Raw genomic sequence first — 128,507 nt, forward strand, 5'->3', positions numbered from 1 at the left:
CACCAAAACTACGACAAAGTTTTCATTTTCCATGTTATAAAAACTGCTTTTCTTAATTTTTCCTACAATTGTTTTTTATTGTTTTTAGTGAATATTAACAACTATTTCATACTTTAATAAGCTACAAGATATAAATTCTTTCTCGTGTTATGCATAAATGTTTTATTTAATGAAATATTACACTAAAATTAGTAATGTTATATACGTGTGTATATATATATATATCGATGCAATAAAGATATTATATAACACATAGTGAGAAAATAACAAAATGCATATAATTTACTATGACTTACACAATCTTAAAAAGACTCCATTTCTCCTCAATATTTTCATAATAAGATATAAGTTGAAGTTAATTCCCAATAATTATAAGAAAATAATTGACTTAATAATATGAAAATAATAAAAAAAGAATTTGAAATATAGAATTAAAAAAATCCACACCTTAAAACAACGACTATATTAGTATTCTTTATATAATTTTTATTAATTAGTCATACTTCTTAAAACAATTAGATTATGTAACATATTTACGATAATTGCTTTTTCAAAATATTAATATACATAAAAATAAAAAAATATTAATCATTCACGTGCAACGTGCGTGTTATTCACCATTACCTTAAAGTTTATGAAATCATTTGGACTTTGTCTAGCGCTACCTTTTCTCTTCTTACAATCTTCTTCATCATCATTTCTTGGAACGTCTAAGCTAAACTCTAGCAACAAGATTTCCGACATTATTGTCCACATTTTGTTCATTCCAACATCATACTTCAATCAGACACTCTCATCTTCTCTAGCAAAAAAGGATCATGATCAAGGGATAGGATATACAACCACTTTTCCGGTAGCACGATTCGTCTCCAGGTACGAGAAAGCTTCACTAACCTTGTCAAAAGGGAACGGTCCCTTAGGATCTACCAAAGCCTTCACCTTGCCGCTCTCCAGATATGGGTTTAGCTTCTTTAAGGTTTCTCCTGTGGACGTGACCACAAACCTAAAACCGGGCGGTGTGACTGCACCAGTTAGGGCAACAACGCTCCCACCTTCCTTTACTACCTTTACTGCCTTATCGCATTGCCCTGTTGTCATCGGCACACAAGTCATCATTACAAAGAGAACGTAAACGAACAGGGCTTTGGTTGAGGAATAAGTAAGGGTAAGACACCCTGGGTTCTTGCAATGAGATCATTAACTTACCGACTGCATCATAAACAACATCAAATTTCTCTGGCAGGTCCTCAAAGTTCTCCTTGGTGTAGTCAATAGCCAAATCAGCTCCCAAACTCTTTATAAACTCTAACTTTCCTGTACTCGAGGTAGCAGCTACCTTTGAAGCACCAAACACTTGTTTTGCAAGCTGCAAGAACAAGCTCATACTTAGCACCACAGTATCAACGAGACATAACTAATACTACATATAGGTCCTATGTAATTCATGTCTTGTCCATACAGCACAATGTAAAACTTCCAAGATGTAATGATCTTGGCCTGCATAACTGCACATGATAAACCAATGACTCAGAACCAGCAGAATATTTCACCTGAATCACGAGGGAGCCAACGCCACCAGCTCCTCCAAGAACAAGTATAGATTTGCCCTCGGAGAAACCGGCTCTTTCAAGACCTTCATAAGCCGTCTCAATCGCTAGAGGGAGGGCAGCTGCCTGCACAAAATCAAGATTCTTGGGCTTGAGAGCCAGTAATTTCTCCTCAACAGCTGTGTACTCGGCCAAAGACCCGAACTGTTTAGGCCCGTCTAGTGCTTTCTCACTTATGTCTCCATAAACTTCATCTCCTTCCTTCAGGTCCTTCACTTGGCTCCCAACTTTAACCACTACACCAGCTACATCGTAGCCCGGAATGGTCTGAAACAATCATATCGACTGATTTGTATTCGTAACATATATAATTGCTTGTAAACTACAAACTAAGTAATGAGATGAAACTATAAATATATAGCTACATCATAAACAGTTGTCGTTGCTTTGATCATAACAAAATCCAGTATCTAATGATGTTGGACGACAAGACTATAGTTAGAGACATCATGAGTTTCCAGAAGTAACATCTGTAAGCATGATTTGATCATCGGTAGGATGTGATAAAACCTAACCATTTTGCATAAAATGAGATTGTTTTTGAAAGAAAGCCACTAGCACACTGCTAATCCAAGATTCAGGCTACGGAATCAAACATGAAAAACAACTCAGGGTCTAGGACAAGATACAAGTAAAGCATTAAGAGAACAACACCATCATTAATTCAAGAATTTAAAATAAGGAAACAATTACATCTGCACTAGTCCCTCCATTATGTTCAAATTACCAAAAATCACCTTCAGTATTTGAACAATTACAATGACACCCAATGGTACGACATTTTCTTTACATTGACACTATGCGGTGATGTTATTGGACCACGGAGTCTGTCCCAACTTTACATTAAAGTCCAAGAATAAAATTATGATTCTGTAATGCTTTACAGACACCACAAGTATAAATAGTTTATATGTGACCTATTCTTATTCACACGAAAATGGCCTAGTAGAAATTCGATCTTGAGTGAGCGTTCACCAGAATTCTCTAAGTAAATCTTCTATCTTACAATTACTTTCTTTTCATATTTTCTACCTGCGTTTCGATACGATCTGACTGCAATCAATCCCTAACAGATGCCCTACAGGTGATGCTTTCATGTTATTAGGCCAACAAGGTTGTCAATGTAGTTATCGGAACAATACAGAAAAGATTAGCATCATCGTACGCATAAATCAGGAAACGGTCCAAATTTTACTTAAAACTTCACACTAATGGCAATGGAAAAAATTCAAGAAAGAGCAAGACAGTTACAGGAAGAGGTGAATCAGTGGCTTTGAACTTCCCCAATCTCCTCTTGAAATCAACAGGGTTAAGTGCAGCAGCAACCACTTTGATCAGCACCTGATCTACCTTCACCTCAGGCACTGCAACGCTGGACTCAAGTTTCAACACCTCAACACCCCCATACTCAGTGTAAGTCCAGGCCTTCATCTCTGATGGGATGGAAGAAGAACTCTTGTTAGAGGCGGTCTCAGCAGAAGGAGCAGAAGTTGCAAATACTCTGAGAGGTTGAGGGCCAAACACGCCCTTGTTGTGCACACAATGTCTTGGGTTCTTGAGCCTGTTGATGGTGAGTATAGAGGGTGGAAATGGGGTGAGGAGGGGTCGACTTCTCAGCTGGAAATGGAATGTGGTGGGAGAAAGGATAGAATCCATTCCTTCAACTCTTCTTTTACCTGGTTATCAACTTGCAATCTCATGCTTTTATATGATGATTTTTACTTTTTTTTTTTTTTTTTTTATAAATGAAGTTTGTGGCAATCATTGGGTGAATCAGAGGCCCACATTTTTGTAAGGTCTGATTGGGCTGTGAGTATCTGAGGATGCAAGAATTTTTCATTGTTGCTTCAGATATCAATGTATTTGGACATAATTTTAGATTCCTAACCGAGCTTGGTGTTAGGAATTGGTTGTATTCACAGCCTGAACATGCGTAGAAAATATGAGAAATAATTGTTAAAAGTAAAAAAATCATGAGGAATAATAATTAGGGAATAATTATACTCTCTTCTGATAAAATTTAATATAATTATATGTAAATACTCTGTGATTTGAGAAATTACATCTAGTATCCCTGATATTTGTTTCTATCTAACAAATAAGTCCCTCCATTAGTCATAAGTGCTAGATGTAATTTTCTAAATGGCAGGGAGTTTATGTATAACTATACCAAACCTTAAGGAAAGAGGGCTTAATTATCCCTAATAATTAACAACAGTTGTGCAAAAGCTACTAGTTAATGTTTCTATAGGCGAGGCCAATTAGCCACAAGTAATGATCATCGCAAATGCTTAAAATAAATGTTGATTAATCACAATTAAAATTTAAATTTTTGCGTTGATTTTGTGGTGCCGATATATCAAACACTTAAAAATGGCAGGACATGAATATTATACATGTAGTCAACAATCAACTCAAACATTCCGCAAACATATATAGAATTCAACTATGAATAATGATGTGTAGAAACGTTAAAACAAATTGAAAAATCAACAGGAATTTGAATTCAAAGACAACCTTCTATGAGAAAGCCTTGCATGTTTTCTTCTCAGAGCCCATCTGTCTTTAATATTACACGCATTACCTACTTGGCTCTCACCGGATTTTTCATCGGACAGATCAGAATTTCCATTGCCTGAAGCTTGTCTGATTCTTGCAGCCTCAGCAAGCAAGTCAGTAATCAACATCTCAGTGGTCTTTGTAGTAATTCCTCTGAGATACCAAGAAATTGGCGGGGGTGGAACGATGGCTGGTTGTATCAGTTGCTCTAAGCTCAACTTAGACGCGATTCTTCCCCTCCCTTTAGTGTAAGCAACGTACTCCAACAAAGACTTGGGCTTTAATGGATGGCATAACTCTTCATCGACAAATAAAGGTTCCATTTTCCAGCAACCTTCAAACTTTTCCATGAATCCCGACTTTATTTGTCTGAACTTCATCTGATAAACAGGGGTACGATAGACGAGCAAAGATTGAAAGTATTAACAGCTAACTTTTCAAAGCAAACATGAGAACGTCAAAAGAGTTAATCTCACTAATACATCATTGTAACGATGGAGACAAAGTGTTATTCTTGATAAAAGGATGTAATACTTCTTCATGCACAGATTCAGACCCCATCTCCAATACTGTTTCCCAGGAAGCTTTGTTCGGTTCTATTTTTAAGGTGTTTCTCTTTGTCTTTGAGAAATAGAGAGATAAAGATAGAGATAAGCATGTTTTTCGGAGTTTTCAATATGTTTGGTTTTGTATTAGTATAAGATAAATAAAGATAAGTAAAGCGGCACTGTACTGTGTGTTTTATAAAAACATAGACATACATCCAGGGAGCTGCTGGTTGTCTTTCAGACAGCAAGAAAATGAAAGCAAACAAACTTTTTGTCTCTTATCTTGATTTGAAAGTCGATCAGTCTTACCTTGTGCCATGGCTAAAAGTTCTGGCTGATATCATGATAAACACTTTCAACAAGCAGCTAAATTTTGACAGAGAAACGTAGAAGTAAATTATATCTACTAAAGAAAGATTCTTGTCCTTACTGTATGATCTTCTCTGTTCTGGTCTACTAGAACATGAACTGAGATTGTTCCAGACCACCAAAGGAACCTCCAAATCGCTGCTTGCTCCACTTCTACGACCTGCCTTAATCCTTCATCAACTAATACCTTTCTAGATATTACTTCCTGAGTGTACATCAAATGTCAAATTCACATGGACAAACTAAAACTAAAATTGAAAATAAAACAATATGAAATCAAGATGAAAATTGTCAAGAAATGTTTAATCTTGTCCTTTTTAATATGACATGGATGGTGATCGTGATAATTACCTTAATGTTCTTGAAAACTCTCTTATTATCAGGGTCCGTCACAATATTATATACTGCATCTGGTGGCAACCCGACATCAACTTTCAAACTTAGGTTGCAAAGAGAACCTTTAGGTACAGTGACCTGTGAGAACATTGTTGAAAGATTTATACTTCAAAACTTCAACAGAAGGATTCTTTTTGGTAAATCAAAGATCAGTATCATGGATGATGTAAGCTATAAAGCATTAACCTAAAATCTACAGTAGAGGCTCAAGTGTCAAAGTTCATCACCTTTATATCTGGAGGATAATCTGCCCAAACTGGATTTTCTTTCCAGGCATGCATTTGCTTCTCTAAACTCAAATCGATGGTAGAGGACTCTTTCTTGCTCCCACCTGATGGAAACTCTGAGGTTTTTATGTTGTCGTTACTCTTCAATTGTTTGAAATTAAACTGCTGAAACAAAGATATCACTTCTCAAATACAAATCAAAGACGAACTTTATTTCTTCAACTTACTCTGTGAAAAGTGGGTGACCTACCGCAACAGACTCACACACTTTCTTTGGGAAGTGCGAGAAGAAACCATGTAAAGCATCAGTTATCAAATTAGGATGTCCACTGCCTTTCTCACTTGAATTATTCGTTGTAGTGTGTACCTCTCCCATCATAACCTGTTTAATCATCATAGTAACAAAGTCATTGTCTTTTTTTTTCTATTTTTGTCTTGACAGTACAGTTAACAACATGATATCAACAATGCAGTCCTCTAATATTCAATAATATTTTAGCATACCAAACGGCATATCTGCATATTATCAACATATTACTAGCTTACACACGGGCTTAATGAATTCCCCCATGAAACATTAGAACTCCACAGGGATTTGGAAAGAGGCCCATCGTCTTTTGCATCACCGATTTATCTCTGTTTTTGTATCATTACTTGACCTTGATTCGACCATCACTTTCAGCATGTTCGTACTACATCTTCAAATTCTAGCATTTTTAGACAAAGCTATAAGCTTATAACCATAATCCAACTCTCTCTCTCTCTCTCTACAGAAAGAATGGATAAATTCTCTAGCTTTAGCTCATCCAGTTATGAGAGAGATGTAATTAAAGTTGAAACCCAAACAGCATAGTTGCTGCAAAATAAACATCATAACTTCACAGTAGAATCAACATATACAGACTAGAATAATCTTAGTAATAAATCTTGCAAATAAACTCATGACTAATCTTGTCCCAGCTTAGGAAAAGCAACCTTATACCAACTCTCTCTCTCTACATAAACGTTCACAACGAAAAGAGAATTAAACAAGAAAACTCAACAACAGAAAGGAGAAAAAGGGTTTGTAAAGAAAATCACAGTCCACTTAACAGATAATCAGAATCCTAGAAACACATTCGGAAATGCGAACTCAGGCAGCACAGATCAGTATATATCATGTATATCTTTGCAGCTGTAGAAGATGGAAACTAATTCTACAAAAATCACAATAAGATGGGAAATTTGGTCTACCTTTGGACCATCTGCTGAAAGAGTCCCAAGAATTAAGCTCAACAGTGGCTAAATCACATTGCCATTAAAGCCGGATTTTCTTTTCCCTTTCAGTTGAACTTTCTTTCCAGATTCTAGTTTCCACTGCTTTTACCAAAAATTCAATCTTGGCCTCAAAGTATGTGACTGGAAATAACTGATACGTGCCCCAAATATGCACGTGCGGGTGTCCAAGAATGTTGAGAAGCGTTTTTATATCCGAAATTTCAACAAGAGTCGTGCATCTGAACTAAGCATGGAAATCGTGTTTCAACAACGCAAATATATACGTTGGAAGAGAGAACTGTATATCATTGCTTATCACTTCATAATATGTTCCCATGCAACAATCAACGTTTTGTTAGGTTTCATTTTCATTTTTCAATTTTAAAATAGTAATAGAAGTAAAAATATATTTCTTTATATATTTTTTAACTAAATTTTTTTTATTATTTTGATCTCGTTCATCACTTATATATATATATATATATATATTATATAATGCATATATTTTTCAATGATTAAATTTTATAAACTAATAATACACTATTTTCATAATATTTTTTAATATCGCATCACTAATAATTATAAATTAATAAAAATATAATAACTAATTTAGTTTAAAAAGAAAAGATATACTTAATTTAATACCACTTACAATATAAGATAAAATTATCATTTTCATCAAATAAAAAAAATATATTTATTTGACACCACGAAAAGATTTAATTATAATTTTATTTTACATAAAAATTTATACAAAATTAAAAATACAAAATTTTCACTGAAAATTAAAAAACTTTGTCATATTCCGAGTCCAGGAGAAATAACTTTCTTGTTTTTCTAAAAACATTATCATCTCAATAATTTCTTTATTTTATTATTTTTTAAATGATAAATTATAGGAATATAATTTTTACATAATCGATAATTACATCATTGCATTAAGAATTAAATAAACACGCTTTGAGTGAAACAAATACTTGAACATCTGGTGGAACTTAAGGTCTTCACTTCAGATTTTCATGAAATTTCAATTTTAATCACTAGTCGGTGAGAATTTTATTAATATATGATTTTCTTTAATATCAAATTAAGAAAAATACCAACACTGGATCTGGCCCATTTTAATTGGGCTCCTATGTCCAAAGAGATCTTTTGGAATAAAATTCAGGATTGAGTTTTAAATGGCGAAACACGATGGTGGGTCAACATTGGGCCTGTTAGATGTTTAATAGAAAAGACCATGTGGCTGTTAATAGCTTGGGACCAAAGTGTTACTTTTTAAAATTTATGGGACTAAAAGTGTAAAAATTCTAACTGTCACATGCTAAGCACATGATGTTTTATGTTAAAAAAATATAACAAAAATGTATTATGGGACCAAAAATATTACTTTTTAAAAGTTACAAAACCAAAATGAGAATTCCATAATCAATGGACTAAAAATGTAAAGATACTAAATTACAAAACGAAAAGTGTGATTTCTCCACTACCAAACATAGTTAAGGCCGTCAAAAATTAATAAAGGCAATATCACATAGAAGATTAAAATTGATAAAATTATATTCATGGAATAACTATATAGTTATTCTTATCTATTTCTTTTAGGCTTATGAGCTAAAGTTTGATCAAAATAAACTTCAAACTAAAAAAAGGGTATCCTCAAAAGAAAAAAGAAATTAAAGAGAGTAGACTTACAAGTTTTCAATTAACTATAAAAAAAATAATTTGTATAAAAAATTGACTAATTATATACCGTAGTTCAAAGAAAGCAACCAACTTATATGATAAGTAGAAGTTTTCTAAATGCTGGATACTGCGTCATACGTGGTATGTACTCAAACATGGGGTATATGGCCATAGCATGTGTTTTCAAACAAATCGAACGAATATAATAATACTTAGGTAATATGATTGATTTGGTCAAATGATGTCTGATTTACATCCAAAAATTTTGAAACAACAAATAATGAAATATTTACTACAAAGGGTTAATAGTAGATAAGGTTGTCAACCAAACATTACTTTGTAGCAACAGAAGCAAGAAAGACAAGGTATATACGATTAGTTAAACCTAATATCATAAGCCTTGATACCATTGGCCCCAAAAATCCCGAAGTGCCTTTCATATTCCCCTCCACTTTTTCCATTCTCATCAAATAGATCAAACAAGAAGACCTCGACCCCGACACCTGGCCTTCTGGGTGTCCCAATATTAGCCAATGCCCTCATCACAACATTTCCATTATAAGCCAATGCATTATCGACTCCGGTGCCATCAGCCCCACTCGTTGGCCACCCGGTCTCCGTCACCACCACCGGGATCTCATGGAAACCTTCCCTCTCCATAGCATACACAAATGCGTCAATTGTTGAGTCAAACATATTAGTGTAGGCCAAATTTTGATCAACCTTAATTTTCGATGACCTAAAAAGAGCATAGTCTAGTGTGGCCTTTTCTTTGTTATTAATGTAGCTGTAGAAGGGATACACGTTGACCATCAACGGTGACCTTGTGTCGCGTAGAAACCCTAAAAGGGGGATCAAAACTGATTTAAGGTTGGGATCAAATGCGCCGGCCGATGGAGGGTAAGAATTGGACAAGATCGTGGCCGCGTGTGATGATGATACCTTAATCGTGTCACCTAGACCTAATGCTTGAAGAGCTTGGTACAAATTAAGGATTGCGGGTACAACATATGGCGTGTAATATGGTTCTTTTAGTAACACTTCATTGCCAACGGCTAAGTACCGTACTTGATTAGGTGCAACATACGTAAAAATGTTCGATTTCAACCATTGCTGGGAGGTGGCAACTGTGCCATTAGCTAACATGGGGAGGATTTCGTTAGGGACACCGATCATGAGCTCGATCCCTGTACCCCAAAAGGGTGCTAGAGCATCGGGGTCCGGGTTGAACAACCGAACTCTTGATATTCCATTGGATTTAAGAAGGCTGATCACAGCTGAGGGTAGTGGCAGGTTGGTTGCAACGCGGCCATAACATACTCCAACCTGTGCAGCACCTGCCAGTGAAAATCAAGAAAGAAATCAATCCTTCATATCTACATTAATTTCAAGAAAATTGTGAACTTGAACATATAATGATCGATGTTTGATAAAAGAAGACCTGTTGAATGTGACAGTAGGAATAAGAGAGGAAAGAGGAGGGTCAGAAAGATGCTTCGTCTGATTCTCATTCTGTGATTTTCCATTTCTATAGGGATTGGTGTGCAATGTTTTTCTGGTGTCTGAATATGTGAGTACTATATATGTACCTTGGAAACATGATGTTTGATGATATTCTGGTCTGATTCTGGTGTGATGAGTAGATGTGCAAATGATCATGTAAGATTGATGAACTGTATTCTTTAATATCTATTCATCAGGTGTTCTCCAAATTATTGGCCTTTGTCATCTGCTTTTTCTCATCAGCTTTAATTTGAATTTGGTCGGTTTTAGTTTGCTTTCAATTGTGTCTGAGGATGCTGTTCACACTAGACAGGGACGTTCTGTCCTATGCCACTCTTTTTTCTGTAAATATAAATAAAATACACTCAAATGTATATATTTATATATCACTGTAAAACAAAATGCATTATCTCTTATGTTATAAATTATTACCACTTAAAAGTTAACTATGGTAAATAAAAAGAATCAATGGGAAAATATTTAATCAGGACTAGTCATCATTTACAATAATTTTAGCTATACCTGAAACACTAATGATCATGATTTGGAACATAGAGGCTGTATTTGGATTCGTGTTCTTGTATTTTTCGAGAAAAGACAAAATACACTCAATGTTTGTTTTTGTGTTTTTACACTATCTGCGTATTTTTCTGTTTCTCAACTTTCTATATAATATGTATACATAATATAAAACAGACATAATTTGACAATAAACAATAATTTTTGTCTCCAAAAAATACATATATAATATGTATATATAATATAAAACAGACATAATTTGACAATAAACAATAATTTTTGTCTCCAAAAAATACAACATTAAACATAAAATATTTATATATAAAAATATATGATTTGATAATGAACAGTGATTTTTGTCTCCCAAATACCGATATCAAAATTGTATTTTTTTTTTAAATTACAAGGACTAAACCTGAAAAATTTGTAATTAATAGGATAAAAAATAAAAAAAATTCTAAATTACTGAACAAAAAATATTTTTTTCTCCAATATTATACAACAAAATATTCAATTACATTTGATGGCAACCCAAACAATGATTCATTACAAACAACCCGCAGACTGCCGTTATAATAAAATAGGGGTTCCACCACTTAATGCATTCTTACCGGAACCTGCCCCATTTACCATAATTGCAACTAAATCAAGTCTACCAAATGCTGTTCATCACCAATAATCTCTTATCTCAATTCTTAAAAAAATAAGTTGTTTGTCTGAAATATCAAGCAGACTTTGTTGCAGTGGTACATAAAATTAGAACGGAAAAGTCTAATAATGTATGTTTTATGAACGTGGGTGTATATTTATTTTTATATAATGTTTTTTCATTTATTTGAATATATTTTATAAATAAATTAATTTGTCGGTCTGTGTCAAATTATAAGGATTGGTAATTTTTTAATAAAGAAAGTAACAAGTGGAATTTGTTGGTGGCAACAAGAATCAAAATAATAAATAAAAAAAAAAGCGTGGAAGTGTTTTCGATGTAAAAAATGGGTTAGCATTTTCTAATCATTTTTCGGCCATAAATTCGAATTTTAAATTTCTAGTAACATTTTTTTTTTTAATTATTAGTTTGCATAATTTTAAATTTAAAGGTATCCAATTATCCATCTTCAAATTTAAATAATATTTTATTGAATATTGATGAATTGTAAATTCTTTTAATATAAAGTCGTTAGAAATTCTTTTTCAAATTATTTCATAAATCCAAACATATCCAGAGAGAAAATAGAATCAAATTCCAGCTTCGAAAATAATATTGTTTTGTTATAAGACTGGAGAATAACACATTATATTATATCCAGATCGACTTTCTTGAACTAATTAATATATAAAAAATCTATAAAAGTAATTAATTATATTAGTTATGATTAAGCACTTGTGTGTTTTCCCAATTTCTTACAAACTGATGGGTCTAAAGTGGGATCTGGACAAAGATCCTTTGTAAGATTTTAATATGATTTCTTTGTCATAATGCAGCGATCGAGGTTACAATGATGACGAATATATATATATATATAGTAATATAATTCCCTAATCATTGCGCCACATCGAGCCCTACCCCATAAAGCAAACAACAAAAGATAATCAACTAAAGCAATTGTCACCAATTACTCCATCAAATTATATTTAATTATTAGGGAACTCTGACAAAATTATTTGGTAAAAACGCCATAAAGATCAAATTATCTAATAGGATTAAAATTTATTTAATTTTTTATCCGGATCAAATCGTATCTAATATGACCGACTCAAAAACTTAGAATCGTAATCGTTGTTTTGAAGATATTTGCGGGCAGCCATGACTCCATATGGTTCAGTATAGTTTTTTATACACGGGCATTCTATAAACACTATTGAAAGACTATTATACAAATATACATGTATTACATTGAGTTTTACCTCTTCAATTTCATTTTTACTCGATTACTTAATCTAATTTTGGCATTAGGAGATTTTAATTAAATATCATTCTGACAACAAACTTAACATGTGTTCCAGAACCCGTACTATTCGTGATGAGGACTTCATACAGACCTAATCTTTATTGTATACATCAAGCTAGTGAATTTTATCAACTCGAATCGTTAGCGGACTATTATGTATCCAAGAGCTCGATCTAGATTATCTACGTAATTTTAAGATCAGATTAATAACTATGATGCTAATTAATCACCACGTTCATAGTTTATTAAGAAAAAAAATATTTATCTCACTTTTGTAAAAATTAAGAATTCCAACTCCCCTTATGATCATTCTTTTGCTGTCAATCCACGATCAACTTAGTCACCGTGATTAAATCTTTTTTTTTTTATAAATAATGCATGGAGAATAAATTATAACGTAAATTACAATCATTTTTTCTGAGATTTGGCATAATTATGAATACCTCCTCATTATTTAAAAAATTATAAATACCTCCCTAATGTTTGATGAAATTGTGTAATCATTAGATGGATGTATGAAATTATCAATTTTTTGCTCTTACTGTATTTTTCTTTCTTTCTTTTAAAAAAATTAAAAATCTGTAAGAATATTGAGTGGGGTAGGTGAAAAAATTTGAAAAAAATATAAAAAAATTATCCACTTAATCAAATAAAAAATTTAAAAAATAAATAAAATTATAATCCTTAGTCCACAAGTGCATTTTTTGTCAATTCACCATAAAAACTGGATTGGGACCTAATGGAGACTAACGGAATGACTAATTGTTAGATGATCGTTAAAATCAGGGGGTATAGGTGATTTTTCAAACAATAAGAGAGTACTTGTAATTACATCAAACCTCATGAGAGATCACTCCAATTTATCTTAAATTATAATAACTTATTTAGATATATTGAGCAATATTTTAATTTAATTAATATACTAACATGACTTATAACAACAATAAATAAATTATAATAACTCACATAAAATGATAATTATCGATACATTCAATGGGACTCCAATTCATAATCTCTAATTTTGTAAAGAGAGCATCAGTTGTAGTTCCATGATTAAATCTAAGCAAGACCTTTTTTGAGATTTTACTGAGACCAATCACTTCTTTCTGAGGAAGAAAAGCCTAAGCTTTCATTGATCAGTTGATATATATATAGCTAGGGACAAAATTAGTACTGCAAAAAGGATAGAAAGATTAATGATTAAAAAATAAAAATCAAATGATAATTTTAATAAATATTATATATGTCAAAAAATATTTTATCACAATAATAAAAAATTCACCTAACAAGTAAAAGAAAATTGAATATATTTATCGCTAAAAACAATTATTTTACTAATTATATAATTATATATAATGATATATAGTTTTATTATTAATTATTATTATATTATAATAACTAGATGAATATTTAGTATGTATATTTTAATATATACTAAATATAATATTGTTATTTAATATTTTTAATTTCACTTATATATATATATATTATATTCTATGGTAGTGAAAGCAAAGGGGAACAAATAAATAAATTGGACTCTTTCCTAAAACAAGTTGCTCCTATATAGCTACCTATACTTTGATACTAAGAAATCAGTTCCAATATATGTTCCAATAAGTTGGTGTATTATTTTATAGAGTAAAATACACTTTAGCCCAACTATTGCTTATGTAACCCCTTCAACTAATAAATATACTATTCATGTCTTGAATAATTATAATATTTTTAATATATTTTAATATTTTTCATATTGAATTATTATTAATTTTTTAATAAGTGATGAATTTATATAAAAAAAATAGAGTATAAATTAATATATATATATAAATATATTAGATACAGAATAAATATAATATAACCAACAACACATATATGCTTCTTAAGAAAAATCGACAAATATATATATATGCTTAACCAAAAGTTCAGCATTTTTAGAAAAAAAATGAATAAATGTATTTTATCATATTTTTTGAAGAAAATATGTTAAAAAATTGATATTTGATTTTTTATTTTTATCTAAAAGAATAAATACTTAATAACTTAATTTTATCACCAAGTTAATAAAATCTTTTCATGAAATTTTTTTGTATTTATTGTACTAATTTATTAGTTAATTTTGAGTCTGTAAAAAAATAAAATTTGAACTATTTAACTCACTAGTTATATTTAATTTATTCTATTATAAATAAAATATATTTTTCTCAATTAAAAAAAAGTAATTAAACTTAAAATACAAAATTACTAAAAAAATTCTTTGAACTAAATATATATATATATATATATATATAATATAAGGACAATAGTGTCTAAAAATTTAATCGTAGGAATTAAGTATTATATTTGTTAGTTTAGATAGATAATTATTACTTGATGAATAATTTAGGGGGACAAAGTGTACTTTTACCTTATTTTATATTTTATTATTACATTTATATAATCATATCTCCATAAAGTATTTCTTAAATATACAACTGGCATAAATTTTATATAAAAGTGTGAATATAAAATAAAACATAAAGTAATACATCAATCTAATTGATTCTTTTACCTAGCTAGCCAACAAATATAGAATCAATTTGTACGAATTCATTTTTGATAATTTTGTCCTGTAATTTTAAAGATTTCATATATTAAGAACAAAATTTACCCTCATTTGCTAAGATTCATAAAAGTGCACGTGTGTAATTAGCTTAATTGGATGCACTTCTCCAACATTAATGGTAGCAAAGACCGGCCAATTTTGTTCCTAATGTGCTATTCTTTTAAGAAAATTACAGAATAAAATTATAAAGATAAATTTATACAGAACTAAAACTGCGGCCTTCCAAACATATTGAATTAAAAATACAATTTTTGGGACAAACAAGATGCATGCTCTCATAGATGCATGTCGCAAGCAACAGCGATGTGTCAATGTTGAACAATTGTTCAAACCAACATTAAAGCAAAAGCACTCATTCATAGATTAATGTGATGTTCAAAGTGGCCAAAATCTTTCTTTCTCTCATCCAACAAAACATCCTTCGCTCTCAGTAAAAGACACCAACAATGTCCACTTTAGTTGTCCCTTTATTAAAGAAAACATTAAAAAAAAGAAAAGAAAAACCTCACCTTTTTTTAAATTCAAAAATCCCACTCTTATTTCACCCCAAGAATTTGCATAAAACCTTCTCAACATCCTACTGATTCTTGTTTCATTCCTCCCTTTCTTCCCACTCAAGAACACAAATTAATTTTCTTTCTTTCTTTTTTTTTTTTTTAATTTTCCTGCCCAATTGATACAAACCCTTGAGCCAATTTATCAGAAATAGTTAAAACCTTTAAGTCCGGAAAATTCAAGAGAAATGTCACAACCTAATTATGATGTGTACCCTCATCCTGTCATGACCACACAGCCTGATTCTTCCCACTCCGACGGCTCATTTGGGCCGGTTTTCGCAGTCTTGGCCGTGATCGTGGTGGTGTCAACGGTGGCTTGCGTGCTCGGACGGCTGTGCAGCAGGCGGCACCACCGCGGAAAGGAGGCAGCCCACAAACCCCCCAAGGCCAGCAAGCAGAGCCAAGGACTAGGCCCTAAAGAGTGGCAAAAACCAAACTTCAATATGAGAGATGGAGACATAGAATTCGGATTCGACAAGAGAAACCCTTCTGGCAAAGGGCCTAAAAATGGAGGAAAGGGAAAACCACCGCATCATCAAAACGGTGCACATAAACCGGAAGTCAGATTTTCAGACAACGTTTGATGGTGGTTTGCATGCATGGTGCGTGGAGATGGAGGTATACGTTTGAGTAGTATTCTAGTAGTTTTTATTGGTCGAGTTCTTGAATTTTCTGTTATTACCTAAGTCCTATGGTTAGATTTTCTTTGTAGCATTTTGTGGAAGTCAAGGAGCACTCATCTGCAAATGTAATATGGTATAAATGGGATTTTCAAGGGATTAATTATGGCTATCTTCATGTCTAATGTATACTTTAAAGTAACTATTCATTTTTTTAAATTAAATATTAACTGTATAATGATTAATAAATATATGTAATTAAATTAAATTTTTAATCAAACTCTGTCGCAATTAAATTGATAATAATTTTGCGCCGGAAAGGCTAAAGAGAAATTGGTAACAAAATAATTGTTTGCTTTCCCCAATAATTCTGTTGACTTGGTCAATTTTGTGGATGCTCCAGATTTCGAGGCTTTAATTTGTTTGGACTTTGGACTTGCTTTTCTGAAAAAGGGATATTTTGTTCTAATTAATTAATTCAAACAAATAATTATTTAATACCTTTTTTTGCCACAACCATTGTGCAATTTTTCATCAAGCATTGTTCTTCGAAATAATCATCATCATTAATTGCCAAAAGTTTAAGCCAAGCTTAAACAATATAATTTTTCATCATAATTAGTTATAATAATTAAAAATAAAAAATTATAATGTATACTGATTAATTATTATAGTTGCACAATGTCTATCATCCATAGCTTCTGCGAATGATGCCAAAATATTAATTATAATTAAAAATCGTGATAAGTGCTCTAATGTTAGCTAAAATCATGAAAAATATTAATTATTATGAATTTTTTGTCATTATTAATTATATATCATGGTTAAAATTAAAAAAAAAATTATAGTGAATACTAATTAACCAAGGCTGACCAATGGCTATCAATTGTGGTTTCTACAAGCGTGTGGCTAGAATATTAACCATAGTTAAAAATATGATAAATATTTTGATCATCGCTAAAATTATTATAAATATTAATTACCAATGATTAAAATTTCATTTTTGTATTAATTGTATTTGACCGGGATATATAGATATGATTTATTTAATATTGTTTTCGAATTATAATTATATATAATTTAGGGAATAAACTATTCATTTTGCAGTGAGATGCATGTCAATCAAAATTGGTTGATGTTTTATTTATGCCATGTTAAGAGAATAAAACTGAGTTGAATATTTTCGTCCAATTAATAAGATTTTGAATTCTCGTGGCGTTCATGTATAAAAATAATAAATAAAATACGTATAAAAATATCATACTTCAGCAATCAAAGTTCAACTATATTAACTAAAAAATAATAAATTATATATAAAAATATCAGCTCCGGCTCGAATTTTATTAGTTAGTTGAAGTTCGTATTATTGGGTTTAATGTAATTTACCCTTTGTGATATTGTAAATGAGCATATTACTCAATTTACCTTATGTGTTAATTAAATTGAAGTAATTTACCCTCTATTTAAAGAGAAAAATGCTTCATTTTAAAAAAATATAGAGGATTAAATTATTAATTTTTTTTATAAAAAAATAATTTACTCATAGACTATAATAACACATAAAAATTACATTAACTTTCATCAAATATTAAAGAAGTTTTGAGTTCGAACCCCGACTCTTCTGCTTGCACATTATGGTTATAATGATAAAAAAAAGTACTAGTGAGAAAACTTGCGTGATAGTGTGTTACACGTACATAAATCGTGTTTAACGATTATGATACTAATGGACTAATGGGCTTCCATTGGAACACGATTTCAGATCACACTCTTAAGACCCATGTACCTCTACCATTTCTTAAAATCAAGTCGCTTTATAGTGGCACTATTTTTTTTTTTTTTAAAAAAAGATAAGTCTCGTGTTCGAATTAAAAATAAATAAATAAAAAAATAATTTTTGTCCTAATTAAGTATAGAAAAATGAAAGAAAAAAACATATAATAATTAAGAGCAGAACAATAGAGAGTTGGGTAAATGAGTTAATATAGAACAGGTCCAATAATGAATTGAAACCCCCATGGAATTTGGATCCGAGGTGGATGGACATGGATTGGGTCCATGTAAAATGCGTTTTCTAGTGATGTAAAATCACTGATACTCCTTGTCCTAAGTGGTTCATGAATATGTTGTACCTTCTATATGAGGTCAAGGGTTCGAGTATTGGTGAGCTGAGAGGGAGAAGAAGAGAAGAAAATATAGAGGTATTCTAAAATACCTCCTTTTTTATTTTATTTTATTTTATTTCTCTCTTTTAAAATGTCGTCTGATTTTTATAAATAATTATTAAGACATTATTCCTAACAGTTTTTGTGTTTTTCTATTATCACATTTTATTCAAACGAACATACATGGCACACTAATATGTATGTGTACAATCAATATAATTAATATTATTATTTTAAAAATATATTAATTGGGTTAATGAAATATTAAAAAGTATAAAAAATAAAAATGTAAAGAATGGGAGAAGAAAAAGAGATGTGGAAGTTGAGAAAATAGAAAAAAATGAAAAGCTGAGAAAAGGAAAAAATTAATTAAATTTAAAAAAAATAAAAATTAACATACCAAAATTAAGTCAGACACCAAAAAGGTGCTCTCACTTTATATATATAAATAAATAGTATATATACTCAAAAATTAAAAATCCATAATTACATTATATTATCAAAGTAACATCGCATCACACTCTAATATATACATTATCCAGTAACATCTTAAACTATAATTTTATAGTTATCTGGCCCATTGACAGATCTACTATAAAATAATAATAATAATAATACAAGTATATTTGACACACTCAAATGAATGTGTATAATTTAATAAAAATTTTATTAATTTTTATTTTCCAAAATAGTTTTTAATTGAAGAGGTTAAGAATTATAAAATGAAAAAAATAATAAAAAAATTATAAAAAGTTAAAGTTTGTGAAAGTTAAGAAGAGTGGGCAGTGTGGGAGTTTGGAAAAGTAAAAGGGTGGAAAGTTAATAAATAAATAAATAAACTAATCAATATTAACAAAATATAAAAAATTGTTACATTAAGAAAAAAATGAGACATCAAAAGGTGCTCTCACTTAATAAGAAAGTATAGATTATAAGATAAATTACAATGAATATTCTAAATTTTGGTATAATTATAAATATTCCCATATTATTTAAAAAATTATGAATACTGCTCTGATTTTAACCGTTGCCCATCAATTAATCTAATGTGCTAGTTTTTCTTAGGTTTTATCAAATTTTTTGTGGTGAATTGACTAAAATACCCGTTTGAACTATAATGGATAATTTTTTTTATAATATTTTATATTTTTTCATCCACCTCGTCTATTGTTTTATATTTTCTTAATTTATTTAAAAAAATATTATAGTAATGAAAAAGTTGGCAATTTCAAACTCCCACTAAGAACACATAATTATATCAAACATTATAGATTATTTATAATTTTTTAAATGATGAGTTGATATTCGTAATTATAACATATTAAAATAACTGATTATATAGAAACAGGTGATCGTTAGAATTAAACAAGAAGATATGTTTCATGTGCACGCAGCATTTTTGGTGTGTGCTAAAATAATTGATCCACAACAATGTCTTAGTTTAATGGTTTAATATTAAAATTTTATTAATACGTTTGAGATCATAAATACGAATCTCATATAAATATATATATATAAGTATTTATCTCATTTAATTATGATTTATTCTATTATTTTTAATTATATTAATATACAAAAAAAATATTGTGTATTAATTGAATTAATATATTATTATTTTTTTTCAGATAGTGATACAATCATGTACTTACAACTTCAAAGAAAAACGGGTAAAACACATTCGCCCCCCGGCGTTATTCGATAGTGGTAGAATACCCCTTTATGGCATGGTGCGTGCAACACATATCCTAAGCGCGGTTTTAATTAAATTTTACCTATAAAATAACATTTATATCCCTAAATATTAATTATTAGATCATGTTCTATATAAATATATTAATTGTTGTGATTTAACAAAAAAATTAATGACTTCGAATTTTTTCTTATTTAAATCAACGGTTCATATTAATATATAACATCAGTAACTCATTATTTAAATTAGATCAAAAATTTAAATACGACTTATAAAAATTAATTATAAATCATATATACACGATGATGATGAGGGGGAATGGGTGGACACCAGTGGCGAGGAGGAAGGGCGACAACGATTGGGGTAGTGGAGTGGGGAGGGGAAGGGGTGGCGGGCGATGGGGAGGGAAGGGGAAGGAGAGGTGAGCAATGGGGGCATGACTTGGGGGTATTTTGCACCTTTACTGAACTAAACCTTTTGAGGGCACCTTGCATTTTTTTGGACTCTTTTTTAATATTTTTTTTTTGGACTACTTGAACCTTTTTGGACCAGATTATTTTTATGGGCATCACTAATTATAATTATAAGTACATCCTTTAATGTTGTAATTATAATTATAAATATATTTTAAATCCCTACTTAGCCGAGTTTAGGGGAAAGTTGGGTTCCTGCCAAGAAACCCAACTCGCCAAGTATAAAGTTTTCTTTAAATTAGTTTTTTTGCTTGGCCTGTTACTTTAATATCATTTGGGTTTAAAATGAATTTACATTTCTGCCCACACATATTATCAAATATCACCATGAATTTCGAAACTGAATCACACAGTTATTCAACATTGAACCGGGCCAGCCCATCTAATACCGGGCTGACTAAAAACATATAATTAGGTATTGGGCTGGATTATAAGAGACGTCCAGCCCAATTATAGAGCGAAAGCCCATCACTTTAAACTATTTTTGTATATGCACAACTTTGCTATGACCAAATGTGGTCAATTTGGTGGATTCTTGTCCTTGAGTAAATATTCGAAATTTAAAAGTCACATTTATTGTAAAGGATTTAACTCTTTTGCTCTCCATTCAAACATAGTTAGTTTTATTTTTAATATGGAATAAGGATACATATAGTGTAAAAAATAAAAAATGCACCATCAACTTGTGTAATGGGCCTGTATCGAAAGCTGGACCCATATTTATCAGATATTAGAATTTATTATCAATTCGAAGTATTGTGATTCCTAAATAATTTAGGAGTTGCATGTTAAGAAAAGAAGTAATTGTGGACAATCAACCATGTTCTTATCCTACCACCTCACTAGGAAGCGAAATTCGTTCCTTCCATCTACAATAATTTTCTTTCGAGTTTTTTTGTGGGGTTGAACTTACGATTTCACATGTCACTATCTCCTTACATATTAGGTATTTTGCTTCTGATACATTGTCTCAATATATTAGATATAAAAATTAAAGTTATTTCAATCTCCTCAAGGATACTCTAGTGGTTTGTGGCTCGGAACGTCTTGTTGGAAGTGCAATCGCATTTTTTTTTTCTTTTGTAATGTTACTGAGTAATTTGTTTATTTTTTTTATTTTTATGAAAAATTATACATGTATAAAATAAGCTCAAAAATAGCAAACTTTATAGAAAAAGGAGCCGATGCACTACAAGAATATAACGTCAAATCATAACTACCTGTCATGATTATAAACAAATAACTATAATATATAGTCATTAGTTCTTAGCCATAATTTTTACGAATATAGCATATATATATATGTCATTGCAAATATTTTTTCTATAGTGAATAAGCTATAAGTTTTTGTATTTTCTTCTAGTGATACATGATAGGGTGTCAAGGCCTCCCACACTCTAGATCCTCTTGACTCACATTCAGCCACGAGATCACTCCATCAGGCCGACCAACAACTTCGATAGATGCTGGACTTAACAGTCTTAGAGTTTTAGATGTAGGCCTTTTGTCTTGTACACATGTATCTATTTATGTTTGCTCAAAAGGGACTTTGTGCCTCCTGAGGTGCTATTTCCAATCTTCTTAGTGTCTAGTGTTGTAATATAAAAAATCTTTTTAAGACTATTATAAGGGAAATGAGTATTCAGAGCTTGGTTTATTATTGCGTGCTAATGTCCCCCTCAAGGCGATCCGCTTGCGTTAGCGTCGCTGTATAATATTTATTATTTTTTACTGTTAATGAAATCTATATTTTGAAATTACGCTCAATTTACTATTTTCTTGTTGCGCTTTGCTTGGTTGTGTTGCTGCTATTAGATTTCGTGTTGTTGGCACTACATGTGAGTGTCGTGGAAATTCGATTATTATTGTTATTGGATGAAAATAATTATTTATTGTCAGATTATTTGTTACTCAGTACCTCTCTCTCTCTGCATTGTAGGAGTATTGAATCTGAGAAGTTCATTTAGTAAACGCACTGAATATTTGGTGATCACTTTTATATAAAAGGAACTTCATTTTCCAGAATCTGCTGGAATAATAGGTTGCTTTTCGCATTCTTTTCATACCAAATTAATGGTTTATATTTGGAAAATACCTCGAAACACTTGCAAAGTTATACATAAAAAAAGTCGGATTCCCTACATCAGCGTCGGAAGGCTGTGTTTGTCAAATCATCCCACTAATATAAAAAAGAAAAGCATTTTTACAAACAACGGCTTGTTACATCATATATCAATTTTTATTATATCGATTGTATTCTTAAGTTAGTTTTTTTTTTTTAATTTTTTTTGTAAAATGTGATGGTTTTTATATATTTTATTTTTATTTATAAGGGTAAATTACAACGACCTTCCCTGAGATTTGGTATAATTACGGATACTTTCTCGTTGTTTAAAAAAATAGATATTCCCTAATATTTGATAAAACTATGTAATCATTGGATGGAAATATAAAATTATCAATTTTTTCCTTATTGTATTTTTTATTTTTTTAAAAAAAATTAAAAACTTATAAAACAATCGAACAGGATAGATGAAAACTTTTTAAAAATTATGAAAAAATAATCTACTTAGTCTATAAAAAAATATTTTTTAATAAATAAATAAAATTATAATTTTTAATCGACAAGGGTATTTTGGTTAGTTTACCATAAAAAATGATAAAAACCTAATGGATTGGGCTAATTATTAGACGATCATTAAAATTAGGGGGATATTGGTAATTTTTCAGACAACGAGGGAGTATTTAATTATGTCAAACCTCAGGAGAGGTTGTTGTAATTTTTCTATTTATAATATATTTTAAAGCGTGAAAAATAATTTTGTTATGGGACGTGGAACAACATGCCATGACGACTAGTATTAAATTAAAAAAAATGAACTATTCCCAACTCTATATATGACTTCAGTTTCAATATTATGTCAAATCAATATTATCTATCACGGTAATACAAAAATAACATTTGTCATAATCTTTAGTTGGTGGTTAACGTTTTGGGCTCGCTTACAAAAACAATGGTTACTAGTTGTTGTATAATTATAATTAATTAATATTAACTACAGTTCTTTTATTCTTAATTATGGCAATTAATCATGACTCGTAGTCATATTTCTTGAAAGAGTTTGAAAAAAAATTGAATGATTTTATATTAACTGAACTTAAAATTAATAATAAAAAGAAAAGGGAACTCAATAATTGATCACTTGATTCATATTAAAGTGCGACTTCTTACACGTGCGAATTCAGAATCAAACTCGTGTTTTCTTGATATATATGAGTTGGAATAAACACTTCTCTCCACCACGAATTATCGTGTGAAAGTGCTTTAACTTGAGAATCCAAAAGTTGGGATGTATGTGAGATTTTTCCTAAACACAATTAGTCAAAACCTACGAAAGTGACACTGATGATATTGTTAGGATTTCGTTTCAGTCGGATTGTGATCGTGTCCGAAAATATGAAAAGAAATTTAATTATAACACACAACATTTTATGTGGTTTGGATAATTTTCCAACGTTCATTTATAGAATTGTTCAACAGCAGTTTTTGCACAAATTGTTTCCACCCAATTATAACAAAAGAGGTTTAATGCAATTTATCTTTTTATAATATTATAAATGAGCAAATTATTCCCTATAAAAATAATATATCCTTTTGTATTTTTTAAAATGAAGCAATTTACTTCTCTGACTTGCTTCATCTTGAAAAATACAGCGGGATAAATTGCTGTATTTTCTAAAACAGAAGGAGGTAAATTTCTATTTTTTTCGTAGGGATTAATTTGTTCACTTGCAATATCCCAAAGAGTTGCTTGCGTTTCTTTCCAATAAAAAGACACCCATTAACTATTTATACTGAGTTATTTATAAAGTACTGTAACCCCAAAAAAAAATTTAAATGTAAAATTAGATCAAACTCCATGCTCCAACAAATATATGTCCACGTACACTGATATATATTTTGGCTCGCTCCCATTTACTTGTCATAAATAATCGGGTAAATTGCAAAAGTATTTGTTAGGTATTTATAATTTCAAAAATGTATTCGTAATTTTTCAAATAATAAGAATATAATTATAATTATCATAAATTTAAAAAAAAATCATTGTAATTTATCCATAGCCTTCGTATAATCACTAGCAATACTTTGTCCGGTTGTAATTTAATAACAAATAATTCCAACATAAGAACATATATACAATTACTTAACTTGTAGAGGAATTCAAAGCAATAATGATATTATAATGAGAGTGGCTAATTAGTGGATTAGTCTCAAGACTAAGTCAATTAGCATAAGTAAATATCTTGCTTAGCATGAAGATTATGATAACTATGCCATGGAAGACCTTAATTTAAAATTTGTTATTATATACTTATTATTGGATTATTTTATAGGATGAGTTGAACAAGGATCTTTGTGAATTTTTTCTAGAAGAAATTCACATATAAAAACATTTTGATGTTCATTAACTTGTGGAAATAATTTTGATGGGGCTATGATTATATACACTAATTATAAAGCAAATTAACCACAATTAATAATGATAATGATTACGAAAGACAAAAATGGGGAATCAAATATATATATATATATATATATATATAATCTCCTAAATGTTACTAAAAAAATATATGATTCTATCGGACGTTTATAGTAACTTTTATTTTTATGGTGGAAATAAGACGTAGACAAAGTTGGGAGTGTAGAGAAAATTGCATAATACCCCCTGTGTTATGTTAAAATTGTACAAAACTTACCTGTATTATATAAATAGTCATAAAAGACCCTGTAAATTTTGAAACTCTACAAAAAAGACCTCCTCCGTCCAAAATTTATAGAAGGTGCTGTACACGCGGTGGAAATGAGAGTAGGGGCCTTTTTTTACCCTATTTCAGCTTTTTTAGTAGTGCAATGGTACAAAATACATTTATCCTCCACTACATATACAACTTAACATCCTCTCACAAATATACTACACAAAAATAGGATTTTAAGTGGGTAAATATCTAATTTGTCCCTTTTGTTTGAATACAAATAAAATCACTTATAATATTATATATTATTAAGTAAATTAAATTATTATTTAATTTAAATATATTTTAATATTTATTTATAAAATATACTAAATCAATATAACAATCCTAAAAATTATATGAGAATTTTTAACTTATATAAAATGTTATATTAAAATTATAATATATTTAAATTAAATATTTAATATCTTTTATTATTTTTAAATTTTGTTAAATTAAATAATTTCATTTGAATATAAATAAAGTTACTAAAAACATTATATATAATTAATTAAATTACTTAATTATTTAATTTAAATATATTTTAATATTTATTTATAAAGTATACTAAATAAATATAAAAAATACCTAAAATTTATATCAATTTTTTTAACTTATATAAAATATTATATTAAAACTATTAATATGTATTTAAATTAAACATTTAATATTTTTTTATTATTTTAAATTTATTAAATTAAATACTTTACTAAATTATTATTTAATTTAAATATATTTTGATATTTGTTTATAAAATATACTAAATAAATATAAAAATGCTAAAAAATTATATCAATTTTTTTAACTTATATAAAATTTTATATTTAAATTAATTATTTAATGTTTTTTTATAATTGTTAAATTTTATTAAATTAAATAATTATAATTAATTTTTGTTTGTCCTGTTCTCCGTTCGTCTTCTTCGTCGCCAATGGTAATGAAAATGGACAAGCTTGGTCCCATTGGAATCCTCTCAACGAGAGGAGTCGAACGGTGGTAGTTCAGGCCGTGATTCGTCCAGACGGCAGCTAATCGACGGTAATAAACTTCAGATAGAAATAAATTTAAAATTTTTGGATCTCAGCAAAAATTTGATGAAAATGAGCAAGGTTGGTCTCTTTGAATCTTCAGACCGAGGCGAGTCTAGTGGTAGTAGTCCCAGGCTGGAATTCATCCAGACGACAATGAATCGAAGCCAAGAAGCTTTAACGGTCGTGCTCGATGCCCACTCTCTCCAGTCAATGAAAATTCAAGTTGATGGTATGGATATGTTCGCCTTAAGGAGAGCATTCCAATGGTATAATCCATGGCCGAAAATTCTTTCAGACGATCCCAAAATCTTAGAGAGAAGATATTGGAGAAATAGTATATATAATATATATACATTATATATAATGTATATGTAAATATATAAATCAAAAATATATTTTTAAATTGCTTAAGATCTGGACCATTTATTTTTTATATTGAAAGATCAATGGTTGTTATAAGAATGGTACAACGGTCGATTTAGCAAAAAATTAATGTCGTTAGAGTTTATCTAACGGAAGGGGAGAGTATGCAACATTTTGATAAACACAGGGGATTTTTGCCTATTTTTTAACACACGAGTTTTAGCTAAATTTTAGAAACACAGGGAGGTTTTATACAATTTTCCGTTATAATAATAATAATTGTAATAGTTCTTGCACATTTTTGGAGCTACATTAAAGACTCTGATGGGAGGAATAATTGAGAAATTGAGGAAAAGTAAGAATCCACAAACGCGTGAAAAAGATGATACATTGAACTAAGATGTAAGTTTGGAAATTGTATATCTATAATGGCAATTTGGAGTAAGGCCAAATACCACAATAGAAATGTGACATATTTGTTAAGATTCATCTCATCAAATCAAATTTTTTCCTACTTTCTTTTTCTATGGAACAAAAAATGTTATGATACCTTCAATTATGTAAAGTTCAATCATTTTTAAGATCCACAGATATCAAATTAAATTTTATATTTTAATATCTATTGCATAGTTTAATATATATGTAGTAAAAATTACATTGTTTATTTAATTTGTTGAAAATTTTTAAACAAAAAATATGTATATATTAAATGATATAAAAAAATATAATAGGATTTGGCATAAAAAGATTCAGTCTGAGCAGATACGGGTTGAACAGAGGGGCTAAACCGTTTGTGACTCCCCCTAACTTGTTTATAAAAAAAAAAAAAAGGGATTATTGTATTTGCATTTTTTATTTGTGATTTATTTACATAAATTGTTCATTTTTTGAATATTTAACTATACATACGACATGAGAAACGCCAATATTATTTACACAAATCACCCTACCTTTTAAAAAATTAGGCATACACCCCAAAAAATGTCAACATCATTACACACATTGTTCCTATTTTATAGCTGTCAAGGGTAGTTTTTGTAATTATGCCAAAAGTTGGAATGATTTATGTAAATAAATTACAAGTTAGGTGTGCCAATGTTATTATTTTTAAAAATAAATATTTGCATGTACAATAAATGAAAAGGTGTGTCCCTTTTTGAATTTTTAAATTGCAGCTTCATATAAGTCAAAAATATGGATTTGACCCCTTCAATTTTTTAAAATTCTAACTCTATCCACAATGGTTATAATATGTATTACTTTGCCAAGTCACACCTGATCTTTAATATTTTTCTTCCTCGAATAATATCGCTAAGATACGCAACTATAGCGGTAAACGAAAACAATATTAATAATTGTAGCACTATAAAAATAAATAAATTTATGCCTTACATTACAAATGAATGCAATTTAAATATCATAGTACATCAACATCAGTTTCTTGAGATTTGGTGTAATTACACGTTAATATTTTGTGATTTGAAAAATTATATTTAGTACTCTTGAGATTTGCTTCCATCTAACAACTAAATTCCTCAATTAGTAAAAATTCACCAAATTTAAAAATATTTAAAAGAAAAGAATATGAATAAAAATTAATAAAGAAGAGTCGTATCTCAAATCGTTGTAATCTAGCTAGTGGTTATAGTCGAATACTATTCGAATTCGAATAATTGTTAAAGTATTTGATGAAGTTAAACGTACATCATAATCTATGATAATCTCCACATGATAATAACTTGGTTCTTGACTACGGTAAATAAACTATAAAATTAAAACGACCTGCATATCGCATATGCAATTTTTGGAGAGAGAGAGAGAGGGGGAGAGAGAGAGAGAGAGAGAGAGAATCCACGTGGGATTATTTGGAAATTCCAAAGTTGTCTGCGTTGGATGGTTTTTGGCAATCCCTTCACCGCCGCTTCCTTCGTCTTCTTCTGGGTTGGAACTATTCTTGAATTGAATGCACCTCCGCGTTTTTCCTGGTCGATTACGCTGACTTTTGACTCCTCTCTATTATTTTACTAAAATAAATATTTATATTTACGCCCATAATCTATAATTTATTTCTATAGATTATTCACATTTTTTGTATAATTCTAAAGTTTGTGTAATAATGTTGATCTTTTTAGGAATGTATATATAATTTTTTAAAAAATAAGAATTATTTGTATAAACGATTTTGATGTTTATGATGGGTGTATATTTAATTTTTTAAAAGATATGAGTGATTTCTATAAATAGATTATAAGTCCGAGGGTGTAAATATAATTACCTTTTCTTTTAGTATTGCATAAAAGGATTGTTCCTTTCTATTATCTATTCTTTTTAAACATTGCAAAAAAATAAATGATTTTTCAATCTGATTAACTGTTATGATTAAAAGTAAAAAATTATAGCAACCAATAATAACCACAAATTGACAATGAATTGTTAACTGTTGTTTAGCAGGCGATGTCAAAATATGATTAACCATAACTAAAAGTCATGGCAAATATTTTGATCGTAGTTAAAAATTGTGATGTGGACATAATAAGTGTTGCGACAAATACTTTAATCATAGCTAAAACTATGTCCAATATCAATTAACTGCAGTTAAAACTTAAGTTGTCAAATTACTTTATTTTACTATGCTTGATAATATTGAGGAACAATTACACTCCCATCTCCTGAGATTTTTGTGTAATTAAATGTAAAAAATTATATCTAGTAATCCTGAAGTTTGTTTCTATATAATAAATAGGTTCCACCATCAGTCAAAATTCATCAAATTTGATGATATAAATAAAAAATGAATAAAAAATTAAATTTACCACCGATTGACTTGTTACTGATTTATTGTAGGTCAAATAATTTTTTTTATGATCAAATTCACTTCTACATCTCTTCACAAGTTAATGCATGTTAAGCGGTTTATCTTCACCGTTATAAGGGTAGTTTAGTAACAAAAGATTTGCTTGACTTATTCCAGGAGGGACGCTCACTATAAGAAAATTATAATAAAAAAAAATTATCATAGTTTTAGCTATGATTATTGTTTCGACTTCGTTTACAAAAACAACAATTAATGACCATTGCGAAGTCATAATTTATTTGCATTCATCATAATTTTTTTAATTAATTATAATAATTAACTATAGCGAAAAATTTCGTGCCTCTAGATTGTTGTAATAAAATTGGAATTCAAGTCAAGATTAGAGCTGGTTTTTGCTCCATTTTTCATCAACTTTGAAAGTTACTAGTACAGAACACAGCGATAAAGCAATTTGAACATGAATTAGAGAGGATTGATTATTCCTACTGAATTTTCTAAAAGGAGAACTTTATATATATATATATATATATATATATATTTCCCCCCCTTTATTGTCGTTGAATTGCGAATTTTCAAGAACTCTAAAGTTTGGTCGGTCAACATGAGGGAAAATTATGTCATGAAAATTATAAATGTCAACGCTAGTTCGAATAATGGTACATAAAAATGATATAATTTAGATTGTATATGATAAATCTTAATTGTACTTACTGACGTATTTTTTGGATCAAGTGTTTGTTTCCATATTAAAAATTATAATTACGCGAAAGGAAGTATTATTATTTTTTTTATCATAGTTAATTTTAATAAAAAAATAAAAAATTGTGTGACGGCTACTAATTAACTTTAGTTATGCAAGTGCAACAGAAATATTGCAGGCAATGCCAAAATATTAGCTGCAACATAAAAACATGGTGAATATCTTGGTCATAGTTAAGTTTATTACAAATACTACTTAACCGTGGCCGAAATTTAAATTTTCGCATTAATTTTATTCCATCGTGGTAGATAATACTAATTTGTCATGATTTTTAAATTGCAATCGTTTATAATATATGGATTAGTTCATTCTTTTGTAGTGTCATCAGCATTAATCAACTCAAATTTTAAACTGTACAACAGTTCGACGATCATATTTAAACTGTAATTTCATCGAAAAAGCGTTGTGGCATCGTATATGTTAAATGGAATAAAAGATACAACATGATTTGAAATATATATATAAAAAAAAAATCCAATCTCGATCATTTAAGGCTACCTGAGTACTATATGATTAATTAATATGATTTGATGTGTCGATTTGCAATAATTTTGAGGTCTATCAGTTTGGGGTTATTGGCAGATATTATTGTGGTGGCGTGATTAATAAATGTTGCAGCCTTCCATCCTAAGCAATTCTTCTATAAATGTGAAGAGCAGGCTGCCCAAATTGCACCTGCCACTACGTGCCTACTCTTCTTTTCTCTATTTGCTCTCATTTATTGCTATTTGGCTAACACTTTGCTCTCCAATTTCTTCCCACCAATAATTTAAATTCCAATTATTTGTGCTTTGTGGACTCAAATTAATATAATTTGCAAATGAATTATGCATTCAATACTACTTCCATGATCATCCTTTCCCTAGATGGTACCTTGTTTTCTCAAGTAATTAACTTTTTTGTGTGGAATAAATGGTTGATGTGATTCGATTAAATAAAACGTGGGATGTGATAAATTAATATATTCTTTTGGTATTTATTAAATTGAATAAAATGTGGGATAATCTGGATAAATTATCAAGCATTATTCATAATTTGATAGATTACTAGCAACCCGTCATTTTTTTATAATAAACTATAGATCGAAAGTTGCATAAAGTTGAAGTATGTCGTTCTTTCTTCATTTCTTTTTTTTATTATTATTATGAATGAATTACAACCTAATTTAATTAACTCCACAGAAGGGTCCGAAAAAAGGAAAGAAAAAAAAAAGTTGAAATTTAGTTTGTCCGAGTTGGAAGCAAAATATTAAAAAAAGAAAATTCAACAAAAATGTAGATGTTGAATTATTACGTAGATTGCGTCACTGATGATGCAAAATGAGTGTATGTGAATTTATTACCGTACAGTTAAGATGTGAACAGTTGAGAGGTGAGTTCGATACAATCCCATGATTGCCAACAAACAATCCCTAATACTGTTCAGACTTTCACTCCCTCTCCCATTCCCCCCACCTTATCCCTTCTTCACATTTCTATTTATTCTTCTTACCTACTTCTTCTACAACCTAACTTTTTACATTTTTTTTCCAATTTAGTATGATATAAATATATCAATTTTCATTTTCAACTGTATTTTTTAAAAAAATATTGATGGATTTTAAATTCCTTTCATGTGGAGTAATTTAAAATTTTCTCTCAAATTCAAATCCTTCGACTAAGTGAGATTTTATTCACGAACTAGACTATGATTCGATTTATATGCATTTGTTTTGAGTTCGATCTCATTAACCTAAGTGTGTTTTGATATGTTTAGTAGAAGCTTTCTTAAAGATCATTTTGCCCCTGTAGAATACAAAATTTACCAAATAGGATAAGGATTTTTTTTACTCGATCAGGTTCGACCTAACTCAATTGATCTAGAGATCTATGATCACAACCATTGATGAGGCTATTCTGGACGCATGGCTCTGTACATCTGACACTACTCAAACCAATTGACAAGTATGCATTTAATATTGAAAACATGTGTACTTTATTTGTCCATGTATTGGACTAATATTATAGGCTAGTCCAATATTTTACTTCATAATGCTAAAGCTCAGTACTGTACCTCCAGCCAAACAATATTACCCATTTAGCCTATTATACTATTTTAGTTTATTACCAATTTCTTGTTATGGGGGTATTTTTTAAGTGGAAGAAATTAAATTATCATTTTTTTTTAAAAAAAAGGGGGGGCAATTTGGGAATTTTGCTACATATCACTTTAAATAATCACATGGTGTAAACAAGACATTATAATATCACTCTTTTTAATCCCTCTTTTATTATATTCAAGTAAACAAAAAACCACATTTTATTAAATAGTCATATCACACGATAACTCCACTCCAATCATATCTTTCAATTATTACATCATCGAAGTACACGTTTCCTAAGAGTTCTTGTTTTTTGGGCACCATCTCATTAAAAAGTCATTGATGACTTTGTCTGAAGAGTTTTAGCTAGGTACCATCCAACAAACCTAATTTGTATTTTCAGATCAATTATTACTCTTCAGGTTGAGGATCATTTGTAGACCATACCTCGAGTTCAGAATCACAGACATCAGTGGATCCCATTGTCAATTCAGATTAGCCACCTCACAACAACCTTGACCCGAATCATAATATTTTTAGACTTAAATAATTAAAGTCCACAATAATGATTGAAACTCAATGTGTTAGGGTTAATTTATTTATAACATACTTGCAACGTATCTGTGTATATAAGTATTGAAAAAAATGCAAGCAACCCCCTTGTGATATCGTAAATGAGCAAATTACCCCCTTATGAAAAAACAAATAGCGATTTACCTCCATATATTTTTAAGTCTATATTCAAGACGTATTTTAATATCATACAAAATCATTTTTAAGAGCATTCGTACATCAGAATTCATAAAAATAACACGAGTACACATTTCTTACTTTTTCTTTAAGCGATAGTTATATTATTACATTAATATTTTAATAAATTAAGTAACATATAAATTTAATCAATATATTTTTATAATTAAAAATAATAAAATAAATTACAACAAACTTATACAAAATAAGACAACAGTAGATAGGAATGCTATTACATATTAGCCGTGAAATATGAAGAATATTCCCAATGGATGGGCTGCAATGCCACGTACCAACATGTCATACAACTTGGCCTGCAAGAGTCAATCGTCAACATCAACGACCTATGTGAATCGGAAGTAACTTCTTTGCAACTTCACCCCCAACATATACTGCGTAATTCTCTTCCCTTTCCTCTCACTTTCCTTACAACTTCACACCCCCCCCCCCCCCTTCCAAGGGCAAACCATCTTTTTTACTACTTAAATTGTCATTAATTATATTAAGAATAATAAAGATTTTATTTTATTATAAAATTGACTTTTATTAAATAAAGATTATCAACAAAAAAAATGATAAATTCAATAATAATAATACGTAAACTAATTATCGGAGCACACTCGATGTACATGCATAGTTTAAACTTTTTATTGTGTCTATTTGATTATATAAAAGAGAACTAAAATAATGACAGTTCTTGAAATATTTTGTATTAATTTTATATATGTATCAATAGAATATATCAATAAAAGAAATTCTAAAAATATGGTCATTTTATATAAAAATAAAAATAATTAAGAGTATTTTAATTGATATATATTTAACCAAACCAAAACTTCGACTCTCACACTTAATAAACAGTACAGAGAATATTGGTTTTAAACTATTAATAATAATAATTTTACATAAGATGGAGACGAAAATTGATTTGGCGTAAAATAATAGTGTGTATGTGTGTGTGTGTGTGTGTGTTGAAAGTTGGACAAGAACAATAATAATAATAATAATAATAAAGTAAAAGAAGCAACCAAACTTCTCTCCGACCAATCCAACCCCTATATAAAACTCCCCTCATTTAATCCATTCTCTTCATCTCTCTCTCTCTCTCTAAAACAAGATCTTCACACAGAAATGCAGACAAGTGTGGAAGAGAAGCTCAACCCAGATCATAATTTGTGCTCGGAAGACAAAATGAGTGAAGATTTCTACACCCATCTGAAGTTGAGGGAAGAAAATGAAGCTCCAGATGATGATCATGGTGATGATGATGAAGAGGAGGAGGAGGAGGAGGAATTTTCTTTCATGTGTGGAGGAGCAAATACGTCGCCTATAGCGGCGGAGGATGCTTTCTATAACGGCCAGATCAAGCCGGTTTTCCCGTTATTCAACAGGGATTTGCTATTTTCCGGCGAAGATCCCATCGCCGCTGCCGCTTTGCACGAGAGCTTGCCCATGAGGCCGCCGGTGAAGAAGGTGTTCGTGGAGACGAGCGAGGAGAACGGCCAGGTGACGCCGGAGAATGACGAGGTCTCGGGGTCCTACTGCGAGTGGTCGGACAGAAAGGCGGTTGAGGCGTCGCCGGAGGCCTGCAAGAAGAGCAACTCAACCGGGTTCTCCAAGATTTGGCGGTTCAAGGATTTACTGGGCAGGAGCAACAGTGATGGGAGGGACGCTTTCGTTTTCTTGAACAACGCCCACGCTCCGCCTCCACCGTCCGCGGCGGAGCAGTCAACAAAAGGAGACGAAATGGGTGAGAGGACAAAAGTGAAGGAGAAGGCGAAGAAGGGCGGAAAGGGGAAAACGGCGGCGGTAAGGGTGTCGGCACATGAAGCGTACTTGAGGAGTAAGGCGAAGGGGGAGGAGCGGCGGCGGTCGTATCTGCCGTACCGACCGGAGTTGATGGGGTTCTTTACTAATGTTAGTGGTGGATTAACCAAAAATGTTCATCCCTTTTAACCTCAGAAAAGGGTTTCCATTATTATTACTATTAGTCTTCAATTGTACATTTTTCTCTAAAATATCTATATATTTAGGACATTTATTTTTTTATTTATTTCTATGGACTTGAAGGAAAATAACTCATTAGTTGTATTTTTCTTATGTACAACAATATAAATATATCAATATAATTTCTAGGATTTAAGTTTATTCATTGTGTGTAATAATTTTTATTTTTATGGTAAAAATAAGTTGTATAAAAAACTGTAAGTTAATCGATAATAAAAATTGAGAGTGTACGAAAATAAAAGTTAAAGTGCAAAAAAGTTGAAAAAATAGCTTAATAGGGTAAATTACAACCACCTCCTCCGAGGTTTGGCATAATTACACATACCTCATCGTTGTTTGAAAAATTACAAATGTCCCCTTTATTTTTAACATCCGTCTAATAACAAGTTCATTCTGTTAGGTTTTCTATTCAATTTTTGCGGTGAACTGCTTTTTTGGATTATAAATTATAATTTTATATATATTATAATTTTTTAAAATATTTTTATGAAATAATATTCCCTCTAGATTATTTATTTTATCCACTCTCAATTTTTTTATATTTTTTAACCTATTTTTTTTTTAAAAATTCAACAGGGGTAAAATAGTAATGTCCGCTTCACCTTCTAGTGTTTACATAATTATTTTCTATTTGAGGGGTATATATAATTTTTTAAACAACAAGGGGGTAATTCATAATTATGCAAAATCTCAGTAGTTGTAATTTAACTAACTTAATACTTAATAATAAACTACAAAAGTTGTAGGAAGTTGCTTATCACTTTTAACTTTAATCAACTTAATTTAAATAGTTTAAAAACAAAAATTATAAAACAAAACACTATTTTCAATTTATTTTTCATGATAAATATTTAAAATAAATGTTTGCAAGCACCTCCTTAATATGAGATTGATGATATTTGTGAGATTGGTATTTAAATATTTTTCCTTAGATGACAAAACGAGATCATTTTTTATGGACCGTTGAGAATAATTAGATCCAATTCATGAACGGTGGGGATTATCTATCATATTTTAATTTCGCATATTGGCATTGTTCTAATGTATGAAATTTTGAAAATTAAAAATATAATTAAATTAAATGATAATTTAAAAATGTTATGCATATTATACATATTAATTTGATGCTATTATGTCACAGTAAAAAGGGGATAGAAGATTTTTTTACCGTTCACTGTGTTTTGATGGGTTGTTTTTGCATTGTTCTAAGGTAAAAGGAAAAATAGTATTTTTAGTTTTATTAAATTAGGTTCGTTTTAATTTTAATCTTATTTTTTATGATTTTTTCACATTGCATTCTATAAGTAAGAAATTCTCATTTTCAGTCATCACGAAACTTTTTCATCCAATAATTAGGGGAAAAGTCATGGGTCCGTTAGTCCAACATGTGTTTGAACTAACGACTCCTTCACGACTTTGTTAATTATTGGACTGAAAAAAGCACATGAAAATTAAAAATGAAAAAAAAATTAATTTATAGAGTGTAATATAAAGAAATCATAATAAATTAAACTAAATTAGAAAAGACTCCAACGTATACGACCAAAAATACGATTTTTTTCAAAGTAAAATCATCAAACATTTAGGCATATCACAGACAAAAGGACTTTTCCAATTGTTGGCATCCATAGCTGGGTAAATAATATTGGGGTTAGAGGGTAATTAAATTTATTTAACTTTTTTTATAAATCCATACATCTTATAATATCTCTTTTAGACTTATAAAATGTTTATTGTCGTTCTAAAATAATTTCTTAAAATAATTAGATAAAATAATATCACAAAACTTACAAAATGTCGATCATGGCAATTAATTGTAATTAACAGAACCAAAATTTGAATATAAATTGGAAATTCTGTACTTTTCTCAAAAAAAGCTTATAAATTTTGAAAATTTTATGTTGTAAATATAATATAAAAAATTAAAAAAAATTCACTTACAAATATCGGTTTATGACTCCACGACATTAATTTTTTTGTTGGGTCGATAATACCCCTTAAATTTTTTCTTTTTTTTTTTGTAAAATGTGATGTGTTCTTATTTGTAATACATTTTAAATTATAAAAGTATTTATTATATGCACGCACACAACGAACAACGAAGGAAGGCTAGTATTAAAAAAAAAAGAAATATAAAAATTCATCCAAACAGGGTCAAAAATATAGGGATGTGCATTAGGTTGCACAAATTCGGACCATAAAAGAATGTAAAATTGAGAAATTTTTTTTGCTTGGATCAAGTTTGGTTGAATCAAATAATTATAAAGTAAGTGTATTGATTGATCATTTAATAAATTATATTTGTTATATAATTAATTTAAATTTGATTGAATTAGATTCGAACTAAAATTTGTGAAAACTAAGAAGAAAAGATGTGCGGTGTAGGTAACCCAAGTGTTAATGTTAGGTTTGGAGAGGAGAGGAGGGGGTGGTGTAGTGTGGGTAGGGGGGACACAGTAACAGCTTATTCAACTTGGTGGACCCCAACTAACATAACCCAAAACTAACATGCACCCCACCACTTTGCTTCCCAACTACTTTGATATTCTTTTCTATTTATTTTTAAATATAAAAAAATTTGAATGACTTCAAGTTGGATATAGTGAGGAAGTGTTGGACGCTTAGGTGATTTGGGTGGCGTGCAAGCTCATCTGGGTATCTTATGGAAGAATTTTGAGCTTATTGCTGAGTTGGTTATTTAGAGCCAACAATTGGCTTCCAAATTTCAATGTGTTTGAAAATCTTATGTTGGTTATAGATGTACTTCAACATCACCTACCAACAAATTGCCTGTATCCATATGTTAGGGTTCCACTTTGATGTGGGATTCTTGCAAAATATCTACTATTTTAATATAAGTTGTACATTTAATTTATTCATTCAAGATCTTTACGATTCGAGCTCGATGGACCATAAATTTTAATATGTACGGACTGATTATCATGATCATTGTATTATTTTAGTGTTTATAATTCATGTGAAATCATAAAGTCCTCCATGCAGTAGGTAGAACTTTTGCTATTCTAATATTCTTACAGTTTTCATTATCTTTTTTCTATGACCTAATAATTTAAGCATCAGATAATCATAACCGGAGTTTTCCGGTATAGTTTTGAGGGTTATGTGTTGTGTAAGATCACATCCTGGATAATCAAGGTGTATTTTCTTTTTTTTTTTTTTTTCATGATTTAGAGTAGCAAACACTTTAAAAGATAATATTTTGAGTTTTCAGCACAACACACTTGTATTTAAATCGAATCTCTTGGGAGATTTTATAGAAAAAGAACAAATGAAAAACTCTGGTGAATTGCTCTACTTTCCCGGTAAAGAAATTACGAAAGGTGGATATAATTATTCAAAATTCCCCCGCCAAACTCCCATTAACTAGTCGGTGAAAATTTTCTATCACACTTAAAGTATTACACATGAATGTAATACCAATATATGATTGACACATGTTCCTTTTGAAAATTTAAAAATATAATTAAATTAAATTAAAATTAAAATTTTAAAATGAAACAGCATACTGTATACACGTAGGTACGACATCAATGCGTAACATCAAAGTGGGACAGAACATCTTTCAACGCAACCAAGAACTCTCGTCTTTATTTCTCCATTTGAGATATACAAGTTAAGTTTGGTCTCTTAGCAACAAACCAAGTTCTTCAAGAACTACTAACAGCAGCATTAGCATATAACAAATAAGAAGAAAACTTTCCTCTGACTAATACATCCTGATTATTCTTGCCATGATAAGCGACTTGTTTCACTCTCTTGTCCACAACCATCCTTGCAGCAGAACCTTACAATCATGCACATGGGCTGCTCTTCTCATATCCAACGGTACAGTACGGCATTGTTCACAAAGGGGGCACCACCTCCCTGCACAAAGTATACGTAAAATTGACTCATCATATAAGCAAGCATACACAAAGGCAGATGCTGCAGCTGATCAATCATACCCATTCACCTATTCACTTGCCTCACTTCTCTGATGCAAAACTCACAGAATACAAAGTTGTATGATACAGACAGGATTTTACGTGAGAGTTAAATTTTCACCGCAGATCGAATATTTCCAGTCTCAGGTTTGGGTTGAAAATGATGTTGGTGGAATCCTCGTAAATGGGGCTTCCATTAGATGTTTCTCTGTGAGTGTGAAAGCCCGTTTCGTGGCATTCCCTCAGAATGCTCATCCCGTCAGGGTCGGACAGTCTGAAAATTCCGCATTTTCTGTGACAAAAGATAGGTCCGGAAATGGTTGAGGGATTAATGGTGCAAGAAATTTTTTACAGTAATAGATGTAGTCCATCTTAAAGAAAGAAGAAGTACTGAAAATTTTGTAAGACCTCGAATGGTCGGTTGGAGCCATGACAATGCCCACGGCTTCCGGTACCATCACCTTAACCGATGAAATGTAGAAATTAGGTTATGAATATAAAGATGTAAGCAAGAGAGACGGAAGAAAATAAGCACATAAGGAGACTTGCATGGTGATAGTGTGACAGTGATAATAATGTCAGGCAGAGTACCACTAAAACTAGGAAAAGTTATGAAGTATAACAATAGTGTTATGGTGAAATACAATTAGACCCTGCGGTAGAAATGAGATCAATTACCTGATAAGTATATTGGGTGTGCAGGTCAATTGATGACATGAAACAACTCTGAGATGGATGTGTCTGAAAAGTTACAGAAAAGTTCAGGTAAAAATGAACTTCTACATCCCTTTGTAAAACGTAAACATACAAAACCAATGGAAGTAACATAGGAATGTCGGGAAATTGATTCGATGGAAATTATGAAATATAACTTTAGAGGAAGGAGTGGTTTCTTAATATATAGTTATACTTCCTGGTGTTTTGCCAAGAATGTAGATGCTGCAGAATCTTGGTCTGAAGGTCGGCAATTCATGGTTTTGCTACTTATGCATAAGTTGCAACTTTGCAACCCCTTGATAACCAAAAATTATTGAGAAAAAGATAACCAGTAAAAGAACTCACATGTGTAAACAGATAAAAAGATGCGGTAAAAAATATTGCAATATTTATCAAAATCAAAGATTATTTTGTTAACAATAAAATCACCAGTTGAAGATGGGACTGCCAGGTATTATTTGATGTAAAAGTTAAAACTGATCAATTTTGACATCCATGATGAAAATGTGATGATACGGGACCACACATCACCTAACTGCATGCCCTTGAAGGTAGTTACGTTTGGTCTTTACCAATTTTCAACAACTCCCGTTGCAAAGCTACCGCAATATCCTTTAACACAGGAGCCTCATTCTTTCTCAAGGATTCACTTTTACAAGCATTGGCCTGCTTTTGTTTTTTTTTACATAATTCAACTATGCTTATTGGTTAGGCTCAGCCCAACCACAGGCCAAGGCCATACCATTTGTTATATCTTGTTGAGTCCTCATAATTGGTTAGGCTCAGCCCACGAGCAATCAGGCCTTTAGGCAGGATTGACTGACTCGACAGTCCTATTTTCTAAGCCAGCTCTGATGCCAACTATAATGCCCCAAGTCCATTCATAATATGGCTATGCGTCATGCATAAAACTTTTAATCTTCCATTTTGTCTATTTGACACCACTTTCTACTATGGGTAGTGGTATACCTGACAAATGTGGGCATATTGATGAAGAAAAAGAAACTGAATAACGTACATGAATCCACCCAATAGGGAATAGGGACTCTTCGTTTTGAATGGCATAAATCTCCTCCTCATTTACTGCTTGACACTATTGAACAGAACGACAAAATTACACACTTGGTATATTAGGAATGAGCTTAGAAAAGCAACTAGGAAGTCTTTCATTTTTTAAATTGCCATTCTATGAAAAGGCTGGAATTCTTACAGAATTGGAGGTGGCCTCCTGTTTTGGAATTATGAGAGTAGTGACGTAGAATGTTCCATCTTTCTGCACAATCATACCAAAACAAAGTAAATTCCAAGGGAATAACATGTTTTCTACAATTTGTACCGACATTTTTCTGTACTATATGGAAACTAGTATAGCGTGAAACAGGACAAAAGAATCCACCTTAAAACCCTTGACCATGACAGACCATAGAAGGAGGATGTTACTGTCAAGAAAAATTATTGCTGCTTATCAAGAAAGGCAAAGAAGAAACTTGATTTGAATCTTGTAATAAAAGAATGTTATAAAGAAAGGATTGAGCATCTCTTCATAATTAAGAATACAAGGAAGGAAGACAAGACGACTGGTTGTGAGAACAAAATACGGTAGTAGAGCTAGTTTTTCCTTCATAATTTTAACTAACGCAATTATTACTTGTGTTGGTGCCAAAAAAATGGTTGCTGATGACATAATATGATACTAATGCAAACTTTTGTCTGATGCCATGTCAGTTGTTATTTCTTCATAACAGTATCAAATACCTGACAGCTGATTTCCACAACATATAATACTTATTATAGAATAAATAGAACTTACAAGGAAGGCGCCAAGAACTCCACATGTCTCAAGATTTTTCTCAGTGTTCTCCCTAGCAGCAGTAAGAAAATCCTCCATCAGGCATCCTGACTGATGAATGTTCATTATTATAAGTATTTATATAGTGATCAAATATTTCTCTAAAATAATTTGCAATTTAGGTACCAGGAAATGGTGTGGTAGAGTATGGTATTCATCATTAGCAGCAAAAGATATACATTTTACCAATATAAAGTTCAGTATCAGAAGTGCGACCCTTTGGATTTTCATATCTTACCATATGGATGTCCTTGAGATGTTTAGATGCTGCTTGCTCATTGCTTGACAAATTTGATTGATCATCTACTGCATTTGGAACTGAGAACCGTGATGTTTCAGGTCCATGAGGAGGAGGCTGCAAAAAGGAGATTCCGGGGGATGGAAAATACTTTGTGACGGAATGCACATCAATCTTGCAACAAATTTCCCCAGCCATGGAACTAGTTGGCCATCATGTACTTTATTGAAGTCAAAACTATGCAGCAACTGCTGAGATTTGTTGGAGATGCTGACACAGCCTCTTCCTTGTTAAACATGTTGAAAATATAAATTTAGCTGCAAAAAACTTCATTGGGTTAGGTCAAAATGTATGTAAGGTTCTAGCTTGTGAAAGCGTTAAATCAAAAACTGAAACATATGGTTAGTTTCCGATCCTAATCCAGTTTGCCTGGCTCCTTTTAGAGCAGAAAATGAAAAGGGCCTATACTTGAATAATTGCTGATTACAATGTCACTCGAACAAGTTAAGTCCATCAAGAACTTTTCCCAATTCATCCTCACTATGAGTGTTTATCATAATCCAGGCCCATATATCATCTAAGTAACTTGAGTACTAACAAAAGCCGTAGTTATTTAGTTTGGCAGAAAGGTTCACTTGCCCAGTTACTGTGTTGTCATGATGCAAAAAACACTGATTGCCCTATATATCTTTTAGACCATTACATGTTCTTGCTGCCCTGTGATACATGTTCGCAGGAATATATATGATTTTCTTTATTAAACATAGGGCAGATTGAAAAACCAAAAAAGGAAAAAGGTCCCATCTTAGGAAATAAAATCTTAATTCAGAACATGAGAACAGGAATAGATCATTTAATTTGAGATTAAGGAGCATAATTCATGGTATCAGAATATGATCAGCAGCTCAAGAACTGAAAATGAACCCAGCAGATGACAGTTGATAACATTGAATTAAACAAAACCCAGAATTCTAAAACAAGTAACTCGTAACAAGCAAGAAAATCTACACGCTTCGACAACAATAACTCAAAGAAAGGGAAGAACGACCCACCATCATCGGCAGCCAAAACTGGTGGCGGCAGATAGGAAAGAATCAGCTGCCGTACACATCTCTCTATGTGCTCTGTTCTTTCTTTAATCTCTGTATAACAGATGAATTATACCCAGATTTTCTACGCAAAAGAGAATAGAAGTTGCAGGTGATTTGATCGTTGGCCTGTTGGGTCTGTGAGGGTGATAAGGCGAGGGTGGACTAATGTTTTCTGTTCATCCATATTCCAAGTGTTAAAACACAGGGGGTGCTATGCAATTTACCCTATAAATTATATAGTGATTAAAAAGCCTCCAAATATGTTTACTTTTATATAAAATAATGAAATAAATTACAACCACCTCCCCTAATATTTAAAATAATTATAAATTTTTATCATCTTACAAATGATATATTGATTAGAACATCTATTTAATAACAAACTCATTTTGTCAAATTTACATTCATTTTTATAATAAATTGACCAAAATATCATTTTTATATTATGAATTATGATCTTTGTAAAAAATTTAAAATATTTTTGTAATATGCCCTATGGATTACATTTTACCACCCTCAATTTTTTTTGTTTTTTTTTATATTTTTAAAAAATATTTTTATTTAAAAAAATATCTTAAAATAGCATTGCTCGCCTCACAGTTTATGCGCTACATAGTTAATTTCTATTTGAAGGGGACATTTGTAGGCTTTTAAACAATGAAAGAGTATTTATAATTATGCAAAATTTTAAAAGAGATGATTGTAATTTATCCAAAATAAAGTTTTTTTATTAATAATATTTTATCTATGCATATTTTGTTATGAGGAAAAAATTCACCAGTGCTTGTAAGTGATTGGTGAATTGACTTTTACTAAAGGGTAGGTACTGTCGTTGATATGTAAATTTGCATTTAAAATTATTTTAATTCATAAGTTCATTTCTATAGGATATAAAAAGTTCTATATCCAAAACAAAAATAGAAATGAATGTAACATTTTTAATTTTTAATTTGGACGAAATATGCTAACGCTAACAAAAATAATCACATGAATTTTTAATTTTTTCCTTCATTTAATATTTTTATATATATTTTTATACTTAAGGAATAAATGTAATATATATATATATGTGGAGTGAAGTTCTTTTTATTATTATTATTATTATTATTGATAATTTAATGAAGTTAACATCATTACATTGTTCAAGTACAAAATTATTATATAAAATTATTAAATAAAAAGTAAAATTAAAAATTTTATGTATCTTTTTTGCGAACATCAGCATTTTTCGTCCAAACCCTAACGAAAGGGAGATATATATAAACAGTGAATTCTCAGAGGAGGTATAAATATAATTTTGAATTTTTTTTGAAGAAAAAGTATAAGTTAGCATTTTTAGAGAATGTCTACTAGTAATTGACCTAAATACTTATTTAGGACAAAGTAAAAGAAAAATTAGGCGTTCGTTGCCGGAATGCAAGAATCCAACTAAACATTTTACTGAAAATCTGACCATTAACAAGGTTAAATACATGATACACTGGTGCAGGGATGAATGACATATACATCTTAATTATAAAAAATGAGGTATATGTCAATCATCCATCTATCAAATATATTATACACTGGGTGTAACATCTACAGAACCCGTTAACAACCCTTCTGTACAATATACATAGAAATTGCGGATTTGTATTGTTACCCATAACAACAAAGGGGAGCTCATTTTTCCCACTTCATACGTGTAAATGTAATATACCGCAAAACTACACTGATGAACTAAAATTACAAGAAATGAGAGAACCACGACCTCAATCTTAGCCTTGGAAATCTTTAGAGTGTGTAGGTTGCTAACTTTAGTAGGCAGCAAAGAATTTCCAGACAGGCAGTTCCTTCTTTGTGTGCAGTCTTCAAAAAACTCTCAGTTTCTAACTTGCACTCGACATTCTATACAGCCGTTGTCTTTTACATCAGTATGGGTTGAGCTTTCCAACCTGTCACTTGTGCAGAATGGACTCTTTGCTACCGAAGAGTGTTCTTCCATGAATTGATGAGCAATATCTGTACACCCCTGCTTTTCGTAGCTCATAAATGCTCCTAAAGCACCCAGAAACCCTTCATGATGCAGAAATAAAGCTTTAGCTTCACCATTTGACCTGAAAATTACGTCGATATGATTAATTACGAGTCCATACTGACGATGAACACAATGAAAAAGGAGAATATAATTTTGTGGCTCAGCTAAAATAACACTGGTGCATGATCTAAATGCTCATTTGGTTCAAGTGGCTGTTGTATTTAATAGCTTGAGCTGGCAATCTAAACGTAGAAAGCCAAAGCTGAGTTCTGGAGTTAAATATAGATATGTTTTCTTAAAGAAGAAGATAAGTAGGAAATGCTTCATCAGACTGCTGAAGAATCATAAGACACAAAAGCAGGTAACTACCAGAAATGAACTGCGACAGAGATTGTGTCCATTGTATACTCATGACCCCGAATGAAAAAACCCCCAAAGAATATCCTCTTCAGTCCAAAGCGTAACGCATTCAAGTAAGCAATCTGACAGAAACAGAATAAAGGTAACAATAAGATAAACATAACTAAAATTACATATCAACATGACATGTTCAAATTATATTCAACTGATAAATTTTTCCATGTTAAAAATCATCCTTTTAAATCTCATGTTCGAAGGCTTTTGCAAATACCAAAGTTGAAGAAATCACAACTGACATACAATTTGTCGCAGACATAACAAAGCAGGTTCAGGAGAACCATCTTCAATGCAGGAACTATTTGGTGAGAACTGTACTTCTTCATATACATCAAAATAGTCTGTGCAGAAATCATCTACATTTTTGCGTTATACAGCCATATTAAGGATAGATGAGCCAGAACAGTGTACTAGTAAATTAAGATATCTACTATATAATCTAATGTATAAAACAGAGGTACGTGAATATAAAAAAGAAATTGTTAAGATGTTCGCTACTAAGTTACTTCTAACAGGTAAACAAAAAACTCGGTTGAGGCGCATAAACCTCAACCACAATCTGAAGTCCCAAAAAAGCTCAACCCAGACGTTCCATCTAGCCTGGAAAATGATGCTTCCCCACAGGCCCCTGAATTCAAGGATCAGCATGATCTTGAAAAAAAACCTTTTAGGTATAGTATTTTACATGGAGGTTTGGACAAATTTACCTTTCCCTTTTCACATTTTAAATCATTTACTTTAGTGAGTAACTAAACCATGAATTCTGATTTTAAACATCAAATGATAGGTTACCTTTTTGTCTTTTCCAATGGGTAAAGAGGAAATTCTTGAAATCTAGCATTGCTATTTAAAATAGGTAAAACTGTAGCATCAACATGGATGACTCAAACATCAAATTTTGCAACAGATTATTGTTTCTTTTTCAAGCATATTGAAATAAAAGTTAAATGTAATTGCTTAAGCATACAAGTTAACTGATGTAAGAATATAACTTTCTTTTAACTGACCTGTCCAATATTATTTGAGATCATTCTTAACAGGGACCTGGCTACATCCTCAGTTCTGTAATCTTCAAGTTCTTTGTTTTGAGATACTGCCTTGCCAAAGCTAGAAGCAATGGTCGTTGATGTAAGACCAATCTGAAATAATTACCAGAAAAAGTTAGTGATTGATCAGAAATAGACATTTTTACATCACCCAAGAAGTTCAGGCTACCTACTCCCTACAGTGTAAGTTAATGGATTCTCACATGAGAGGATGCAATATCTATGATGCCATTAAATCACTAAGCACTTAGAATACAGAAAATCCATCTTTTTAGGGTAGAATGCCGTTGCAGTAAAACCTCAGTCTAGTCGTTCCACTTGCAACTTACTAGACACAGAAAATGAAGTTCCATTTATCAAGTTATTGTAAACACACACACACACAAAAAGAAGAGGCCCTAGCCGCAGATTTCACATTTCGCAAAATTGAAATAAGAGGCAATAGATTTGTAACTAATTGAATTTCAGCTAACGTCTTCCATTTGTACTAATCTACTTCACGTAATCCTATGAGAAACATTGTCGGAGATGTACCTTTGAATAACCCGTTCCACCATATATGTCTCCCACAAGCATGTCTATCACTCTGTTGTTCCCCTGGTGACTCAATTCTAACAACTCATCAAAACTGAAACAATAAGACAAATAGGAAAAGGAATTTTGGAACCTTCATGGCAGTCAATGACAAAATAAAAATCATAGAACAAATTATGGAGAAAGGGTATATCACACTAAACGAAGTGTCCAAGGGAATAACCTTTTGCACTTGGTCAAAAGTTTCCCCAGGCCCCAGAATGTACCACCACCAACACTTGTTCCGCTGACTCTCTCAAACTCGTTGTCACCATCTACCTAACCAACCAAAAGAGAAAAGATAATTATAAAAAAAAAACAAAAATAGAACTTGGACAAGTATAAACTCTCATACACATCAAAAGGACACGATACAAAATAATTTTGAATATTTTTTTTATAGAAATGCAAGATAGTATTAACCAGGAAAGCACACCAGAAGACCCCAACTAATCCTTCAAATTTGATTAAAAAATACAAGGAAAATGGCCAACGAATTTTTATCCACATTAAAGCATGCCCGTGCAATGTGGATCCAGGGTAAAGTATAACTTATTAGAAGTGTCCAATAAGGAACTTACAAATATCAAACATGGTAACATTTAAGCATTTAGCTTAGTTTCATCATATTGGTGGATGTCCTAAGGCACATATCAGCTTGACTTGTAGTCTGAGTTAGGCAAGTGATCTGGTTTCTGCCACTTTAAGGGGCTGTACTGAGGCAGGCATATAACAATCCTAGAACAATGTTATTTGTGCCTCCTGTCTAGGAAGTCACTCACAGCATGTCCACTAGTTCCTTTGCTGTAGAGTGTGATTGTAGGGAGACTAAGACTTAAGTAGGGCAATTTGTGATACTGTATGAAAAGCCAGATCTTCGGCATGTGACGAAAATTCATCTTAGGGTGATTCTAGAACTTAAGTTATTTTTCCGGTATTGGTCTAAAAATATATCATGATCAGCCTATGACTGTGGCTGCCAGAGCTTAAGTACAACAAGTTTGATTCGTTTTTGAGCAATTATTCTCTAGCGCAATTCTAAGGTTTTCTGGTCTCTCTCCAGAATCTCATCAATGCATAAAATATGGCTATAAGAAGACTAACAGTCAAATGAATAGGAATTAAGGGATGCCAGGCAAAAGACTAGACCAAGTGGGCATAGTTGAAGGCATCTCGTGCTATAAACCTAATAGAACTCCTCATGCTTGAAGCTGTCCTATATTTTCCCTTGAGTTTTCTAAAAAAAACATATTTTATTTTGATAAATTCAATTTTTAACTAGTCGATATATAAAAGGAAAGATTACCTTGATCATACTGACTCCAGAACCCACATTAACTAGGAGATAAGGATACAAATCTTTATGATCAATCTGGACATAATCCTTCACACCATCCATATAGGTAAAGGCTTCATGGTGCACTGCCTAACCAAGATACAGTGAAAATATAAACTTTACATGTCAGCTAAATCAACAAGGATGCTTCAAAAGCACCTACAGACAATGTAAACAGGATAGGATAAAAGAGGGGACACCCAAAAAAAAATGACAAATATAAAGATCTGTGAAAGCAATTACTATCAACTTTAAGTATTTACATATGTTACATCATTATAAGATTGTTTATTTTCATAAATCCAGTGCAGCCACAAGGAAGGAGACTTTCTCAAATATATAACGGGTAGTAACAATGTCAAGCAGATGCTGATAATTCAAAATTAATCAACCTGTATTTTCAGATGAACTTGAATGAGACTATGGCTTAAACACATGCTATGAGTAAAACCAAAAACCTCAAAGAGGACAGACTCGTTTCAGATCAACATTTGATTTTATCTACTAAACAGGCTTATAGGTGATGATAAAGTTAACACTGTCAAGACTTCTTAAGTACGTCACACAGGATTCTGAGAATACTTCTGTAAGAAATATTAGCAAGATATAAATAAATTATTAGCATGAAATGAACCTATGTAGAGAAAAGATCCTGTGGGAGAAGCTTTAGGAAGTATAGGTGTTAAACATGGATACCATTCATAAGATACTTTCCTCCATAAATGATGAATGCTTGATCACTTTCAAGAGAGGATGGAGACAAAGGGAATTCCTACTAACAAGAAGCATAGACAGAATATATCAAGATCAAGCTATCACTGAGCAACATGATCATTTCACCAAGCTCATTCTTTGCAACAGAGAATTGCCTCCACTTTAGTTTTAAGCAAGAAACAAGAGTACTTTGTCCTTTCCCTTATTACTCCTTCCAATACTCAGTGAATCCATTATTTTTTATCATTCTACTTACTAAAGGAATACCAACAAGAGAAATGTTACATTGAATTATGTACTCAATATTGATTGGAGAGAGCATTACTTAAATGAGAATATCAAAGTAGAAAGCAAAAGAAGATACAATATAGATTACAATACACACTCCTCTAGATTGATGAAAAACAACGGAGAAGAAACATGTGCTGAAGTGTGGAATACCATTAGACTTCAGTTGTATAATTCGAAAAAGATACCATATATAAAAAAATGCTTCTTCATTCATTAGATTGCCTACCTTGAGTAGAAAATTAGCTCCAGCGACAAGGGAACTCATTTCATCTACCTTGTCCAAGATAATACCAAGCTTTTCTTTGAATAAATCGGAAAATTTAAATGCTCCACCACCTGTGGCCTTCAGAAAGATACTGAGTTAGATAGTCAGTTAATATATTTCATATATTTCTAAATCCCAAGACCAAATTTTTGGTTTATGTGCGATAGGACATCGAAGGGTGTCCTTTTATAGAATCTCATCACATAATCTAAGGTCAGAAGGACAAAAGAAAATTCCAGGTTCGTCAATTACGATCAAACTTTCTGTTTTCTTTCCAATTGTCGATCCAGACCATCCAAAGGAGTTTATTCTATTTTGATATAGTGATTAATAGATAATATCATTCCGGGAGAAACATGTCTAAATTGATCGGTTGGTTTTTGATTGGATTTCAACACTAACACCAAGTTTCTCACTATAATTTGGAAACTAGAAATGATTAAACCAATAATTTAAGATCCTTTGTTAGGATTGAGGACAAGGCAGCAGTAAAGGACTAAGATTTCTCCAATCACGGAATCTGATACTATTGAAGAAAAAATACCTTAACAATGTGTTTGTCACCGGCAGGGGCCTCATCACCCTGATCACCTGTATTCACAGAGCCTCTAAGAAGGGAAAACATGCAGTACCAACACACACGAATAGATAGAGAATGCAGACAAGTTTCCTCAGCTAAGCATGAGTTTACAAGGGTAAATGCACAACATAATCATGTAATGTCTAAATGACTTCACAGAACAATGTTTTTGTGATATTGATGTTATCTCTAGCACCTCAGGTGGCTTTGATATCTGTGTACGGAAGTTAATCCATGTGATACCTAATTAAATTAGCGAACATAGCTTAACCATGTGATTTTACACCCAACCAATCTGACAGCACCAATAATGATTTGCCATCTCATATTCACTGCAAAAGTAGAATGATTGGCATTCAAGGTAACCTTATTTCTTAAGCCTTAAATTTACAAATTTAGCATTACATTGGTAACTCTGAAGTTTTCAAGATCCTTTTACTTCAAATGCTCATAACTTGTATCACAGTGTAGCAGTGGTTGCTATGGGCAGTATGGTTGGACAACCATAGTTGAAAACGGGCAGACCTACACAAGGCACCTGGAGATGAAGGTCCCTTACCAGCCACACATTTAGTTGCTGAATGTTCTTCAGGATATAACAGCAGCACACGCCCTCCCCCCAACAAGGCCGCATTAAAAAAAATTATATATTAATAATCATAAAAGACAAAGGTGAAAATTCCCAACCTAGATTGTTATTTGAACTATATTTGGTAGAAGAGATTAGTCAAAAACGTTGATGCAGGCAGAGCATGACGCATCTCTTTTAGCTCAAGATATATTCAATCTCTATCAAACAACTCTAAGTTTCAGTCAAAATTTAGCACAGATAGAATGCCACAGCAATAGGAGTAGGTACAACTGCACTTGTTGAAGAAATGATATGGAGAAATACTTGTTCTCAGGTTTATTACATCTTAATGTGTTCATCATGACAGAAGCACATACCATAATGCTGAAGGCGCTTTGAAGATATGAACTCTATGCATTCACTTATCTTGCTAGTTTCAAACTTCAGAAAGTGAAGCCTCCCGCTTAGGACCCTATACTCTAAGTTGCCACTGGATGTATTAGTTCCCTCCCTTATAAAGCCATTTTCCTGATCATCAGTAGAGCAACTACTGCTACTGGAGAAGTACACCATCTTTATTAGAGAACCTACAGATAAGAAATGGAGACGATCAATGCATATCTTGACAGGTTAATTCACATTCTGTATGACAAAAAGGTTAGCATTTTGAATTTGATGTGTTGCTTTTTGAAGTATATCTAACTACTAGTTATGCCTTTGACCATTCCTTTTCCATCTAGAAGTTTTTTCTTGAATCCTTTCTTGCTACTATATCCATGTTGATACTTCACTATCAAGATCTTGCTGGATCTATCAGACTCATGTATATCCACACACAACATATACTTTATTGGTTTTTTCTAAGGCCAGCAAGAAGAATAGCTCTACCACACGTTTACGTTTCCACCTAGATGCCAGGCGACAGTAGCTTACTTCTGGGTTGTCAGTCTCTAACATGACTTCTACTTACAATAGACACACCACATTGATCAGGTTGTTTGCCACACAAGATACACTGAAAAAAAGGTCAACGTGTTGTTAGAGTTGAACTTCACCAATTCTGGACACAAGGAACAGAATGCCGATAATCACTCATGCAAGTACGACTAGTCTTTTTCAACTATTGGTCTTGGATTTAAAGGCCCAGATGATGAGCTCTTGACAATGACGCGACAATCTCTATGATGTTTGGAACACTTGATACTGATATAGGTGATACCATTGCATTTAATCTAATGGAGAAAATATATTGGCTTAGAAGTGGAATCCAAAGGACAACAATTTTATCTGATAGCAAAATATACTACTTGTCTACTCCTCAAGTATGACCCCCGTCTTTCAGAAAAGCAACCAAGGAGAAGAACTGAGTTGGGGAGAAGGACACACTATTAGCTGTTTGCAGGTCGCTCTGCCTTTAGCTTGTATATGACATTTGTAAGAAAAATGCATGTATAATAGCTCCTCACCTTCTTCATAAAGTATCATTTGTCTGTCCTGTTGGTAATGTTAATTTGATACTGAAAGCTGGGGATACTGATCCAGACGAAACAATACGACATGATGAATCAGAAAAGTTCAATTGCTTGATTGCTGTGTGATTTGGCTGGGACTAGCCAATTTAGCAAACTCTTCAGAGTTCATTCAAGCCAGCATAACCCGGCGTAGAATTTTCCAATTCCAGAAAAATAACAATGCATAGGTTTTGTTTTGCAGATGAAAATGATTCTTAAACTAAGTACTACAATTGAACTAGCTTATATCTTGCACTTGATCACTTGAACTTAAGTAACTGAATGCAAAGCAAACCAAGAAAAGGTAGTAAAATTTCTCCCAAGTTCATAAACCACACAGCAAAGAAACAGGTGAATGAATCTAATTCTAAACATGAACATGGCTGTAAATTTATTTCGTTACAGCACCGCACATTTAAATGGAGAGAAAATCAACACCTCGCTGAATTCCTAGAAATGAAAAACAGCAACATTAACATCCCATAATAGTCCTAGATCATGACCGCAAAATCAAACTTCAACAACTCAAACAACGTAAACTTCCAAAAAAAAAAAAAGTTAAAAACAATGAATCCAAGTACTACAGCAATTAGCGAGTATTTACCTCCGATATCCAGAGCAAGATGTGAAACTTGATCTTCACAAAGCTTCAATTCCTTCTCCTCCAATTTCGCCACTTCAACTCCATCCCCCGCCATTACTTACGATCCTCCACCGCTCAATCTTAACCCTCCCCGTTCAATCGAATTTCCTCTATCCAGTCGCCAGTCAATCTCTACATATTTATACATAGAAAAACACGAATGATTGTCAACAATGGCTGCTGACTCAAATCCAACCAACTCAAAAGAGCGTCCAAAGCCGTCGTATTTATATATTATTATTATTTCTTCACCAGCATTTCATTATTTTTGTCAATAGTTAAATAGGGGTAGAGTAGAGTCAGGCAGACCGGCTGGTGCAACGGTCAGATCCTGCAGACGCAACCAATTTATACATAAACTCACGCTTTTACACTTTATTATTATGATATAATTACATCTACACCTCTAAACTATACTCTATTTATATAAATTACTCGTATATTTTTGTAATTACATAAAACATCCCGACAGAAAGAAAATAAAGAAAAAGCAACGCCAATGTGTATAATGATATTGAAGTTTTTTAAATATATGTGTAATTTTTTAAAAATAGGTGCAGTTTTTTACAAATAATATTAACGTTTCTTGTGAAAAAATATATAATTTTTCAAAGTGCATAAGTGATTCGTATAAAAAGACCATAAATCAAGATTTATTACTATCATTCTAGTGAGTGGTTTGAATATTCTGACTTTATATTTAATAAATGAGATAGATAATATCATAATAGATCGAGTAAATATAAAAATTTAGATGTAAATTACGCAATTAATGGTTTAAAATATATTGTATGATGTAATTAATTATTCTTATTTAATTTTGTTAGCTCTTCTAGACCGAATTAAATCATACTCTGGCATAAAAAAGATTTATTTATTATTTATATTAATTTTTTTATCTTGTAAGTAACTATTTATCAGCATATTAATTGTGATTAACTATGTATAAATAACTAATAATTCTTTCGGGTAATTGGTTACATAATCGATGTATTAATTATGAACATCTAAAACAATTTATAAGTAACCATATTTAATAGCAACTTCTACCTAACAATTAATTATCAGTATTTAGTAAGTAGTAATTATTTATAATTAATCAATAACTATATTGATGTCAATATCTAATTACATCTTAATGTTATTATACGACTAAAAATGCAATTAAGTATCAACGAAATATATTTTATCACATAGTTAAACTTTTTCAAATGTATATAATCATTGAAATTTAAAAAGAATGGAAATTCCGGTCATAAGAAAGAAAAAATATAATCAAAATAATGACATTTTCTTTTATTATGATCAAGAGTGAAAAATTATAATAAATAATAATCAATTACAGATTTGCAATCGAGTATATATAGCTTGCATCTAAAAATTTATATTTACTGAACTATTGTCTGCTGACAATATTAACTTCTTCGAGCATTTTTAATATATAGATTATTACAATAAAAAAATTATTACAATTATAAAATTAATCTCGAAATTAAATACAAACAACAAAAAAGGAAAATTCAATGTAAGTAACTCAAGAATAATAATACTAAAAAACAGAGTAAATAAAGTTAATATTTATAATTAATTAGAAATGAAATTTGATGGAATAGGTTCTTGAAATTGTTATTTCCTCATCTTTTTATTTTGAACTTAATGTAATTTTTCTTTTCATAAATGGTAATTGGCCCATTTATAGACAGTAATATAGGGATCGCCTGTATTTTTTCCTTTTTTATTTATTTATTTAAAATATTTTTGGTATATTTGCAATGATTGGGTGCATGTGACGGTTATGTGACACGATGACGACATTACATGTAATCGAATTCTTGTACAATTGTATATTTTTGTCTGCAACACTTCTCATGGAATTAACCCTCTTTCTTCAATTTGAGTCTACAGTTATCTAAATTAAGAGTAAGCTTCTCCAATCCCCAATTGGATGATTCCTTCTTTTTGTTGCAGAGTTTCAATCTTATTCAAGTGACACTGGGATAATTGCTGTTAAGGAAAATATGGAGTGCAGTGGAGTCTTGGAGATTCGGACAAAGCTGCAGATTTTGGGAAGCCGACATCCGCTTCTCGAACTCCAATGGTATATTCTTAAATTTTTGTAATACAAAATTTGATAAAATTAAGATTAATCTCATTGTACTTACTTAATTGCCCTTAGATGTCTGTTAAAATCTTTACATTTCGCCTGCCAGATTGAAATTTCTGGCAATGAGGTGTGTGCAATTAATGTAGGGTCTTTCGATTCTTGGGAGTCTCATTGTCCTCTGATAAATACATGATTTCTGTCGACACTTGTTGGCTCAGTTGATAAGTTAATTCCAGTTAGACGGTTGTGGTATCGATTTCCTGTATCCGGTTTGAGGGTTTTGTTAGTGGATGCGTTCATACGTACCCCTATAAGCGACTTATGGTCATGAGGCATGGAGTCGATCCATCCAGACTTTTTTCCTTTTTTTCTAGTTAAAGCCATCAGTCCCTAGGTGGGGTTATGACGTAGGTCCCTACCGGTTTAATAAAGTACTAACTCAGACATATATAGAGATCTCTAATGTACATTTCGTCAATATAGGATCTTATGAATGTACGTCGAGAATGACAATATATATTAAACCTCAGCTTTGATGATTCCAAAGTCTTAACGTCGTTCGGTCGTTTTTGTGTTAGTTTTATAGATGGTGTGCTTGGATACATTTAGTAGTAGTTAAATTTTTAACGGACTTCTACATGATGTGATCCTTTTTTAATTGGTGTTAAACTTTCTCCATGTTTGTTCTTCATCATGAGCTTGAATTTGCGTATTAGTGAATATTAGTTGAGACGTAGGAATGGATATATGAGAAAGACTTTTATAATAATTGCAGCAGAAGAGTTACACTCCTCCGTTACTGCTAGGTACATAAAGATTGAAATCAAGAAGAAACCAAACTTAGGAATATTGTTCACTTGCACACCAAAAATAGGCCAAGTGGCCTACAAAAAAGTAGTCATCAGATAATTAAGACGGAGTTGCGTGGATTTGTAGACGAACTCCTTTCTTCTTTAGTTTCAAGCAGCAGAAGGGGCAGGGATGTATGATACTGCCGGCTCAGGCATGGAAGCCATGATTGATGGCCTTGAGAAGGCCTCTTCCCCTGCAATAGAATCTTCGGGCTTGAAGTCGAGGGTCTCGTCGTTGTAAACTTCCCACCATTTCTCGACGAGCATCTTGATGTCTTCTCTGTCCATGTTAGCTTCCTTGCCTGTATACCTCCACGGCTTCGATCCCTGTAGCATATATATAAAGACAAATATGTCAGCTGGAATTCTACTTAAGCTCAAAGGGCATATTTTGTTCAAAATCTTAGTCCCCCTTGCTGAAGGGTTTTTTTTTGCCGGAACCCTAAAGGAAAGGGTTCAGTTGTTAGACTGAGCAAACTTCATGTCCTGATTAGAGGTATTTTTAATTATGCCAGATTTTAGAGGTGTGATGTAATTTAACCTTATATATAAGTATTAATAATTTCATGGTAGACAAGATAGAGTTTGTAGGTGAGAGATTGCTCACAGCAGCGCAGTAGTGAACGACTTGAACTTTTTCGAGTTCAACATTCTCTGGGTGGCGCCATAGCATTGCAAGAACGAGGTTGTACACCAGAGGAATCGGTTTGTAGATCGGCTCAAAGAACATGTTCAAGAAGTCCTGTCATTTAGATACAAAAAAGAATTAATAGCTGATAACATTTCCTCATCATGTTCCTTTCTCTCTATCGATAGCGATAGTTTTCAAAATGAAATATCTTTAGAGCATTCATTTATTTTCCGTCTCATGTCGATATTGTCGTTATCGATCGTTACATCATCATCCCAATTAACAATGTTTAGAGAATCTTTTGGACAGTTGTTTCAACTTGCACCATGAATATTCAAAAAAGCCAGAAAGAGAAATTCGAACATTGCACGAAAATTGTGCTAAAGTGGCATGCATGCATCTCTGGCCCTTATAAATCACAACTTAATTTTAAGATATGTCCAAATTCTCTATGTACTTGCATTTTCACAGCTTGCGATGCTCAAAACAAGACAACAAATCTTACCTGCTCAGCAAACGGCGTTGGTGGGGTGATGCGGAGAGTTTCAAGAAGGTTTTCATATGTGGCTTTGCTCGGCTCAAACACGAACATGCCTGCGTTGAAGTAGAGTGGAGGAGGAGAGCCCATCTCGGCAGGCCAAGTCACCTTATTGGGGCACTGTTGGCAGTATCCGATGGAGTATTGTGGTGAGTGGCTCCACGTCTTTTCGCAGAAGCAGTCCATTACAGCATAGAAGTGACCGTCAGGCATGTCGAGGAGATGGTCAATGTTGTCGTAAACTTGGATGTCGGCATCAAGGTACACCATCTTGCTGTACTCCTCAAACTGCAATTATTATGGGGACAAAACATCATTCTTAAAATTGTTGAAATTTTTTAAAAGAATTGAATAAAGCTAGCTGACATTAGTGTAATGGGATAAATATAAGTTTCCTAGTCATTTTAACGTGACATCAGATTTTGATGCTAGCTACTGTTTGTTGTGCTGTGAGTACTATAGCAAAGGAAAAATCTTGTTGAGGTTGAACATGGAAAAACATTCTTATGGCTGAAGATTTCTTGTGTTCTTTCTCTTACTTTTTACTCTTTTCCTTGTCTTGGCCGAGGAATCGATTCCTTGTTCTTGGGTGCATGAAACCGTTGTGTCTCTTACCTCTTAGGATCCCTAAGTTACTATAATTGCCTCTCTCTTTGTGGGAAAAACACAAGTACTTGACTCAATAAGCTACTTCGTAAAAGATAATCAACTATTCATGGAAATAAAACACTATTAACGGATACCTACCTCAAAAATACATCAGTTTTCCGGTTATTTTATGTACTTTGAAAATGAAATGATGATCGATAACTTGTGCATGAATGAGACAATAACAAGCATGAAGCCCTTGTTCACGAGTTTATGACATGCTTATCATGTGTTTGTATCGTATCGTGTTTGTGTTAGTACTACGTGAATATTACTTACGTTCCATATACGGAGCTTGGAGTAGTTGATCACATAGTAAGCCATGGCGAACTGAATCTGGTTCTCAGGTGGATATATTGGTTCAATCTCCTTCACAATGCAACCCTGTGCTCTTAAGAGCTCGCGGTGGTCCTCTGGGACGTCGGGCAAGATCGCCACCACAAGAGGGTACGCACTCTTCACCTTTCTCAAACCCTTAGCCAGACCGACAACACCTTTGACGTAGTCACCGTTACCGGCTAAGAATGTGACGTAAGCTTTTTTGGGGACGAGGGCCGGGATTTTCCCAGCGGTAGGGAAAACCTCGACCGGGACGACAGGGGCCATTTCTCTTGTTGATCTTTTGAGAGGTTGGTTGAAGACTTTTGGAGTGGAGTGAGGAGTTTTAGGAAAGTAAAATTAGCAAAGACCTGAGAAGCTGCCAATTTACTTTGCCCTTTGTTCCTGAGCTTCAATGGCAAGCTTCCTTGTGTTTATATAGAAGTGAAATGAGATGCTCATGCATGGGAAATTTACTCCAAATGAAATCCAAATAAAGAGAAATATTCTTCTTTTTCTCCTTTTGCTTTTTTCTTTTTTAATTTTTATAATTGTTTTATGAATTTTCTTGTGGAGGGAATGAATGAACAATATTTGGTGTTTCATCTTGCCATTCATCTAGCCTTATCACTAGGATGGACGGCTTGGATTCAATGGGTTTAAGTCTTATTCAATTGGAAATTGACATAATGTATATATATAAATATATTAATATTTCCTTACTTCCTTTTCTTATTTTAGGGTATTTTCCTTGAAATTTTCTGAAGGAAATTAAAGGCATGCAAGGACAAAGTAAATTGTGGGCATCATTTTCTTTGTGGAATATATTTTGGAAAAGAAAAAAAGGGAAGGTATATATAGGATAAAAAAAAAAAAATTGAATAGTCGATCGACGTAGTGATTTGAAATTAAAATTAGGTATTTGTAGGTTTTTATGTTTTTTTGTGATGGTCGTTATCCTATTTACTCTCCAATGTGGTTGGCTCGAAAATCTTTTTTTTTTTTAAAAAAAATATTTTTAATTAGAAAAATCGCATAGTTTCAACTGAATAAGAATATTCGAGTTCTAGCTAATGACGACTAGTGTCACTTGCGGCACAAGATGTAATAGAACAATTTGCACTGTATTCAGATTGATAGATTTGAAGGTACTGTGAATTTCAAATACTTAATAATATATATTTTATTAATTCTTTTTTGGACAATTTCATACTAAAAAGAATTTCAAAATTTTCAATTCTCGTTTTGATTTATATTTTATGATGAATTTTAAATTCTTCTTAAATGAAGTTATATGGTATCATTTTTTAAAATTCTTTCATCTAAATGTAACCTTACAATGTTTTTTAATGATTAATTAGTGAAAGAATATGTTAAATTTTGATGAATATATTAGTGTGATTGCAATAATATCTTGAGTGATCAAAAGATATTTTCTTGATTTATTGCAGGCTCTATGTCTATGTCTATATATATATATATATATATATATATATATATGTGTGTGTGTGTGTGTGTGTAGATCACAAATTATTAACAGGAAACTAAAACCCCTGTATTATGCACATGTCAAATAAGACACAACGGGCCCTTCTCTGCTGCATAAATGTTGCACGGAGTTCGTGGAAAATGTGTTGTATTACATTCCACCTTGAAGTTAAATTTAAATACGCAAATATTTTCTAATTTTTTATAAAATTATTTTTTTATTTTTTAAAATTATAATTATAAATACAGTTCTTATTCAATGACAAAATTTACACAAATATTTCTTGAATAATATTACACAAACACCCCCTAAGGGGATGATTAATTGAACTTATACTTTTGCAAACGGCGAGGGTAAGGTACATAGCATTCACACGTTCTAAAGGAGTGAACCTATAATTTTTCAAAAGACAGGGGGTGTTTGTGTATCTAGACAACCTCAAGAGATGTCAATGTAATTTACGCTAATAATTTGATAGATTGTCTTAAACATTCTTGTAATGTATTCACCTCATCTACATAATTTCTCAAGGAAATAATCTATGTGCATAACATGAATGGGGCACAGCTTTTTTGTCTCAAATTTTAGGACCTGTATAATTTTTATCTCATCAGTCACGAGATCCGATTAATGATTTGATAAGTTACAAAATACACCATATTTAGTCATTTTATCGGATTCTGTCGATGTTTTGATGGAAAAAGTTCAAGCTAAGCATGTGGTCGTTAACTCTCTAGCTACTTTTGGTCATATGCCTAACACTTAGTTATAAAATTCTCATTGATGGTCCCATAAGTTACAAAAAAAATACCACACTTCAATTTTTTCTATCCTATTCCGTTAGTATTTTTTATAACGGCCATCTGCTTGGCATGTGCTTTTTTAGTCAAAATATTAACGGAATATGATGGAAGGACTAAATTGTTGTACTATATATGTTTTGTTGCATTTCATAATAAGGAATGTATGTATTATATATGTTTGTTGCACAACCAGGTTTCAGTTTAATAGTTAGAACCTGCAGTCTCATTACCAGATAAAATGAGACCATGAATTTGAATAAATTAATATCCTCTATTGTGTGAATATTTATATATTTATGTTGTAGATTTTTATAATTTATTACTTTGTTGATATTTGTAGTTTGATGGTAATATAAGATGGATTTATTGATTCAATTAATAATGTCATGATGTACTATCGTTTTCATTAAAACAATGAGTAAATTACAACAACCTCTCATGAGATTTGTCGTAATTACGAATACCCCCATATTATTTGAAAAATTAATACCTCCTGATATTTGAATAAATTTTATAATTTGGCTGAAACTATGAAATTGTCAAATTTGCCCTTACTATATTTTATAGTTCTTAAAAAAAATTAAAAACTTATAAGAAATCAAACTAGGTGGATGAAAAATTTTTAAAAATTATAAAAAAAAAATTATCCACTTAGTTAAAGAAAAAATAAAAAATTTTAGAAAATAAATAAGATTATAATTTTTGATCCACAAGGACATTTTGATCAACTCACAATAAAAATTAGGAATGTACCAATAATTTTTCAAACAATAATAAGTATTCGTAATTATGTGAAATTTTAGAAAAGATCATTGTAACTTACCCTTATTCAAATGAAGTCCCGCTCGGAAATAATTCTATGATTATTTGTAAATATTTACTTTTTATTGAGAAAATTCCATAAATTTATATATAACGTGGTGAAGTTGTCTCCTAGGTTATGCACTTTCCTAATCAACTGAAAGCTAATTTGACGCTTCCTTTAGACTAATAATGTGGCTAGCAAATTCCCCAATCAAGATTCTAGGGTAAATTATCATCGTTTTCTACAAATATTACTTTAGGACTAACAAACTGTCTAGTAAATATTTTTTTATAATGGGCTGTCATAAGAGAAATATCTGTTAGGTGATCGTTAATTTCAGAAAATATATTTGTGATTTTTCAAAAAATAATAAATTTATATAATTATGACAAATTTTAGGAGAGCTCGTAGTAATTTATCATATTATATATATATATGTATAATAGTCTAAAGAATCATATTTTTTTCTAAAAAACCTTTTGCCTATTTGTAATTAAAGTTGAATGATTGAGAAGAAACAATAATGAGTTTGCTTATTTAAGCAGCTAAGGTTAGTATGTATGATATATCATTATCATTATCAACATTTGTATCCTTCTATCGCTCTACCTATAAATATATATAGTGTGTGTTTGTATGTGTCCTTAAGAATACTCTTTTTTATGTATACGTCTTTTTTAAAAAGGATAAATTATATTGATATTTTTTTAAATTAATTTATTTATTAATTATATTGATATTTTTTTAAATTAATTTGAGTTTATGGGCCAATAATGTTTATATAATACATTATTGTTAAATTTTGTTCTCACCTTGAGTTTGAATTGTTGTGGCCCTACATAGGAAGTTTTGGGTCAGAACAAATTAATCAAATCAAATATGGCTGTTTCCACTCATATTAATTGTATCGGAAATATGAATGTTTTCAAATATTAAGTTAACAAGTCTCGTAATTTGGAGTCAGAAAATGTCATATCTTGGGACTACAGACTCAGTAGCCATGACAAATGTTTTAGTCACGCTCATGGATACTACGACCAACAATCGTTGCATGATCGTAATCAATGACTATTTATTTTTAATCATGACAATTTGTCATGGTTAAATTTTTATAGTGTATATTACGTACTTTTCAATTATTTTTCACAACAGGGATCACTAAATTAATAATCATGGATATGCTTCTTTATTTTCTTATTATTCCTCTCTATAAAACTTTAAAAGGAAAAAAGAAATATCCCACGACTCTAACCTATAAACGATATAACTTTAATATAATTGTTGTAAATTTTTAGGGTTCCCGAAATTAATTTGTAGATTCTAAGAAATCTTGATTGTCTATTTTGGAATCCGACAAAATGGATGATTATGATAATATTTTCATAATTCTATGACATCCTATTATAGATTTTTGAAATTTTCGGAAAATGAGCATGATCAGTTTATAATATCATAATCATTCAAATTTTAATATAAATTTTAAAATATTTTTAAGATCACTATGATCAGCTCGCGTGTCATGATGAATAATTATATTTTCTAAATATGTGCAAGGTTTTTGTGACTGCTAAGAAACATCATAGAAGATATATATTTAAGTTATAAAAATCAAATTTTGAATTTTTTTTGGTAAAAGATATATGGAGGTGATTTTACAACATTAGAAGGTTCAAGATTGAGAAGGGGGGCACAGAAGATAGGGGCTAGTACCCCTTGTTTCCTCTCATCTTGTACTTTTATAATACATATTCAGATGGACCAATGATGTCTTTTTATTTTAAGAAAAGATAAATTATAAAATCGAATTGAAGACAGAGTTGGAGAATCAACTTCGATCCACCTTATAAAAAAAATAAAAGAATAACCCTTCACATCACTTAAAAATCGTTTCATTAGATTTGCGCACTCTGCAGAGCAACCCTGATACAATTTCTAACGTGATATTATGTTGTTAGGACTCGCATAAGAGGTAAAATGAGTTCAATTACTGCGACGATTTGATGCTTAAATTATTACATTTTTATTTAAAGGAGTTTTACCTTAATTCGAAGTGTAGAGTAAGTTATTTTATATCATGTATTATAGGTTGATTGTGGTTGTGGTTTATACATCACGCTCGTTTTATGAGAATCGAGGCTTAATTCTTACTGTATTGATGGAATGTTATGGTCAAGTTGGATGATATTCTAAAGAATTTTGAGGAAAAGAACGTAGTGTGTTGGTGATATTTTTTTAACTTAATTAAAGTATCATAACGTGTTTAATTCAATCTAACTTTTTATATAACAAAAAAATTCAAATAAAAAAGGGACTAACAGAAGTGCAATTAAACATTTATTAATAATTTAATTAAGAAATATGTAAAATTACCAAAATGCCCCCTACTCCCACATGTCAAGGAGAAAAACAAGGCTGATGAACCAAACCCAAGGATATTCCAAAAGTTGGAATTATATCAAAGGAAAATTCCTCATCCTCATCCAAGTGGAATGCTGGGGACAATTTCAAGACTTTAATAAATATTAATAGAACCCCAAACTCTAACAATTTCAAACCATGTTTTAATTTAAGATAAATAAACAAAAGAAAATAAAAAAAAATAATAATTTCAAATGATGATAACGCGTATTTAGCTATTAATAATCGCCCAAAATGGCAGTTTAAAAAATTTTAAATTTTAGCCTACTTCCAACAAATTCTATAAATTTGTTATCAATAATTTGATTTATTAATTTTTATAATTTTCAATTCAAAATAGCGAATTCAGCTGTTGGACACCTTAATCGAACGCCACGTGGCTAACCCTAATCAAAAGAATCTCTTTTTCTCAACTTGGAGTGTAATAGGAACCTTACCTTTGCTTTGATTGATGTAAGTAGCTAGAAAAAGTGGTCCTTCCCATAACTTGCATGGATGGGTATATACTATATACTATATACATACATTGCATATCCCTAATGTAATAATACAAACCTATATTGCATGTATTTATGTCAACTAAATTATCATATTATTACTCTAAATTTTAATTTAAATGAACATCGATCCAGAGAAATATAAGTTGTCAATTTACTTTACAGTCATATAATATCAATCTTTATTAATTTTTAAAAATACTGATCTTACAGTCGAACGCTTGTACTTATAGCGACTACATGAGGTGATTTGGGAATTAAATGAGAAAATGGTAAAAGAATTTTTTTATTAGTCTCGAGAAATTGATTAATATATCAATATAGTTTTCATAATAATTAAATTATAGTTTATTTAACATAAAGTGAGATAAATACTTAATTTGTTTCAAAAATGCAGTGGGACTCGAACTTGATATGGGGACCACTCCTGGATATATATCCTAAAATGAGTAAAATTAAATGCCCCGACTTATAATTTTTATTTCTTAATAGGCTCCAAATCTGCACACAATATGTTCGGATTTTACCGCTCCCAAATTTGATCCGCTCCAAACACGAGTATGTATGGGCTCATCATAACTATCTAACCAAGGTTATACTAATGGTTCACGTGAGTATCATACAACATAATCCAAATCAATAAACGTACGTCTCTCATGCTTTAGGTATAACTTTTTTTTGCAATTGTTGACTTTTCTTACAAGCTTAACCTCTAAGCAGCTGCACTGATTTAAGTACCAAAAGTTTATAATTGGCCCTTTTCCATGATTATTCCAATGAGCTCTGTCTTGCAGGACATACTTGACAATCATCAAACCTGACTCGAGATTCATAAAATCTAACTTAATTCGAATTTAGATACAGGACAGATCGAAACTCATGATTTCATATTTATTCGTAAAATTTCACATTTAACGATTAGACTAAACTGTCAAATTTGACCTTGGAATGTCAATTTCACTATCTGGAGGGAAAGCCATTCTCAACTTCACATACATTGTGGACCAAAAATTGGGGAACGTTATTAGCTGTTGATAAGTACAGATATGGTTGAATGGACATGCATGAAATATTGCACCTTCAATCTAATTATTGATGATAAATACAGCAAAAAATGATGAAGTAGTATGTGGGGTCAGGGGTTGGAATCTGATCCCCCACTCCCAAGGGCTCTGATCTTTGATGAATTTCACATCTATTGGCTGGTAGATACTATATACTTGTAGCATATACTTTCTCTACACTTGGCTATTATAATAGGCTCCATGTGTGTATATAAATTAAATTTTAATTATATGAAAATAGAATAAATAAGTCATGATCATATCTAATATTTTGGTAAATAATTCATACTCATTCTAAATTTACATGAGTAGAATATTATTGATAAAAAAATTTAATAAGAAATATATATATTTGAGAGTTTTTCGGTCAGTATACATTTTGCTAGTCAAAGTTAGTTACTCTGAATCCCTCACACGTAATAAATACTTTTTATTATTTAATATTCTTTTTTTTTTAGACGTTTTCATAATAAATCTTTATTTTTCAAAATAAAAATAATTATTCGTTTAAAAATACAGTCCAAGTTAAAGTAATCATATTAGTACTAACGTTCAGCACTGATAGTGTATATATATAGAAAAATTGTAATTTTTCGTATCTCAAAACTCAAATTCGACGATGAATATATATATATATATATATATATATTGAGGGAGAAAGTATAAAATGTGGTATAATTTAGAGAAAAATAAAAATTGTGGAGTGGGGTTGATTTGGAAATATGTGATTGTGAGGGAAGTAATATTGTGTTTTGTGTGTACATAACAAAAAGGTGAGGCAGAACCTCATACCTCGTCTACGATCTTCTGGTCCAGGGTCCACACTAGTGATTGGTCTGTGTTTGTTTCAGATCATTTGATCAATCAATCACAGAATCACAGAATAGTTAACTAATTAATCATAAATTTTTGTTGAATTTGAATTATTATTTTAAGGGATAATTACACTTCCGTCCCATGAGGTTTGTTGTATTACACATAAATTCTCTATTATTTGGGAAATTACATCCAGCATTGTTGAAATTTGGTTACGTCTAACAAATAAGTCTATTCGTTAATCAAAATATACTAAATTTATTAATATTTACAAAAAAAAAAATAAATAAAAATTGATATTTTTTTCTTTGGGGTTTAGATCCCATCAGTGTGTGGGGTTTAATTCATTTTAATAATAATTATTAATTAGTCATATATGTTTGGTTTTGATATTCAATTTTAATCCAATATTTACATAAGTATAAAAATATTATATTCAATTTATGTTAATATTACTGATATTTGTTCTTTTTTAATAAGTATGATATTTTTTAGTAAATAATAAGTATTTATTGGATATCTAATACATAAAAATATTCAATATATATATATATATATATTGTAAGTTTATATTTAATTACATTTTAAAATAATATTTCTTATGTAATAAAATTTGAGTGTGCGTGTGTGTGTTTTTCTTTAAATTTTATTACTATCCACCAAATACATAAACAAGTGATTCGAATTTTCTTTATTCAATTTCTTTTCTTATTCCTTCGTTATACCAAACATATGAATGTTAAATTAAAACTATTCAATTTCTTACCTTTATCTCAGGGCATAATTGGTATTTAGGAATGGAATAAGGGCAGGAAAGAAATTAGATTAGAATAGTATTCCTGTGATTGGTATACACAATAAATTAGAAGGTAATAAAATTGTTTTTCCTTAGTTAATTTCATTCGCACATAATTGATAATTAGAAATATTGATTAGTGATACTGTGATATAATTAATTTACTTTTACGATATATTTGTCCTTTAGTTTTTTTTCTTTTAAAAAATTACTTCACATATTTCATTTAGGTTAAATTACAATGACCTCCCCTATAGTTTGATATAATTACGAATACTCCCTCGTTATTTGAAAAATTATAAGTACCATTTGATGTTTGATGAAATTATGTAATCCTTCGATGGAGGTATGAAGTTGTCAACTATGCCCTTACTATATTTTTTTTCTTTTATTTAAAAAAATAGATGCGGTGGATGAAAAAAAATTACCCACTTAGTTAATAAAAAATTAGAAGATTTTAATAAATAAATAAAATTATAATTCTTAGTCCACAAGGGTATTTTTGTCAGTTCACCACAAAAATGAATGAAAATCTAACGGGGACTAACAGAATGGGCTAATTTTGAGACGGCCGTTAAAATCACAGGGGTGTTGGTAATTTTTCAAACAATGTATGAGTATTCATACTTATGCCAAATATCAGGAAAGATCGTTGTAATTTACCCTTTTATTTAATATGTTGAATTCAATTGTATAACTGTAGTATTTCCAACATGGCATATAGAAGGTTATAAGCAATTCGTAAATCATCTTATATGTTATTGAATATATATATATATATATATATATATATAGCATAACGATGGTCAATCAAAATTAAGTAATTTTGACCGAATACTAATTTGTGGTGATTAATTTTGAATTTTTTGATTATCCAAAAAAAAAAGATTATTGGTTAGAAACATCATCTATTTAAATATATTAGTTTATGATATTTGATTCTTATTTCTATTTAAATATTTATCCTTTTGTAATTAGTTTCTCAACGTAAATATGATTCTATTGAATCTATTATCATATGCTTTAGAGATATTTGTATTTCTAAATATGTAGTTTTATGTGTGTGTAATTCGAGCTATCTTTTAGAAAAAGTCCACATGCTTGTTTCAACTTTATTTTCTTTTTTTTTTTGTTATTTTAATTTAATTGAAAAACTTTTAGACATGTGTTAAATTAATAACAAATATAGAGGTTAATTCAATAAAATTTTAAAACTATACTTTTTAACTATATTTATTTATTTTGCAGTAACTTTTATAAAATTTACTTTTTGAACTTTTAGACACTAATGCGATATATTGCGAAATATTTAAATAAATATCATTTTTTGAAATTATAAATGAATTAAGAGTAGTATGATTTGCAAGTTGCTATAAGTTTATTGCATATTAATACAACACATTTTTGGTATTTTATTAAAACACAATAGTTATTTCCTAATTATATATTTCAATTTATTTTGTATTTGAAATTTTTGCTTATTTTATCTTTTTAGTTATTGAAGTTTTTCTTTTCTCTGCTAACCTTTCTTTATATTAATGTATTCAGGCTTCTAGAGAATTCATGATAATGTTTATTGTTAAAATTATTGATTTATTATTTTGTTCAATTCATTCTTTTGTTTGCATATTAATATTTTTTTTTAGTTTATGATTTATTTGCATCGATGAAAGTATTCTATTCTTTCATAACCAATGATGATGTTCCTATATTTTCTATTTAATTGAACTTAGTTATTTTATTTTTATTTATAATTATTTTATTTTTTCATTTATGGTAGTTAATTTGCTCCTTATTTTGTTGTTCAAATTGATGAAATAATATTGAGATTTTTATAAAACTATTTTAATTTTTATCGTTCATATTTCTTTTTTTTTACCATTTCAGTTGTCTTTCTTATAACTCATAAAAGTAAATTTTTATTTTGCTTTATATTTTATTTTTTTAATTATGAGGATCATTTCCAGATGTAGAATGGACTTGGGAAGGTCCATTCCATTTCCACTAAGGATTCATTTGGTTTAAATGAGAGGAAAATGGAAGTGGGAGGTGGAGGGAAAGTGAAACGGTGGAGGGGAGGAAAAGAATAATAGTATTCCTTCAAATTATTTGGTATGAATGCAAGGAGATTAACTATCAAATACTTCTTCTTGTTTGATACAAAAAAAAAAAAAAAAACAGATTTATAGGGAAAGAAATTTTTATAACTTTATTGAATAACATTCTCTTCATTTGTATTAGAAAATAAATAAATTAATATTACGCTAATATAATTTTAATAAATCAAAAATTTAAAAATCTTATTAAAAAAATATTTTATCAAATAGGAATTAGAATATTTTTTACTTTTATCGACATGAGTATTGTTCATTTATTTGAAATCATTTAGTCCAAATAAAATAAAAATTACTAACAAATTCGAGTTCAAACATCAGTGCTTTTGATGATACCAAAAATAATTATGGAGAAAAATATTATATAGACATATATTGGTTATAGAGTAAATAAAATAAAAATTGTACCTTTGTGTCTTTTTAACCTTATACTTCCACGTTTCCACTCAATTTTGAAAGGAAATAAAATTAAACTCCAAAAGGATTTTATATACATGAATTCAATTTTACTTTCACTCCTCTTATACTATTACTTTTTCACCCCAATCAAACGTATTCAAGTCTACGACAAACACAAACTATGTCACACGACATAGGATTGTTCGGACGGCAACATACAATACCATCACCTAAGAGCTGCGCATGAGATACTAATGTAAATTTTAACTAAATAGAGAGAACGCTTTTGCTAAAAAGATAGCCTCAAGTTCCGTAACCTCGTCAACCAGTTTGCCCACACTCGAGGATTCCATAGCAACAATCTCTTTCTTAGGCAGATGAACAGCCAATAGTCTAATGTTCGCTCAACACTCTTAACCACCTTGTCATATCTGCGCTCACGATCATCTGATTAAATTCTATGCTAACGGTCAATATACAGTCGTACATTAACATTATGAAGGATTAAATTCTATGCTAACGGTCAATATACAGTCGTACATTAACATTATGAAGGAAGGCACGAGAGAGAGAGGGGGGAGCTCTCTGACCCAACCATTCCAGACCGAAAGGAAGGATGTAAGGGCCTACTGCTCTAATACCGAGATGCCTACGTCCAGGTGAAAAGGGCAATAAAAGAGGAACAAAGAAAAACAGAAAATGAATCAAGGGAAAAGGGCAATAAAAGAGAAAGAATCAAGGGTAAAGTGAATGTGTGGAGGCTTCTAGTATTATCCAACACGTACTCAGACTGTAGGGATGGATCAGAAGGATTACAAAACTAAAACGATGCTGTAGTTTTCATGAAAAGATATAGCATTACATTCAAAACTAATCAAGTGTCTGAAAATATATGAAACAAGCCAGCTTGTTTTACACAGCCATTTAAAAGGGGTCCTAAACAGAACAAAAGCACTTTAAAACTTTCGAAAAACATCTCCACACAGACTAGTATAAGACTAAACGGAAACCCAGCTGCACCAAGCATCACCCAAACAACTCCATCAACATTTATGCCTGCAATAATCAGGATTAGTTAAATAGGGTTATTGATGAAGCCTTTGCGATAACTATTGCATATATATGCATCTCAAGGACTTACCTTGTTAGCAATATTGTTAGAGAGCCAATCCAGACCCTCGTATAGGCCCTCACCAGAGGTAGCACAGGTACTCTGGATGTACCTGGAATCCATAACAAAAGCTGAGGTCAAACTAACATTCCAAAAGTGACAGTCTTTGAATGAAGAACTTAGTTTTAAATTTTTACCAGTGGCGTTGCCTGAGAGAGTGCAGGCCAAGCTTGTCCGTAATCTCAGCAGCATTCATTGCATTAGGAAGATCTTGCTTGTTTGCAAATACAAGTAATACTGCATCTCTCAGCTCATCCTGAAAGGAGCAAAAAAAAAATGAGCCCAATGGTCAAAAAATCATTCTACACCAAAAATAACAATTTGGAAGGTCACCGGATCTAGATATTAAATCATGAAAACAAAATAGCAGGGGAAATATCAAGTCATTTTCATCAAAAAGCAGATCATAGGAATGCGGCCTTCTATATGAATGGACTAGGTACAGTTAGCCAACTTGATGAAAGATACCTCACTGTTCTGTCCTTTCTTACACTCAACGCAATAAGATTTGTAATAATACCTTCTATAGATAGCTCAGTTTTCCAAATAGTATTATGGTTCAATCTGATGTTATGCAGTGTATTTATTTAGTGTAGCTGACATTACACCTCTTAACAACCAATGAATTTAAAGGCAGACATCTTATGGAACAGTTGTTTACTCTTGCAGAATGAATGGCCTAGAGATATTAAGAAGCCAAACTTGGATGCTGGATGAACTAAATAAGATACTCTAATGAGCAGACTAAATACAAAGCAGTTATATACCCAAGACATCACCAAGAAATAAACTTTACCCCTATAGAGTCTAACACCTAGGAAACATTTTATGAGAACTGTTTCTAAGACCAAGTTGTCAGCAAGCACAAACTTAAACATTAATTGTCCTGAGTTATAACCGATGCTTCCATTCTAAGAAGTTGTAAAGTAAGATGAATAAAGAAAATATAGGATTATCACCTCATTCAACATTCTATGCAATTCATCCCTTGCCTCAACAACACGGTCCCTGTCATTGCTATCCACCACAAATATTAGACCCTGAGTGTTCTGGAAGTAGTGCCTCCATAATGGGCGGATCTGCATCAAAGGATCTATCAGAATAATGGAACTATTCTAACATCTTACGACACAAAAATCACCAAAACATGCTTGGTTATTACATGAATAAATAAAAGAGTAATATACTGATCACAGAATTAGCCAAAACAAATGGTCCCACCTTGTCCTGACCACCAACATCCCAGACAGTGAAGCTAATGTTCTTGTACTCAACAGTCTCGACATTGAAACCTGCATAAAAATAGTAAGCCACATAACAATGAACATCAGATCAAATTCAATGCATGAGTTAGAGATCTATTTCACAAGATACCAAAGTCGGGCAGAGTAAAAGACAAAACAGCAACACTAAGTTTCAAAGATATAGGACATACCAATGGTAGGAATAGTAGTGACAATCTCTCCAAGCTTGAGCTTGTACAGAATGGTGGTCTTACCAGCAGCATCAAGACCAACCATCAGAATGCGCATCTCTTTCTTGGCAAAAAGCCGGCTAAACAGTTTTGTGAATGTCAGCCCCATTTCTCTTGCTTGCTTTAGATCCCTGCACATATCATCAAACAGAGCAATTAAGTTAAATGCATACATACAAAGACAGATTTACAAAATTGAAGCATGGTTACCATGTGTACATAGACTACGACAAGCATATGTGCATATCAGACTAAGCAAACAAGCAAAATATCTTGGAAAGATAAGTGCATAATACATTTTCCTTTCTACATGCAGTGAGATTGACACAGTGGTGCATGACCCTCCCACCCATTCTCATCTCAAGATCATTACACCACAAGGTAAAATGAAGTATTTCACACACAATACTTTAGAGGATGCACAACAATAGGACCCACATTGTACAGACACACCAAACACATCATGAGTAACACACTGGAAAAAGATAACATCATGCAAAATTTTAATAACCTTCAATCAGCAGCTTGACTTTAATTTGTATAAAATCCACTGAATCGTTCACTGTTTAGTACACAAGATTATGTAATTGAACCATAAGAATAATGTTTTCATGCGTGAAATGCAGTCACTATAGTTACATTTGATTTTGTAATGCATATACCAACTGAAAGCACACACAGGAATGTGATAAACACCTGAGAAATGGTAAATTCGCACGAAATTGGTGTCGAAAATATACAACTAAAAGAGAGCTAAACATCAGTCCTTACAAAACAATTTCAAAATTACAGTTTTATATAGCCACAACAAGTTCTCAAAAAAGTCCTCGAACAAAAAACAATACATCCAATCAGAAACTATTCCAAATTCTTAAAAATTTTATTTTCCAGATCCAAATCTTTAGGTGGCCAAACCTCCAGATCAGATCAAATAAAAACCAAAGCAAGCATCCTTAGTTCCACCTAAATTTAGCTCAATCCAAATCAAAAGCTTCCGCCGTCAATCAAGGCCTTCGCACCAGAACAAATGAACCAAAAAAAAACAGAAATTCCACACAAATAAAAAATGCCTCGAAAACCAACACCTACTCCAGAGACCTTAAATCAAACACAATAAATCAATGAAATCAGAAAACTCCCATCAAAATTTCCTCAGAGAAACGAAATCTAACTGCAAAAACACGAATACACATACGTATGGAATTCGCATACAATCAGATCTAAGAACAAGAGACCCGATCTTATGAAGCAACGTACCCGAGAACGATAGATCTGGCGGATTAGAAGAGAGCGTGTACAGAGAAATATGGAGCTGCTTGAGAATAACGCGAGAGTTTATTAACTACGGTTTTTTTTTTTTTTTGGGAGGATTACTCAGAAATGTCAGCCAGTGATATTTATACTGAAATGCCCATCGGATAATTAGCCAAATGACGATATCAACCCTAGTTGTTCTTGAAAATAACCGCGTTGCCCCTTAAGGAATGACACTATTCTCAAAGTTCTTCACCGCTGGATCTCGTCTTGTTATGCTGGCCAGTGGAGAAGATCTCGCCACGTGGCTTTCTGTTAGTTGTCATTCCCGAGTGCTGATTTGTAATTACACTGCAGTTCGTTGGCAGGGCCGTTCTACAACGTAGATTTTCCAGGGATTAAATTTACGAGTGGGAATGTAATTAATTTATTTATTAAAATTCCTTTTAAAAATTAATTAATTTATTATTTTTTAGTATGTATTTTGATATGGGATAATCCCCTTAAAAAGTCGACCCAATATTCCAGTTCTATTTCAAACTACGGACAAATAAAAGTTCGTACGTTATCATTCGAGTCATTTTGATTCGACTTTGATCTGATTCAAAATTTTTGTAGTCATTTTTATCTAAACAAAACGTACATAATTTGATTAGACACATCAATAGTTCCACATCAAAGTATACATTGAGAAACAACAATTATTCGGGTCGAGGTCTTCAATGACTTGGCAATGATCTAGCGACATGGCTTATGGATTTTGATGAGCATCTTGAACCGGACTAGTAAGATTGGACTATGCATAAAGCAATAGGCTAGTTGTTTTTTTCAACTTCTTAAGGACATTTTGGTCTTTTCTGGACCTATTCAATGTATTTTTCCTGTCAAACAAGTTAAAAATTATTATAAAAATAAATAAATATTTCACAAAAATTTGGATTAATTACACTTGGACCCCTTATAAAAATACAAAATTTACACTTTTTCTCAAATAAAAATTTAAAATTACACTTACACACCTTCCAAAAATTCAGTATTTACACTTAACCCCTTTTTGTTATGATTTGAATGAAAATTATTGACATTAGTAAAATAAATATTTTAATTTTACTCTTTATTTAATATCATCTTGTAATAATTTTGTACTTATAAAGAAAAAAAATATAATGATGTGTATATATGCATTTATTCTTTTATAAACACAAAACATATATAAGAATGTTAAATAAGGGTGCAAAATTTAAAATTTATGCAATTTTTTTACTTATTTCAACATTTTTCGTCTCAACTCCAACAAAAGGAGGTTAGGTGTAAACAATTTTTTTTTTGAGAGGGTGTAAGTAAAATTTTAAAACTTTTATAAGCGGAGTGTAATTTAACATTTTTAGAGGGGATCTAAGTGTAATTAATCTTAATTTTTTTTTAAAAAAAAATGGATTTGAGAACATAAAATATAAAAGAATTAGTAAAGAAGCCAACTGTAATATGATTTTCAAATTAATGGTTTCATAGTAATTTAATTCATTTAAAGTTTAAAAGGTCTACACAAGTTTTAGGCCGCCCACACCCCCCCCTAAGTCAATATTCTCACCAAATATTAGTAATAGTACAGTTTGTATTTTCCACATTGGAATTGAAGTCAGTTAATTAATTCTTTATTTAATCCGTACTATTAATAAAGCATCAACTCCCTTTTGCTGTACTTTAATATAGTTTTACTCAACTTTTTTTAATTTACATCAAAGTAACTAAATATTTTTTAAGCAGGGAATACTCCGTAGTTTGATAAAATCATGTAATTCTTAGACAATAGGTATAAAATGTCACTTTTACCCTTACGATTTTTTTTTTCTTTTCTTTTTTGTTATGGTTGAAAAAAATTTAGAAAAATATGACTTTGTGTAAAGTCCATTTCACCCCTCAGTGTTTTGCCCGTTTCTTTCTCTTTTCTCCCGCGTCTTTTCATCTCCATAGCATTTCCAAGAACAAACCATAATCTCCAAACACACAAACCTTTCTCCTCTCTTTGCCTATTATCAGATTCACTTCAAATCTTCCACACACTATCTTTTGTACAAACAGTCGCTATTTTGTCGGAGTGAGGAGTCTTAGTGAAGAAGAAAAGGAATGTATGTTTTCTCATAACTATCAGTGATTTCTTTTTCTTTTTTTTTGCCCTTTGTGGTTCATAGTATTGGTGTACTCATGTTTTAACACTCAAATGTTGATTTTTTTTCCTTTTTAACCGAAGCAATGTTAGATTTTAGGGTTTTCCTTTGATTTTTTTCCCTTTCTTTTTTGGGTTTAGTATATATGTTTCAAATGTGTGTATTTTGTGATGTTATCTGTGTTATTTTTGTTGATTGTATTTTTTGAAGAATTTCTAATTTCTCTGATACAATTATAGGTCATATTTTGGGGTTTTTTTTATGAATTCAAGTTAATATAGTATTTCCATGCAAAAATTGTTCATTGATGCTAATAAATGAATAAACAAACATGGATGTATAACGGGCATGAAAAGTCCGTATAATGATTAAACAGGCATGATGTTTTTCTTAAGAAAAAGTTCTGTTATATTGATGATAAGTTCTGTAAAATATCTTGTAAAGAGTTAATGAACATGCATGAATAAAAAGTTAATAAACAGGCATGAATTCTCTGTAAAAATTCTTGTTATGTTTAAAATCTTTTCTTTTTTTTTTTTAACAGGCATGGGTGGTAAGGTGTACACCATTGTCAAATATTATCTGGGCAAAGGCGAAAGGCTTTGCAACATAGATCCAGATAAGTATAGTTATATGGACTTTATTGAAGATATTAAAGATTTACATGGTGTTTCCAATAACAATATTAAGATTAGATGTGGTATAGAAGATTCTGATGAGCATATGATTATAGAATCTGATATGGATGTTCTATGCATGTTGAAAAAAAATAAAAGTATGAGTAAATGAAATATTTGTGGAAGGTGCTACAGGAGGTAAGGGTAAGGGCATCCAGAAAGAGGGAAAGGGATGTGATAGTGGTGATGAAATGAGTGAGGAAGAGAGGGAGGATTGAAGATGAAGATGGTAGTGAGGAAGTGGACGAGGATTCTAATGAAGATAGTAGTACTAAAGAGGGGGAAGAAAATAATAGTGGTGATGAGTTGTCTTCTTTAAATTTGATGACCATTGTGAGAGTCAAAATAAGAGCGACTCGGAATTTGAGGATGATGTAATTAATGGTGCATTATCTAGAGATGCCAGTATTTTCCCCAATGAACTAGAAGAAAAGTTTAAGTTAGAAAAGTGTATGGTGTTTGTTGATATTAATGCATTTAGGACTGTCGTTAGAGAGTTTGTGATTCAAGAGGATTTTCAAATTATGAGGTTAAGGAATGAAAAAACAAGAGTGACATTGCACTGTGCCTCAAAAGGCTGTCCTTGGAGAATCCATGCTTCTCCTTTGGCAGATGGTGTCACATTCCAAATAAAGACATATGTTTCTACACATACATAACAAAGGAAGCCAGTGCAGCATGGATTGATTCAAAAATAGAAAATGTGCTAAGGAAAAATCCAGGAACGAATACTAGGGGAATTAGAAATGAATTGAGAAAATTTATTGTGAACCCTCAGTATATGCAGATTTACAGGGCAAATAAAAAGGCCATGGAGGTGATAGAGGGTAGTCATGTCGAGTCATTCATAAAACTGCCATATTATTCGAAAATGGTGTCATTAAAAAATGAGGAGAGTGTGGTAACATTACAGTGTGACGTAGATGAGGATGGGATCATATCTCCTACTCCAATTTTCAAAAGATTTTTCTTGGGATTACCTACATTAAAAGATGGATTTTGAGAGGGGTGTAGCCCATTTATGAATTTTGATGGGAGTCATTTGAAAGGGCCACTCGGGGCGTGTTGCTTGCTGCAATAGGGTCAGATGGGAATATTGGTTTATTCCCTCTTGCTGTTGCTGAGTCCGAGTGCAAGAACTCAACAAATGGGCTAGTGCTGTTGTTCCTAATATTGTGAAAGAACTTAACAATATCAAAGAAGAGTCCAATATATGTCAACTCTCAGTGGCTGGGGATCTTAAGTTTGAGGTGCAAGATCAAAATGTTAACTACATTGTGAATTTGAAGGGTAAAGCACGTAATTGCATGGTTTGGTATATTTCCGGGATTCCTTATAAGCATGTTGCCTTGGGTATAGCTCATAGGAGAGAGGATATAAAGAGTTACACAGACAATAGGTTTTCAACTGCAAAAGAGTGAGAACAAGACTTATCCTGGATTGCTATAGCCATTGCCAATATCTGAACAAGCATGGTCATGCATTTCAATGGACTTTATAGAGGGTCCACCAAAATTTGATGGTAAGGAAGTTATATTGGTGGTTATGGATAGGCTAACTAAGTACTCACATTTCATTACTCTTAAACATCCCTATACAACAGCCAGCATTGCAAGAATCTTTTTTGACCACATTTATAAACTACATGGTCTTCTTGTCAGCATTGTATCTGATAGGGACAACGTCTTCACTAATCATTTCTGGAAAGAGTTATTCAACCTAACTGGAGTGTCCTTGGACATGTCGTTTGCCTATCATCCTCAAACTGATGGCCAGACTGAGAGAGTGAACCAATGCCTGGAAATTTACCTCAGATGCATGTGTCACCAGCACCCCAGAAAATGGTCTCAGTGGATTTCACTTGCAGAATTCTGGTTTAACGCCACCTTTCACTCAGGATTTAAGGCTACTTCTTTTGAGGCCTTGTATGGATATCCCCCTAATCAACTGCCTATTGGTCCTTACTTGCATAGTCACCATTCTGATGTTGAGGAACTGATGAAGAATAAGGTCGAGATCCTCCAACTGTTGAAGGAAAATCTCCAGAATGCACAGCAGAGGATGAAAATTTATGCAGATAAAAAGAGAACAGAGAGAGAGTTTGAAGTTGGGGATGAGGTCTTCCTTAAGCTGCAACCTTATAGACATGCTTCTATAGCTCTAAGGAGGAATTTAACGCTTCAGTGAGCTATTTTGGGCCTTATAAAGTGGTTGAATGGATTGGGAATGTGGCTTACAAGCTTGCCCTTCCACTAGAGTTGAAGATACATCCTATCTTCCATGTCTCCCTCTTGAAGAAGAAGATTGGTTCTAAGTACATGCCATCTATAAACTTGTCTGAACTTGAAGATGAAGTTTACAAGGTCTATCCCTTAGCAATTCTGGCATGGAGACTCATTCCAAGGAACAATGTTGGAGTTCCACAAGTCCTCATTCACTGGTCACACTCCTTCCCTGAACAGGTTACTTGGGAGGATTACTACTCCATGGTTGCAAAATTCCCACCATTTTGATCCTTGGGAACGAGGAAAAAAAGGAGAGGGGAATGTCATGCTTTTTAACTGGAAACACGACTTCAGGTGAGGACCGTTGGATGAAGAGAGTTAAGCAGAGCCGTCAGATTAAGGGCGGGATGAATTTAAATGAAGAATTGGGGATTTCTGGTGCAAACAACATCATTCGCGAGCAATTAGGGATGAAGGATGAATTGGGGATTAAGGCCGAAGACGACGTCATGTTAGAAGCGGTCGCGAGCTCAGGAGAAAGACACATGGCGAGCACTGAGACAGGCGTGGGTGACAATTCCTGAGCACTAGAGCTGGGCATGGCTGAAAGAGGAAAGAACCAGAGTTGGGTTATTCCATGTTGTTTATACAATTCAAGATATTAATTTTTGAAAATTGTAATTGCCATTAAGAATTTTTGTACTGGTTCTATATGTGCTGAGCTCGAGGGATTGGAGGTTTTTAATAAAAATTTTGTACCTGGATCTTGTACCAATTGGATCTCAAATTGAATTCAAGTCGGCATTGAATGCTTACTAATACATGGGGCCTCCTTTAGTGTACGAGTTTAGATATTATCTATCCGGCCAGTTAAGTTATGACATATTTTAATTTAAATTGAGTTTGTTCGAATTTGAAAAAATATTTTTTTTGAATTTTAGAAAATAAATTATATTATTGTAAACACTTTTTCTTTTCTAAATAGTCATGCTAAACAAAATAAATAAATAAATAAAAGCATTAAAGTTCAAGAAAATTATAAAAGATTTGCTATTTTAAAAATTAATAAATAAGACAATTTTTAATAAAAAAAGACCAAAGTTTTTTTGTCCTAAAATAGGGCAAGAATTCATAGTTGAAAATAAAAATTTGATGAATGATTTTTTTTTTAAACTTAAGTATAATTTATTTTTTTCTAAATAAATAATAATATATTGTTAGACGATTGTAGTAATTTCTCAATTTTTAATTTGAAATTAGCTCATACCTTTGATAAACGGGAATATATTTTTTAAAAAATATGATATACATATTAGTAAATTATTATATTTAAATTTTTTAGTTCCCCTCAAAACACGAGCCATTAATTAATTAACTTGAGTTTTTATGGACATAAAGTTTTAAATTTTGTCCTTCAAAAGTTACTGTGAGTTATATCTCCATATATACTTTGCAGTGTCAAATTGCGCTAGAAGTTTGTATTGGGAATAGTATACTTTGCAAATTGTTATAAGCCTGCAAGTTGTTATATTTTGTCCTTCAAAAGTCAGTGTGAGTTATATCTCCATATATATCTCTTGCTAATAATTTTTATTAATGCATTTGGAGTTTTAAAGAAATTCATGATAAATATTTGTTCTTTACCTTTCACTGCTGATGATAATGTTATAGTATTTATGATTGAACTTAACTTAGTTATTTTATTTGTATTTGTTCTTATTTAATTTTTCATTCATGATAATCTTTACTCCTTATCCTTTTTTTGTTCAAATTGACGAAATGATATTGGGATTTAAAAATTATTTTAAATTATTTTTTTATTTTATTGTATATCTTTTTTTCTACACTCGCCCCATCCTTTTGTTTGTCTTTCCTGTAACTCATTAACAGAAGGTTCTATTCTTGCTTTATATTTTATTTTTTTATAAGATTATTTTAGATTATGTACTAATATAATTTATGAGGAAAATAAATTTTATAAACAAATAATATATTTAATTAATTTTTTTATGTAGGGCGACGTATATATAAAAGCTGATGTATTTATTAAAAATTACTATATTTTATCTATCAAAATAAAAATTCTATTTTGCATGAAAAATTCATTTATAACACCATATATTATAAAAATATTTATTTAATTTAATAATATATATATAACCATGCCTAGAATCGAGTCCTACACTAGTTAAATATATATGTCAAAATTATTCCAATTCTCTTCTCTTTAATTAATAGAATGGATTAACAAAATAAAAAAAAATGAAAATCAAAGTCTAATCCCCCACTAAAGTGCCACGTGTAGAGCGCAGACAACTACAATATACCCACCCCCACCTGATTACAGTACTGTAACAAAACCATGGACTTAGAGAGCCAATCGCTTGCCTGCACGTACCCGTTAGCTTCTCTTGCAACTCGTTGCCACCTTACGGTTATTTGGTCGGTGACTATAACTACAACATAGAGACGTTGGGAATTGATGAAGTTCATTTCTGAGTCTCCATAGGTATGAAAACCTTTTCTTTTCTTTTCCTTCCTTTTGTTTTGTTAAATCTTAGTTTTTGGGAGTTCTTTGTGTGTGTAAAACTTTTAATTGTTTGCAATGAACTTGTATTTTCAAGAAGCAGGTGTTAGTTTTCATATTCTGTTTTTTTGGGGTAACATTTTCTTGAAAAGTAACTTTTCAATGGCCGTGATTTCAAGAATCCTTTTCCCAGTGATTGCACATCGTTTGCACTCTCATTTAGTCCTTTCTTTATGGTTCATTCTTTGATTTTTCTCAATGAATTCAGAGGGGAAAAGAATGGGTTTTTTCAACAACTGTGGGTTTCTTTTTTTCAAGAAATGTGTGATTTTTTCAAGAACCAACTGTGGGGTTTTTCAAGGAACTCGGGATTTTTTAAGAACTGTGGGCTTTTTTAGGAAACGTGTGATTTTTCAAGAACTGTGTGCTTTTTCAGGCAACATGGTATTTTTTCAAGAAATATTACACCGTACCTGTTAGGAAATGGATCGGGTTAAGATGGATAACAGGTGGAATATGAAGGCGATAAAAGACACACGAATTTGTTAACCCAGTTTGGATATAAATCCTACGTCTGGGGGCGATACCAAGCCAGGAGAAAACACTCAAAGAGGAGGAAAATTGAGGAGTACAACACACACACACTTGTATGCAAGTCTTCACCACACGTGAAAAACAACACTCACCCTCGTCTCAACTCTTTCTTTTCTCTCTACTCTATTCTACTTTGCTCTATAAAACAATGCTAATAAGAGTAGTATATATAGCCATGACTTATCCTTTTTCCAACTCAACTTGGGATTTCTAAGTTGAATGAGGTTATCCTTCTCCAACTCAACTTTGAATCGGGTTATCCTTCTCCAACTCAACTTGGGAATTCTAAGTTGAATCAGGTTATCCTTTTCTTCTTCAAATCAATCTTCACAACTTAACAATCTCCCACTTGAAGATTGATTAGCTTTTCTCCACTTCTTTCTTGGTACCGCCGGGTTTGTCCACTCTAGTCATCAAGGCCAGTCGAAGCCGTACACAGCTTCAACTTCGCCATCGCAACCGCCTTGGTCAGCATGTCCGCAGGATTCTTTTCTCCTTGGATCTTCTCCAGCTGCAGTGCCTTCTTCTCCAGAAGTTGTCGGATGAAATGGTACTTGATCTCGATGTGCTTTGTCCGCGAATGGAACGCGGGATTCTTTGCCAGATGGATCGCACTCTGGCTATCGCTATGAAGAATCACATCTGCCTGAGGTTTCCCTAATTCACCCAACAAGTGTTGCAGCCAAATGAGCTCCTTAGCTGCCTCAGTAACTGCCACGTACTCAGCTTCCGTCGTGGACAGTGTGACAACCTTCTGCAACTTTGAGACCCAGGATACGGCTGTACCGCCATATGTGAACACGTACCCTGTAGTGCTCCTCCTTTTGTCATAGTCACTCCCTGCAAAATCAGCGTCAACAAACCCAAACAAGGTAAGCTTGCCCTTACCAAACACCAATGCTCGGTCCTTAGTACCCCTCAGGTACCTAAGAATCCATTTCACAGCTTCCCAGTGCATCACTCCTGGATTGCTCATAAAACGGCTAACTACTCCCACTGCATGTGCTATATCCGGTCGAGTACAGATCATAGCATACATCAGGCTCCCAATTGCTGAGGCATACGGTGTGACTCTCATCTTTGCACGTTCGGAGTCAGTCTGGGGCGAATCACTGTTGGATAGTTTGAACTGATTTCCCAATGGCGTTCCAACCGGTTTTGCATTTTCCATCTTGAATCTGCATAATACCTTCTCAATATAATCAGATTGAGATAACCATAATTTACCAATACCTTTGTCCCTTGTGATTTTCATGCCCAATATCTGTCTTGCTTCGCCAAGATCTTTCATGTCAAACTTCCTCGATAACTGATCCTTGAGCCTATTGATCTCCTTGACATTTGATCCTGCTATCAACATGTCATCAACATACAGGAGTAGAATGATAAAAAACTCATCGAACCTCTTCACGTAGCAGCAATGATCAGCATTGCATCTAGAGAAACCTATCTCTAGCATGAAGTTGTCAAACTTCCTGTACCACTGCCGCGGAGCCTGTTTCAATCCATACAGGCTTTTCTTCAGGCGACACACCTGCTGATCATCTCCATTATACCCCTCTGGTTGTACCATGTATATCTCCTCCTCAAGATCCCCGTGTAGGAAGGCTGTCTTTACATCCATCTGTTGTAACTCCAAGTTCTCTGCCGCTACCATGCTCAACACAAGACGAATAGTAGTTAACTTGACAACAGGTGTAAAAACATCAGTAAAGTCAATACCGTATCTTTGTTGGAATCCCTTTACTACGAGTCTTGCCTTGTACCGCTTCTTCCCGTCTGATTCTTCCTTAACCCGATAGACCCATCTGTTCTGTAGGGCCTTCTTTCCTTTTGGGAGCTGACACAATTCCCATGTGTTGTTTTTCTTCAACGAGTTCATCTCGTCGTTCATCGCAAGCTCCCACTTGCTCTTGTGGACATCATTGACTGCCTCTGCGTAACATTCGGGTTCTCCACAATCAGACAAAAGCAAGTAATAAAGAGAGGGGGAGTACCTATCTGGGGCCCTTCTCAGCCTCGGTTCTCGACCTAGTGCCAAGGGTGTGCTGCTTTCAGTAATCGGTTCCTCCGATACTGGTTCTGGCTCTATCTCCGTTTGTTCGGTTTCGTCCGTCTGAACTCCCACTGAATCCGTATCTGCTGGTCTCATGATCCCGGAATTTGAAATATCGAGATCAACAAATTCCCTTTCCTTCTTGTCATCGTCCGGGCTTACCTTCCTGTCGTTGTACATTACATCCTCATTGAATATAACATTCCTGCTACGAATTATTTTCCGGTTTTGATCATCCCAGAATCTATACCCAAATTCGTCAGTCCCATACCCAATGAATGTACATTTAATCGACTTAGCATCCAGCTTAGTCCGATCATCGTTCAAAATATAGGCTGAACAACCAAACGTACGTAAGAAAGAAAGATCCACTTTCTTACCACTCCATACCTCTTCTGGTATCCTGTTGTTCAACGGGACAGAAGGCCCTCGATTGATCAAGAAAGCAGCCGTGTTGACTGCATCTGCCCAAAACATCTTTGGTAGTCCGCTCTTCAATCGCATGCATCTCGCACGCTCATTCAGTGTTCTGTTCATCCTCTCAGCAACGCCATTTTGCTGAGGTGTCCCCGGGATTGTTTTCTGCATTCGGATTCCATGGTCGGCGCAGTAATTCTTGATACCTTCACTGTTGTACTCGCCACCGTTATCCGATCTGAGACATTTCACTTGTAGACCTGTCTCATTTTCCACTAGTGCCCTCCATCTCCTGAATGTATCAAAGGCATCAGATTTTCTTTTTAAGAAATACACCCATACCTTTCTAGTGGAATCATCGACGAATGTCATGTAGTACGTTGATCCACCAAGAGATGACACTGGTGCTGGCCCCCACAAATCGGTGTGAACAAGCTCCAACTTTTCTTTCCTCGGAGTTCTTCCTGTGGTCAAGAAGCTCACCCGCTTCTGCTTTCCGAACACGCAGTGTTCACAATGACCCACCTCCACCGATTTTAACTCGGGCAACCGTCCTTTCGACTTCAGCACGTTCATTCCTTTCTCGCTCATGTGGCCCAAGCGATTGTGCCACAGGTTAGCCTGCGATACAGTTCCTGCAAAGGGAATGTTTGAACTAGATCCTCCCGCCATGTAGAGCGTTCCCGACTTTAGTCCTCGAGCCAAAGTCATTGCTCCCCGACTGATCTTCCACTTCGCGTCTCCAAACGTCGTGTGGAATCCATCACTATCCAGCTGTCCGACTGAGATCAAGTTCCTTTTCAGTCCTGGTATGTGTCTCACATCATGTAGGGTCCAGCATGACCCATTCGTTGATTTGATCCGCACATCTCCCTTTCCTACAATCTTGAGGGGTTTGTTATCTGCAAGATAAACTAAGCCAAAATCACCTGAGGTGTATGGCTCCATGATGTCTTTGTTGCTGCATGAGTGGAATGAGGCCCCTGAATCCACAACCCAATCATCGGAAGAACTGCTCACACTCAACAAGAGTGCATCCGTGATCTCCTCCGTCGCGGCATTCGCTGTTCGGCCCTCCTTTTCCTTCTTTGGCGCCCGACATTCGCTTTTCATGTGTCCGGGCTTCTCGCAGTTCCAGCACACCATCTCCTTCTTGCCCTTGTTCTTCCCCCTGGACCTTGACCTTGACCTTCCACGGTATTTACCCCGTGTGTCAGGTCTCCCTCTGGACTCTGTATGTAGCGCAGAGCCAGATGATCCACCCGTTTGCTTTCTACGGGTTTCCTCGTTCAACATCATGTCTCTGATGTTGTCGAACTTCATCTTCTCCTTCCCAGACGAAGTGCTCACTGAAGTAACAACCACATCCCAACTGTCAGGTAAAGATGAAAGCAAAATTAACGCTTTTACCTCATCGTCAAACACGATATCCACAGACGCCAGCTGTGTCGTGAGTTGGTTGAAGTCATTGAGGTGATCGGCCACCGACTTCCTCTCCTCCATCTGCAACCTGAATAGTTTTTTCATCAGCATAACCTTGTTCATTGCTGAGGGTTTCTCGTACATATCGGCAAGAGTCTGTAGAACTTCCTTCGTGCTCTTTGCTCCCTTCACATGATAGGCGACATTCCGAGAGAGCGACAGGATTATTGCGCTCATCGCCTTTCGATCGAGCACCTTCCATTCTTCATCACTCGTCTTCTCGGACTTCTCTGCAAGTGGTTCGTACAGGTCCTTCCCGTACAGGTAGGCCTCCATCTGCATACGCCAAAACCCAAAGTCGGAACCATTGAACCGTTCGACTGGAAACTTTCCCTCCATCTTAACTCCTTGAACCAGGCTCTGATACCAGTTGTTAGGAAATGGATCGGGTTAAGATGGATAACAGGTGGAATATGAAGGCGATAAAAGACACACGAATTTGTTAACCCAGTTTGGATATAAATCCTACGTCTGGGGGCGATACCAAGCCAGGAGAAAACACTCAAAGAGGAGGAAAATTGAGGAGTACAACACACACACACTTGTATGCAAGTCTTCACCACACGTGAAAAACAACACTCACCCTCGTCTCAACTCTTTCTTTTCTCTCTACTCTATTCTACTTTGCTCTATAAAACAATGCTAATAAGAGTAGTATATATAGCCATGACTTATCCTTTTTCCAACTCAACTTGGGATTTCTAAGTTGAATGAGGTTATCCTTCTCCAACTCAACTTTGAATCGGGTTATCCTTCTCCAACTCAACTTGGGAATTCTAAGTTGAATCAGGTTATCCTTTTCTTCTTCAAATCAATCTTCACAACTTAACAGTACCATGCTTTCTCTGTATCTTGGTTTGGTCATACCTCTGACATTGGTCTAGAGTTACGTGGAATGTTTCAAGAAATGTTACATCGGTACCATGTTTTTTCTATATCTTGGTATGGTCGTATCTCTGACATTAGTCTAGAGAGCATCAGAGTGTTGCGACAATCTATATCCTTCAATTTTTCGCTTTGATGTTATGATCATCATTCGATGAAGAGAGTGAAAGGGAAAAAGAATCACAATTCGTTCTCCATTTCTTTCTGCATTAACAATATTCACAGTGCTGTGTTTTGGAGACACTGACTGTGGTTATGGTCTTGTTGCTTGGGATTATTAATAGGCGCAAGATACAGTGGAGGTGAGTGTGCCAAATAGACTTAATCTATTTCCTTTCCTTGTTGATGAATTATAGTTTGCTTGTTCTGGGAGTAATTAATGGATGCAAAACTTTAAGATTCGATTTTAATTCCCTCTCTCTCTTTTTATTTATTTATTTATTTTATCTACCTTTATTTGAAAGTGCAAGGGAACTTTATATATGTGCAATAACTTCAATCATGATTATGAAAATATTACTATAGTGAGACATCGAGTAGATGACGGCATACTATTGATATTACATTTGCGGTATTCTCAAATTGAGGTGTATCAGTTGAGTAAGATACACGGTAAATGACATATCACTTTCACATACATGTAACTACATTGCTGTAGGAGTTAGGCGGTGCTTTTAGACCTGTGCATCTTTTGTTGTTTGTTCCTTAAGATGAAATTCCATGAATAGTGGCATTTCATTCAAATAAATGTTTTTATAGTTCTCAGAAATGGCAATTTTATTAGGTGGTCTAGTGACTGCAAATGGTTTAGCTATATAGGATAGTGTCATACTTGACATTCAACCCGGGCACGTTTTGAAAAGTAAGATCATGATATATGTATGCATGTTTATAGCTCTCTTTGTAGATTCATATGTTCTGCAAAATTTCATCATTAGTCAATAATGTGGAAGGACGAACTATCCTGCAAAGAAGTTCTTAATCTGATCTTTATTTTTTCTTTTTTCTTTTAAGACTTTGTTCACATAATGAATAGTGCTGTGTCATCATGTTTTTTCTGTCTCTTATCTTTCCATGTATAAGCCACGATCCTATATTGCTAATGGCGTGAATATCTTTTTGCAGTGTCTTTGCGTAAGCTTAGAAGAGAGATCAAAGTTTCTGAAGGCGAAATTTAAACATTCATGTCCATTAGATTGAATGTAAACCTACGCAGCAGTGTTCATGGTATGTGGAGGTCTAAGCATCTTTAAACCATTCAAAATCAAGTGCATCTATTCTGCTAGGTCTTTTCTAGATATCACTAGAGCCAAATACTATGAGTTTGATTTGGTCATTTTCATTTTAGTTGGACACAACGTAAGCGGTAAAGAGAACTTTTCTTCTAAAGAACTTTCATTCTGGTGGTTTCATGGTCTAAGTGACACCACATCAACTGTCAGTTGGACTTATGGAATTAAGCAATACTCTTGGGACTATCAAGTGTCGGTTTTAAAGTAGTTGTAAGTGAAACATACAACCGAAATTATGATTTATGACGCCATATTGGTCAATGGATTAATACCCAATGTTACTTTGCCATTATCTGATAACATTTGCAAATCTCACATGTTATATGATATATATTTATACAATATGTTTTTATTCTTTGGCATTGTTGTGTAATTGTATCAATGTACCTTTGCAGATAGGTGTCACTCTATATGTGCTGTACAAACACGTCAAGTTTTGCCTTTGTCGCTAAACTGGCTATAACTAATACCAGTTATGCTAATGAATTGCCAGGTATGTTAATGAATTGTTTGTTGTGAACTTATACACAGACTTTTTTCTCTAGAGCATATGTTCTGTACTGATGCAATAGTTACTCAAAGGAAAGCATATTATTTTTGTTGCCAATGAGTTTAAAAGTTCATGAGTAATATGCCTTGACGATAACTATTAGAATACTAAGTACCAAAAGCTACATTTGAGTGTGATATGAGTGATCAGATTTCAGTACTAGTCATAAGAAATTACACCATTCTCAAATGTTGGAACTTGCATATGTAGTGGTACCTTATAATTGAAGAAGATGACGATATAGTTGTTGCAACACTTGGGACATGAGAGAAAAATTATAATTGGTATATTAGGTTTACAAAAGGTGATGCTTTTAGTGATTTGAAAATAGTTCACGTAAAATAAGGTTGATCAATAACTTACTTACACTATGGATTCCACAATATTAGAATTAAGTGAAAGTTGATCTCTGCTCAAATCCAAAGGGGTACTCAAGCATATGGAGTAAAAATAAATGATTTAGTAAACTAATGAAAAGTAGTTTCTTTAGGCTTATAATCATGTAAATTGGTGAAACATTATGGAATCAAGGAGCTAGAATGATGGTTCTTAGAGGAAGGAGAATCATTATGATTAAGAAGTGAAAATATGGATGAGATAGTCTAATTTCATGATCCGTGAGCATGGCGTGATTTGCAATTTCATAAAATCGAAGGAATAGTTAAATAGACTATGTTTACTAATGTCTATTAATACATATTGGATAAGTATTTTTGACCTTTATGAGTTACATTATGATATTATACAAGAAAGTTTAACTTTGGAGCTAGGTTATGATGTTAGATAAGTTTTAACTTGATAGGCTAGATTATGATATTAGATAAGTAAGTTTGAATCTGACGAGTCAGGTTGCCATATTAGATAAGTAAGTTTGATTTCGAGGAGCTTAGAATACGATTTCAGACAAGTAGTCTGACTTTAAGAAGAAAAACATAGTTTAGAATATTGATAACCAAGTTTGACTTTTACGGGCTATGATTATGATCTTACATAAGCAAGTCAAGTAAGTTCGACTCTAAGAAGTTAAAGTTATGATATTAGGTAAGTAAGTTTGACTAAATTGGATTATGAATCAAGCATATAAATTTAGCAAATTTGAATTTGACAATATTCAACGAGTTTGAATTCGATAAGTTAAGTTTTTGTCTTTGGTATGTGTGAGAAGACATATTTAGATTCTAAGTTCAGAGTATAAGATTTCTTGTCTTTTGTGAGGTTGTAATAAGATCTGATCTGAATACTCTATGACCAATATTTACTTCAATCGACTGATAAGTTCTCCTTGTTCCAATGATGGATTTAGTACTATGATATTATTTTGGTTTGATATGAATATGTTTTTTAAGTTCATCCTATCCATTGGGGAACTGTTTTGCATATTAAGTGAAACCCTGCTTTTAAATATAGAGGTGTACTTTAAATCTCTTAATCAGTCAAGCTCGATAATGTGAGCTGCCTTGTATCAGTAGTTTAGAGATCTTGCTAGAATTAATAGTTCTTATAATCTAAATATGTGTTAAGATTGAAAATACATATTGCAATATTGTCTTGTCTATTTAAGATTTGACTTAATTTTATGGATTGATTTAATCGTGGATAGATAATAAGTGATGTGGGTAAGATAAGGTTAAGTTTCCAACATGCCCTCAGGATTAAGCAAAATGGCTAGACAGTACAGGATCTACGTGCTTTTACTTAGATCGGACATGACTCACTTATAATGGAAATGTATAGCGGATGATGGGTGGACACGTCTCAATAGATGGACCCATAACCCCCCCCCCCCCCCCCCTTGAAAAAAAAAACAGCAAAAATATTTCGTCTATTTCTTCTTTTAAAATCATATCTCATCACTACCTTTCTAAAATTAAGAAATCTAATTTGAATGTAGAAGTTAATATATATCTTACCAAACTTACCAAAATGAAAGCCTAACTCATTAACTCAATAATGCTGAATATCAAAGTCAAACTTAATTTATATGCTCATATCGTAATCTAAGTGAGCCAAAATTTATAAAGTCAAGCTTACTTGACTTACCTAAGATCATAAAAGAACTTCTGAATATCAAAGTCAAACTTAATTTATATGCTCATATCGTAATCTAAGTGAGCCAAAATTTATAAAGTCAAGCTTACTTGACTTACCTAAGATCATAAAAGAACTTCATCATAGTCAAACGTGGTTATAAAATCCTGTACTAAACTTGTTCTGTTAAAGTCACACACTTGTCTAAGGTCATAGTCTACACTCATTGGATTTAAATTCACCTATCTGATATTGTAACATGGCTCATCAAAGTCAAATACACTCGTCAAATATCATAATGGGCTCATCAAAGTAAAGTTACTTCCCTAACATCATAATCTAGCTCATCAAAGTCAAACTTCCACATATAAATTGCTATATTTTGCATTCTGGCTCATCAATAGTCAAATTTACTCGTCTAATATCATTACATACCAATGAAAGTCAAACTAACTCGCCTAATATCATTACCTGGTTCATCAAAGTCAAACTTACTCTTTTAATATGCATTCATGAAAATTAATAGAACTTGAATTATTAAATAAATCTAAAGTATATTAAATTAGTCCTACAAAAAAAGAAGTTGCAGTAGAACCACACATAACTTCTAGCGATTAAGACAAGTTTTCCAAAATTATTCATAAATTAAGAAAATTTGAGATTAATCATATAAAATTCCAACATGAAATTAAAAGTATATATTTTTCATAATAAAATATGAATGTTATTATTGTTAATTTAATTCTAAGTTCTAATATATTAGCCTCGTCTAATATAATAACCTCAGCTTCTTATGGTTATGAGCCTATTATATTAGAACTTAGAATTAAATTAACAATAATAACATCCATATTTTATTATGAAAAATATATACTTATGATTTCATGTATTGAAATTTTATATGATTAATCTCAAGATTTCTTAATTTATGAATAATTTTGGAAAACTTGTCTTAACCGCTAGAAGTTTTATGTGTGGTTCTACTGCAATTTCTTTTTTCTAGGACTAATTTAATATACTTTAGATTTATTTAATTATTCAAGTTCAATTAATTTTCATGAATGCATATTAGAAGAGTAAGTTTGACTTTCATTGGTATGTTATGATATTAGACGAGTAAGTTTGACTATTGATGAGCTAGCATGCAAAATATACCAATTTTATATGTGGAAGTTTGACTTTGATGAGCTAGATTATGATGTTAGGGAAGTAACTTTACTTTGATGAGGCTATTATGATATTTGACGAGTGTGCTTGATTTTGATGAGCCATGTTACAATATCAAATAGGTGAATTTGAATTCGATGAGTGTAGACTATGACCTTAGACAAGTGTGTGACTTTAACAGAACAAGCTTAGTACAGGATTTTGATGACCATGTTTGACTATGATGAAGTTCTTTCATGATCTTAGGTAAGTCAAGTAAGCTTGACTTTACAAATTTTGGCTCACTTAGATTACGATATGAGCATATAAATTAAATTTGACTTTGATATTCAGCAAGATTGAGTTAATGAATTAGGCTTTCATTTTGGTAAGTTTGGTAAGATATATATTAACTTCTACATTCAAATTAGATTTCTTAAATTTAGAAAAATAGTGATGAGATATGATTTAAAAGAAGAAATAGACGAAATATTTTTCTTTTTTTTTCGAGGGAGGGGGGGTGGTTGTTATGTGATAACCTAAACTAATTTTCCCCAAGTTAACCTTAATTGTTACACCTAGTTATGATCAAGTGGTTTTGATGGCATAGCGTTCTTGTGAAAGAAACCAACATGCTTGATAGTTACAGGATTGAGGTATGTTTCGGAACCTTATGCTATTGATCTTAATGTAAAATTATGAATTTACAATACTTATGATGGTTTCTATACTTTTTATGCTAAACATTATATCTAAATGTCTTGCATGTTTTGATTGGGCCTTTGATGTTTTAAACCAAAAAGGAAGACGCAATCTTGATTTTGGAAAGTAAGAAAAAGTAGTTTATGGAACATAGAATTCAAGAGTAATGAAAACGTTGATGTCATTATGAAAATTAAGGATCTTTTTACGGTTTGATGCATTGACATTGTATGTATTTCAAGATTTCTTAAGTGATGATTAATTTTAGAGAAATTACCAAATTGATTGCCAGGTGTTAGCCTCATGACTCATTCTTTTAGGCTTATTTACTATATTTTGAAATTATTTTAATTATTAAAATTTTGTTTATATTCATGAATTCATATTAGATGTGTAAGTTCGACTTTGTTGAATAAGTGTATGACAGCGGATGAATTAGTTTTCTCCAAGTCAACCAAGTTAACCTTAATTGTTACACCTAGTTATGATCAAGTGGTTTTGATGGCATAGCATTCTTGTGAAAGAAACCAACATGCTTGATAGTTACAAGATTGAGGTATGTTTCGGAACCTTATGTTATTGATCTTAATGTAAAATTATGAATTTACAATACTTATGATGGTTTCTATACTTTTTATGCTAAACATTATATCTAAATGTCTTGCATGTTTTGATTGGGCCTTTGATGTTTTAAACCAAAAAGGAAGACGCAATCTTGATTTTGGAAAGTAAGAAAAAGTAGTTTATGGAACATAGAATTCAAGAGTAATGAAAACGTTGATGTCATTATGAAAATTAAGGATCTTTTTAAGGTTTGATGCATTGACATTGTATGTATTTCAAGATTTCTTAAGTGATGATTAATTTTAGAGAAATTACCAAATTGATTGCCAGGTGTTAGCCTCATGACTCATTCTTTTAGGCTTATTTACTATACTTTGAAATTTATTGTAATTATTAAAATTTTGTTTATATTCATGAATTCATATTAGATGTGTAAGTTCGACTTTGTTGAATAAGTGTATGACAGCGGATGAGTTAGTTTGACAATGGTTAGTCAAGTTATGATACTAGGTGAGTGAATTTGACTTTGATGATAAGGGTTACAGTGTTAGGTATGTAAGTTGTTACTTTGATTGTCAGGTTATGATATTAGACGAATAGTTTGACTTTGATGAGCCAAGTTACCATATGATCTTTTCAATTGTTGGTTTTTTCCTACCAGCTATGTTGTCGTGGATATAGTATTAGGATATTATTGTAACTTCATACCAAAATTCTCGATAATGTGAGTTTGTCTCTTATTTGTAGTAAATGTGTCTTGCTAGGTTCAATACTTCTATATGATCCTAATAGGTAATAAAATTGAATGCGTTTACAACAAGGTTGAATCTTATTATTTTGGCCCCATTTACTAGGTGGATTGGGTAGGATAAGAGGCCCAAACCCATGTAATCCCTTATTTACTACCATTAAATGAGATCTGTTCATGGTTGGGATAAGTTATTTGTCCTTGGTAGAATAAGAGGTTAATTTAGATTTATCCTTGACATGTGACATAAAACATAAAATTATACTAAAAGACATATATTTATCTATCATGCGAGCGAAAAATGGTTTGAGGTTGAACTGGAGTACAAAATAATGAGATAAATTCATAGGAATTAAGAGAGCACAAATGAGTAAAGTTGAGAGTGAAGTTCCTCGTTTAAAGTGTGAAACTCCAAATAACAAATTAAAGTTGTAGTTGACCTTTTTTGCGGGGGCGCCTTTAGTGCCCCCAAAGAGTGAGGAGGTGCCATTGGGAAGTAAATCGACCCGAGAAAGCCCGAGTGGCCCAGAGTTGAGAAGAAACACAACCCAGACCACAGGTCCATGGTTGGCCTAAGTGGTATGCATGTACGATCCCACATGCCATGTCAGCAAGCCCCACAAGATCAGATAAGCACTAGCAGCCGAAGCAGAGACATATGGCAGCCTTAGAAGAGTGCATGAAGGCATCCTTTTCCTTGATGTTACCTCTCACCAAAGAAGCTCGGCATGAGGAGAATATCCCCTCAACCACCTCCACGAAATCCAGGAACCATATCCCCAACAACTCTCTTGTCCATCGCTCACGAAGACAAGGGATTTAAAATAACCCTCCCGCCAGAAGGTTTCGGCTTCTTAAAAGAACCTTGGGCCTTTACTTGGACCGGGCTTTCTTGGGATTCCTTGTGCCCTTACTCGGATTTGAACTCGGACTCGGCTTCCAACGAATAGCAGAGCCGCATAGATAGGCTTCAATAGGGATTCTTAAACTTCTAGGTGTGTCTTAGGGCTCTCCTTGAGAGATAACCTTCCATCGAATCCATAGGGTTGCCTACAAGTTATAAGCGCCCCCAGCGAAAAAAAAAACTACAACTTAAACTTCAATTTCAAACTTCCACTTGTATAGAATAAACGAGGAATTTCACTCTCAAGTACACTTATTTTAACTTTCCTATTTCCTATCACTTTATCTCATGTAAATACGTATTTTTCTTATTGGGGTGGGCACATGTTTCATATAAAGGACAAATGAATTAGTTTTTTGTAGACCTAAGAAACATACAATCATGATTTTGAGTAAGTTATAGGTTAACTATGGGTGAGAATGTGAATCATATGGGGTTAAACTACTTATGGCATGAAGTCATTATTTTGACAACGAATTGCAAATTAAACGTATTTTTTATAGGTGCATGTATTACTAAAATGGGACATGATATACCCCTACGCCTCGAAACATGCACTACATTTAGAATACCTTGGATTGATGTTGAGAGAGAGTCAAACACTCTTAAGGAAGAATGTGAAAGTACAAGCTTTTTTGGCAATGTTGGTCTTTGTAGGTAAATAGAACTGAAATATATATGACTATGATTTTTGATAAGTTTGTTGGACTTTGATAGAATAAACTTAGTTTACGATTTTGATATTGAAATTTCATTATGACGATTTTGGTTATGATCTCGGGTAAGCAAGGGTTGACCCTAAGAAGCTGAGGTTATTATATTAGACGAGTAACCTTGACTCTCGTAACTCAACTTATGATAAAAACATGTACATTGAGTAAGTTTGACTTGGACAAATTTAGATTGTGATATTCAACATGTTTGAGTTCGATGAGTTAGGCTTTTATTTTTTGGTATATTTGCTTCGAGATACTTAGATTTTAAATACAGAGTAAGATTTCTTGAATTCTCAAAGTTAGTTATGAGGTATGATTTTATAAGATGTAATGGATAAAGTTCTTTCGAAATAAGTACTTGTTACTTTTAAATGTTACTATTATTTGTGTGATTTCTGATGTACCCATTAGGATCTATGTGAGTGAAAAATTGAATTTAAATCTTTTGCTGGTTAGTACGGAGAGTGTTTGATATGTTAATTCAAAGGGAACATAAAATCTTGATAAATTTTGATGAAATTTTGAAGTTGAAAAGAAAGTAGGTTTTATAGAACTTAAAATTAAATTAACAATAATAACATTCATATTTTATTATGAAAAATATATACTTATAGTTTCATGTATTGGGATTTTATATGATTAATTTCAAGATTTCTTGATTTAATAATAATTTTGAAAAACTTGTCTTAATCGATAGAAGTTATGTGTGGTTCTGCCGCAACTTCTTTTTTCTAAGGCTAATTTGATATACTTTGAGATTTATTTAATTATTCAAGTTCAATTAATTTTCATGAACGCATATTAGAAGAGTAAGTTTGATATGTTAAGATATTAGACTTTGATGAACTAGGTAATGATATTAGATGAGTTGGTTTGACTTCCATTGGTATGTTAAGATATTAGACGAGTAAGTTTGACTTTTGATGAGCCAGAACGCAAGATATACCAATATTATATCTACAAGTTTGACTTTGATGAGCTAGATTATGATGTTAGGGAAGTAACTTTTACTTTGATGAGCCCATTATGGTATTTGACGAGTGTGCTTGACTTTGATGAGCCAAGTTACAATATCAAATAGGTGAATTTGACTCCGAATGAGTGTAGACTATGACCTTAGACAAGTGTGTGACTTTAACTGACCAAGCTTAGTACAGGATTTTGATGACCACGTTTAACTAAGATGAAGTTCTTTATGATTTTAGGTAAGTTAAGTAAGCTTGACTTTATAAATTTTGGCTCGCTTAGATTACAATATGAGCATATAAATTAAGTTTGACTTTGATATTCAACAAGATTGTATTTATGAATTAGGCTTTCATTTTTCATAAGTTTGCTAAGGTATATTTAGATTCTAAATTCAAATTGGATTTCTTAAACTTAGAAAGGTAGTAATGAGATGTGATTTTAAAAGAAAAAATAGACGAACTATTTTTCCTTTTTTTGTTATTGGGGGGGGGGGGGATGTGTTATGTGATAACCTAAATTAATTTTTCATAAGTCAACCAGGTTAACCTTAATTGTTACACCTCGTTATGATCAAGTGCGCGTTCTTGTGAAAAAAACCGACATGCTTGATAATTACGGGATTGAGGTAGGTTTCTGACCCTTGTGCTATTGATCTTAATGTAAAATTATGAATTTAAGAATAATTATGATGGTTTCTATACTTTTTATGCTTAACGTTGGATCTAAATGTCTTTCATGTTTTGATTGGGCTTTTGATGTTTTAAACTAAAAGGGAAGACGCAATCTTGTTGTTGGAAAGAAAGCAAAAGTAGTTTATGGTGCTTAGAATTCAAGAGTAATGAATACGTTGATATGTCATTATGAAAAATAAGGATCTTTTTAAGGTTTGATCAATTGAGATTGTATGTATTTCAAGATTTCTTAGGTGATGATTAATTTTAGAGAAATTACCAAAATTGATTGCCAGTGTTAGCCATGAATCTAACAACTCCTTCTTTTAGGCTTATTTAATATATTCTGAAATTTATTTTAATTTTTAAAATTTTGTTTATATTCATGAAAGCATATTAGATAAGTAAGTTCGGCTTTCTTGAATAAGTGTATGACAACTGATGAGTTAGTTTGACTCTGGTTAGTCAAGTTATGATACCAGATGAGTGAGTTTGACTTTGATGAGAAGGGTTACAGTGCTAGGTATGTAAGTTGTTACTTTGATTGTCAGGTTATGATATTAGGCGAATATGTTTGATTTTGACGAGCCAAGTTACCATATGGTCTTTTCAATTGTTGGTCTTTTCCTACCTGCTATGTTGTCGTGGCTATAGTATTAGGATACTATTGTAACTTCATTCCAACATTCTTGATAATGTGAGTTTGTCTCTTGTAGTACATATGTCTTGCTGGGTTCAATACTTCTATAGGATCCTAATAGGTAATAATACTGAATGTGTATACGATAAGGTTGAATCTTGTTATTTCGGCCCCATTTACTAGTTCGGATTGGGTTGGATAAGAGGCACACACCCATGTAATCCCTTATTTATTATCATTAATGAGGTTTGTTCATGGGTGGGACAAGTTATTTGCCCTTGGTAGAATAAGAGGTTAATTTACATTTATCCTTGACATGTGACATAAAACATAAAATTATACTAAAAGATATGTATTTATCTATCATGCGAGCAAAAAATGGTTTGAGGTTGAATTGGAGTACAAAATAATGAGATAAATTCATAGGAATTAAGGAGTACAAATGAGTAAAATTGAGAGTGAAGTTCTTCGTTTAAAGTGTGAAATTCCAAGTCAAAAATTAAAGTTGTAGTTTGTCTTTTTTGCAGGGGTGCCTCGGGTGCCCTAGAGAGTGGGGAGGTGCCCTTGGGAAGTAAATCGACCCAAGAAGGCCTAAGTGGCCCAGAGTTGAGAAGAAACACAGCCCATACCACAGGTCCATGGTTGGCCTAAGTGGTATGCACGTACAATCACCTCAACCACCTCTAGAGAATCCAGGAATCATATCCCTAAGAACTATCTTGTCCTTCACCCATGAAGACAAGGGACTTAAAATAACTCTCCCACCAGAGTGTTTCGGCTCTTAAGGGAACCCTGGGCCTTTACTTGGACCGATCGTACTTGGGACACCTTGCGCCCTTACTCGGACTGGCCTTCCAATAAATGGTAGGGCCGCATGGATAAGCTTCAATCGGGATTCTTAAACTTGTAGGTGTGTCTTAGGGCTCTCCTTGGGAGATAACCTTCCATAAAATCCGTGGGGTTGCCTACAAATTATGAGCTCCCCCAGCGAAAAAGAAAAAGAAAACTCCCACTTGTACAGAATAAACGAGGAATTTCACTCTCAAGTACACTTATCTTAACTTTCCTATTTCCTATCACTTTATCTCATGTAAATACGTATTTTTCTTATGGGAGTGGGCACATATTTCATATGAAGGACAAATAAACTAGTCTTTTGTACACCTAGGAAGCATACAATCATGATTTTGAGTAAGTTATTGGTTAAATATGGGTGAGACCGTGAATCATATGGGGTTAAACTACTTATGGCATGAAGTCATTATTTCAACAACGAATTGAAAATTAAAGGTATATTTGGTGGATGCATGTATTACTAAAATGGGACATGATATACGATTGATGTTGAGAGAGAGTCAAACACTTTTAAGGAAGAATGTGAAAGTACAAGTTTTTTTTGGCTATGTTGGTCTTTGTAGGTAAATATAATTGAAATATATATAAGCGCTAGATTAAGTACTTTGACGAAGCTTGGGTATGTATATATGTATTAGTGTGCACAGTAGAGGCATGGCGAAAGGAAATTAAACTATGAAGACTTTAAATTAAACCTTTTTAGAAGTGGTTTTGACTTTGTTAAGTCTGTTTATACTAACGAATAAGTTTGATTTTGATGGGCAAGAATAATATATTAGATAAGTAAATTTGACTTTGATATATTGGGTTATGATGCTAAGTAAGTTTGATTGTAATGAGGCTCTCTATGATATTAGATGAGTAAGTTTGACTTTAATTGGTTGGGTTACGATATTAGATACGTAAGTTTGACTCCCAATGGCTGTTGACTATGATTTTTGATAAGGTTGTTGGACTTTGATAGAACAAACTTAGTTTACGATTTTGATATTGAAATTTCACTTTGAAGATTTTGGTTGACCCTAAGAAGCTGAGGTTATTATATTGGACGAGTAAGCTTGACTCTCATAACTGAAATTATGATAGAAGCATGTACATTGAGTAAGTTTGACTTGGACAAATTTAGATTGTGATATTCAACATGTTTGAGTTCGATGAGTTAGGCTTTTATTTTTTGGTATATTTGCTTCGAGATACTTAGATTTTAAATACAAAGTAAGATTTCTTGAATTCTCAAAGTTAGTTATGAGGTATGATTTTATAAGATGTGATGGATAAAGTTCTTTTGAAATAAGTACTTGTTACTTTTAAATGTTACTGTGATTTGTGTGATTTCTGATGTACCCATTAGGATCTATGTGAGTGAAAAATTGAATTTAAATCTTTTGATGGTTAGTACGGAGAGTGTTTGATATGTTAATTCAAAGGGAACATCAAATCTTGATAATTTTTGATGAAATTTTGAAGTTGAAAAGAAAGTAGGTTTTATAGAACTTAGAATTAAATTAACAACAATAACATTCATATTTTATTATGAAAAATATACTTATAGTTTCATGTATTGCAATTTTATATGATTAATTTCAAGATTTCTTAATTTAAGAATAATTTTGGAACTTGTTTTAATCGATAGAAGTTAAGTATGGTTCTGCCGCAACTTCTTTTTTCTAGGGCTAATTTAATATACTTTGAGATTTATTTAATTATTCAAGTTCAATTAATTTTCATGAATGCATATTAGAAGAGTAAGTTTGACTTTGATGAACCAGGTAATGAAATTAGATGAGTTGGTTTGACTTCTATTGGTATGTTAAGATATTAGACAAGTAAGTTTGACTTTTGATGAACCAGAACGCAAGATATACCAATATTATATCTGCAAGTTTGACTTTGATGAGTTGGATTATAATGTTAGCGAAGTAACTTTTACTTTGATGAGCCCTTTATGGTATTTTACGAGTGTGCTTGACTTTGATGAGCCAAGTTACAATATCAAATAGGTGAATTTGACTCCAAATGAGTGTAGACTATGACCTTAGACAAGTGTGGACTTTAACAGAACAAGCTTAGTACAGGATTTTGATGATCACGTTTAGCTATGATGAAGTTCTTTTATGATCTTAGGTAAGTTAAGTAAGCTTGACTTTATAAATTTTGGCTTGCTTAGATTACGATATGGGCATATAAATTAAGTTTGACTTTGATATTCAGCAAGATTGTGTTTATGAATTAGGCTTTCATTTTTTGTAAGTTTGCTAAGGTATATATAGATTCTAAATTCAAATTGGATTTCTTAAACTTAGAAAGGTAGTAATGAGATGTGATTTTAAAAAAGGAATATAAAGAAATAGTTTTTTTATTTTTATTTTTATTTTGGGGGGGGGGGGGGAGGGTAATTAATTTCCCCCTAATCAACTAGGTTAGCCTTAATTGTCCTAGTTAAGATCAAGTGGTTATGATGGCACAATGTTTTTGTGAAAGAAACCAACATGGTTGATAGTTCCGGGATTGAGGTAGATTTCGGTACCTTATGCTATTGATCTTAATGTAAAATTATAAATTTAAGAATACTTATGATGGTTTGTGTACTTTTTATGCTAAACAATCTAAATATCTTACATGTTTTAGTTGGGGTTTTGATGTTTTAAACGAAAAGGGAAGATGCAACCTTGATGTGAGTTTGTCTCTTACTTATGTCTTACTAGGTTCAATACTTCTCTATGATCCTAATAGGTGTTAAGATTGAATGCATATACGTCGAATCTTGTCTATTTAGGCCCCATTTACTGGTCGGGATAATGTTGTATAAGAGGCCCAATCCCACATAATCCCTTATTTACTACCATTAAATGAGTCTGTTCATAGGTGGGATAAATTATTTTCCCTTGGAAGGATAATAAATTAATTTATATTTATCCTTGACATGTGACATAAAACACAATTATACCTTTTCTTCTTCACATGTTGAATATACATAATATATGTTAAAATATATAATACATATATCTTTTATTTATATAACGTATAATATTACACACTATTGTTCACATTATATATAATGTTACATACTATTGTATATGATATATATTATATTTGTAATAATTATATTTATACTAGAAGATATATGTTTATCTATCATGCAAGCAAAAAATGGTGTTCAGCTCATCTTGGAGTACAAAATAATGAGATAAATTGATAGGAATTAAGAGAGTACAAATAAGTAAAATCGAAAGTGAAATTCCTAATTTAAAGTGTGAAACTCCAAGTCAGAGATTAAAGTTGTAGTTGGCCCTTTCCGCTGGGGGAGCTTGCAATTTATAGGCAATCCCTTAACTAGTTAATCAGGTCGAAGCCCTCTGGTGGGAGAATTATTTTGAGTCCCTGGTCTTTGGGTGAAGGACAGGAGAATCTGTTAGGGATAAGGTTCTTGGATTCCTGGAGGTAGTTGAGGGGATATTCTCCTCGTGTCGAGTTTCTCAGTCTGGAGGTATCATTAGAGATAAGGATGCCTTCAAGCCCTCTTCTATGGTCACCATGTGTTCTTGCTTGGGTTGCTAGTGCTTATCTGATCGGTGGGGCTTGCTGAAATTGCATGAGAGGTTGTACATGGATGCCACTTGGGCCATTCGTGGACCTTTGGTATGGGCCAGACTATGCTTCTCAGCTATGGGCCAATTAGGGTTTCTTGGGTCGATTTACTCCCCAAAGGCACCTCCCGACTCTCTGGGGGCACTCGAGGCGCCCTTACTCAAAATGGGCTTCTTGGGGGAACCCTAGGCCCTTACTCGAACTAGGCTTCTTGGGGGAACCCTAGGCCCTTACTCGGGCTAGGCTTTCTTGGGATACCTTGCACCCTTACTCAGACTGGGCTTCCAACGAATGGCGGGGCTGCATGGATAGGCTTCAACAGGAATTCTTAAACTTGTAGAGGTGTGTCTTAGGGGTCTCCCTTGGAGATAATCCTTTTTGTCTATAAACATGAGCTCCCCCAGCGGAAAAAACCCTACAACTTAAACTTCAATTTTAAACTCCCACTTGTACGGAATGAATGAGGAATTTCACTCTTAACTTCACTTTTTTTACTTTCTTATTCCTTATCACTTTATCTCATTATTTTGTAATCCAATGAGATACGAGCAACATTTTTTACTCTCAACAACTGACGCTATATATGGGAAGACAAAACTAAGATGTGGGAAGGATGAAAGTTACCAATACTGGAACCAGAATATGGGAATAAGAGAATCATCAACTTGGGGTCGGGTATACTTTCGGGTTATACCTGGTGCAGTTCGAGTCACGGCTGACTTGAATAAAACTGTGCGAATCTTGTCCTATTAGGGAGTTTCCTTTGTTCTAAGAGTATTTTCATAATTTAACCCATATTATATTTGCATCAGTAAGCATTATTCTTGTACGGGAGGTTATTTATTAATGGGAAAAATTTGTTGGATAATGATCAACCATTTGAGATTGTGATGGTCAAATGTCCCCATACTTTTAAATGGAAGTCGCATCAAATATGATGAACAAAACTTCATGACTAGGTGAAATGATGTAATAAATCAAATTCCTTTTATAAAAAGCATTTAAGGCGTTTACGAATATATTTAAGATTTTTATGCATTGTTGGATTGTTAGGCATATTAGCTATCAAAACCTTGGGAATTTAATTGTTGAAGAAAGGACTTTGACTATTTTGATTGAAGAAAAATATCAAGTGATTTGGTTGTTATCTAAATTAAATACGCAACTAGTAAGTTCCTCATGGCAAAGTGCATTACGTAGTAGGTTATAATCATTTTATCGAGGGAACAAGCTTACAATGGGATTTTTATAACCCAGTTTGAAATTGAAGAGCTGTGGTTATAATTATTGGTAAACAAGTTTGACCTGAAGATTTTGATGTTATGATATTAGGCAAGTAAATTTGATTGTGACCAACTTAAATTATGGTATAAGCAAATAAATTAAGTTTAATTTTGGAAGTCTTATACTTTGTTGAGTTAATGAGTTAGGCGTTCACTTTTTCTCCGTTTCTAATGGGTATTTAGATTTTAAATTCAAATTAAGATTTTTTAAATTTTGAAATATAGTAATGAGATATGATTTTAACAGAAGTAATAGACGTAATATTTTTGGGAAATAAGTACCTTACTTTTAAGGGTTTGACTTTGAGGAAGAAACATTGTAGAGGGGTGGTATGTAATAACCTCAATTGATTAACCCTGAGTCAACTAGGTCAACTCTAATTGTTACATGTAGTCTCCATCTACTTTGTGATATGAGTGATTTAGGTGACTGGAATAAAACAAACCCTGTATTAATTATATTATGTTTTTCCTTGGATTGTTTGAATTAAAATAACTTAAGTCCCCTGTTTAGGTGAGTTAAGTTATTCAAGAGGAATAGTGATTCATACTGGGCTTGGACCATCATAATGCAAAGTAAACACCTTATAAGGGTGTATTTGGCAACTCATCCAACCTAGTAATGGAAAGTAAACGAGGCATTCTTATGTATTTAGATATGATCAAGTGTCCAATATTAGCACGTTGTTAACCAGCTTTGATCCTCATAAAGATTCTTATTTATTTTCTAATTTTTTTTCTCACGTCCTGAAAGTGGGATTTTAGAAACACTTTTTAATGACTTGTAATAGGAAATTAATTTCCCCAAATCTATGTATGTCTATTCATCTTCCCAAAACAAGGTCCTCAAACAAAATCACTTATGCAGTTTGGTTCACAAACAATTTGAGGTTGCACTTTTGGTCCTCAAACTATATTTTTTCTGCATTTTTAATTCTTCGGTTAATAAAATCGTTTTTAGTCCTTCGATAATTAAATTTTTTTTATGTTCGTGAATGCATATTACGTAAGTAAGTATGGCTTTGGGGAACAAGTGTATGATAATGGATGAGTTAGTTTGACTTTCATTAGTCAAGTTATGATTAGATGAGTGAGTTCGATTTTTTGATGGGCTAGAAGACGATATCAGATAAGTGGTTTGACTTTGATGATATAGGTTACAGCGCTAGGTAAATCAGTTTTAATTTGATGAGTGAGGTTATGATATAGACGAGTATATTTGACTTTGATGAACAAAGTTATGATATTAGATAAGTGGGTTTTACTCCAAAGAGTGTAGTCTATGATTTTAGACAAGTGTATAACTTTAAGAGAACACTCTTACTTTTGGATTTCGATAACCAAGTTTGAATTCGGTGAGCGTTGGTTTTGATCTTATATAAGCAAGTCAATTAAGTTTGATTTGCAAAGTTGATGTTATGATATTAGACAAGACAGCTTGACTATAGCTAACTTAGATTACATCGTGAGCATATAAATTGAGTAAGTGATTTTGGTAATCTTAGACTATGATAGTAAGTTTCAATTCGAAGAATTAGGCTTTCATTTTCGATACGTTTTCTTAAGGCATATATACTTAAATTAAGTCCAAATTAAGATTTCTTGAATTTTGAAAGTAGTAATGATATCTAATCTGAATACTTGTTATATAAATTAGTTTCTTTAGTATATTATCATAATTTGGTAGCAATGTTTCTCTAAGTCAATTAGGTGACTCTTTGTACTATATGGAGTTGTACTATGGTCTCGTGACAATTAAACCTTGATAATGTGAGCATGTCTCCTATTAGTGGCATAGATGGCTTGCCAGGATCAATAGTTGTAATGATCCGAATAGGTGTCAAGTAATTTGATTGTGGGTGGAGAATGGATCCAAGTACAATTGATGTAGGTAAATTTTTTAAATACCCTCACGGGAAAATAATTTAAGTATTGTGAAAAGACTTCGTATTTGTCTGATGAAAAAGAACTATAAAATCATTAGTATGGCTGAAAAATTCAGCGGTATTTGTACACTGATGGGCAGACAAGTCTGTCCACCTGCATGCATCTGATGGGTGTCGAATCCACCAAAATAATTTTTACGAACACTTTTGTAGAAGTGTGAGTAGGGTTGAATTCACAGGGATTGGTTTTAAATTAATTCCTTCAAAAATAAAAATAATTAGGTGGTTTTTTTTATTGTGAAGAAGAATAAAAATAAAAACTAAATTAAACTAAAGAGCTAATAAAATTAGAAAAGGTAATTATAAGAGAGAAGTATTCTAGTTAAAGACAGGATCTTGCTTAATTCCACGGTCAATCATAGATACAAATATAACAATCATTCATAATAGATAAGTTGGTTATGGCCGTTGGTACGACCTAACGACCTCACCTTTTCTTACCTTGTGGATAGTCAAGGAACGTCCGTTGACTAAATCCCTAATCAGTAAAAAACCTTGGGAACGTCCTCAAGATTTACTATACCGACATCATTAAGAACTAGAAAAGCCCAATTCTAGTCAATAAATTCCTACGAGAATTTATTTAAGTTAGATTGTGCATTCCCTACAACATAATCAAAAACTTCTACATAAATAATTATGCTATGTTACCATTATTTATTGAACTAAACAAACAATTACGGATTTGCATGTTCAATTGGTTAGGCAAATATTCTTGACAATGAATAATGGTACCTATCATACATAAATTGAATTATTGTAATAAAAGCACAAAGAACAACACAAATACCAATATGAATAAAAGTAGAAAGCATTCACCAAGTTTTCAACCGAAATGAGAGAACTAGCTAGACATGCTCATGTGAAGAACGCATGAAAAGCAAAGTAAGTAAATATCATAAAAACGTAGAGAAATAGAGATACGAGAATTCAAGGTATGAAATTCTCAAGAGTTCAAAAGTTAATCTTAAAGTAAAATTACATCTATATACTAACTAGATACCTAATTCTACTAGAATTAAAAGATAGATTCATAATTGAACTAAAAGACTAATGGAAATAAAATTATTATTCTAGTTAAGCTCCTCATTCATCAAAAAGGTAGTCCAAACAGCTCCATATTCTTGTCAGAAATCAAGTTTGAGTCTTGTCCAAATTTTTATTTTGGTTCTTTTCTTTATTTTCCGTTCCATTTTTCCTTAGTAGACTAATGTTGCAAAATAATATTTAATTAGGAGCATTTTGATCACAGAAGAGGTCAAAATATTACATGAAATAGGCACAAAATGGGATCCTATCAGCATCTCAAAGAGGCACATTGCATGTTGTGTGATTTATTAATAATAAATTAGTAATAAATGTATTATTAATTAAATAATAAATTTAATATTTTTGTTAATGTTGTGTATAAAAAATTGATAAAATAATATTAGTGATTTTACTTTGAAGTACACCATCCAATTAATAAAGATTGACAAAAATAATATTGCGTCTTTATTGATGTCTTGTACAAAAGATTGACAGCTATTATATTGCCTGACTTTATTTGAAGTAACGACACCCACCAATTCTTTTAAAATAATTAATTATTAGAATGTATTTTTTTCAAGAAAATTAATTTTAATTTAATAATAAATTTAATAGTTTTTCTAATATTGTACTCAAAACATTAACAAAATGTGTGTTTATTAATATTGTATACAATAATTGACAACAATCTTATTGCATGATTTTATTTCGAAATAACTATACCTACTAATTTTTTGAACACAATATTAATAAAAATATTAAATTTTTTATTAAACTAAAATTAATTTAATTAAAATACATTTAAAAATAATTATTTTTAAAAAATTTATTGGTGTCGTTACTTCGAGTGAAGTCACGCAATACAATTTAAAAATATTTATTGGTGTTGTTACTTCGAGTGAGGTCAAGCAATACGACTATTTGTCAATATTTTGTACAAAATATTAATAAACACACAATATTATTTTGTCAATTTTTTGTACACAATATTAATAAAAATACTAAATCTATTATTAATTAAGATTATTAGTTTTGATAAAAATACATTCTAATAATTACTTTAAAAAAATTGCTTGGTGTCGTTGCTTCAAATAAAGTTAGGCAATATGCTGCTTGTCAATTTTTTTTACCCGATATTAATAAAGATATAATATTTATTTTATCAATCTTTATTAATTGGATGGTATAGTTACTTCATGTAAAATCATATAATATATTGTTATCAATTTCTTGTACACAATATTAACAAAAATATTAAATTTATTATTAATTAATAATAAATTTATTATTAATAAATCACACAACATGCATGCGTCTCATTGTAGAAAGGGGCAAACAAGGTCTGCTAGTTGTTCGCCCCTTAGTGCAGGAGTATCACTAAATTTTTTCAATAGTACTTATACATTTATAATTGTTTTTCATTATATAACTGTGAAGTCTTTTTGTGGTTTTTCCAATACTATAAAACTTTTAAAACAACACTGTTTTTGTGATTTTCTACTTTTTACATTATTTAAATTATTTTCCCACCACAATAAGGGGAAGGTACAAATAGAACATCATCCGCCTAATAGGCGAGGCTAATGCATTTAAATAAACATCAGGCCAAAAGTCACACAAGGTGTGTATTTAATGCACTCAATCAATTTAAAGTACCTATCTTGATGTCTTTTAAGTTTTGGAAGCTTTGACGACCCAATTCTGTGTTGGAAGTTATAGATTTTGAAGATTTATGACTTGACCATTTGTTGGACGACCCTAATAATTTCCATAGACGCCGACAAAAGGATCCAGGTTGTCTAGGAAGCGATTAGGTATGGAGTCTTCATTGGTTGTAACTTGTCAACACATAAACTGGTTAACTCTCCCAAAGAAAACCATCCGATAGTCAAGTCACTAGGAAGGTTGAGGTCTAGGTACTTTAAATAAGTTTAGTGTATTAAATGTATATCTGGTTTGATTTTGTTCTCATACTTATAGGGATGCTTTCTATACCATTATGAGGCTCATCATCCAGTGCCATTTGTCTATTCATCGACATGTATGCTTTCTCTCATCCTTGGATCCATTTTGATCATTGTCAGCTACAACAAAAATGTGTGGATCCCATCCCGTTTGGATGTTTCTCCTGTTTCTAACAGTAATTTAATAATTTACTTATATTATATCCACATTAATAAGCATCAGTCATGTTGGAGTGGTTCTTCTATTATTGGAAAAAATATGTTTGTTAATGATCAACCAGTTGAGGTGTTTTGGAATATAATTTAACTTCATGACAACGAGAATTGATGTAAATGTAAATGTAAAGGAACAAATTTGTTTTAGAATAAGATTTGTTTATTTTAAGGCATTTAGGAATATAAAATTTAAGATTTTTATGAATAATTGGATTGTTAGACATATCAACTATATATTCTAACCTTGGGATCTTAGTTGTTGAAGAAAGAAGTATGCCTATTTTGATTTGATGAAGAGTATAGTTTATAAAAAATAGTCTAATATGATAAGTTATTACACTTGTTATATGATTGGTTCGATTCAAACAAACTTAGTTCGAATAAATTTTTTTCTTAATGTACTGAAATTTCGAGGGACGATCAAGTAATTCAATATTGGCAGTAGGGTTGGCATCTAGATCGGGTTTATTGGGTCCCAACCCGTTTGGGTTAAATCGGTTAATTCGGGTTTTTTGATGGGTTTGGGTAATCCAAAACCCGACTATGCTATATCAGGTATGGTTCGGGTAACAATACTCATGTACATAAACATCTGGTTATTCGGGCTCGAATTTAAGATTTGTGGAAATTTGGAAAATCGACTACGATCCTATTTGGAAAAAGAAAAAGAATTCTGAGCTGCTATAATCAAAGTTTAGGCCTGTTGGCAAAATCTTGAAAGTCAGCTTTTGGCATCAAGGCTGCAAGCTCCAACATCCCAACACCTCTAACACTTCATTACTATTTCAGAAACTGATTTCTACATCCGACAACATCACATAGTAATATACTAACAGGCAATGATTGTTTTCGAGTTCATTGTATTTGATGTCATTAGCTTATAAGGAGGTAGACACAGGGGATCCTTAAACCTTAACCTTTCAGCTATTTCCTACAAAGTACAAACAATCTTCATATATATATATGTACTCACACCAAGAAACAAGCTCATTTTAACCTTAGTAAACAACAAATGATCGTGTAAATCTAGTACTATTACAATATTCACTAGCTAATAATGGTGCGAAAGGGGCCAGCGTAAACCATGCCGACCACACAAAAAAATACACCAACAATGTAGTACTTATGTTGCAAGAATTGTTTAATCTTTGTCTCCTTCAATGGCAACATCGCTATAATTAGCAAGAATCATTGTCTCCCTGAATCTTATTGCTCGTTGGCTTCCCGAGCTGTAAGCATTCCACCGGAGGGATAGTGGGCGTGTAGAGCTGCCCGAACGTCTGCCAACAGTAAGGATCATACATGTGGTAGCGTTCTTGCAGTGGCTTCAATTGAATGTTGCTGAGCGTTACATCTGTACACGGCATGTTGTCGCTGCACGCAAAGTGCACGGGCTTTACTGTGTAGGTTCCTCGTATGTTTTCATAGTTGATCCCTGACAGAGCAACGGCAGCAGTCTGATTCTTGCATTTGGCTTTGTCGCAGTAGTATTGGTCGATGACAATTGGCAGTTGTACCTCTGAGACTTGGATGTTGGAGAATTGTACTCCTTGCACGGACCCCGACCCCCCCTGGCAAGATTATTACAGTTGTGTTAGAATTGATATTACTGCACGTGCACTGCTTAGATAAACCTTGTTTAAATTCAAAGTTTACCTGCCATGTCTTTATTCTAACACCATTCATGGTATTGTGCATAACAATGTCACGGACAGTGATGTTCGATACGCAAGCCTTGGTGTTATCTCTTCCTAGCCCTCCTATGCTGATCCCATGTCCTGGTCCGCAGTTAACATTGTGTATGTAAACGTTTGTGCATCCCGTCTGTATCGATACACAGTCGTCTCCTGTAAGAAATCAAACTCAATTCTGTTAAATCTTGAAAAATTATACACATTTATGATCTGTGCAAACTTTAATGAGGTCTTAATGGCTTTCAGCTTTGTCCTTTCTTTGTGGGACTGGATAGATGTTCTTGCATTTCCTATTTTATCATTCAGACAGAGACGTATCTATCTAAAACTGGGGCCAAAAGCTCGTGGAGAAAAGATGTTGACAAGTATTGAATGGTTGAGATGTGTCAATCCATCAGCGGCTGAAATATGTTGCCCCAATTAAGTAGGATAAGGTTGTAACAAAAGGGATCACAAGTTTGTCCTACCTATGCATCCCCAAGTGTACTGAGGAACAAAACCTGGGGCTGAGAATTGTAAGAACATGGAACTAGATAAAGGGCAAATAATACTAAGTAAATCAGTAAATTACCACAGGCAAGATTTGAACTGCGGATAAGCACGTCTTTGGAGTTCTGCAGGTGGATTCCGTCAGTGTTGGGGCTGTCACCAGGCGATGAAACACTGAAATTGTACACGGATACACCAATGCAATTGTCGAACTTCAGATGGCATTGCGGGCTGTTCTGGATCGTAATGCCTGTGACCGTCACATTGAAACTGCCGTAGAATCTAAGTGCCTGTGTTTCAAGAAATCCACTATTATTACATGTAATCTCAGAGGCTTCTTTTCTTAAAAAAAAATTGTGTCATGTGGTTGTGGTCCTTACAGTTGGTTTTATGCTTGGCATTTTCCCACCAAGTGAGCTGCTTATCTGCAAATAAGAAAGTCTTAGTTAGGACAGGTTGGATGAGTGGTGAAGGTGAGATGTGGACAAGGGATTGAATTCTTGGAGGGATCAAATTTATTACAGGAATTGGAGGCTTTAGTGCTACTGTGGCATTCAACGGGACGATGAGTTTTGATTGATCATCAAGGGGATCATCGTCATAGGGTGAACTCTGCCACCAAACGGCTCCATTTCCATCTATCGTCCCACTTCCCTTGATTGTGAGTCCCACCAGTTTTGTGAACTCAAGCCATTGCAGAAGGCCCGACCCCCAGTGGCTTGCACTCGTTGGGGCAATAATCGTGCCGTCTAACTGCAGAAGACAAATTTTCCCATTTTAAATCAATTTAGCAAGAAAGCATTCAAGAGAAATGCCAATTAACACTCACATTATCTTACATAAGTCCGACCCGCTGAAACAACAGCTAAGAGTGTCCGAATTTATGCAATTCTTTTACTAACGTCAACACCATTGTCAACCATTAGCCATTACAAAACGTCATATTTCTTGCATTAACGTCTGAATTTCACTACTTCTTATGTTTTGGTGTCAAGTTAGTTTACCTGGAAAACAATGTTGTGCTGGCAGTATGGACCAGAAAACGAAATGGGGCCAACAAGGAACACGAACTCTGCCGGAACATTTAAGACTGAGGCTTCAACCTTACAAGCAGCAGCCCACGCAGCTTGGAATGCCTGCATTTTCACCACACATATTGGAAAAAGAAAAGAAAACTTATAAATTCCGGGACCAGTTTCTGTTTGGCCAAACACGGCACTATTTTCACTTAAAAAAATATAGAACATCATACTTTAACCTCAAAGAGTTGTAAGTTTGTGGAGAAGTATGTTTGGTGTTATTGTTTGGAATCAAGAATAAACAAAGAATCAATCTCCAGGGCCCTCCTGTCCATTTCCTTGGCACTTTCTGTACTAATCTCTTCTTGCTTTTTGCAGCATTGTTTGCTCAAAAATATATGGACACTAACATTTTGTTTGTTTGCCTTTCTTCGGTGTCCCAAAGACCGTAAAAGATATTCTGAATATTTGTCTATACTTTTATGAATCATACAGTTCAGTAAACAAAAAAAATATAAACTCAAATTCATTAAAAAACAAAAAAAAAAAGATTGTACATACAGATCTCTAATAAAAATGCACGTACCCAATTAGATAGGACAAACTGTTACTTCTTACAATAAACTATGATTGAGAGTGAATTAAAGGCTCATTCTACTTTCAACAGACCTTGTAAACGGCCCCTTAGAGTATTTTTGTTAATCAATAAATGTACAGGTGGAGGTATGTCACAGGTACCCAACTTTTGTCCTCAAATCATGAAATATTATGTAATTATCAAACTCCCCACTTTAATAGTTGGCTCATGTGACCACAGAACTAAATATATACTATGACATTGATATATTATGTATACTACACAATTTGGACACTAATGCCACTTTATTTTAAATATGAAAAATTAGCACATCTGAAATTAAATGATTATGGTATAAGTATGTGCCCAAACATTTAACACTTATTGAATTTAATGATAAGAGCGTCATGTTAAGTTGTTTCGAAAATTTTTGTATATGCATTCGGCGCGAAAAACACACACATAACATTAGGTTACGTTGGTGTAATTTCTGACATACTGCTAGGAAGATGTGATCTGTATGATTTATTTTTAAGCAGTTTTGTTAAACATGAAGCTCTACTACAAGGAATTTTCAATAATTGGAATAAATGCTCATTAACTAATTTGGAATTTATGGAAATTCTGAAAAAGTAATGTTTTTACTTTTTTTCCTTACCTTTGTGTCGTCCGTGCTTCCATCACCTTTAGCTCCGAAGTCCAACACATCAAAGACAGTGGGGTCAGGTGCATTTTCCTCACCTTGACTCGGCGGCGGAATTGTGGGCGGAGGGACAGCAACAGGGCCGGCGGCCGGCGGCGGCGGCGGTGATGGAGCCTTCTGCTTGGACTTGCCATGGTGGTGACTGGAGCCGTGGAACTTCCCTTTCTTCTTGGACAGGGAAGCGGCGACGGTTCGGCTCCGTCGCCAGTGCCGTCCTACTCTTCTTGCATTGCATGTTTCCATGTCGGAACACCACACAAGCAGCACAATGACAAGCATGAATGTGAGGTTTCTGAAGCTAAAACCAGCCATTTTGGCGGCGGCGGCGGCGGAGGTGGAGGAGGAGGAGGGAGGTGGTTTATATAGTTTATGTGCAGGGAAAGCGGAGGAGGAGCACTGACAGTTTATATAGCGTTAAGGTCGTTTGAAGCTGATACTGTTGTGGACATGAGCAAAGATTGTCTGATAATGGGCATTATGTGTGTTGTGTTGTGTTGCGTTTCTGCTGTCCGCTTGTGTGTATTTAATGTTACGCATTCCTTTTCGTGAATTTTCAATGAACTGGTCCAATTCGGGAACATGTATATTTGTTGGTAGCTATCATGAGCCCTTGTCCCATTACCAATATTTGGATTTTAAACAAATTTATGAGTTCTTGAGTTTGAATTTCATAATAATGAATTAGGATTTTGCAGCAATAAATTCTTTAGTTATTGGTTATCCAAAATTATATTTTTCGTCTTGTATTTTAAGATTAGTGTACTTTTCATTCCATTGATACGTAATTCTCATTAATTGTCGATAAGTTATAAAAATTCTTACTTTTAGTCATTTTATCAAATTCTCTTGTATTTTGACAGAAAAACACATGGTAAGCATGTGGATGTTGTACAGAATACTTACGAAACAAAAAATGATATTTTTTTTTGTAATTTATGAGACTATTAACAAAAATCACGTAACCAATGAGATTAAAAATGCTAAATATGCGACTAAAGTGGATGAAGAGTTGGCAGCTGCGTGCTTACCACGTGTATTTTTCATTAAAATACTAACAAAATCTAATAATAAGACTCAAAGTGATATTTTTGATAACTTATGGGACCATTAATAAGAATTCATTAATCAATAGGACAAAAAATATACTGTCCCTATATATGGAACAAAAAATACTATTTCCCCCTGTCGATAATTACACAGCTCTTAAAAAAATATTATTTAATGAAAAAAAAAAAAGAATTTCCCTATAATAGTAAATCCATACTAGCTATTATCACAACCAAATAAAAGCAATTGAAAATTTTAAAGTCGGCTACGATTAATTAATATTTATTATAATTTCAGCTATGGTCAAAATATTTATTATAATTTTTTATTACGAATAATGTTTTGACCTCATTTGCAATCAAAAAATAAATAAAAAATAACTATTAGTAATTCCACACTCACGATTATTTAATACTGGTGATGAATTTTTTAATTTTTAATTATGATAATTAACTATATAAAATAATATTTATTCCGGGGTAGGTAGAAATTGAATTAAATTGGTAGGCCTAATTATTAATTAGTAGCCAATTAATGAGCAATACATAACAAATTGTTAATTTATTTAGCTAGACTACATAATGCGCCCAAAGAGCCAACTTCTAATAATGCACGTCGAGATGGATATGTATCTTTTCATCTAATGCATTATGGAGACATTGTTTAAGTAATAAAATTACACTTTTGTAATTAAAATGTTGTTGAATTGTATTTGGAAAAAAAAAGAGCTTGTAATTTTAAAATTTGATATAATTACCTCATTATTGTTAAAAAAATTATAAATAATTTTCTTGAATGAAAAATAATTATGTAACTTTTAGACGATGAGGTCGAAATTAGTATTTTATCCTTGTTGAACTTTTAAAAAAATTGTCTGGAAAAATGTGAAAAAAAAAATGAAAATAATTATATAGCCAATCGACGATGAGATAAAGATTACTACTTTACCTTTGTTAATTATTTTCTTAAAAAACATATTTAGAAAAATTAAAATATTCGAGGGTGAGGAGAGTAAATAATCCATTGGCCATAATGTCCATAAAAATATTTTAGAGAAATCCAAATTAAGAAACAAAAATATAATCCATAATTTAAAATGACATTTTTATCAGCTTACGATAAGTTTCGGATGAAATCTAATTGAGGTTGACGAAATGCGGATGTTGTCAGATGGACAGTAAAATGGGTGGGGTATTTGTAATTTCTCAAACAATATAATTATATCAGATCGTAGAAAAAATTTATAATTTTACCTTACAATCTAAGAAGAGTGACCAATCACGTGACAAGTAAAACAACACGTAACAATGTGATTGATTACAAATATTAAAGTAGGATGAGTTGGATCAAAATGTAAATAAATGATACCAATAAATATATCATGGTTCCGTATATCTGGATCTTGTACTTCTTCTTCTCCCTGCCCAAATGAATAATTAATACCCAATTACATATTTAGAAATATTAAAAAAAAATAAAATAAAATTGGTGATGGTTATTTGATGTAAAAAAAGCCAAAAAAGACACGTGAGTGGGGGTGGGGGGTCTATGAGTTGTGAAAGGGCAGACTACCACTGATTATAACCTCTCTTTTAATCTTCACATGCACACTTCACGGGCTTCAGTTTTTGTACTTTGTCTTCTTAGCAGGAATGATCTGAAAGCTATGCCCCAACCAACCCCTCTTTTTGTTTGCTGCATATTCATGCCGGTAATGATCTGTGGGTCGGAAGTGTTTGGTATGGAAGAATTCAGATGGTTTCGACTTCAATCATCGTTCAAAATTGGGATATCTATGGCTCCAAAATCGCGGGTCGTCTGTGAACTACTTATGAATTATCCAATAATGAAATTGATTTAAGATCAATGTCAATGTGACCTTAGGTCGAAGGTCGTCTATTTGAACTATTCGATCTCGAGTTGTGTAGTTAACTTTGTGCCTGAACCAATAAGATTAGAATATGTCTTTTGTCGCAACATTTTGATACTTAAGTTCCATAGGTTCCAACTAAGGATAATAGGAACCGTAATAAACGGGGTAAACAGTATATTTAGAGTTGAGATCCACTTGAACCAGTCACATTAACATAACGTAAAATTGTGCTTCGCTAATCACAGAAAGATCACGACAGTCTTCATAAATGATGCCCTTGTCGGATTAGATCTGATTCAGTTCGACTCGATTGCACGGTTCTTAAAATATTTAGTAATTCATGCTAAGCCTAAAGAGCGTATTTACTTATCTCAATGACGAATTTATGGTCCTCAAATTAGCAAATTCTTACGTTAAATTCGAAGTCCATCAATATTCAACAAAATATCATTGAAAAGTAAAACAAAAGTTTTAAAATTCTTTAAATTTATAATTATACAAACAAATTGAAAAGAATTATTATTACAGATTTAAAATTCTTAATTTCAAAACTTTCAATTCAAATAAAATTTTAATTGTTTGAGCATCATCACATGCATCATTTTGTACAAATCGTGTCTGCAAAACGTACGAAAATAGCAAAGGGAAGCAGAAACAGTTTGTTGGGGGAAGATCACAAGGAAACAACCCACGGACGCGCCCATGGTTTCAGTCCTCAATCATGCGCATGGTTTCATCGTAATATGTACTAGGAAATTTACAACTGTCCAAGTGTCCAACCACCAATAATTTAATACCAACTATCCTCGATCATATTGAGCTCTCATAATTAAAAAATTACGTGCTTTAATTTTATCAATATATACTTTAAAAAAAAATTATGAATGTAGGTATGCCGTCTATTTTTAATAATAGAATATTATTTTTCTGTATATTTTGAATTTATTGATTGATTTAAAATTATTGATATATTACATACTGAATATTATAATAATAATATATTAGTTAATTCAAAATTATTAATGTATTTAGAAAAAAACAACCAACAATTTACTACTCTCACAGAATAAAAGAATTTAGAAATAATTACATGTGTGGCTGCCACAAGTTTTATTATTATTATTTTCTTTAAATTGATAAATTGAAATTACTTACAAATTTTAATTATCAATAATTATATACAAATTGTCTTATTAAATATTCATAACTAATCAATAATTATTATTACAATAGAGAAACAAAAACAATATTTATATGATTTGAACCCATAAATTCGTTGTAATGGATGAATTCGATGCATTACGGGCAATTTTTCGCATCCCCACATCACAGATAAGGTACTTCACTCATAGGGCACCTCTCTTTCTCAGGACAATTCTTGCAAGTTCGATTGCAACCCTCGTCGTCTTCGTGGCTCATAAGCCACTGAAACTTAGCTTTTGTTCGGAAGCTTTTGACCTCTGCTGACATATCTTGAAATTATGTCAACTGCTCTCTCGCCACATGTAATTCAATGGTCCCCCCCTCTTTATAAAAAAAGTGATTTGTGATAAGAAAAAATCAAATGATAATTTTAATATCATCATTACTAAAAACAATAAATAACACATGTTTATCAACGTCGCAGTGAATATAAAGTTGTTCCACAACAGAGTCATGGACATGTTACTGACTGTTTCTTATAATAATCTTATTCATAATTCTTGTAAATAATAATCATATTGTTATTGGATTAAAAATAAAATTCATGTCCACGAGTATTTAAAATTTCAAAAGCTATGTGTAGCTTCCAATATTAAGATACATTAAGTTCGTATTCCAATTACGTATCACTTCCCAAAAAAAAAAAATAGTGACAAAAGGAAAATTTGGTGATAATTTTAATATTGTCACTAATTATATATATTTTGTAACAAAAATTTTATTTGCCATAATAATAAATTTTATAATTTTAATAGTCATAATTATTTTGTGAAAGTTATCATAGCATAAGTTATTGACAAAAATATTATGCATAAAATTGTCACTAAACAACAATTAATAATAAACTTATTAATGGACATGCACTACCCAAATCCAAACTCATCATAATAGTCGACACTTAGACCTGGATCCATATCGGTATTGAATGGGTAAATCTAATACTCAAAAAGTTCATAAATATCTGTTTAATCTAAAAATAATTGAATTTTTAATTTTTTTTTATAAATATCGACTAAATTTACTTGTTATCTAAAATTTTTAAATTCTGTACATTGTTTATTAAATTATTTTCATGTATTGATATTTTGAGAAAAATTGTCAGAGTTATTTCATCTTTATTTTCATATTATTAACAACTTTGTATTAAGTTTCGGATAAAATTAATGTGAACAAAAACTGATAAGATTAATATATGGAACTGATAAAATTTATTTGAATTTCAATTGTAAAGAACTTATGAAACAGAAGTTTTTAAAATTAAAATATGATTTTCATACTTTTTGCCTATAGGTTCTTTAGTTTTTGTTTCTATCTCGAATTTACGTCGATTGTTTAATTGATTAGTAATGATCCATTATTTGAACAAAGTCAAAGACATTATATGCATCTCAATGATATTGAATTTACACTTGTAAAATTTTAAATAACTTTTAATTTATTTTATCGATCGCAAGTTCATAAGACCTTTTTAATAAATTAATTTAGTAATACATTTTGTGATGTCATTATAACGAAACATGTATAATTGTTGCATTCATTTTAATATGTATAAGACTCAATGGGTAAGACACATATTAGATCCAATTATTGTGGGTATAGAATGGGGTAAGACTCAATGGGTATTGTGCAGGCAGGGTTCGAATAAACCATATAAACAATAACTATGGGTATTTAATGGGTCCGAGTCCGAATCCGGGTCCAGGTAGGGTAATATTCACCCATCAACAGGGCTAATCAGTGACATGTATATCAGATAAGTAGTGATTATTTTTTTATTTTTTTATTTTTCTGATAGAAATGGTGAATACATAATTACGTCAATATAAATAAATTGCGCTAATTCATCTATTCCCAATAAGCTCATATTACAATAAATTGAGATTATAATAAACTTGTATTAAGTGAGATAAATATCTATACATTTGAAAGGACTCGAACCCATAATTTCAAACTTGTTCATGAACGTCAGTTAGATAATTTGAGGAGTTAGTTAGCACCATCCAAAATTATATATATATATATATATATATATATATACATATATAAACAGTTTTGAGGGAAACCTGGTAGCATACAATGGATTTGAGAGCAAGCACACATGTTTTCAGACGTAACTTTCAAGTGATTACGGCATTGTTAAAGTTTAAGGGTTAAATACACTTTGCACTCTTAAATTATATATAAAATGTATTTATATTTTTGAACTATAAAATGTAATAAAATGGTCCCTCATTATATAAACTATTTTTTTTTTTGAAAATGCCCTTATTATTTACACCCCTAAAAATATATCTATTACGATCATTCTCCTAAATATAATCTAAATTATTCTAATTTTTTTATTTAAAATAAACACTACCCAAAATTTATAGTTTTTATACTGAGTATAAAATTTGTATAAGCTCCATAAATTTATAATTCTTATATTTTTTACACAACTGGTAAAGAATTTACATAATTTTTGTCTGTGTTATTATATATATTGAACTTTTTTTAAAAGTAATTATTAATATAAATTTAAAATATTATTTTAAACGTATATATATATTGTAAAATATATAAATCTATAATATAATTAATACATAATGTTCTGTATTTTTTTAAGTAATGATATAATATATTTTTATTATGTGGATATGTAATTGAATAAAAATTTATAAAATATATAACATACTTTCTTCTATAATATCATATGCATTATGTATTGACACATATTTAAATGTACTTTTTAACATAATTTATTTACTTTGTAAAATATATTTGCTTATATTGAGCTTATAAATATTTTTTGTGTTCCTTAATTTATAAAAAAATTATAAATTATATATATTATTTCTAAAAAAAATATGAGTGAAATTTTAAATCACTAAACATAGTTTGGGGGAGATATTTTAATAAAATATCTTTTAGGAAGTAGAATAAAAAAATATAGGGATAAGTGAGAAGGGCATTTTTGTCTTATCAATGTCAAATTATTTTATCAGGAATCTTTTATATACAAAAATATTGACAAAATAATCCGGTAGGCACACAAAAGTCCGGCCATAGTGGACTATTGAGAGGAAAAGTGTATCAATATTCACTTGAATATCAATCAACAATGTACACTATTGATGGGTATATATATACCAAACAAGAGAGAGAAAAATAACTATCTCTAACAAATTGCCTATATGGAAAAACTACCTAACAGATTACAGGTAACAGTAACAAAAAACGAATAACGAAAAAACGAATAAATAGATCGCTATACAAGAGATCGCAGGTGAGATAGATGGTGGAGGTCATTGGTGAGATGAGATCGCTGGTATGATGGTGCTGATTGAGGTCGCTGGTGAGGTGAATGTTCAGATCGCTACAAATATAACTAAGAATAATGAAATAGGTTGTAATAAATTTACATAAAGTGGGATAAATATCCATATGTCTGGTAGAACTTGAACCATAACCTCAAATTTGTTCATGTGACCTCACCATTAACCATTATGCTAAGATATCATGAATACCTTTCTCTTCTTCGTTACGAGGGATTTTGTTGGATTTAATCCTATTGAAGCATGAAATTCTCATCAGTCGTCTCTAGGATGGGAAAATTGCACTTTTCGTCTCCTAACTTTTGAGATATGACAATTGGGCTAATTTAATTACGGGAATCTCAAATTGCATCCTATAGTTACTTTGAATCTCATATATGACCTTTTTGAGTAACTAAAATATCCTCAAATATATTTATTATTATTTTTTAACAGGATTACTCTCTTTTTCATCAATTTATTTCATCAATTATTTTGCACTTATGTATATTTAGAATTAATACATTTTATTTGTTTTGATCAACCATTTATTTTATTTTTTTTCTCTTTCATTTAATTGAATAAATATAATTTAATTTATGCATGCATATTGAATGTGCTTTCTTCGCTAGTACAAATAAAAATAATGAATGATCTTTTATTCCAATTTCACAAATACCCATCCCAATAAGACTAATTTTAAGTGATCATAGACGTAAAATAATTCTCCAAAATCATATAAATATTGATATCTTACATTTAATTATTTTTCACACATGTTTTTTTTCTTCCCTAAATTTACCAACCAAGTTCTTAACATATTTAATTCACAACCTAAACTTCATTTGTCCTCCCATTTTTGTGGACATAAATTTTCAAGATATATATATATATATATATATACTGAAGTAAAAGCAAAAAATTATTATTTTTAAACTAAATTAATTATAATTATAAATATCAAATACTTATATCTAATAATTATTGATAATTATAACAATCATATATTAATTATCAATACCAGATAAATAAATCTAATTAATACCTACTATTAAGGTAGAACAACAATTACGTACTATTTAAAGTAGAATAACATCTCATACATCATATTGATGGTGTTATTCGAACTCATGATCTCATAGTCATGGAGCCTCAACTTCGTTAAAATTTTCAAATATATATTAACGCAACTAGTGACAAAATTCATCAATAATGTTTTAACTTAATAATTAAAATTGATGTCACATAAATAAATTCGAAATCATAAATTTAAAACCCACGAGACATGTAATATTCATCTTAATAGTTATCTCAATATTAATATAATTACGTAATCACATTTCTATCACAATTTACTTTTGTTTGTGGGTAACAATAGAAAAAATTGAATGTGCATTGATTTGGAGCACATGAATGAATGTGTAAGGAGCAGACATTTGGTGGGAGGAGAGAGAGATGGGGTTTGTGTGCCGTCTTTCTTGTTTATGCTCGTGAACTTTTACTTCTCTCGTGAACTTGGAATTAATATGTATATATGTTTCATTCTGTGCAATATGAGTGTGACTTCATCACTTTTATAGTCCCTTCCTACTTTCTTATGCATAAGTTGGACGTAATGAATTCAAATTTTATTAAATATCTATTTATTTTATTACAAGAAAATTTACTATTAATTACGGTTTTATTGGTTATTATTATATGAGAATATTCGTTATTCAAATGCAAACTTTAAGGAATTGAACACTAAGTATTGTTATTATTATTATTTTTTGGGTATTAAACTGACCTATCTTACATAGGAATGACTAAAGAGCCATCATTATTGAAAAATAACTTAAATTGTAACTTTTCAGGAGAAACTTATGAAAACTTAAATCATTATTAACGTCCAAACCAATTAATCCATTTTGGGTATTTTTTTTCTCAAATTAAAAGAAAAAGGGTTATAATCATTGAAAACACCATAGAGTTTTTTTTTTGTTTTTTTTAACAAAAACCACCTAGAGGTGGGAAGAGCTTTTTAAAGTCCCATGTCCTTCTATATTAAAATGCACAAAATAGTTAAAGCGGGGAGAGCTACCTCCCTAGAATTTCTAGTAAAGCCATAAATAAGGAGTACGAAAACACCATAGAGTTACTTTCTTTTACTTGGCTTTTAAATGATCTGGACATCCAAACTTAGTTTGATTCTAATATTCTATCGCAATTAATATTAGAAGATATATATTGTACTTCACACATACATGGCGCTTACATAAAAGATTTTCTTAACTTTGCACATAACATAAATCTTGTAAATCTAGCACTATCATACAATGTATAATATTAAGTTTTAATTGATGCTAGCACACGTCCTACATCAGTTTCAATGATATACTTTATTAAGAATCAAATCATAAAGAAGTTAGTTTCTACCCCATATAGGCTAGAATAACTAGACCTACTATTTTATTACTTCTTTTGATCGAAATAGGCAGATCTTTCAACTTAGTTAGCTTAATTAATTCATTGAAAAAAGGAGCTCCATAGCAGCCTAGCATCTAGCTCAGAGCCTCCAAACTACACTGATAGTCACATTAGCTCATTAGTTTACTGATTTGGTTGTTTAGGTACAATTTTCCACACGCATATGTACGCACACACCAGCACCCTTTGCTTTGCTCGTTCACTTTGTGAACTGGCTAAAAGAGAAGCACAGAAACTCCCTGATCCCAAGAGGCAGTCTTGCTGTGCATTTCTATCGCCTTCAACGCAAACCCTTTTGGGGTTCGCATCTCAACTGCAGAATACATTTAGAGCTAGCAATATTTTGCTCATAAATATGGTATAGATCAAGTTGCAAGCCGTATCAATAATATAAATTAAAATTTGAAGCGAAAGTTGTATTTCTTTACTTATTTTCTTGATTATGCAACAAAAACAAGCATTACAAGTTGACATCGCGCTTTCCAAGTGCTTAAACAAATTGCCCCCTTTTTATGGTATTGGATGTTTTTATCATCACAAAGTACAAAGCAAATTTTTATAAATATGTGCAAATTGTTGCAGTTCACTTAACTGAGATGCAAATATAAATAGTTATTTTATCTAAACAACGTACATCGCACATACATATTAAGAAAATGTTTTACTATTTGATTGAAATTTTCTACTAAATCGAGAATATTAATTATGTATTATAGAAATATTTATGTGTTAGACAATAAATACAGAACATTAGAGTGAATACATATAGCATTTATAATTAAGCCCTCTGTTGAGTTAACTAGTTATAGCATTTTTTGATTCGTTGTTTAATTTACCATATCGTTCTTTATTTCATTGGCAGTTTCAATCCAAATATGAAGGAACTTTTGTAATTAGTTAGCTTGAAAATTCAAAATATTGGGCTAAATTTGGGGGGAAATTTTTAACTTGAGAAAATTTCTAGAAGTAAATTGCATAAAAATTTTGAGTGCAGTGGTAATTTTTGTTTAATTTGGTTGCACATTCAAGGATCAACCCCAAAATTCATATTATTTAAGCATTATTAAATTAGACATAAATTCAAAATATTATGAACTTTTATTTATAAAAAGGGATATATAACTTATATAAATAGGCAAACTTATCCAAGTAAAATTTTATAGTAAAATGCTATCTACTAAGCATTATCAAAATATTCTCTACATCAAACTAAATGAACATAATTCTCATGTTGTACATAATAGTACACAAATGCGATCTGTTGAACGCTCGATCACGTCCTATGGAAAGAACAAGAAATAAATTAGAACGCAACATATTTGACATATGTACTCCGATGACGAAAAACGAGGAATTATCTTTGTTCTAAAGTACAAGAAATGGAATGATTCCATACATTATAAATGACTAATACTTAAAAAATGACGGTAAATCAATATTATCAACCGTGATCAAATAAAATTAATGTAAAAAATATTAAGTTTTGATTAAAGTAATTAAACGATATTTGTCATAGTTGATATTTAGGTCTCGCCTGTAAGAACAAGATCTAATAGTTGTTGTGCAGCTATAATTAATTAATACTCATTTTTAACCACGACAAGACTTACGAAATCGTTATCTGTTTAGTTGAGGGAAAAAAGGACAAGACTATACGGGAGTTGTGTAAGAAGCGTATAGGCCATATATAAATTGTGATTCCAACAAGAAAGAGAGAATTGGGGGGTAGAGTTGGTTCACGGATCTTTCCAGAACTTGTGCTGACAGCAACACATAAATAAATAAATAAAACAAAGTTTCACAAGAACAAGAGTGTGTAGCTAGTCTACTGTCTGAATCCATAATGTTCCAGCATGAAGTGAAGATTTGGTGTTGTGGGTTGGGTTGGGTTGTTCAGCATGTGAAACTTCAGTTCCAGACAATTTCCAATTTCTGGTGTTGTTTCTATTATGTGTACACTTCAACAGCCATACATCAACAACAAAATTCCATTTTCCCCCTTGTCCTTTCTTTCCATATTTTTATTACCAATTTGTGAAATTTGTGGCCAATTGTTCAAACCCACATATATATATATATATATATATATAACCCTTATGGATTGCTCGTAAAAATTATGTGGGAAACTAATTAACTATAGTTGTGAGACGAATATTAATCGTTGGTTGTGCAGGTGCAGCACCAAAAAGTAATTAGAAACGATTAAAAATCATAATAAATATTTTGATCGTAATTAAAACCACAACAAATAATTGACGATAACCACGATACATTAGTGAATAATTCATTTTCTCGTAGTACTTATGAAGTTATTAGAGATGAAAAATATATATGTGTATATATAATTTTCTATCTTATTTTATATAGGAGAAATTATATTTTTCATTCCGTAACTTAAGGTGTTTTTACTTTTGATCCCATTTATTACGAGATTATCACTTTTGGATTCTGTAACTTTAAAAAAATAGCTGATTTGGTCCCATGATACCTTTTCGTTAGATGTTTAACCGAAAAGGCCAAGTGACCATTAAGTGCTTGGACCAAAAGTGTTACTTTTTTAAAGTTGTGGGATCAAAAGTGAGAATTTTATAACATATGGGACCAAAAGTAATTCTAATTGTCACATACTAAATATGGGATATTTTCCATTAAAATATATAATGTAAATATGTTATAAGACTAAAAGTATTACTTTTTAGAAATTACAGGATAAAAATAAGAATTATGTAATTAATGAGACCAAAAATAAAAAAAATTCTAAGTTATGGAACGAAAAATGTTATTTTCCCTTTTCACATATAATGCATAAATGCTTTTGGTATATATGGTAACTAATGTGATGTTGGATTGGATGGCAATAATTGAAGGTAAGGTGCAGTGTAGAGGCAGATGATGTATGTGTTGGAGTAAGGCAATTGTCAACATAGCAGTGCTGGCAATGACCCCCTGCAGCCACAAATTCAGGATACTGCTCTGTATGCTTTAAGCACACACGAATCTGTAATTTTATTTTATTCTTGAAAACTTATGTTAAATTAAAATCACTCTACCAATACCTTAATTAAAGACCTCCAACTACTATTAATTATTTATTTTATTTAAATTTATTGAGACATTGTTCAATTTAATGATTGCGGCTATATCTATCAACATATTTAGCCTCATTCTCACAAACATTATCAATTGTCCGTTCTCAACTATATAACCAGCTTAACTGTATATTTTCTATAAGATCCGCACTCGCGACATTTTTTAAATGAAAAATTAGTAATATGATGGATAAGTGATTAAATTCCATTCTTGCAACTTAGAAGAATGTAGGGTAGGTCCAACTTTTTCATGATTAATCCATATTAAATTCGTTCATGAATTTATGATGTGAGTTGTGAATATATTTGAAGGAACTACCAAACTAAAGGTATGTTCCATCGTATACTTTTAGTATAACCGATAAAGATGGATTACTGAGGGTTCGATTTCTTCGTCCAATATAAAATTAAGTTGCATTGGTGGGTAATTTCTAACTACTTCTATGACAGCCTATATTCTCAAGGACCGGCATGTGCTGGCCGTGCAGTGGCGATTAAGGTATATAGATGCACTAACCTATAACGCTAATTTAAGTATATACCACAGTATATACATATAGTACATCACAAAAGTAGTAGGTAGAGTGCGTGCGTATGGTAGTTGGTCTATGTATATGTAGTAATAAGACAGAATAGTATTAATTAAGGTTGTTGTTGCAGTCTATGATTGATCAAGTAGCATTTGTTCTGGTCCAGCATCAATTCCCGAGTGCCTAAAAATATTGTTGCATTTGGTAGTTGGTGCGAAAGGTTCCAATTCGTTCTTGCTCACAACCAACAATATGTTAAAAAATTAATCAAAAATAGATATGTTTTTATTGATTAGAGAATGGAATACATTAATTATTTTGATGAAAATATGGGCAAATTGGTTCGAGGGGACTCTTGCTCTAATATCAAATTCTGTAATTTATGTTTGTAAACTAGTTACCAAACTACTTCTGAAGTTCGTTTTATTCCTATCAAATAATTACAATAATATGTGTTGGACATTGATCCGATTCACGTCTCGGCTACACACGTCCGTTGGATGCGATAAAAACTATCTTAGAAGTTTTTAATTCATGTGGAATAGAGTATCGAGATTCTAGAGGTGGTTGCTACAAGTTCAAGAGGAGGCCCCATGTATGTAGCACTTTGTCCTGTATAACATTTAGCTTCTGACTCTACTTGGTGATCGATTATGATACCATTTGTCATGTTCTGGGCCCACAAGCCTGGTGGACATGAGAATTACCTTCAAACAAACAAAGTTCATTTTAAAATTCGACTACGAGCAACTCGTCGGGATATCTAATGAATGCATTTGAATATTTTGGTCAAAACTTACATAGTCCTATCTTATCAATTCATAATCCATATATGGGATAGAATATGAAAATTAGTTGAGTTTGTGAACGCATAGAATTTATAGTATCTCAATATCATATTGGGATAATAACCCATCTCGAATAAATCCTGTATTAGATAGAATTTTGTAAACTTGCAAGCCACTATATTAATGACAATTATATTTTTTTGCTTAAAAGTACTTAAAGTCTGTTTTATAAGCACAAAAAAGTATACCCATATAAATCAAGTAACTTCAGCAAAATCAAACTCTAGTAGCTCCAACACCATTATTGAAAACAGTGGACAATTCAATATCTCGTATATAAATATATATTGCATAAACATTATTTAATCCCTAATACACATAATATAAATCCAGTTAGCCTGTAATAAAAATACAATTACACACATATACAAACCAAACTCGTCTATAAATCCTTTCTTTAATTGTATCACGAACACATCCTTCTAAAGTGCCATTGAAATTATTTTTGTCCTTATATTGATGCTAATCATCCTCTTAAGGCGGCATTTATACCCACGAGATTTAATGGGACAGCCCCCTGGTTGGGGAACTTCTCACTTATTCTTACAATAGTACCACATCATAGATCAATTAATATTAAATGATTTCCTGTCTTAATTTGAGGTCATACAATCCCGGCTAGATCACACTAATCCTGTTGAAAAAGATAGTTTGTCGGCCGGACATGTATCATTCCCACAACCTAATGTGATTTTATTATACATGCTAATAATTCATACCAATATTTATATATGGATGTGACGTGCATTATTTTTTTCCATCTTGATTAGATGTTTTTAGCTCGAGCGTCGCAACTTACTCTTAAAAAATATCTCGTTGAAGAGAAAGTACCTTTGAGTTTATATATGTTAATCACTAGATTTTCCGTCTCTATCTAATATGGGATGATAATACACACTCATAAGTCTCCCAAACAAGGGATTTGGAAGGACACAACTTTTCTTCTGATAGACGATGCTAAATGATCTGGTGTGCGTTTTTTCATCTTATTACAACATATGTTCTTAGTATTATTCGTTTCAATTTAATTAAAAAGCGCATCGCCGGACATAGAATTATGTCCAGTGGGCTCATATTTTGTTATTAAGCCCAGTGGGAGTTTGACCCAAATTCCATTTGAACATAGAGAGTTGATCACCAGGTTCCTCTAAGGAAGCAGTTATTAAAAGTTTGTTGATAAGAAATATATAGTTGAATAGTACGTAATTGGCGTAATAATTAAAGAAAGAAGATGTAAGAAAACGAATAAATATGTCAAAAGGAACTCCACAAAGTCATTATTTATAGGATAATTACATTCTTCTTATAAGAAATTGATATAATTATATATAAATTTTATATAGTTTAGAAAATTATATCTAGCATCATTAAAATTTGCTTTCGTATAACAAATAAGTCCATTTGTTAGTTAAAATTCATTGAATCTGTTGATATTAATAAAAAAATAAATGAATAAAAATTCATATTTATCCTCGATTGACTGATTATTTACTTATTGTATGTCAAATATT

General features: G+C 31.9%; 11 protein-coding genes and 1 long non-coding RNA gene across 27 annotated transcripts in view; 4 read left to right on the forward strand and 8 right to left on the reverse strand.

Moving 5' to 3' along the window:
• LOC105168258 (carbonic anhydrase 2) overlaps nt 1-56 on the forward strand; it is a 4,142-nt gene extending 4,086 nt beyond the window's left edge. Inside the window, exon 9 of the mRNA XM_011088265.3 lies at nt 1-56. This exon is cut by the window's left edge and continues 425 nt beyond it. The gene's annotated coding sequence lies outside the window, so the exon portion shown is untranslated.
• Nucleotides 57-584: 528 nt separating this feature from the next.
• On the reverse strand, nt 585-3,298 carry LOC105168259 (2-methylene-furan-3-one reductase). The gene is made up of 4 exons (XM_011088266.3): nt 2,859-3,298; nt 1,551-1,874; nt 1,207-1,366; nt 585-1,088 (listed from the first exon to the last, which is right to left on the reverse strand). The coding sequence occupies exons 1-4, from the start codon at nt 3,261-3,263 to the stop codon at nt 823-825; spliced, it is 1,155 nt and encodes a 384-aa protein (XP_011086568.1). The 5' UTR covers nt 3,264-3,298; the 3' UTR covers nt 585-822.
• Nucleotides 3,299-3,981: 683 nt separating this feature from the next.
• Nucleotides 3,982-7,136, reverse strand: LOC105168260 (uncharacterized). 3 transcript variants are annotated; one of them, XM_011088268.3, is made up of 6 exons: nt 6,940-7,136; nt 5,957-6,088; nt 5,707-5,868; nt 5,435-5,557; nt 5,145-5,288; nt 3,982-4,546 (listed from the first exon to the last, which is right to left on the reverse strand). In XM_011088268.3, the coding sequence occupies exons 2-6, from the start codon at nt 6,083-6,085 to the stop codon at nt 4,097-4,099; spliced, it is 1,008 nt and encodes a 335-aa protein (XP_011086570.1). In that variant the 5' UTR covers nt 6,086-6,088; nt 6,940-7,136; the 3' UTR covers nt 3,982-4,096. The 3 variants fall into 3 exon arrangements, with proteins under 3 accessions (XP_011086570.1, XP_011086569.1, XP_020551345.1); XM_011088267.3 differs by having other exon boundaries at nt 5,707-5,871; XM_020695686.2 differs by lacking the exon at nt 6,940-7,136 and having other exon boundaries at nt 5,707-5,822; nt 5,934-6,074.
• A 1,757-nt stretch (nt 7,137-8,893) lies between these two features.
• On the reverse strand, nt 8,894-10,299 carry LOC105168652 (glucan endo-1,3-beta-glucosidase-like). The gene is made up of 2 exons (XM_011088785.3): nt 10,091-10,299; nt 8,894-9,986 (listed from the first exon to the last, which is right to left on the reverse strand). Exons 1-2 carry the CDS (start codon nt 10,173-10,175, stop codon nt 9,025-9,027), a joined length of 1,047 nt encoding a protein of 348 aa, XP_011087087.1. The 5' UTR covers nt 10,176-10,299; the 3' UTR covers nt 8,894-9,024.
• Nucleotides 10,300-15,762: 5,463 nt separating this feature from the next.
• On the forward strand, nt 15,763-16,587 carry LOC105168261 (uncharacterized). Its single transcript, XM_011088270.3, has one exon. The coding sequence runs from the start codon at nt 15,968-15,970 to the stop codon at nt 16,364-16,366; it is 399 nt and encodes a 132-aa protein (XP_011086572.1). The 5' UTR covers nt 15,763-15,967; the 3' UTR covers nt 16,367-16,587.
• Nucleotides 16,588-34,392: 17,805 nt separating this feature from the next.
• Nucleotides 34,393-35,471, forward strand: LOC105168262 (uncharacterized). The gene has a single exon (XM_011088271.3). The coding sequence runs from the start codon at nt 34,455-34,457 to the stop codon at nt 35,277-35,279; it is 825 nt and encodes a 274-aa protein (XP_011086573.1). The 5' UTR covers nt 34,393-34,454; the 3' UTR covers nt 35,280-35,471.
• Nucleotides 35,472-38,911: 3,440 nt separating this feature from the next.
• On the reverse strand, nt 38,912-43,375 carry AMSH2 (associated molecule with the SH3 domain of STAM 2). Of its 7 annotated transcripts, none has more exons than XR_848323.3 (9): nt 43,131-43,373; nt 42,079-42,395; nt 41,802-41,891; nt 41,202-41,264; nt 41,010-41,084; nt 39,953-40,015; nt 39,683-39,735; nt 39,316-39,566; nt 38,912-39,215 (listed from the first exon to the last, which is right to left on the reverse strand). XR_848323.3 is itself a non-coding variant. In XM_011088272.3 (9 exons), exons 2-9 carry the CDS (start codon nt 42,274-42,276, stop codon nt 39,194-39,196), a joined length of 735 nt encoding a protein of 244 aa, XP_011086574.1. In that variant the 5' UTR covers nt 42,277-42,395; nt 43,131-43,374; the 3' UTR covers nt 38,912-39,193. The 7 variants fall into 7 exon arrangements, 4 of the variants coding, with proteins under 4 accessions (XP_011086574.1, XP_011086575.1, XP_020551587.1 ...); XR_848322.3 differs by having other exon boundaries at nt 39,304-39,566; XR_848321.3 differs by having other exon boundaries at nt 39,296-39,566.
• Nucleotides 43,376-44,584: 1,209 nt separating this feature from the next.
• On the reverse strand, nt 44,585-53,424 carry LOC105168265 (pantothenate kinase 1). 6 transcript variants are annotated; one of them, XR_016066705.1, is made up of 11 exons: nt 53,095-53,424; nt 51,357-51,566; nt 50,373-50,419; nt 49,790-49,906; nt 48,529-48,648; nt 47,407-47,501; nt 47,184-47,277; nt 46,611-46,742; nt 45,847-45,944; nt 45,556-45,668; nt 45,219-45,265 (listed from the first exon to the last, which is right to left on the reverse strand). XR_016066705.1 is itself a non-coding variant. In XM_011088275.3 (10 exons), exons 1-10 carry the CDS (start codon nt 53,186-53,188, stop codon nt 45,031-45,033), a joined length of 1,257 nt encoding a protein of 418 aa, XP_011086577.1. In that variant the 5' UTR covers nt 53,189-53,413; the 3' UTR covers nt 44,585-45,030. The 6 variants fall into 6 exon arrangements, 4 of the variants coding, with proteins under 4 accessions (XP_011086577.1, XP_020551586.1, XP_020551585.1 ...); XR_002287596.2 differs by having other exon boundaries at nt 45,847-45,959; XM_011088275.3 differs by lacking the exon at nt 45,847-45,944 and having other exon boundaries at nt 44,585-45,265; nt 53,095-53,413.
• A 1,513-nt stretch (nt 53,425-54,937) lies between these two features.
• Nucleotides 54,938-58,741, forward strand: LOC110012465 (uncharacterized). The gene is made up of 2 exons (XR_016066775.1): nt 54,938-55,231; nt 57,191-58,741. It is a non-coding gene; the product is annotated as an uncharacterized LOC110012465 (long non-coding RNA).
• Nucleotides 55,978-58,511, reverse strand: LOC105168266 (galactinol synthase 1). The gene is made up of 4 exons (XM_011088281.3): nt 58,185-58,511; nt 57,225-57,545; nt 56,696-56,830; nt 55,978-56,415 (listed from the first exon to the last, which is right to left on the reverse strand). The coding sequence occupies exons 1-4, from the start codon at nt 58,509-58,511 to the stop codon at nt 56,197-56,199; spliced, it is 1,002 nt and encodes a 333-aa protein (XP_011086583.1). The 3' UTR covers nt 55,978-56,196.
• Nucleotides 58,742-70,236: 11,495 nt separating the features above from the next.
• LOC105168267 (ADP-ribosylation factor 2) lies at nt 70,237-73,464 on the reverse strand. Of its 3 annotated transcripts, XM_011088282.3 has the most exons (7): nt 73,327-73,464; nt 72,031-72,200; nt 71,817-71,887; nt 71,555-71,674; nt 70,733-70,851; nt 70,566-70,647; nt 70,237-70,480 (listed from the first exon to the last, which is right to left on the reverse strand). In XM_011088282.3, exons 2-7 carry the CDS (start codon nt 72,176-72,178, stop codon nt 70,475-70,477), a joined length of 546 nt encoding a protein of 181 aa, XP_011086584.1. In that variant the 5' UTR covers nt 72,179-72,200; nt 73,327-73,464; the 3' UTR covers nt 70,237-70,474. The 3 variants fall into 3 exon arrangements, with proteins under 3 accessions (XP_011086584.1, XP_088739983.1, XP_088739984.1); XM_088883857.1 differs by lacking the exon at nt 73,327-73,464 and having other exon boundaries at nt 72,031-72,208; XM_088883858.1 differs by lacking the exons at nt 70,237-70,480; nt 70,566-70,647 and having other exon boundaries at nt 70,729-70,851.
• Nucleotides 73,465-109,090: 35,626 nt separating this feature from the next.
• On the reverse strand, nt 109,091-113,198 carry LOC105168268 (Pectin lyase-like superfamily protein). The gene is made up of 7 exons (XM_011088283.3): nt 112,603-113,198; nt 111,353-111,484; nt 110,871-111,101; nt 110,729-110,773; nt 110,431-110,638; nt 109,822-110,012; nt 109,091-109,736 (listed from the first exon to the last, which is right to left on the reverse strand). Exons 1-7 carry the CDS (start codon nt 112,957-112,959, stop codon nt 109,344-109,346), a joined length of 1,557 nt encoding a protein of 518 aa, XP_011086585.1. The 5' UTR covers nt 112,960-113,198; the 3' UTR covers nt 109,091-109,343.
• Nucleotides 113,199-128,507: the final 15,309 nt, after the last annotated feature.

This window comes from Sesamum indicum, linkage group LG8 (genome assembly GCF_026168435.1).
Source record: "Sesamum indicum cultivar Baizhima isolate 11 linkage group LG8, ASM2616843v1, whole genome shotgun sequence".
In the NCBI taxonomy this organism is placed as follows: domain Eukaryota; kingdom Viridiplantae; phylum Streptophyta; class Magnoliopsida; order Lamiales; family Pedaliaceae; genus Sesamum; species Sesamum indicum.

Excerpts from the sequence above, each read along its gene's own strand:
- LOC105168260 (XM_011088267.3), bottom strand. The coding sequence starts at position 6,085 with ATGATGGGAGAGGTACACACTACAACGAATAATTCAAGTGAGAAAGGC. Across the intron at positions 5,558-5,706 it reads ATTATCCTCCAGATATAAAG|GTCACTGTACCTAAAGGTTC; the intron begins GTGATGAACTTT and ends ATGTTCTCACAG. Across the intron at positions 5,289-5,434 it reads GAGTTTTCAAGAACATTAAG|GAAGTAATATCTAGAAAGGT; the intron begins GTAATTATCACG and ends ATGTACACTCAG.
- LOC105168265 (XM_011088275.3), bottom strand. The coding sequence starts at position 53,188 with ATGGCGGGGGATGGAGTTGAAGTGGCGAAATTGGAGGAGAAGGAATTG. Across the intron at positions 50,420-51,356 it reads AAAGCGCCTTCAGCATTATG|GTGATCAGGGTGATGAGGCC; the intron begins GTATGTGCTTCT and ends CTGTGAATACAG. Across the intron at positions 48,649-49,789 it reads GAGCTAATTTTCTACTCAAG|GCAGTGCACCATGAAGCCTT; the intron begins GTAGGCAATCTA and ends TATCTTGGTTAG.
- AMSH2 (XM_011088272.3), bottom strand. The coding sequence starts at position 42,276 with ATGGCTGGGGAAATTTGTTGCAAGATTGATGTGCATTCCGTCACAAAG. Across the intron at positions 41,892-42,078 it reads ATCTCAAGGACATCCATATG|TCAGGATGCCTGATGGAGGA; the intron begins GTAAGATATGAA and ends AACATTCATCAG. Across the intron at positions 39,216-39,395 it reads CTGGAAATATTCGATCTGCG|GGAGGTGGTGCCCCCTTTGT; the intron begins GTGAAAATTTAA and ends TACTTTGTGCAG.
- LOC105168261 (XM_011088270.3), top strand. The coding sequence starts at position 15,968 with ATGTCACAACCTAATTATGATGTGTACCCTCATCCTGTCATGACCACA.
- LOC105168262 (XM_011088271.3), top strand. The coding sequence starts at position 34,455 with ATGCAGACAAGTGTGGAAGAGAAGCTCAACCCAGATCATAATTTGTGC.
- LOC105168266 (XM_011088281.3), bottom strand. The coding sequence starts at position 58,511 with ATGGCCCCTGTCGTCCCGGTCGAGGTTTTCCCTACCGCTGGGAAAATC. Across the intron at positions 56,831-57,224 it reads CAACGCCGTTTGCTGAGCAG|GACTTCTTGAACATGTTCTT; the intron begins GTAAGATTTGTT and ends TCTAAATGACAG. Across the intron at positions 56,416-56,695 it reads TCGTTCACTACTGCGCTGCT|GGATCGAAGCCGTGGAGGTA; the intron begins GTGAGCAATCTC and ends TATATGCTACAG.
- LOC105168652 (XM_011088785.3), bottom strand. The coding sequence starts at position 10,175 with ATGGAAAATCACAGAATGAGAATCAGACGAAGCATCTTTCTGACCCTC. Across the intron at positions 9,987-10,090 it reads CCTACTGTCACATTCAACAG|GTGCTGCACAGGTTGGAGTA; the intron begins GTCTTCTTTTAT and ends TTTCACTGGCAG.
- LOC105168268 (XM_011088283.3), bottom strand. The coding sequence starts at position 112,959 with ATGGCTGGTTTTAGCTTCAGAAACCTCACATTCATGCTTGTCATTGTG. Across the intron at positions 111,485-112,602 it reads GAAGCACGGACGACACAAAG|GCATTCCAAGCTGCGTGGGC; the intron begins GTAAGGAAAAAA and ends GTGAAAATGCAG. Across the intron at positions 111,102-111,352 it reads AGCACAACATTGTTTTCCAG|TTAGACGGCACGATTATTGC; the intron begins GTAAACTAACTT and ends TGTCTTCTGCAG.
- LOC105168259 (XM_011088266.3), bottom strand. The coding sequence starts at position 3,263 with ATGGATTCTATCCTTTCTCCCACCACATTCCATTTCCAGCTGAGAAGT. Across the intron at positions 1,367-1,550 it reads TTGGCTCCCTCGTGATTCAG|CTTGCAAAACAAGTGTTTGG; the intron begins GTGAAATATTCT and ends TTGTTCTTGCAG. Across the intron at positions 1,089-1,206 it reads TGTTGTTTATGATGCAGTCG|GGCAATGCGATAAGGCAGTA; the intron begins GTAAGTTAATGA and ends CGATGACAACAG.
- LOC105168267 (XM_088883857.1), bottom strand. The coding sequence starts at position 72,208 with ATGTGCAGGGATCTAAAGCAAGCAAGAGAAATGGGGCTGACATTCACA. Across the intron at positions 70,852-71,554 it reads TGCATAGAATGTTGAATGAG|GATGAGCTGAGAGATGCAGT; the intron begins GTGATAATCCTA and ends TGCTCCTTTCAG. Across the intron at positions 70,648-70,732 it reads TCTCTCAGGCAACGCCACTG|GTACATCCAGAGTACCTGTG; the intron begins GTAAAAATTTAA and ends TATGGATTCCAG.